This window comes from Hemiscyllium ocellatum, chromosome 11 (assembly GCF_020745735.1).
Source record: "Hemiscyllium ocellatum isolate sHemOce1 chromosome 11, sHemOce1.pat.X.cur, whole genome shotgun sequence".
Lineage (NCBI taxonomy): Eukaryota > Metazoa > Chordata > Chondrichthyes > Orectolobiformes > Hemiscylliidae > Hemiscyllium > Hemiscyllium ocellatum.
This window is the reverse complement of record NC_083411.1, coordinates 23,020,241-23,159,638: the sequence shown is the minus strand read 5'-3', so window position 1 is coordinate 23,159,638 and position 139,398 is coordinate 23,020,241. Positions and strand designations below refer to the sequence as shown.

At 40.8% G+C, this 139,398-nt stretch overlaps 2 protein-coding genes across 3 annotated transcripts; one reads left to right on the top strand and one right to left on the bottom strand.

Annotated features, from left to right (window-relative positions):
* Positions 1 to 2,152: 2,152 nt before the first annotated feature.
* LOC132820387 (sorting nexin-12) lies at positions 2,153 to 22,550 on the bottom strand. The gene is made up of 5 exons (XM_060832464.1): positions 22,146 to 22,550; positions 9,331 to 9,426; positions 6,068 to 6,192; positions 5,355 to 5,445; positions 2,153 to 4,776 (listed from the first exon to the last, which is right to left on the bottom strand). The coding sequence occupies exons 1-5, from the start codon at positions 22,311 to 22,313 to the stop codon at positions 4,765 to 4,767; spliced, it is 492 nt and encodes a 163-aa protein (XP_060688447.1). The 5' UTR covers positions 22,314 to 22,550; the 3' UTR covers positions 2,153 to 4,764.
* Positions 22,551 to 61,914: 39,364 nt separating this feature from the next.
* On the top strand, positions 61,915 to 119,996 carry foxo4 (forkhead box O4). Of its 2 annotated transcripts, none has more exons than XM_060832463.1 (3): positions 61,915 to 63,788; positions 108,429 to 109,716; positions 112,428 to 119,996. In XM_060832463.1, exons 1-2 carry the CDS (start codon positions 63,366 to 63,368, stop codon positions 109,689 to 109,691), a joined length of 1,686 nt encoding a protein of 561 aa, XP_060688446.1. In that variant the 5' UTR covers positions 61,915 to 63,365; the 3' UTR covers positions 109,692 to 109,716; positions 112,428 to 119,996. The 2 variants fall into 2 exon arrangements, with proteins under 2 accessions (XP_060688446.1, XP_060688445.1); XM_060832462.1 differs by having other exon boundaries at positions 112,425 to 119,996.
* The last annotated feature ends 19,402 nt before the right edge of the window (positions 119,997 to 139,398 follow it).

The following is a 139,398-nucleotide window of genomic DNA, read 5'->3' as shown; positions in this document are numbered from 1 at the left end:
GGGTTTGGAAGAATGAGAAGTGATTTAATCAATACTAAAGGCAACTTGACAGTAGTGGTTAACAGACTAATGTGGCTGGAGTGTTTTGAACTGCAGAAGGCAAAGTGTCAGAAGTGGTCATAAGCAATGAGAAGTTTTTTCCCTTGGTTGTGTAGCTTTGTATTTCTGCACAAGAGAATTGTGACACTTAAATGATTATGGCCTCTATTTACAAATCAATGTAACTCCTATTTGTGCAATGGTGCCTTTGTTTGGATGCAGATCAAAATCATTTAAAGTTAAGTCTAAAGTTTTATTAATAAGTGCTGGAAATTACAAAAAGAAATTTGTATAATTCTCCCCTCACCCAAACCAGAGGGGAAAAAAAAGTTAACTAGTACAATTATGAAGCCAAAAATGTACCAAAAACCTTGACTTTTTCACCTAGTTAAACAAGGAAATACAAGTGATTCCAGCTCTCAACTAAAACAAAAGGTGGATGGCTTAAGCGCCCTCAAGATCAATGGTTTATTTACTCACACACTGATGTGGGCTTCATTGAACAAGCCAACATTTATTGCCTATCCTTGATAGGACAATAAAACTGTCTTATAGAACTATTCCAGTCCATGCACTGAAGTTTATTGTGGAGGGAATTACAGAATTTTAAGCCAACATGAAAATAGTGAATGGCAGCTGATGTTCCCATATATTGGAAAGAGTAGCAGCTTATAGGTTTAAGAGATGCTGCTTAAAGCATCTTTGGAGATTTTCTATCTTGTAGATAGTTTTAAGTAAGCAGTTGCTTTGTCCTGGATGGTGTCAAGTTTAAGTGTTGTTGGAGGTGCACTCATCTGGATGCTTAGAGTGTATTCCAGGACACTCCTGACTGGTGCCTTGTAGATGGTGGTCAGGCTTTGGGGAGTTAGAAGAGGAGTTACTGGATGTATTCAGTCTCTGATCTGCTAGTCACTACATTTTGACCAGAAAACAACTAGACAAGCTATCCAAGGTAACCCCAGGTTATTGGTAATAGAGATTTCTACAATTGCAATGGTCATTGCCTGCTAGGCTTGTTGTTACTTACCACACAATTAGTGTGGTGCTGGAAAAGCAAAGCAAGTCAGGTAATATCCAAAGAAGTTGATGAATGGCTTATGCCCAAAACATTGATTCTCCTGCCTGACCTGCTGGGCTTGACTCTAGTCTCCAGTCCTCACTTTCTCCTCCTGGTCACTCAACAGCCCAAGTCTGGCTAGTAGGGAATTTGGTCTTGGACTACTTCAGTACAAAGTGGTGCTGATGAATGAACTGCCCCCTGTATCAGGTCAGATCAGGCAAAGTCTTTGATGAAGCAGCTAATGACAGCTTAGGATGTTACCCTGAGGAACCCCTGCAGAGATACCAGAGGTGACTAACCATTAACCCAGTGTCAAGTAACTCCAACCAGTTCAGAGTTAACTTTGATTCCCAAATCAATGCCTGCTGCCAAATGCAGTCTCAATAAAGACAAACCCTCACTTTACTATTCTTTTGTACACCAGGATGCATTGCACAAGCAAAAATCAGAAGAATTGTTATTTGCTATCATAAAATGAGGTATCTTGACTATGCCTAGGGGCTTGTGAAGAGTAAACAAGAGTCACAAGAGTTGTGACATTAACATTTTCTCTCCACAAAATGCTGCTAGATCAGAGTTTCTCCAGGTACATGTTTTTGTTTCAAGTATCCAGCATGTGCAGTTTTAAGTTTTACAGCACATGATCTATTAGCAATCACAAAAATCCAGAGGAAACATGAGAATGGCAAATAGCTGCTTTCTAGAAAGAAAGAGAGTCCAAAATAAAAGAGGATTATGGGTTATAGTATCTAAAATTGGATTCAACATTCCAGAAGACTACAATTGCCCAACTACAAAAACAAGGCTGTGCTCCACTAGAGCAGACAAATGATAGAGATCAGCAGGAAAAACAGGTAGTTTAAAAAAAAGTGACCAAAGAATAAATTGAAGTGATCAAAAGATCAAAACTATTTTCCATGCTCTGCTGTGGGACAGAGTGAAATCCACATGTAAATGAATTTGCAATGGCTTTTCGTAACTAAGTTGGATGATACATCAGAAGTTCTATAGCACTACAAATATTACATGCTGTATAAAAAAAATATCAGAAAGTGGTTTTACAGTAGTTTAATATGAAGAAATAAGTGAACATATTTTAGACAGATCAGATATAACTTTGGATCAAGAGAAGGCTGCTTAACAGTCTTTTCTTGGTACATATACAAAAAGCACCTAAAATCAAAAAAGTAACTGTACAAAGACAAAGTGACTTAATACTGAGGAATGTTGCTTTACGTGGAATGGTTCAGGAGGAGGATGCCATTGACACCACTGGCTGAATACAAGTTCAAAAACTTAGATATCCTGGTGTTTGACACTGACAGCTATATTAACAATACAGATTTATTTCTGGTTTCAGGGAGAAAGAAATTGCATTTTATATTGATCTGACAAAGTAGTGTTACAGCACAATCCCAATATGATTACATTATCCTTGTCTGCTTAATGAATGCACTTATCCACAGACTCGCATTTTTGAAATGCCAAACTATATGAGAAACAGCTAGTTAATAGATTTATTGTAATGACCGTATATTTCAAAAAAAAATGAACAGGACTGCAATTAACAAAGTCCATTTGCACTATTAATTGTGCTTACTGCAAGAAATTCTAAGGGAGGGTTTTTCCTCCCTGCCCATTCTCCCATTGCAGTTCCATCCCCAAACCAGTGAAGTCCAGCTTATGCAAGTGTCATCTTAGAAACCTTCACTCAAGTCTGGCATTGCCCTCCCTCTTCCAATATTAGGCTACTAACATCCAGAGTCCACAAACCCATTCAAGTTAACATGTCAAAACAAAAGTCACATTTGAAAGGTCTACAGAGTGTACAGTGCGTAAATATTCTAGCTAGAGTATGCAGTAGCAACCCACTTGCTAGGGAACTAGAACACAGACTTCAAGCTGCAAAGTAGAAGTCAGGTGTACTCACGAATCTTCAATTTGAGAGACATCAAGGCAGAGGCTTCAAATGCAATGAGTGAATCTAAAATAGCCAGTCACGATTTCCCTTTGATACCAAGCAGCTGAAGCTTCTCATGGCCATTCACCAATGACCACATCCTCAAACAGGGGGAATTATATTCCTTAAACCATTCCCCAGATAGAGAAGTTGGAAATGATGTCTCTCCTGAATTCCAGATAGTCACCCTAATATTGTACTCCTGACCAAGTCCTAATGTCAACTACAGGACTTATCCACATGCAAGCTTCAATTTCAACACAGTTAGTGGGAAAATAAAAGCTCATCAGGTAATAGAGGGAATAAAGAGAAAAGACAGAATGGTAGCATGTAAGATTTAGACTGAAATATAATTTGTTAACAGCTTTATTATCCAAAGTGTTGGAGAGGACTCAAGATTTGCTTTCCCTACTATTTAGTGGTCCAATTACAGAATCTGGATTTGGGAAAAACCCCAAAAGATTGGTAGTTTGACAAATACACTATTGACTGAAGTAGAGACCCCTCACCACACCACCACTCACTGTACATGAACAGCTTTTATGCATCAAGATATTTAGTGCATAAGCTTCATTCCAAAATACTCCAGGAAATAATGACCAATAAAATGGAGGAGATGTGGTTTTAAAGACAAACCACCACAGTATTCTAACATCTGGAACACCTTTGCTGAAGAAGTATAATGACAGAACAAAGTAGCTGAAAGCTTAATATAGCCAGTGATTGAAAGGCAGCAGCTGGTAACAGAAATGCCTGTCATATTTCACATCAGCATTAGAGTAGTTTTAGGCAATACCTAGATGCAAATATTGCTCAAGTATTCTTTTACAGCAAAAGTGATTTTCTAGAAAATCATGTTTTAATCTGATTCCAAACCAACTGCACTAAAGAATTGGAGAACAAAGAAAGGTCAATGAGTACTAGAGGTAAATCACAAGAAATATAGTTTCCACAAGGATTTATTTCCAATTGAGGCAGCAGCATTTCACTTCCCTAGTTTGAGCACAAAAAGTAACTGGGAATACAATAGGAGTATGAACATGCAAGGAATAAGAAATTTAAGGAATTAGAAACCAGAAATCAATCAAATGCAGTTTAAAAAGCTTATGGTTGGAGCCAAGGACACAGATCCACACATTTCTCAATTCAGTTTTTCTACAACAGGAATGTAGTAAAGTTCTCAAACTGTTACTAACATTTAACAGTGAACAATTAACTTTGATAGAACAGTTAGCCAACAAAATGATAATCTGCCACAAAATTGACACTGCACATTTTAAATAAAGCTTATATACATTTTGCAGCAAGGTTTAAACACTCAGCTACTGTACAAAGAGAACAATTGTAGCACACCTGATAATTTAACTCCTTTTTTAAAAAGGGAGAAGTCTGATCATTTATGATTACCCAAAACATGTCATCATTTTTGGCCAAGTAGTAAAAACCATGAGTGCATTCATAAGCAGATGTAATGACTGCCAAATTTATGTTGATGCAATTTACTTATTAGGCAAGTATTCAGCTGTAAATATTTACTGTAGAACTCAAGTTTAAATGCCCTACAGTTCTACTTTTGACCATTTGCAGTGCTCTTAAGTCTGTACGAAGCCATTCAGTGCATCACAGAACAGAGAAAGTTGTGTCAGGAGACTGATCGAAGGAAATGAATAATGGAAGCTTAAAATAAGTTGGTTGGTTTAGATGTTTATGAAGTTACCTACAAAAAAAAAGGGAAAAAAAACTAAAATCTTTAGAAAGAGCATGAGTCTTAGAAGTTGTTCTCCAGTAGTATTTAAGATAGCAAATATTTGCAGGGTACAGAAGCTTTAGCAATTACAATATTAACAGTTACAAGTTTAAACACCATCTGCATCAAGCCATACAAAAATTAGAAATTGTATTTAACATAAGAGGTCTGAAAGCAGAACTTGAATGAATGTTTATTTTCCTCCAAGTGACATCATGGCAAGAAAATGGGGTGAAAAAACCCAACAAGTGAGGGGGAAAAAAAAACAAAACAAAGGCTTAACCCATCTGATATAGGCTCAGATTTTCAGGTAGGACCAAACCAATACACATCCTGATGCTTATTTCAGAATCTGCAGGACTCAGGCTGCCTCTGCTGGAATAGTGAGTTGAGGGTATTTAAAAAGCCACATTATATAGTCATGAAACCAGCTGTGATTACCTTTTGAATAGTTGAAATTAAAAAAAGGTAAAGTATATATTTAGTGTAAAAATAAAGGGAATACACTGGAGGAAAGACCAAAGCATCCAGATGCCCTACTGACGTACTTTGCCAGGTACATAATTTCTGTCGATGCTTTCCTCTTGTAAGAACATGTGCAGACAGCGTTCATTCTGGGCCAGTGGATGACCTGCAATTCTAAAGAGAAATTAAAAAAGGAAATTGTCAGATATATACAAGCTTTTAGTATTCAGTAATTGCTAATTATAGCACAAAATATGGACTTAACATGTAAGCTATAATGGCAAATCAGTTGTTCATGTTGCAACTACACATTATATAATGCTATGTATCTGCATTTCCAACCACACTTCAGTATACACTTAAAACACTTTGCCACATTACTTCAAAATGAAAATTTATCCAAATCTGTACGAGGAACACCTTGTTCTCACAACCTAAAGCTTTCTATTCACTCTCCCAGAGAAAACAACCCAGCTATTAACAATTTGGTAGGGGAAAAAAGTGAAAACTTTAGTTAACTCTTTAAAAAAAAAGGACAAACTTTGAACAACGTTCTGCCAGAATGTGTTTTTACATAAATTTATTACAGAAGACAAGTAATGTATTATCAATTAAAAAAAAGAGTGCACTTAAGTAGACAGCTGTCTCCTGTCTCAAGAGGTCTTGCCATTAAAGTTAATGTTTAACAGGTAACCCATATTTGTATACATGCAGCTTTATCTTGAGGCAAGCAATTAGGAATTGCAATAGAGAGGATCTTCCCAAATGGGAAGTGTAGGAGCTATTAAAAGATTACTTGTTAATGAATTGTTCTAATCCAGCTCTTCTTTCTTCAATAAAAGACTCGTCAAAAATTCCTTCATCCATTCTAAATGGAAGTTGACGTTTCAAAGCTTTTCCTGGTAGTGGTGGCACAACAATCTGCAGTGGAATTAGGAAATAAAAAAAAGGACAATTTATTGCATTGAACTCTTCCTTACCCAGCTCCCATTACATTTTGAAATTATAACCTATTCATTCAAGAAAGTATACTTTCAAAGTGGATGCTTCTCCATTTCCCACACATGCTAATTCACTCGCTTTGCATTAGCAACTCCATTCTGCTGCCACCCATAAACAGCAATTTAGACAAGCACCCAAAAAAACTGAAAAAATAAATCCTGTCACTGAATATCAGACTTCTCATATGCCTTGCCTAGTTTATGTTGCTAGCAGAGATGGTCAAAGTGAAAACAAGAGAATTGCAGCATATTATCTTGAAGCAGTTTTAACAGCAAACAAATCAATTTGTAATAGCGATTTTTTGCAGCAGCAATATACACCCCTAAGAATCACTAGCTGGTTGATAGACCTAGTATATTTAACTCTTTGCTGAGCTACCCCTTCCAGGTGGGATACTACACAGCTTTAAGTATATGAAAGCAATAAAATGGAGGATTAAAGTACATGTGCTATAGGATCTTGTTAGAAACAAACTTGGCACCAAGATGTTGTAGAGATTGCAAGGATGGGGAAAGTGTTAGTATTCATGTCATTTCTCAATGAAATTGAGTAAATTAAAGAATCTATACATGCCCAGCATAAAAGCTAAATCAAAATAGTTGTACTTCTCCAAAAAAAATTATTCATATCCCCAAAAGAACAGTGCAATTTAAATAGTCTCAAAAACAGAGTCAAGGCTGGAAATAGGTAGCCCCAAGCAGTCCCCAGTTTAGAAGTTAGAAGAGAAAATCTCCAGAAACAAAAAGTTCAGGATGAAGAGTTCAAAAGGAACCCATGTTAAGGAGATACATAACTTGTGAACAGCATGTTTGATACTCATTGCTCATAGCCCTCAGCTCCCTTAAAACAAAAAAATTCACCTACCTCCTCTTTAAAGACTTTGATCTAGCCTCCACACCAGAATTCCAGAGATCCATTACTCAAGTCATTCAAATCTCAGTTTTAAATGAAATATTCCTTTATCCCTAATTATGTCCCCTTTTGAAATTCTCCTACCAGTGAAAATAGCTGAACATTTATTCTGTGAAGCCTGCTCAGTCTTCTTTCAATAGGTTATGCCTGATTCTTTTAAAGAAATTAAAATGAAAACCTACTTTGTTTAGCCAGAGTATCCACAAAGTTATGAGGGTTAAACCTTTGATTCATAAAAGTATCAGATCTTGCACAGTATATTTGTGAGCAAAAATCCTGTATACAGCATTAGCTTAAGGTACATTTGAAGCCGTGAGAATATTGCCAAAAATGAAAGTTGTAAAGCTAAAGCCTATCAAGCCAGGAATCTATCAATTGAGAATCATTATTCCATGCATTTGCAGTCCAAGTCTAAAATCACCTAGAAAAGGCAGTGACTTGGGAAGGTACAAAAAAAGCACTGTGGAAAGCTGCTGCAGTGTACCTTAGTAAAAGGCTTCCATTGCATTACAATTATGGAAAGTGTGAATGTTGTTAACAGTGGTGGATCAGATCCTGAAATCAAAGTATTGTGATTTTTACCTTTATTGTATCCCCAACTTGCTGGCACTACTGCTGCTTGACACAATCTTTAAGATTGGTGCAAGGGAAAAGAGGAAGTCTTCCCAAAATGATCTAAGATTACAAAGAGACCTTGATCAATTGGATCAATGGGCTGAGGAGCAGCAGATGAAGTTTAATTTAGATAAAGACATGGTATTACATTTGGGTCAAAACAAAGGGCAGGACTTATACAATTTTTATTTTTTTTAAAAAAAAGGGGGCTTGGGTAGTGTTGTAAGACAGATCAAGGGGCTCAAACACACAATCCTTTGAAGTTTGTGCCACACTGACACTGTTTAAGGAGTGTTTACCACACTTTCCTTCATTGCTCAGACCTTTATTACAGGAGTTGAGGCACCATGTTGAGGTTGTACAAGATTGGTGAGGCCTCTTCTGGAGTAATGCAGTCAGTTCTGGTCACTGTTATAGGAAGGATATTATAAAGCTGAAGAGGTTTCAGAAAAGATTTACCAGGAATGGAGGATGAGTGGAGGAGAATTTGGGAGGTTTTCACTGGAGTGAAAGAGATTGATGGATGTCCATATAGGAGGTTTATAAAATCATGAAGGGGCACAGGTTAGGTGAATGGCAGGTGTATTTTCCCTCAGTTGGGGATTTCAAGAATAGAAGCTTATTTCTAAAGAAGTGAAAGGAGAAAATATTTAAAGACTATTTTTAAAATAGACAGTGGCTCATATGGTATGAATTGTCAGAGGAAGTAGTGGATACTAGTACGTTTCAAAAGACATTTAGATAAGTACATGAGTAAGAAATGTTTGGAGGGATAGAGGCCAAGTACAGGTAGGTGGGATTAAATTTAGTTTGGGATTATGGTCAGCGTGGACTGGTTGGACCAGAGCAATGTTTGTGGTGCAATATGACCAAAAACCTTTTTGGACAACTTGAGAGATTAACATAAGAGGAACATTTGTTGGCTCTGGATCTGTACTCCATGCAGTATAGAAGGATGAAGCGGGATCTAATTGAAACGTGCAGAATACTGAATGGCCTGGACAGTAGATATTTTCAATCTGTAGCAGAGACTAGGACCCATGGACACAGCCTTAGAGTAAAGAGAAGACCTTGCAGAACAGGCAAGGAGAAACTTCTTGAGCTCAGAGTGGTGAATCCATGGGATTCATTGCCACAGAAGGTTGTGGAGGTCAGGTCATGGAGTATATATAAGATGGAGATAGACAGTGTTATAGGGAGAAAGCAGAAGAATGGTGTTGAGAAACTGGTCAGTCATGGTTGAATGGTGGAGCAAACTTGATAGGCTGAATGGCCTAATTTCTGCTCAGTCTTAAAACCAGTCATGAAAGTGGTTGTGTTACTACTATAATGGGACTAAAAAAAAAGGTCTAAACCAAAAGAACATATACAAAATGAGAAGTTTACCCATTTATTGCAATGCTAGATTATAACTTGCTATATTCATTTAAAAACATGTTACTTGGCATGTCCCAATTAAGTGCTCTCAAATGACCAAAAAACCAAATATAAAATTCTCAAATTTAGTCAGTCACTTTCCTATGACATTACCTTACTGTCTCTCTCCAATTCACTTTTTAACCATTCAAAGTCACTGTATCGCCTGCGCACACAAGAATCCTTCATCTTAAAAATGGGAAGATTTGTCTGCAAAAGAAAAAAGTTTTGCTCTATTATTTCAAGCTCTATGCACAAAAACAATGTTTTTCTACACACAAAAATCAATTGCCCTTCCAACACAAAGACAGACATCCTGCATAAGAAAATAATTTATCAAAATCAGTAATGGGACAGCACACTTGATAACATGCAGTACAGCAACAAATACATCATACAAGCTGTCTAGCCACAACTCAATTGCCAACCAAGAATAGACATCAGCTAGGATATTAATAAGCTTACAAAAGAAGATTAATGTCCACAATGAGGCTCATCATACCTAACCCTTCACCTTTTGCATCCCTTCAACATTTGATTACTTTTTGACATCAATCTCTTCAGTTCTTACTCCCTGCAATACCTCAACTAGTTCTGCTTCAATAATCACCTGCTAATCAAAATAAAGTGGTTAAAATTCTGAAGGAGGCCATTTAGCCACATTGTTAGTTCAAGTTCTCTTCAAGAGCAATTCACCTAACATAATCCATCATGGCCCCCATAGTTTTCTCCTCAGATAAATTGTCTACCTCTGGAGGAATTTACTGACTATTTCCATGAGACAGTACATGCCAGTTCCTGAACTCTTGCCTTTAGCATGTGGTTATGTGGTAAAAGAAAGTTGTAACCAGCATCAAAAAAAGTCACCTCTGGTTCTGGATTTCTCCAGAAACAAGAACTTCAAGTCAAATCTCAAAGTTAGACCTCCAAATTTACTAATCTTCTCAACTGATGTTTCTCAAATGAGGGGGAAAACAGTTTTCCTGCACCCGCTCAAATACCTTCCTAAAACAAGGAAAGATGCTACCTAGAATCATTGGTTTGGTTTCACCTGGAGTATCCTATGTTTGTTAAACTGTCTTGCTTTAAAAGCCTAACCCTGTAGCTTTAATAGGCTTTCTCAACCTGCCCAAGACATTCTACACATTTGAGCACATGGCTGATTTTTTGATGGTGTAGGGGGATGTGCTAAGAGTTCACAGGTTGGCACGATACGGAGGGCTGAAGGGCCTGTTCTGCACTGCATTGTTCTATGTTCTAAGTGCTCAGACCCTTCTGTTCAATATGAGTATTTTTAAAAAAAAAATAAAAAAAAATCAACTTTCCTTGCTCTCTACTAAAACAAATACTTCAATTTTTTCCTGCATTGATTGTCAGCCACTTGACTGCTCATTCCACCATTATGCCTTTTCAACTCACTGTCCTCCTCAGTTCACAATACATTGTAATATTGTTGACGGAGGAAAGGGACATGTTACAGGACGTTTACCTCCTCCACAAACATACAGCATGGAAACAAAACCCTTCTGTCCAACTCACCCATGTCGAGCAGATATCCCAACCCAATATAGGCCCACCTGCCAGCACCCAGCCCATAACCCTCCAAACCCTTCTATTCATATACCCATCCAAGGACCTCTGAAAAGTTGCAATTGTACCAGCCTCCACTACTTCCTCTGGCACCTCATCCCTCTACGTAAAAGAGTAGCCCTCTCTTTTACATCACCTTAATCCTATGCCCTCTAGCTCTGGACTCCCCCAGCCCAGGGAATAGACTTTACCCCTCATGATTTTTTATAAAAACCAAGGTCACCCCTCAGCTTCTGATGCTGCAGGGAAAACAACCCTAGCCTATTCAACTTCTCCCTATAGCTCAAATTCTCCAACCCTGGCAACATTCTTGTAAATATTTCCCTGAACCCTTTCAAGTCTCAACATCTTTCCGATAGGAAGGAGACCAGAATTGTATACAAATATTCCAACAGTGGCCTCACCAATATCCTGTACAGCTGCAACATGTCCTCAACCACTATACTCAAACCAATAAAAGAAAGCATTCTAAACACCTCCTTCACTGTCCTATCTACCTGCAACTCCATTTTCAAGGAGCTATGAACCTGTACTCCAATGTCTTTGTTCAGCAACACTCCCTATTCTGCTAAGATTTGCTTTCTCAAAGTGCAGCACCTTGCATTTATCTCAATTAAAACGCCATCTGCCACTCAAGATCCCATTGTAATCTAAGGTAAACTTTTGATGTCCACTGCATTTCCAGTTGGTGTCATCTGCAAACTTACTATATTTCTTATGCTCACATCCAAAATCATTAATGTCATGACGAAAAGTAGTGGACTCCGCACCGATCCTTGTGGCACTCCACTAGTCACAGGCCTCCAGTCTCTACCACCACCACCCTGTCTAACTGTCAGCTCCCAAGTTGTTATTAATTCTCTTCTAGATACCCTTTTGCCCATGTTTTAAAGGAAATCCAGCTTATCACCTCATTACTATTAGTCATTTTAATAAATCCTTCTACATACATTTTAAATCCTTTCTGAAGTAAGGTAGCTAAAACCAAGGTATGGCAACATTCCTAGAATTAAATTTAAACTACTTAAGGAAAGCATGTTCCTTCAGAACAAAAGATTTTGGTATAAATCTCAATTTCAGATAAGTGACATTGCTCCGGGATTAAATACAGGAATAGAATTGTTACAGTTGTACAAGATTTGGGCAAAGTCACATCTGAAATTTAGCATAGTTGCACTCTAAATTTAATGATATTGTCAATGGAAGTACAAGAATAAAACATTTCCAACTTAGTGCCCAGGATGACAAATTGAAAACAAAAAAGTTAGGTCTACACTCTGGAGTTGAGGGGTTTTCACAGAGTCATTATTCTGAAGAAGCTGGCTCAGGTAGGTCCTTGGAGACTTTTCACTAGTCAGGGAATCAAATAGGGGCAGAATCTCAGGATAAGGCTGATCATATACATTCAGAAGAAATTTCTTCACTCAAATGCCAATTTTTGGCATGCTCTGTCCCAGAGGGCTGTGATGTCTGGTCATTGAACGAGGAGGTAAACAGATTTTTAGTCTTAGAATTGAAGACAGGGAGAGAGTGGGCAGGAATAAAAAAGTTGAAACCCAATCAACCATGGCAGATAGAGCAGAATAAACCATATAGCTTATTTCATGAGTTTGTGCTATGGGGAGGGGATGGTGAAGTGGAATTCAGAACAGCCATTTTACTGCATTTCAGGGGCTCAGACAAGTTTGCTTGTCTGCTATAGTTTCCTTTTATTCCTTACACAGTTTCAAGTAATCCTGGATAAGGATACAGGAGATGTACATGTTAACTAATGTGATTAATCCTGGTCTGATTGAAGGATCAGATTAAAAAACCTCACAATATATTGGAAACTATTTAAGTTATGTTAAACCAACAGCACCCATTGCTTGCACAGCTATATACTGGTGTAGAAACCCAAGTTTATTCTGGACTGACATTTTATTTTAAAAGCAAGAACTTGAAGTCAATTGACTTCATGGTAATTCTATTCTGAACTCCTGTCACAGACAAAGGTCTACTTAATGAGACTTTAGCCAATAACAGATTTACACAAAATACTAGCCAGCTTGCTTAAAACACCTCAGCTATTTGGCTTTTAATTTAAAAAAAAAAGTGGACTTTGCATTCAGTTACAGCTCAGGTTCCTTTACAATGGCTATGAATGATTAATAGCTTCATTTCCAACATCTTCAGCACAGTTAAACTTATAATTGGTAACTAACCCAGCTCATAGGACTTGCAGTGCAGATGTGCAAAGCAGAAATGAGTGTGGGGATATTTTGTGTAGTTTTTAATAGGGGTGATTGTGAAATAATTTAAAAGAACTCTCCCCTTTCTCCAAAAGAGTTACACGGAGACATCGAAAGTGGAGGGGAAAGGGGAAACAACTAAATCCTTCAATGAATTTCAAACATCTCCTCAAGTTCCACCTGGGTTAAAGGGAAAAAACACTGGGTGTGACTGCAGGGTGAATGAAACCAATTGTTATCTTCAACATACATAAAAAATATGCAAGTGGTAAGATTGCAAAGTGAAATTTTGGAGCCAACAAATTGATAAGTATAATTCACTTAATGCCTACAAGGGAGGAATAGTTATGAACTTGAACTATATGCCTTGAAGTCACATGCTGGGAGGAATCAGATATTAAAACAACAAAGCACTTGGGTGAAAACAATTACTCATCTTTACAAAGGGATATGAAAGATGAGATTCAAGACATGGAGTTTAGAATGATGAAAAAAGGGATGAAGGTGCAACATAAAATGAAATCTAGTATGAACAGAAATTCAGAGTAGTCATGACCAGTTACAACTAAAAAAAATGCAAATAGAAGTGATGATCTTAACTTGAACTCCACACTGAGCCTAGAAAGTTATAAAGTATGTAAATCAAGAGCTGAAGTGCCAAACCTCAATTATTTAACTTTGTTGGAACAGTCTTAAAAGCAGAGGACTGAAACTTAATTGTCGAGAAGCTTGAAGTCACATTTCATGACTAAAAGAGGTATTGGTTACCCCTAAACAAATAGCCAACCACGAGATTATGTCTTGAGCAGTGAATTTGCTGCTTCACCTTGAAGAAATGTTTACAGATCAAGGCAGTGAGAAGGGAGGAGCTAAATGGATAAGTGTTACATCTGTTGTGCTTGCATGGAATGAGCATTACGGTGTTACTCAAAAAGGAGAAGTTTGAAGTGGAGAGAATTTTTTTTATTTAAAGTCTGGAAGAAAGCATCAGAACAAACATGGGGATACAGAATAAAATTCTTAAGTGCAGTGGGATTGACTATCTTCAGCTGATAAGTAATATCTAATCTAAGTGTACATTGGAGAATGTTAGCCTTGGCTCAACTATAAACAAAGCATTTAAAGTGAAACTTTAAAACATAGCTAGTTATGAATTTGCTTTCTTGAAGTGAAAAGCTAAGCCTCATCATCCAGAGGAGTTTGAAAGATCTTAGGCTCTTCCAAAATTTTAATTGTTCAAATATTACTTCAAGTTCTTATTTTATTACTATTTCTGGGATCTTGCAGTGTGGAAATTAGACAAGTGTTTTACTAAATTCAGAGGACACTGAAGTCTGTGGTGGGGGCGGGGGGGGGGGGGGTAGAAAAGAGAAAGAAAGAGGGTTGTGAAAGGTTTAGATGGATTACTGGTTACATTGTGGAAACCAACTTAGATCAGAGAGAGAGTGTTGTGGGAGAAAGGAAAAAGTAGGTTTACTTTCTCCAGGTTGGTGATGACTGCCTCCCTGAAAATGTAACATTCTCTCCACAGGTGCTGTCTGACCTGAGTGAGTCTTTTTAAACTGCATATACCATTGTTTTTCCAACATTTCAGTGTACTCAAGGCATACAGAACATACTATCAGTTAGACTTTAAAATCTAGCTTCACTGAAAACCTTCAAGGTAAAACCATTGCCTGGAGTCACTGACTGTTGAACACAAGTGTACATTTACTGAACTAAATGCAATCATTTAGCTGTACAAGTAGATTAGTCAAACAGACAGGTAGTTGTGATCAGTCATGAGGAGATGCCCATCCCTGGTCATGTGCTGTCAGACTGTTGGTTGATCAGTGAGGGGAAGCCATATGACAGCCTTAACATGGCATTTGCCATATGATCATTGTCCTGAGTCCATAATGAAGTGGACATTCCTTCAACTAAAAAGCCCAAGGTAATCTCCAAGAGACCATCAGCTAAAAATTGATACTCTGCTTTCTCCAAAGTGATCAGACCACAGTGGTACTCAGATGTACATGATCCATAATATGGAGCTAGACTGGTTGAGAGAAGGCAAAGAACCATAAGAAAAAAGTCAATCTACTTTTAGATTAGATTAACAGTGTGGAAACAGGCCCTTCGGCCCAACAAGTCCACACCGACCTGCCGAAGCGAGACCCACCCATATCCCTACATTTACCCCTTACCTAACACTATGGGCAATTTAGCATGGCCAATTCACCTGACCTGCACCTCTTTGGACTGTGGGAGGAAACCCACGCTGACATGGGGAGAACGTGCAAACTCCACACAGTCAGTCAGTTGCCTGAGTCGGGAATTGAACCTGGGTCTCAGGCACTGAGGCAGCAGTGCTAACCACTGTGCCACCATGCTGCCCACAAAGCAGCCTATACCCACATAATTTGGTTACAAAGGATATGGACAAAATCTTAAACACTTGCACTATAACACTATTCTACTTGCTTGGCTTTACATAGCATATGATTGACCAGACCAAAACCCATGGTACTTCTGACTGCCCAGTTATGAATGGTTTAGCCTTCCCACAAGCCGAGTTTAAAACATTAGAAAAGCATTTGAAGGGTCTGTTTCCATGCTGTACACCTTGATGACTGACAAGGTTAGAGCAGTGGATGCAGTTTATGTGGACTTTAGCAAAGCATTCAACAAGGTTCCTCATGGTAAATTGGTTAGCAAAGTAAGATGATGTAAATGCACAAAGAACTAGCTATTGGGTTACAGAACTGGCTTGAAGGTAGAAGACAGCAGTGGTGGATGGTAGCTTTTCAGTCTGGAAGCCTGTGACCAGTTTGTCACAAGGATCAGTGATGGATCCACTATTTTTCATTGTTTATATAAACAATTGGGATGTGAACATAGGAGGTGTTGTTTGTAAGTTTGCAGATAACACCAAAACTGGCAGCATAACAGACAGTAAAGAAGTCACTTCAGTACAATAGTATCTTGACTAAATAGGACAATAGGCTGAGGAGTGACAGATGGAGTTTCATTTAGATAAATGAGGTGCCACATTTTGGAAAGTCAAATCAGGACAGGACTCCTACAAAATGCCAAGGCCCTGGGGAATCTTGGAGTGCAGCCTCCTATTTTTATTCTCCTTGCAAGGAACTCAGGTCAACAGAGTAGTGAAGGCAGCATTTGGTATGCTTGCTTTTATTCAGGGCATTGAATATAGGAATTGGGAGATCATGTTACAGCTGGCCAGGACATTTGTTAGGCCACAATTGGAATACTGAATACAATTCTGATGTCCCTCCCATAGGAAGGATGTTGTGAAACTCGAAAGGGTTCAGAAAATAAGTATGTTGCCAGGACTGGAGAGTTTGATCCACTAGGAGGCTGGAATATCTTTTCTGGAGCGAAGGCTGAGGGGTGACCTTCTAGAAGTTTATAAAATAGTGAAGGGCATGGATAGGGCAAATAGGCAAGGTCTTTTCCCCAGGGTGGGAAAGAGTCCCAAACTAGAGGGGATAGGTTTGGGGAAGAGATTCAAGGGGCAACTTTTTCCCTGCAAATGCATGCATGGAATGAGCTACCAGAGGAAGTGGTGGAGGCCAGTATGTTTACAAATTTTAGAAGGCATCTGATTAGGAATATGAATAGAAAGGGTTTAAGAGGACATGGGCCAAAACTGGGAAATGAGACAAATTTAGGATATCTGATCAACATGGACGAATTGGACCGATGGGTCTGTTTCTGTGTAGTAAAAAATGAGGTCTGCAGATGCTGCAAATGTGTTGCTGGTCAAAGCACAGCAGGCCAGGCAGCATCTCAGGAATAGAGAATTCGACGTTTCGAGCATAAGCCCTTCATCAGGAATAAGAGAGAGAGCCAAGCAGGCTAAGATAAAAAGGTAGGGAGGAGGGACTAGGGGGAGGGGCGATGGAGGTGGGATAGGTGGAAGGAGGTCAAGGTGAGGGTGATAGGCCGGAGTGGGGTGGGGGCGGAGAGGTCAGGAAGAGGATTGCAGGTTAGGAGGGCGGTGCTGAGTTGAGGGAACCGACTGAGACAAGTTGGGGGGAGGGGAAATGAGGAAACTGGAGAAATCTGAATTCATTCCTGGTGGTTGGAGGGTTCCCAGGCGGAAGATGAGGTGCTCCTCCTCCAGCCGTCGTGTAGTTGTGTTCTGCCGGTGGAGGAGTCCAAGGACCTGCATGTCCTCGGTGGAGTGGGAGGGAGAGTTAAAGTGTTGAGCCACGGGGTGATTGGGTTGGTTGGTTCGGGCGGCCCAGAGGTGTTCTCTGAAGCGTTCCGCAAGTAAGCGGCCTGTCTCACCAATATAGAGGAGGCCACATTGGGTGCAGCGGATGCAATAGATGATGTGTGTGGAGGTACAGGTGAACTTGTGGCAGATATGGAAGGATCCCTTGGGGCCTTGGAGGGAAGAGAGTGTGGAGGTATGGGCGCAAGTTTTACATTTCCTGCGGTTGCAGGGGAAGGTGCCGGGGGTGGAGGTTGGGTTGGTGGGGGGTGTGGATCTGACGAGGGAGTCACGAAGGGAGTGGTCTTTGCGGAACGCTGATAGGGAAGGGGAGGGAAATATATCCTTGGTGGTGGGGTCCGTTTGGAGGTGGCGGAAATGGCGGCGGATGATACGTTGTATGCGGAGGTTGGTGGGGTGGTAGGTGAGAACCAGTGGGGTTCTGTCTTGGTGGCGGTTGGAGGAGCGGGGCTCAAGGGCGGAGGAGCGGGAAGTGGAGGAGATGCGGTGGAGGGCATCGTCGATCACGTCTGGGGGGGAATCTGCGGTCCTTGAAGAAGGAGGCCATCTGGGCTGTGCGGTGTTGGAATTGGTCCTCCTGGGAGCAGATGCGGCGGAGACGAAGGAATTGGGAATATGGGATGGCGTTTTTACAGGGGGCAGGGTGGGAGGAGGTGTAGTCCAGGTAGCTGTGGGAGTCAGTCGGTTTATAATAGATGTCTGTGTTGAGTCGGTCGCCCGAGATAGAAATGGAAAGGTCTAGGAAGGGGAGGGAGGAGTCTGAGACAGTCCAGGTGAATTTCAGGTCAGGATGGAAGGTGTTAGTAAAGTTGATGAACTGTTCAACCTCCTCGTGGGAGCACGAGGCAGCGCCGATACAGTCATCGATGTAGCGGAGGAAAAGGTGGGGGGTGGTGCCAGTGTAGTTGCGGAAGATGGACTGTTCCACATATCCTACGAAGAGGCAGGCATGGCTGGGGCCCATGCGGGTGCCCATGGCAACTCCTTTAGTTTGGAGGAAGTGGGAGGATTGAAAAGAGAAGTTATTCAGGGTGAGGACCAGTTCAGTCAGTCGAAGGAGTGTGTCAGTGGAAGGGTACTGGTTGGTGCGGCGGGAAAGGAAGAAGCGGAGGGCTTTGAGTCCTTCGTGATGGGGGATGGAGGTGGTGTAGTATCTGACACTTCAGCACACATTGTGTTTTAGAAGCTTATGACAGGCATTCTGAAGTCAGGAGGCAAGCAGACCCCTAACTAGATCACACAAAGCTCTTAGTCCTCTTAAGTGAGGACAGTTCTGCAATTACAAATTAGAAAGAATTGCCAAGAAACTCAGCACGTCTGGCAGCATCTGGAGCAAAAGCAGAGTCAATGCTTCCTCAGAATTGAAGCAAGGTCACTGAACCTGAAGCACTAACTCTTACTTTCTCTCCACAGATGCTGCCAGACCTGCTGAGTTTAAGAATTTCTGACTGGAGTTCAGCAATTATGTCTGGCAGCCAAGAGCTGGGACTTTTGCACTATATTCCAGCACAAGTTCCAGGAAGTTAGGAAAACAGTATATTTCCACCCAAGGGAAAAAGATCATACTTTTAATATTAATGTTGCTGTCCAGTATAAATATTAGGGTACATGGATCTTGTAAAGGATTAATGTTGAAGTTAGTGATTACTGCAATTTTAAGTTGCTGCGTACAACTGTTTCTATGAAGGTGCTGTCTGATCAATTTAGTGCACTCAGCAAACAATCAAGCAAAGTATGCAACATTTCAGATTGGGATAAAGCAGTACATGTTGTGTATCCAAAGTGAATATGGCAACTAATTCAGTTAACAATTCACAGTATGGTTGCAGTCAAGTGATCAAAGCTATAATTGTAATCATAGTGGTGATAACAGCATAGAAGGACAAATTGTATTTGCAATTATAACATTACACACCTTTGCTAGCAAGATTCACTTGGGGTGGGAGGATAAACACTGATACACAAGAGATATCAAACAAATATTTCACATATTTAATGTGGAGAAACGTGAAAAGCTAGAGAACTTGGGGAAAATAAAGATATCTTGAAAAGTGCCCACATCAGACATGTCACTGGACATCTTAATGTCATAAATCCCCAGGGACCTGGTCATATGCATCTCAGAACTTTGCAGGAAGCTAGTTAAGAGATTGCTGTGTCCCTTGCTGAGATCTTGGTAATATCAATAGCCACGGGTGAAGTGCCAGAAGACTAGAGGTTGGCTAATGTGGTCCCATTATTTAAGAAAGGCTGCAAAAAAAAAAAGAAAAACCAGGGTTATATTGACTGGTGAGCCTGATGTCAGCTGTGGGATAAGTTGGAGGGTATTCGGAGCGACAGAATTTACATGCATTTGTAAAGGCAAAGACTGATGAGGGATAGTCATGGCTTTGAGCATAGGAAATTGTGTCTCACTAACTTAAGAACCCGACAAAAAAGGCAAAACAGTAGACACTGACTATATGGACTTCACCAAGACATTCAACAAGGTTCGACATGGCAGATGCAAGGTCAGATCACATGGAATCCAGGAAGAGCTAGTTAATTGGATACAAAAAAAAACTTGCTTTGTAGTTAACAGGGTGGTGGTAGTAGAGGGTTGTTTTTCAAATCAGAGGCCTGTGACCAGTGGCATACCACAAAAGATGTGTTGGGTCCACTGCAGTGTGTTATTTATGCAAGTGACTTGGTTGTGAATATAGGAGTTATGGTTAATAAATTTGCAAGTGATACCAAAATTGTTAGATTAGTGGATAGTGAAGGTGGTTCTCAATACAATGGGACCTTGATCAGATGGGCCACAGAGTGTCAGATGGAGTTTCATTTAGTTTAATGTGAGGTATTGAGTTTTGGTAAGGCAAATCAGGGCAGGACTCCCCTCAGGCCCTGGAGATTGTTGCCAAACAAACAGTCCAATATGTGAAGGTACACTGTTCCTTGAAAGCAGAGTAACAGGCAGACAGGGTGAAGGTAGTTCACCTTCATTGCTCAATGCATTGAGTATAGGAGTTGGGATGTCACATTGCAGCTGTACAGGACATTGGGGAGGCCATGTTTGGAACATTATGCACAATTGTTGCCTCCCTGCTATAAGAAAAATGTTCTTAAACTAAGGATGTTGCTGGCATCAGAGGGTTTGATGAATAGGGACAGGCTGGAGCCCCCACCTCCCTGGAGTAGAGGCTGCAGGGTGACCTTCTAGAGATTTATAAAAAAACCATTAGGCTTGGATAGGGTGAAAAGCCAAATCTCTTTTTTCCCCCAGGTTTGGAGACACCAAAACTAGAGGGCATAGGTTTAAGAAGAAAGGAAGCGTTTTTTTAAGAAAAAAAAGGGACCAGACCAGTAATGTTTTCATGTAGAGAGGAGACCATACAGAACAAGCTGCTAGACAACAGTGAAGGTGGGTACAATTACAATATTTAAAAAAAAAAGGTATCTGGATGAGCACATAAGGGTTGCAACAGATAAGGCCTCATGCTGACAAATGGGACTAGACCAGTTTAGGATATCTAGTTAGCACAGAAGAGTTGGACTGTTTATAACTATGTCCTTTAGGGACGAAAGCTGCCCCTGGTTTGGGCTACATTTGATTCCACACCCACAGCAATGTGGGTGACTCTTGCCCATCCTCTGGGATGGGCATTAAATAGTGGCCTTGCCAAGATCATCCAAATTTCATGAAAGAATAAGCCTTCAAAATTAGAGACAGCTTCAGATAAGTACCACCTTTCAAAGATGCATTTACCACTAATCACACAAGTTTGTCAATTTGAGCAACATTACTCTTTAGGAGCAGGATTCATAGGGCTTTGAACTAAACAAAAGTTAGAATATGGGACAATGCTAAGGGCAACAAAGATGGTGGATTAACAGTCAATTCAACCATCTTCTAAACTTCAGTAACTCTTGTAGACTTCAAGAGAAAACAAAGTGAGGCCAAATAATTCAATTATTCAGGTAAAAATATTCAGTTTAATCTAATCCAATATTCTACTTAACCTTCCATATGCAGGTGCAGATCAGTCACCTTGTTTATTCAAATAAAAGTACTCAAGATACTGAAAATCTGAACTGAAAACAAAGTGCTGGAGAAATTCAAGTTTGGTATTATCTGTGAATAACAACAATTTGAATAATTTAGACCTAAAATGTTAAGCATTTCTCTACAAACACCAGACCTGCTAGCTTCAACATTTTATCTTGTTTATTTCCTCTCAATAGCAGAAAACCATGATAAAGGCAAAACTACAATGGGGAAACAAAACAGTTCCTTCTGCTTTGGAGACAATATTAGTCTATGACAGTTTGAGCTCCCAGTCAACTCATTGAAGAGAACTCAGGGGGACAACGTGGTGGTTTGCTCTTTCCAGCGGTAAACTATAATTAAAGCAGAACTGAAATTCAGAAACTCTTGTTAAAAACACAATCACACCTTCTTAAAAGAAAGAGGTGGCAAGAGGCAAGTAGGACTAGCAATTTTATTTTTTAAAAAAAATGGTACTTTAGCTAATGTTCTAAAGACAATCAACACCTCAAAAACAGAGGATTGTGCTTAGTCTGGAAGTGGAGAATCATTCAATAATGAGCAGATAAAGGGCACTTGCGATATAACAATTCGATAATAGGTGAATATTTAAATCAGCCACTCCCAGACATGCTTCAGAAAGAGATAAAAGAAGAATGGGAGCAGATCTTCTCCGTTTGGCTAACAGATTACACACTAAATTACCACTCCCCTCTCTGAGGTGGGGGTGCTGTGGAGGAACGCAGGCCATGACTGAAGCCTCGGACTAGATTTAACACCGTCCTTACCACCCACCTCGGCGGCAGCTTGAATTAAGAGCTAGCAACCGCACACTCACCCTCATTCGGACCTCGTACGTGGTATATTTACTCCTCCCGACCCCGACCGTCTGCGGGTTGAAGATGTCGATCTCGAGGAAGTTGCTGGGAGGCCCGTACGCGTCGTTTAAATCCTGCGGCTTACTGTGGAGCCTCCGGGTGTCAGCCACCCCCAGTGCCTCCGCCATCTTCGGGGAGAAAACAGCGAGTGGAGGGAACAATTTTCAAACCTCGACTCCGCTTATTTTATGGCCGGCTACTGGCCTGGGACTTTTTAAAATGCAAAAAACACCCTGACTCCACCCGCGGCCGGCATAACCCAATAACACCACAGCCAACCGGCACCCTGGCGTATTAAACATTCAGATTCCCGCAGGCCGGGCCGCCATCTGGGACCCGGGATGGAGCGCTACCCAATATTCCCGCTTCCCTCAACCCGCAGGTGCATTTGCGTATTCATGCTTAGGGGCGGCACTCTCCACTGAGCCCGGCGGGTCGTTCGGATTATTCATGGTCCAGGGTTCGCAGGCCGCTTTGCGCGGCGTGAAACTCGAGTATTCAGGTTTCGGGGTCAGGCCTGCTCAACAGCACGCGAGACTCAGCTATTCAGGTTACGGGGCTAGCAGGCTCCGCGCCCGAATCTGGGACTTGGCATCGCGGAAGTAACCAATCAAAACCGTCGCTGTTGGAGATGATGTATTCAGATTCTCGGGCGAGGAGGTACTCACCTTTGTAACGCATTGCATTGGTTCACCTTTAAAGGCACTGAGGTCTTTTAAATATATTTTCTAATCTACCTGTTCAGGGATATTATTACACACCTCTGGGGCAAGTGAAACGTTAACCCAATCCTTCTGGCTCAGAGGTAGGGACACTACCGCTGTGCAACAATGCAGCATAGTGAACCAGATAGGTTATTCTGACAATTGACAATGGATTCATGGTCATCATTACACTCTTAATTACAGATTTTTTAAAATATTGCATTCAAATTCCAGATGCCACGGTAGAATTTGAACCCTAGATTTCCAAAAGAGTACCTGGGTCTCTGGATTAACAATCCAGCAATAACTTCTAGGTCATCACCTCTCTAATGTTGTTGAACAAAGAGCCTTTATATTCAGGACAAAGCAGTCCAATTCCTCATTTGGTTTGGATTCTCATTAGAGTAGCTAAATACTGAAATTAAAATGCAATTCAGTGCCTATATAATAGAAATAGTGCATTGTTTTGTAATGTCAATACCTTGTAATATGCTGTCCACTATTTTTCTGCTACTTGCTGAATTTCTGAAGGGTCACTGGACTTGGAACATTAACTCTGTTTCTCTCTCCATATATGCTGCTAGAATTTCTGAGTTTCTCCAGTAGTTTCTATTTTGGTTTCAGATTGTCAGTGTCTGCAGTTCAGTGTGTCATTATATTGCTGAATTTCATTGTCTTGTTCTTACTTATACACGAACATATTAGTTAGAAGCAGAAGTAACCATTTGGCCCTTGAAACCTACTCCATCGTTCAATAAAATCAGGATTGATCTGCCTGTGTTCTGAATAGTCCCACTACCCTATGACTCCTTTGCCTCAAAATAATCTGAAATTAACACAAAGAACTGCAGAGGCTGGACATCTGAGACAAAAAGAGAACTTGCTGGAAAAGCTCATCAGCTCTGGTAGCATCTGACAGGACAGAGAGCAGCATTAATGTTTCAAATCCAGTGACCGTTTTTCAGAATCTATCTGAGTCCACCTTAAAAAACACTCAATTACTGCATCTTCATAATCTTTGGAGACAGAGTTCCAAAGCTGCACAATATTAAGAGAGAAAAAAAAACACTCTCCTAATCTCTACTAAAACGGCAACCCCTAGTTTTCAAAACAGTCCCCCAGATCTGGACTCACTCACTTGGAGAAACATCACTTCTATGTCGAATTTATTAAGGCCATTCAGGATCATGTACATATGAAACAATTACCTATTACTTTTCTAGATTCCAGTGGAAACAGGCCCAGTCTGTCCAACTCTTCATAATACAACTCGCTCATTAGAAATATCAATCAATCTAACTTCCCCTGAATTGCCTTCAAAGCACTTATATTCGTTCTTCGAGAAGGAGACAAAACCTGCACACAATATTCAAAATGTCAAGATTATTTAGCCCCATTCAGACCTGAGAAGCATCATACCAAACACAATGTTAACTTTGTTTCTATCTCACAGCTCTAGCCAGACTTGCTGAGTTTCTCCAACACTGTTTTTATTTCAGATTTCCAGGTTCCACTGTATTTTCTTGTACTCAAGATGTGGTTTTATTAATGCCCTGTACAATTAAAACATCTCCTTACTTCATGTTAAATTTCTCTCATAATAAAGGACAGCATTCCATTAGCCTTTTTAATAACTTGCTACACCTGCATACTTACTTTTGTGACATATGCACTAGAACACCTACCGGTAGATCTATGGAGGCACTTTATGAGCATGGGTAGGGTATTGACTATTTAATAGAAGAGAGGTTGGGATAAGAGGGACATTTTCAGGATGGCAACCTGCAGCTAATGGTGTGCAACAGGGATTGTTATGGACTCATTTCTTTTTACAAACAATGACTTGGATGAAGAAAGTGAATGTATTTTTGCCAAGTTTGTAGATGATACAAAAACTAGTTGGAAAGGCAAGATGTGAGGATGACGTAAAGAATCTGCAGAGGAACATACAGTCAGTTCTGATATAATGCAATAGTTCCGTTCTCATGCAATCTTGCCATGCCATTTAAACTGATGAGGCCAGAATTGTGTTATAGCCAATACAGGTAAGGAAAGTTCACATCTAATAATAACCGTCTAAATTCTTCAGTTGCATTAAAGCCAATTCATTTTAAGAAACATTGAGGAAACAGGTATTATAGCAGATCAGACTGTAGACAAGTTAGCTCGAGGTCAGCCGGTTAGACCTCATAGAATATGAATTTCCTGATTAGACCAGATTAGCAGCGCAACCTTGAGGCCCTGACATTTTGACACTCTGAGAGAGCTGAACCAGTGTCAAGGACTTTCAACATGTAAATAAAGGGTGTCTTGGTGATGAGATACTGGCCTCTGTGGAATTATTTCATAAGCAAGAGGGCAAAAACTTGGAAGATAGAATGTAATGTGGGGAAATGTTTTGTTATGTACTTTCGCAGGAAGAATACATAAGCTGAATAACATTTAAATGTAAAAGACTGCAAAATGCTGTAGAACAGAGAATTGAGAATCTTTGTCCAAAAATCACAAAAAGCCAGTATCCAAATTTGGCAGGTAATAGGGAAGACAAATATAATTTTGTCCATTATTAGAAAGGATAAGCATAGGGAGTTTTTGCTAAAACTATACAAAGCACAGGAATGCTGTAAAGAGTTTGGGTCCTTGTAGCTAAGGAAAGAGAGGCACCCCAGAGAACGTTCACTAGGCTGATGCCAGTTATGGAGGGAGTATTTTAGGAGGAGAAGTTGAGTAAATTGGGCTTGTACCTTTTGAAATATATAAAAACAAAATATATAATAACTTATTGAAACATACAAGATTCTTCAGGACTTGACAGAGTAAATATAAAAAGGTTATTTCCCCCTGTGGGAAAGTCTGGAACCAGAGGACATAATCTCAGAATAAAGGCTTGGTCATTTAAGGCAGAGATGAGGAGGAACTTCTTCTCTCAGAAGGTAGTGGATCAGTTGAATTATTTACAACAGAGGGCCTTTGAGGCTAGCTCATTAAATATATTCAAGACTGAAATAGACAGATTTTTAATCAGTAAGGGAATCACGGATTACAGAGGAAAGGCAGAAAAGTGGAGTTGAGGATCATCAGATCAACCATGATCTCACTGAATGATGGAGCAGACTTGATGGCTTACTTCTGCTCCTACCTTGTCCCTCTGGATCTCAGAACTCTGCAATCATTTCAGTAGTACCCTTTCCTTTTAATCTTCATGCCAAAATAAACAACTTCACACCTTGCCACATTATATTCCATCTGCCAGATATTTGACCATTCACTCACTCTGTACCTGTCTATTTTGTGATTCCAGTCTGTGAGATTTTTTTCTTGTTATTAATTTTTTCTATTCTGTAATTGGATTATTTTCTACTTCCCATATTTTTAAAGGAATTTTTTTAATAAGCCCAATTTTCTCCTGAATATTAAAATATTCAGATTCAGCTAGAGCTTGTATGACAAAGACCCAGAAACAAATGATCATAAATATAAAATAAAAATCACAAATTTACCATTATAGATGGCTTCAGTAACCTGCACCACCCCACCCCACTACTCCTTATCCTATAAATAGTGTGCCTCTGAATAAAAAAGAGAAATCTGGATACATAAAAAATAATAAATGATACTTGTGGTGAGAAAAGGCCCATTGACATTTCAAATATGAGTTGTGCTTCTGAACTGTCCCTAAATACAATAACTCAGGGTCCTCATCTTTGGAATCATTCTGTAAAATCTGTTTTGCACTTAGGCCAAAGTTAATATTCTTACAATTAGTAGGTAGTTGATTGAGGACGACAATAGCACAGTGGTAATACCATTATCCTTGTAATCCAGAGGCATAATGGGGGTATAAATTCAAATTACACTATGTCAGATAGTGGAATTTAATTAATAAATTTGTAACATAATGTCGTTTCAATAATTGTAATTATAAACCATTGTTGATTATTTGTAGAAAACCAGTTATTCATTAATGTTCGTTACTGACAGAGGAATTCCATGTGACCCCCAGCCCTGCAGCAATATGGTTGATTCTGAAAGGGTCTAGCAAGCCATTCAGTTCAATGCCAGTTAGAGGTGAACAACAAATTCTGATATTGCCAGTGATGCCCACATCCCATTGCAAGAATAAAACAAAAGAATCCTCATGTATTTTTCCATAAAGGATTTAACTCTCTTTAGTCATCACAATATTTGCTTTTCTGTTACATCCCTCTCAAGTAAAGTACAAAGTCCTATTTGTATTTTAGTGTTTTTAACATGCTCATCTATTTTCATGTGCAGACTTAAACTTTTGCTTTTCAACTGCAGTGCAAAATCAACTGGCCTTAATTGCTATTCATAAATTTATTGACTTACACTTTTCTGAATTAAACTGCCTTTACCATTTATATGCCAATTTCCTAATATTTTTGGCTGCTTTTGTGCTTCCTCTAACTTTGAAGACTTCCTTCAGTTTTTGCTTTCGACACTGAAACAAAGTATTAGTAAGTGAGTTCAAAGATTTTGCCCTTACCAAAGATACAGTGATAATCTCTACAAGGTGATTTCAAGTGTTAATTATCCAGTCTCCAAGTTATAGATTCATAGAGTTATATAGCACAGAAACAGAACATTTGGTTCAACTCATCTATGTCAACCAGATATCCTAAACTGATCTTCCATTAACTAGCATTTGGCCCATATCCTACTAAACTTTTCTTATTCACGTACCCATCCAGTTTGTATCCACCTCCGCTGCTTCCTTTGGCAGCTTGATCCATGCACGCACCACCCTCTGTGTGAAACACCTGCCCCTCAGGTCCCTATTAAATTTTTCCCCTCTCACTTTAAACCTATGCCCTCTAATTTTGGACTCCTCTTTCCTGGGAAAAAGGGAGCCATTGGCTATTCATCCTATCTTAACCCTCATGATTTTACAAACCTCTATAAGGTCAGTGTCTCAGTCTCCGACACCCAGGGAAAAAAAGTCTATTCAGCCTCTCCCTATAGCTCAAACCCTCCAATCCCAGCAACACCCTCGTAAATCTTGTCTGAACCTTTTCAGTTTTAACAATATCTTTCCTATAGCGGTGAGACCAGCACTGAATGCAGTATTATAAAAGTGGCCTCACCAATGTCCTGTACAGCCACAACATGACAACCCAATTCTTATACTCAATGCACTGACCAATGAAGGCAAGTATACCAAACACCTTCTTCATTATCCTGAATACCTGCAACTCTGCTTTCAAGGAGCTGTGCACCTGCACCCCTGGGTCTCTTTGTTTGGCAACACTCCCCAGGACCCTACGATTAACTGTAATAAGTCCTGCTCTGGTTTGTCTTACCAAAATGTAACACCACACATTTATCTAAATTAAACTTCTTCTGCCACTCCTTGGCTCATTGGCCCCTCTGATCAAGGTCCCATTTTATTCTGATATCACTTTTTTGATGTCTACAAATTTTGGTATATCTGCAAACTTTCTGACCATATCTCCTATAGTCACATCCAAATCATTTATATACATAATGAAAAGCAGTGGATCCAGCACCGATACTTGCAGCACACCACTGGTCACAAGCCTCTAGGCAAATAACAACCGTCTACCGCAACCCTCTTACCTACAAAGCTAATTTTCTATCCAGTTGGCTAGCTCCACTGTTCTGCCTTCATTAATCTTCTATGTCACCTCTTCAAAAATCTCCAACAAGTTAGTGAGACATGCTTTCCCATGCGCAAAGCCATGTTGATTATCCATAATCAGTCCTTGCCTTTCCAAAAGTACCGTTTGTAACCCATGTGATTATCATGTTAAAAGATGTGCACTGTACTGGTGAAATAATTGTTGGTTGCAATATAATCTTGTGTTATTAAATAATTAGAGATCTGTTGTAAATTCTACATTGTCTTAGAGCAGGATAGTTTTGTTGCTTTATAACTGTTGTAATCAACATGGCAATCATTACTATCTTCCGCTCTATTGTTTGAAACTAAAAGGAAAACTAAAAAGTTTTATAACAAGTGGTCTATTTTCTGTTTTGTACAGTGTGATGTAATTTTTGCTATAAATTCTGTGTTACGATTGAGCCCTCCACTATCACCTGATGAAGGAGCGTCACTCCAAAAGCTAGTGTGCTTCCAATTAAACCTGTTGGACTATAACCTGGTGTTGTGTGATTTTTAACTTTGTACACCCCAGTCCAACACCAGCATCTACAAATCATGACTGTTTTGTATAGTTTGCCACTATGCAGAACTGGCTGAATAATGATTATAACCAGACCTAATAAGCCACCAAATAGTTTCTGCTTCTTTTTAGAAGTTATTTCCTCTAGTTTACCCAATCCTGACTAGGGGCATACGCAAGCAAACACAATATGTGCTGACATATAAAACAATTATTTGACACTGGTCTTATGTGAATTCCTGAAGTGTTTTGCAGTGTGCTCAGATACATTGAACCTAGTCTTTGAAGGCCCTTTCTTAACCAATCTCCATTCTCCCGTTATCTTTTAAAATAATTTTAATGTATTCAGACTTTAACTAATCTTTACCTTCCCTTTCTTTCTCTATCTTTATTTTTGCTTAAAATCTGTTAAATCTCTAACTTTTCCCAGTCATCACCCTTAATATTGTTTCTCTGCCCAAGGCTGTTACCTGTCCGGTTTTGTTTGTTTTGAAATTTTCTCTTTTAATTTCCTCATTCCTGATTTCCTGGCCCTGTTGGAATGATAATGTGGTAATCCTCACCTCTACTTGTTATCTTATAATAACAGGCTGAGAAGGTTTGGATAGATGCGTTGCCACCAATCCTTTTTGCTCTATCAGACTAAGCTGCCAGTACCACATTGGGAAAGATGCCCATGTGAACCTTCAGTTAGAAAATAGGCTTAATCTTAATAAACAATAATAGGTTGATTATATATTAGTTAGTAACTGCTTACATTACACCTGAGATATGTGATTACCTCTTGTAGAGACTGTCAAACTATCAGTGTACTAACTGATGAAGGGTTTTTGCCCGAAACATCGATTTTACTGCTCCTCAGATGCTGCCTGAACTGCTGTGCTCTTCCAGCAGCACTAATCCAGAATCTGGTTTCCAGCATCTGCGGTCATTGTTTTTACCTCATTGATTTTAACCATACTGCGAATCCTCTTGCAAGGATGCTTGCCTTGAAGGAGTTTTCCTTCTCTCTCTACAAGAATCTCAGGGAGTCCCGCTCCCGCTGCAACTCCCAGGTCATTTCCTCTGCCCCCTGAAGCTCTTCAACCAGGTCCTGAAACAAACTCGCTACTACAGCCACATTTGCTTCCTCAGTGCCTGCATTCCTGATCAAGGGCTTTTGCCCGAAACGTTGATTTTACTGCTCCTCGGATGCTGCCTGAAGTGCTGTGCTCTTCCAGCACCACTAATCCAGATATCAGTGTATTAAGTACACCTAAATACTTTACTTACACGTGTTAATATTCAGAACAATCATTGAAACATGTCAACACACTGGTGAACACATGTTGAACTCATGAGCTCCTCTCAAGAACAGTTCTTTATATTTAGATGGGTGGAGATTATTTTGTGATGTCAGCTAACCCATTCAGGTACCAACTGTCTTCTACATCAAACTCCATGTATGTTTCTCTTGTCTACTTGTCTTTCTCCTGCCTATTTTGTATCTCTATGCCTATAAGCTCAATGATTCTCAGTTTAGGTTCTATAAGGATCATTCAGCTCCCAACCATATTACAGTCTTAGTTCAAACATGGACAAAAGAGCTGAATTCCAGAGTTGAGATAAAATTAACTGCTCTTGATATCATCTTGACATTTAAAAAAGAATGGTAACAAGAAGCCCTAGCAAAACTAGAGACAATAGGAATCGGGGGAAAACTCTCTGTTGGATGATGTTATACCTGGTACAAAGGATTTTGGTTGTGGTTGTTGGAGGCATTGACCTCACTGGGATAGTGCATTGGAAGTCAAGCCACTTTTCCTAAAGCCTTCGCAAAAGTTAAAAATTTTTCAAAGCACACAAAATTCTCCAGTTTGTCTGTCTTTTACACAAAGGTTGACATAGTACATGGATCAGGTTTCAGTACTTAGCAAGATTACTATTTAGTACAAATAAAACAACTCTATTTATAGGTAAACAATTATGAACTGTCAACATATACATCTACTCATTAAAACTGTAACCCCCTTACAAACCTCCTCTCTACGTACATGTGCAGACAGACATAGACAGGAAAATAAAATGGCTGATATGGATTAAGAGAAAGACTAAGAAGATAGTTCAATGGCCTCTGCCCACAGGATTACTGAGATGCTCCTTTTGGCTTGTTATTATTGGCATCTCCTTGATTCTCCTCCAGTGTTTAGAATTAATTGATTCATTGGAAGGGACATCACAGAAGTCTTGTATGTCCTTGCTAAACATTTTTTCTTATTAAATCAAGGTAAATGTGTAACTTTGGATGTTCTTCACTTAGCAGACAGCAAAGACACTGAAATCAACTCAACACACAAGGAATCACTCTCCTTTTCAGATATTCCAACCCTGACTGTGATGATAGTGCAGATTGTTAATTTCTCTCCAAATAGAGGCTGCAAACAATGAGAGAAAAGACACTGATGATGATGAAAGATTTTGACATTATTTTGTTTTCCTTTGTTTTGCTTTACTTTGTTGCCTCTTTTAAAGTGAGTCATCCCTTTGTTGAAGAAAGTATGATGTGGAGGTACTGGTGTTGGACTGGGGTGGGCAAAGTTAAAAATCACACAATACCTGATTATAGTCCAACAGATTTATTTGAAATTACAAGCTTTTGGAGTCTTGCTCCTTCGTCAGGTAGCTAGTGGGGCAGGATCACAGGACTCAGAATTTATTGGAAAAGATCAAAGTGTCATACAACTGTTGAGATGTATTAAACAAACCTGTGTTACTGTTAAGTGTTTAATAACTTAGAATGGGATGCAGGTTTTGATTGATTAATATGTAAATTCCAGAACTTCTTTCAAGTCACAGTCCAAGATAATTTAAGGTTTTATCAGTATTAAAAAAAAGTGACATCTCAGCACAGACAATGCATTAAAGATAATCACATTCCTGATGAAGGGCTTATGCCCAAAACGTTGACTCTTTGCTCCTCGGATGCTGCCTGACCTGCTGTGTTTTTCCAGTGCCACACTTTTCGACTCTGATCTCCAGCATCTGCAGTCCTCACTTTCCCCCAAAGCAATAAAGTGTGAGTGTAGAGTCTGTCTGTATCCCAACCTTGAGTCAGATTGGTTCTATTTCCAAAGTAGGAATTTGTGACGTGAAAGAAGTTTTGGTATTGACATATTAATCAATTGAAACCTGCATCCTCATTCTAAGTGATTAAAGACTTAGCACCAATATAGGTTTGTTCAATGTATCTCATCAGTTGTCTGACACTTTGATCTTCTACTATAAATTCTGTGTCCAATGAGGCAAAAGTGAGGGCTTTTGCCTGAAACATTAATTTTCCTGCTCCTCAGAAACTGCCTAACCTGCTGTGCTTTTCCAGTACCACTCTAATCTAGACTTTGCGTCCTATGATCCTGCCCCACTAGCTACTGATGAAGAAACAAAGGTCTGAACACCTGTATTTTCAAATAAACGTGTTGGACTATAACCTGGTGTTGTGTAATTTTTAACCTTGAAGAAAGTAATAAGAGGTAACGTTATCTGTTTAATTCACTGAATCCACCAGCCACAGCCATGACAACTACAACTGTAATCATAGATGAATCCTGTGTCTGTGTGGGTTTCCTCTGGATGCTCCGGATTCCCCCTAGAATCCAAAAAATTGCAGGTTAGGTGAATTGGCCATGCTAACTTGCCCATAGTGTGAGGTGCATTAGTCAGGGGTAAATATGAGGAATGGATTTGGGTGGGTCGGTGTGGACTTGTTCGGCCGAAGGGCCTGTTTCCATACTTTAGGGGATCTAATCTAATCTAAACTAATCTAATCTAATCAAGAAATGTTCACCTTTAATGAAGACCGGAGAATGTCAAAGGAACAAAAACAGACCAGCATCCTCAAGGTTTAGCTGCTGTCAGCTGCATCTTCACACCCTTAAGACATGATTGGGACTCTGGTAAAGTCGCAAAAAATACAAATGAAGATGAAAGTCTTGCCAGTGTTGCAGGTTAAGTGCAATGAATAGAAGTAACTGGTAATGCCCTGTCACATAAAAGGTCTGCAGCAGAGGAAAACAATGTACTAGTTCAATTGCCAATGATCACAAATTTTTAACATATCTACAACCAGCAAGGTGCCTACTGCATCAGAGATGTCTTGGATTTTGGAGTCAGAAAGGCATCTTTTCTTGAAGAACACTCTCAGCTATAATGCAGTTTCAGAAAGATTGAAGCTTCTGGCAGAGTGTAACTTGATTCTGAGAAGCCAGCTACATGGATCATGGTTTTACAAGCACGCACAGGGAATATCAGCAGGAACACATCACACTTACAGAAGAACTTCAAAACCTTAAATTTTGGGAGGTCTAATAAGGGAAGGGTTTACCCAATGAATTTACACAATGTCCCTACCTGGAGTTACTAAAATATTTGACATGATTCCCTCATGATAGGCTGGTCCAGAAGATTAAGTCACATGGGATCGATAGTGAGTTGGTAAGTTGGATACAAAATTGGCTTGTCATAGATGACAGAGGTTAGTTGTGGAGGACTATTCTTCTGACTGGTGGTCTGTGACTAGTGATGTTCCACAAGGATCGTTGTTTGGACTTCTATTGTTTGTAATATGGAAGTAATTTGGATGAAAACATAGGTGGCCTATTTAGGAAGTTTTCAAATAGCGAGTTTTGAGAAGATCTGTAGCTCAGGTTGAGGTTTTGGATGTAGGATTGTTCACTGATTTCAGATAACACAAAAATTGGCAAAATTGTAGATAATCGGGAAAGGTATCAATGGACACAGCAGGATATGGAAGTTGGGTGGAGAAATGTCAGATGGCATTTAATCTGAACAAGTATTGGAGGTGATATGTTTTGGGAGGTCAAATACAAGAGGGAAGTAAACTGTAAATGGCAGGAGCATGGAAATACAGAGAGATCTTGGTTTGCAAGTCCATAGCTACCTGATATAACACAAGGCAATACAAGCCTTCATCGATGAGGGAATCAGGTATAAGAGTTAGCAAGTTATGTTGCAGCTGTGTTAGGCCACATTTGGAATACTGCATGCAGTTCTAATGAGCGAGTTACAGGAAGATTGTGGAGGTTTGGAGAGGGCGCAAAAGAGGTTTACCAAACTCTGAAATTCTTCAGAACTCTGCTACTTATCACTTGCTCACAGCAAGAACTCTTTCATTCTCATCTCTGTGCTCATTTATCTATATTTACTCCCAGACATGCAACACTTCAAATTTCCTTAAATTCCTTCTAAACCTTCTGCCCTTCATTTTAAAAGTATTCCCCCTTTCTTCTTGACCCTTCAACTAAGGGGATCAGCTACTTCCTATTCATGCTGTCCACGCTCCTTGTAATCTTATACACCTCAATCAGGTCCCTCCAACAACATTCTCTGTTCCAAAGAAAACAACCTGAGCTTATCTAGCCTCACTTCCTAGCTGAAATGCTCCATCCTAGACAGCATCCTGTTGAATCTTCTCTGCACCTCATGTGCAATCACATTCTTCATATTGTGTGGTGACCAGAACAGTGCACAGTACTCCAGCTGTGGCCTAACCAAAGTTCTGTACAGCTTCAACGTCCCTGCTCTGCTAATCCATGCCTCAATTAATAAAGGTAAGCATCCTGAAGGGATGATTTCCTGATTAAGGGCTTATGCCCGAAACGTTGAATTTCCTGTTCCTTGGATGCTGCCTGACCTGCTGCACTTTTCCAGCAACACATTTTCAGCTCTGATCTCCAGCATCTGCAGACCTCACTTTCTCCTCTTAGCATCCTGAAGACCTTCTTAACTCCCCTATTATAATGTCCTGCACCCTTCAGGGAGCACCTCAAGATCCCTCTGTTCCTTTGAGCTCCCCAGTCTCCTGCCATTCATTGAATACTCCCTTGCTTTGTTGCTTCTTCCAAAATGCATCTTGTTACCTTTATCAGGCCCTACCTCACTGACCAAGCTTTAGGTCACCAGACTTAATATTGCCTTATGTGAAGAGTTTTATACTTTGTTCTCGAATGTTTTTGTGATATGTCTTAGGATGTCCCCATTATCCCAACTCCTTGGGATATTATTTTGCATTAAATGTGGTAGATAAATTTAGGCTTTCAATGTTCCTGTTATTCTTATTTTTGACTTTCCAGCTTTGGTCAAAAGAAACAACATAACATTTAAAAGATAAAGTTTGGGAAAAAAGCAATACAAACCATATCCGTAATTTACGATTTTGTACAACAGATAGCATTCTTTTAACAAAGAAAAATAGTGAACAGAATGAGAACAGGGTATGTACCCATGCATTGTGTAGTCATACAGTTATGCCTACTTTTTGCCAACTCAATTCACTGAGTCACAGCTCATCTGCTACTGTCTATAAATGAGAATTGCAGGATTTGAAAGAGAACACTTTTTTTTTTCCAAAAATGTCCTTCATTCATAAAATGTGTAAAAGTACTTTACAAAACTGTTCAAGTTTTACATTATACAAAGTGCAATTCAGTTTCTATCTGTACAGTACATGAGGTGCCTCAGGGCACTTGTCATTAACAGGTAATATTTAAAATGCATATTTACAGTTCTTCACAAACATTTTCTTGTGCACAAAGTCTGAGGGATTTTACACTGGTCCTAACCACTCTGTGTGCTGTTGCTGGAGGGTGTTAGACATTGGCATACCTTGTTGAATCTTTACTGTGACACATTCCAAACTTTAGTGCATACTTTGGAATGTGTGGAACATTTGGTGGTCAACAGTTCTTTGCACTTGACAACTATAGGTTTTGAGCGTGTCATAGATAGAAAACACTAAATATGGGCTGTGCCTAGGTCTGCTCAAAGCTGGACCTGCATAAATGACATCAATCTGAAATAGCAGCAGTGAAGCACTGAGTAGTTTCCTCCAAGTTACTAATAAAGATAAGGATGGACTGGTAGTGATGGGATTTGAATACAAGGTACCCATTTTCAAACCAGTCCATTGCCTTAGCATGAGATAATGTAGGTCAGTAGGCACTGCAGTGAAGCGTGATCAGGACTTGGTGGCATCAGATCTTTGGATCATTGCCTGTTCACTGTGAAATTGGACCCTCAAAAATTCCCAGTCCTAGCTATACTAATGAGGAAATAAACAAATTCTTCTACCTTGTTACGTTCAATGAAATTTCTATTTATGGCCCATGAAATCCAGTTGAAAAGGGTTTCTGAGATACAATGGGTGAAAGTCATTTGTCCTTATATCATTGAATTTCTGTGGTTTTCCATCCTTTCTCAGATGTTCCCTCCTGCCTCTCTCCCTCTCCTTTCTTTCCTAGCCTCTGTATTTGTTTAAAATCTGTGACATTTTAATAAAAGGTTACAGATATAACATGTTATCTCTGTTGAACTCTTTCCATAGAGACTGCCAGACTTGCAAGTTTTACAGAATTTAACGTCTGCATTCAAATTTCGATGGTCTTTTTTATTTTCCATGTAAGAATGTTTGGCTTTATATTGATTCCATGCAAAGAAGCAAACATGAAATGTATTTTTACTGTTTTATTAAATGTTCCTCTTTCAGCTTTTCACATCTGAATATGACATTATAAGACTATAAGACCATAAGATAGATGCATTCTGATGTCCAGCAATACATGAATTCAAACAGCAAAGGCAGTAACTGCGCGGGTTCACTGCTGTGTCAGGGAGCAGTGTAAGTTTCTTTCTCTGTCTCTCTCTCCTGCACTGTCTGACCATGTACTACCGTTGTCTATTCCTCTCCTTTTTAAAAGTGCTGTTGCTTTGACTTCTTTTTACAAACAGTGGAATTCACAACTAATCTTGGAGAAACTTGTTTGGGAGAAGTCACAGCACAGAAAGAGATATGTGAATAGTTTTTAAGTGTGGCCTTACAGTAAGTCTGCAGCAGTGCGTAGAGTGGGTTCTTTTTTGATTATATGTTTTACTAAGATATGTCTCTTGATTAAACTTAAAAATATAAGCCCTAAGTATTAAGTTATTCTGAAGCAGTGTTTTGTAGAGGAATAAGTCAGTGCTATTTTCTGGGTCTGCAGACTGAAAGAAGCAAAAATGGCTCTTAGTAGAGTGATATGCTCTTCTTGTTGGATGTGTGAATTTAGGAAGAGTTTACGTGTTAGTGAGGATTATATCTGCAATAAATGCCATTGGTTGCGAATCCTATCAGATCGACTGGATCGGTTGGAGAGACCATTAGAGGAAATGAGGAATTTACAAGAGCAAAGGGATGTAATGGATGGCAGTTATAGGAAAGGAAAAAAGTTGCAAAATTAGTCACATAGATGGGTTAACTCTAGGATAGTTAAGAGAGGTAGCAGGAGTCTTCTGTGGCTATCCCCATTTCAAACAAGTATACTGTTTTGGAAAATGTAGGGGGTGACGGATTCTCAGGGGAATGTAGCACAAACAGCCAAGTTTCTGGTATCAAGACTGGCTCTAATGCAATGAGGGATACATCGGGTTCCAAGACATCAATTGTGTTAGGGGAGTCTCTTGTCTGAGGCACAGACAGATGTTTCTGTGGCCAGCAGCAAAAAATTAGAATGGTGTGTTGCCTCCCTGGTGCCAGGATCAAGGATGTCTCAGAGAGAGTGCAGAACATTCTCAAGGGGGAGAGGGCCCAGCAGGAGGTCATTGTACATATTGGAACTAATGATATAGGAAGGGGAAAGCATGAGATTCTGAAGGGAGTATACTGAGAGTTAGGCAAGAATTTAAAAAGGAGATCCTCGAGAGTAGTAATACCTGGACTACTCCTGGTTCTGCGAGCTAGTGAGGGCAGGAATAGGAGGATAAAGCAGATGAATGCATGGCTGAGGAGCTGGTGTATGGGAGAAGGATTCACATTTTTGGATCATTGGAATTTCTTTGGGGTAGAAGTGACCTGCACAAGAAGGACGGATTGCACCTGAATTGGAAGGGGACTAATATACTGGCAGGGAGATTTGCTAGAGCTACTTGGGAGGATTTAAACAAGTAAGGTGGGGGTGGGGAGGGATACAAAGGGAGATAGTGAGGACAGAGATCAATCTGAAACTGTGACAGTTGAGAAAAGAAGCAAATCAGGGCAGGCAGGGACAATACAGAGAAAAAGGTAATACTGATAAATTAAACTGCATTTATTTCAATGCAGGAGGCCTAACAGGGAAGGCAGATGAGCTCAGGGCATGGTTAGGAACATGGGACTGGGATATCATAGCAATTACAGAAACATGGCTCAATGATGGATAGGGCTGTCAGTTTAATGTTCCAGGATACAAATGCAGGAGGAAGAACAGAAAGGGAGGAAGGAGAGGAGGGGGAGTGGTATTTTTTGATAAAGGATAGCATTACAGCTGTACTGAGGGAGGATAATACCAGAAATACATCCAGGGAGGTTATTTGGGTTGAAGTGAGAAATAAGAAAGGGATGGTCACCTTATTGGGATTGTATTGTAGACCACCTAATAGTTAGTGGGAAATTGAGAAACACATTTGTAAGGAGATCTCCGTTATCTGTAAGAATAATTAGTAAGTTTGCAGATGACACCAAAATTGGAGGTGTAGTGGACAGCGAAGAAGGTTATTTCAGATTACAACAGGATCTTGATCAGAAGGCCAATGGGCTGAGGAGTGGCAGATGGAGTTTAATTTAGATAAATGCAAGGTGCTGTTTTGGGAAAGCAAATCTTAGCTGGACTAATACACTTAATGGCAAGGTTCTAGGAAGTGTTGCTGAACAAAGAGACCTTGGAGTGCAGGTTCATAGCTCCTTGAAAGTAGAATTGTAGGTAGACAGGATATGAAGAAGGCTTTTGGTATGGTTTCCTTTTATGGTCACAGTATAGAGTACAGGGGTTGGGGGATCATATTGTGGCTGTACAGGACATTGATTAGGCCATTGTTGGAATATTGCGTGCAGTTCTGATCTTCCTATCGGAAAGATTTTGTGAAACATGAAAGGGTTTACAAGGGTGTTGCCAGGGTTGGAAGATTTGAGCTATAGGGAGAGGTTGAATAGGCTGGGGCTCTTTTCCCTGGAGTGGTAGAGGCTGAGGAGTGACCTTACAGAGGTTTATAAAATCATGAAAGGCATGGATAGGATAAGTAGACAAAGTATTTTCCCTGGAGTGGGGGAATCCAGAACTAGAGGGCATAGGTTTAGGGTGAGAGGAGAAAGATATAAAAGACACCTACGGGGTAACTTTTTCACGCAGTGGGTAGTACGTATATGGAATGAGCTGCCAGAGGAAGTGGTGGAGACTAGTACAATTGCAACATTTAAAAGGCCATTTGGATGGGTATATGAATAGGAAGGGTTTGGTGGGACATAGGCCTGGTGCTGGCAGGTTGGGCTAGATTGGGTTGGGATATCTGGTTGGCATGGATGAGTTAGACTGAAGGGTCTGTTTCTGTGCTGTATATCTCTATACAGCACGTGTGGGCGGCACGGTGGCACAGTGGTTAGCACTGCTGCCTCACAGCGCCAGAGACCCAGGTTCAATTCCCGAATCAGGCGACTGACTGTGTGGAGTTTACACGTTCTCCCCGTGTCTGCGTGGGTTTCCTCCGGGTGCTCCGGTTTCCTCCCACAGTCCAAAGATGTGCGGGTCAGGTGAATTGGCCATGCTAAATTGCCCGTAGTGTTAGGTAAGGGGTAAATGTAGGGGTATGGGTGGGTTGCGCTTCGGCAGGTCGGTGTGGACTTGTGGGCCGAAGGGCCTGTTTCCACACTGTAAGTAATCTATATCTAATCTAATCTATATCTATGACTCTATATCGGAGCAAAAATTAGGCCATTTGGCCCATAGAATCTGCTCTGCCATTCAGTCATGGCTGATAGGTTTTTCAACCCCATTTTCTGGCTTTCTCCTCGAAACGTTCATAAGACATAGGAACTTTATAGGATAAATGAAGAGTAAAAATAACCAGTATACTAGAAGTTAAGTTAATTAAACATTCCCCATATTTGCATTATTTTTGCATGAGACAATATTCAATTCATTTGTATTAACATTTCAAGGCATTGATTTTCATTGACTATAAAAACACATTTAGGAACAAGGGTCAGCCATTTGGCCCCTCGAGCCTACCCCACAATTTAAAAGGTCATGGCTGATCTGTCCCAGATCTCAACTTCTATTTCATGGCAGCTCAGCAAAGCTGTCAAATCCCTATATTTCAAGAATCTATCTATCTTCTCTTTAAATACTTTCAAGGATCTCACCTCGATAATTGTCTTGGGATAGAAAATTCCATTCACTGCCATCTGGAAGAAGAAAATTATTTTCATCTCAGTTTTCAGCATCTCAGCAAATGTCCCATTATTCTGTACTTATATCACCTAGTTTGAGATTCTCACAATAGTGGAGACATCTTCTCAATATCTACTCAATGACGCTTTGAATCTAGCATGAACCTTTTGTTAGCAGTGGGAAAAGTTAGCAATGAAATGTTTATGATAGATATATTTTCTATTTTTTTCAGATCTTTCAACCAACTCTTCCATGCCAACATCCCAACTGACCTAATCCCATTTGCCAACATTTGGCCCCTATCCCTCTGAGCCCTTCCTATTCATATACCCATCCAGATGCCTTTTAAATGTTGTAATTGTACCAGCCTCCACCATCTTCTGGCAGCTCGTTCCATACATGCACCATCTTATGCATGAAAAAGTTACCCTCAGGTCCTTTTTAAATCTTTCCCCTCTCATCTTAAATCTATGCCCTCTAGTTTTGGACTCCCCCACCCTAATCTCTTCGATAGCTCAAACTCTCCACTTGTGGCAACATCCTTGTAAATTTTTCCTGCACCCTCTCAAGTTTAGCAACATCTTTCCTATAAAAGGGTGACCAGAATTGAATGCAGTATCCTAAACGTGGCCTCACCAGTGTCCGGTACAGCACAACATGGTGTCCCAACTCCTGTACACAGTGTTCTGACCAAAGAAGGCAAGTGTGCCAAACACCTTCTTCACCATGCTGTCTACCTGTGACTCCACCATCAAGGAACTGTACACTGCACCCTAGGTCTCTTTGTTCAGTAACACACCCCAGGGACACACCATTAAGTGCCAAGAGCGTGGTGCTGAAAAAGCACAGCCAGTCAGGCAGCATCAGAGGAGCAGGAAAATCAACGTTTTGGACAAAAGCCCTTCATCAGAAATGAGAGTCCCAAGGCGGAAGATGAAGCGTTCTTCCTCCAGGTGTCAGGTGGCAATGGAGGAGGCCCAAGATCTGCTTGTCCGCGGCAGAATAGGCGGAGAGTAAAACTGATCGGCTACGGGGCAGTGGGGTTGGTTGGTGTGGGTGTCTTGGAGATGTTCTTTGAAGTGCTCTGCAAGTAGATGCGCTGTCTCCCCAGTGTAGAGCTTTCCATAAAGACCATTCCCTCTGCGACTACCTCGTCAAGTCCACGCCCCCTAACAACCCACCCTCCCTTCCCTGCACCTTCCCCTGCCATCGCAGAAATTGCAAAACCTGTGCCACACACCTCCCCCCCTCACCTCCATCTAAGGCCCCAAAGGAGCCTTCCACATCCTTCAAAGTTTCACCTGCACTTCCACACGTCATTTACTGTATCCGTTGCTCCCGATGCAGTCTCCTCTATATCGGGGAGACAGGATGCCTACTCGCAAAGCGCTTCAGAGAACATCTCCGTGACACCCTCACCAATCAACCCCCACTGTCCCGTGGATGAACACTTTTACTCCCCCTCCCACTCTGCCAAGGACATGCAGGTCCTGGACCTCCTCCATCATCAGTCCCTTACCACCCGATGCCTGGAGGAAGAACGCCTCATCTTCCACCTTGGGACCCTCCAAACCCATGGCATCAATGTGTATTTCACCAGTTTCTTCATTTTCCCTCCCCTCACCTTACTCCAGTTCCAACCTTCCAGCTTAGCACTGTCCTCATGACCTATCCCATCTGTCCATCTTCCTTCCCACCTATCCGCCCCACCCTACCCTCCGACCTTTCACCTTTACCCCCACCTCCATCCACTATTGCGCTCTCAGCTACCTTCCCCCCCCCTCCCATCCCCCTCCCATTTATCTCTCCACCTCCGAGGCTCCCAGTCTCATTCTGATGAAGGGCTTTTGCCCAAAATGTTGATTCTCCTGCTCCTCAGATGCTTTCTGACCTGCTATGCTTTTCCAGCACCACACTCTTCGCTCTAATCTCCAGCATCTGCAGTACTCACTTTCACCATACCATTAAATGTATAAGTCTTGCCCTGGTTTGCCTCATCAAAATACAACCCCACACAATTACCTCAATGAAATTCCACGTGCCAACGGTTGGCCCATTGGCCCATCTGTCCAAGGTCTCATTATACTGAGATGATCTTTTCTACTGTCGACTGCATCACCAATTTTGGTGTCATCTGCAAACTTACTAACAATGCCTTCTTTATTCACATCCAAATAATTCATATAGATGGTGAAAACCAGTGGACCCAGCACCAATTCTTGTGGCACACTATTGGTCACAAGCCTCCAGTCTGAAAAACAACCCTCTACCACCACCCTCTGTCTCCTACCTCCAAACTAATTTCATATCCAATTGGTTAGCTCTCCCTGGATTCCATGTGATCTAACCTTACTAACCAGACCGAACACTTTGCTGAAGTCCATATAAACAAAGTCTACTGCTCTGTCTTTATCAATTTTCTTTGTTACCTCTTCAAAAAACTCAATCAAGTTACTGGGACATGATTTCCTGTGCACAAAGTCTTGTTGACTATCTGTAATCAATCATTACCTTTCCAAATGCATGTAAATCCTGTCCCTCAGCATGTAACAGCACCACATTAGCCAACCTCCAGAGTTTGGCACCTCACCTGTGGCTGTTGATGATACGAATACCTCAGCAATGGGTGCGGAAATCCCTTCCTTAACTTCCCATAAAGTTCTGGAAAACACCTGATCAGGTCCTGGGAATTTATCTACCTTTATGTGTTTTGAGACTTCCTGCACCCCCTCTTCTGTAATATGAGCTCTTCCATTGCAAGGTTTCTCCTGGGTCCTGAAACCCTTACACAACATCTGCCACACTTTTAAGCAGTGCATTTTAGACATTAAACAATCACTATGTCACAGAGCTTTTGTTTTTGTGTCACTTTTGCTTCCTTTGCCAATTAATTGAAGTCTGTGCCCTCTTGTGCTTGGTCATTTCACATTAGGAACAGTTTCACTCTATCAACTCTGTTCAGATTCTCATGATTTGGAACTTATCTATCAGATTTCCTCTCAACCTTCCTTCTCCAAGAAAAACAATCCAATCTTTTCCAAATTATCATCATAACTGAAGTTTCTTGTCTTTGGAATCATGCTTGTAAATGTCTTCTGCATTCCCTGCAATTCTTTCACAATGTTTCTAAAACATGATACCCAGAACTATACACAACACTCCAGCTGAGGCTGAACTAGAGTCTAACATAACATCTTTGCTCATGTACTCCTAGTCCCTCTTTAATAAAGCTAGGCATACAAAGTGTTATATGCTATTAACGGCTGTCTCACCAAGCCCTTCCATCTTGAATGACTTACGCACAAATACATAAATTCCTATAGTGTTGCACTCCCTTTAAAGTGGTACTTTCTATTTCATATTATCTTTCTATATTCTTCCTAACAAAATGAATCACCTCAAATTTATTTGCATTGGATTTCATCGGCCACCCGTCTACTCATTCGATACGTGTATGTTCTTTTGAAGTTCTACGCTACCCTTTTCACAGTTCATAATTTTTCCAAATTTTGAATAATCTGCAGACTTTGAAATTATATCCCGTGGTCCAAGATCTAGACCATTAATGCACACCAGGAAAAGCAGGGATTCCAAAATTGACCCCTGAGAATCTCGACAGCATGGAAAACATGCATTATCTATTATTCTCTGATTCTTATCACTGAGCCAATTACCCATCAATGCTGCTTCTGCCCTTTTATTCAAGATTTTACTCATAAGTCTATGTGCAGTGTGCAAATGTTGCATCAATGCCTTTTGGATTTCCATTTAGACTACATCACAACACTCTCTGTTAGTCGTTCAAAAAACTCCAGTGAGTTAGTTAAACATAACACTTCTTGCAAAATTGATTGTGGCTTTATGTAATTAACCTATCTTTATCTATGTGGTTACTGAGTTTGTCCTTAGGAGTTCAATGGTTACAGGGTAGAAGGCAGCAGAATGGGCTTGAGAAACATTGCAGCCATGATTGAATGGTGGAGCAGTTTGAGAAGAAGAAGCTGGACTCAGACATTATAGTATTACTGCTGAGTTAAGGTAACTACAAAAATGGAATGGAGGAGCCCAGCAGGAAAGATGGTTAAATGGCAATGGCAGGAGTTTCTGTGAGTTATTCAAGAGGCACAACAGAAATTCATCCCAAGGAAGCAATAGAAGTAGACTGAGGGGAAAATGAGACAACCGTGGTTGACAAGAGAAGTCAGGGATAGCATAAAAGCAAAAACAAGCAGACAATTTGGTGAAGATTCGTGGGTGAGGGGGTTGCGCGAGAGAGAAGATACAATCTGGGATTAAGCTAGTTAGTAATTTAAAAGAAGATTGCAAAAGTTTTCTTTAAAGATGTTTAACAGGTAAAGGAGAGGCAAGAGTGGACATTGGACCATTGGACAATGAGGCTGGAGAAGTAGTAATGGGGAACAAAGAAATGGCAGAGGAACTGAATAGGTATTTTGCATCAGTATTTACAGTCGAAGACAACGGCAGCACACTTGAACTTCAAGAAAGTCAGGGGCAGAGGTAAATGTAGTGGCCAACAGTAAGGAGAAAGTGTTGGGACGGCTGAAAGATCTGAAAATGGATAAATCATCCAGACTATAGATGGACTATACCCCTGAATTCTGAAGGAGATAGCTGAAGAGATTGTAGAGTGGACAAGCAGGAGATGGGAAGAATACAGCAAGCCAGGCAGCAGCAGGAGGTGGAGAAGTCAACGTTTCAGGTGTAACCCTTCTTCAGGACTGAGGATGGGTGTAAGGGTAGCTAAAGATAAAGGGGTTGGGGTACAGGGTGGTGAGGTGGGGATGGGTGAACACAGGTAGAGGTTACGACCTGGTTGGTTGGTCGATGGGAGGAAAGAATCTGGTTGGTGGCGCGAAGGGAGGGTCAATAGGAGGAATGGAAGGGAGGGGGTGGGGCAAGGAAGGGAGTCAGGGAAAGGGAAGGGAGGTTATTTGAAATTAGAGAACTCAATGTTGAGTCCTCTGGGCTGTAGGCTACCCAGGTGGAAGGTGAGGTGTTGTTCCTCTAATTTGCGGTTTGGTTTGTTGTGGCAATGGAGAAGGCTAAGGAATGTCATATCGGAAAGGGAGTGGGAAGGGATATTAAAATGGGCAGTGATTGGAGGTCAGGTTGGCCCCTGCGGGCCCAGCTGAGATGCTTGGTTAAACGTTCCCTTAGTTTACGTTTGGTCTCCCTGATATAGAGAAGATCACATCAGGAGCACCTGATGCAGTAAATTAGGTTGGAGGAGAGGCAGATGATCCTCTGTCTCATCTGGAAGGACTGTTTGTAGCCCTGGATGGAGTCAGGGGAGTTGTGTGCTGGAGGGTTTTGCAACTTTTCTGGTTGCAGGGGAAACTACCTGGGGGTTCATTGGGTTGGTGGGGACAGTGGCATGAACCAGGAATTGTCGAAGGGAACAGTCCTTGAGGAAGAGGGGTGGGAAGGGGAAGATGGTCTTGATGGTGGGGTATATTTGGACTTGGTGAAAGTATTTAAGGATGATGCATTGGATGCCGAGACTGGTGGGGTGGTAGGTGAGGACAAGGGGGACCCTGTCTTTATTGCGTTTGGTGGTGGTAGGGTTGGGAGGTCGAGGTGTTCAAGCAGTGGAATGGGAAAGGTGATGTTATGAAGGTGTAGGTGTGTACTGGACCTTTAAGAGAGTGTGGGAGATTTGTTATAACCAAAGCAGCCATCTTGTCACATTTGAATACATTTGAAGTCTCACAATAGTGTCTGCTTGTTAAGTTTGTATGTTCCCAGGTTCAGTGAGGTGGTTGACCTTTCAGCTGTACTAACACCTGATAATGAGCTCTTTCCCAGCATGGGAATGTTCTTCTTTTACAAAAAGTGTTATACTGACACTTGCTGATCAGCTACTAACCAGCACTGTCCAGACACTATGTGACTGAGTCTAGTGACTGGGCAAAGTGCCTATTTACTCATTACACTGCAATTAACAGTTTGCTAATTGTTAAATGATTGTAACTGTATAATCACGCAACTCTCTGTATCTCGTCAGAGTGACTTGTGACCATTAGTTCGACTTGTCTCCCCCCGACTAATGTCCCTGCCTGAGCCACTTGTTTTTCCGTGGATCACCTGTGCTCTGCTGTTTTCCCTATTAAATTGTCCTTGATGGTCAGTACCTTTTTGCCTTTATTTTCAGTGGCCATCAATACACATGGACTTGGCTTCCCCAAGGGTATACAGAGAGCCTCACTGTTTACTCTTCCGCTGTTCAGTATACCCTCGAGACCCTACACACGCCTTGCAACAGTGTCCTGGTTCAATACACCGATGATTTACTTGTTGCTTCCGCTACATCTGATGCCTGCATACTGTTGCCCTGCTTCAGTGCTTGGCACAGAATGGCCACAAGGTTTCTTTGGATAAGATGCAGCTCTGCGAGCCCACTGTTCATGATTTGGGTTTCACAATATTGCAGGCTATTAGGACACTTGGTCATCACAAATCTCCCTCCTCCCACAACACGTACAGAACTCTGGGGATGAAGAATTACTGCAGGCACTGGATTCCTGATCTTCGTGAGATTGATGTGCCTTTGAGAGAGGCGTCTTCGCCGAAGAAATCATCAAAATTACAATGGACCCCTGAAATAGAGTCATAGAGTCATAGAGATGTACAGCATGGAAACAGACCCTTTGGTCCAACCCGTCCATGCCGACCAGGTATCCCAACCCAATCTAGTCCCACCTACCAGCACCTGGCCCATATCTCTCCAAACCCTTCCTATTCATATACCCATCCAAATGCCTCTTAAATGTTGCAATTGTACCGGCCTCCACCACATCCTCTGGCAGTTCATTCCATACACGTACCACCCTCTGTGTGAAACAATTGCCCCTTAGGTCTCTTTTATATCTTTCCCCTCTCACCCTAAACCGATTCCCTCTAGTTCTGGATCCCCCACCCCAGGTAAAAGACTTTGTCTATTTATCCTATCCATGCCCCTCATAATTTTGTAAACCTCTATAAGGTCACCCCTCAGCCTCTGACCCTCCAGGGAAAAGAGCCCCAGCCTATTCAGCCTCTCCCTGTAGCTCAGATCCTCCAACCCTGGCAACATCCTTGTAAAATCTTTTCTGAACCCTTTCAAGTTTCACAACATCTTTCCAATAAGAAGGAGACCAGAATTGCACGCAATATTCCAACAGTGGCCTAACCAATGTCCTGTCCAGCCACAACATGACCTCCCAACTCCTGTACTCAATACTCTGACCAATAAAGGAAAGCCTTCTTCACTATCCTATCTACCTGCAATTCCACTTTCAAGGAGCTATGAACCTGCACTCCAAGGTCTCTTTGTTAAGCAATACTTCCTAGGACCTTACCGTTAAGTGTATAAGTCCTGTAAAGATTTGCTTTCCCAAAATGCAGCACCTCGCATTTATCTGAATTAACTCCATCTGCCACTTCTCAGCCCGTTGGCCCATCTGGTCCAGATCCTGTTGTAATCTGAGGTAACCCTCTTCACTGTCCACTACACCTCCAATTTTGGTGTCATCTGCAAACTTACTAATTGTAGCTCTTATTCTCGCATCCAAATCATTATGTAAATGACAAAAAGTAGAGAGCCCAGCACCAATCCTTGTGGCACTCCACTGGTCACAGGCCTCCAGTCTGAAAAACAACCCTCCACCACCACCCTCTGTCTTCTACCTTTGAGCCAGTTCTGTATCCAAATGGCTAGTTCTCCCTGTATTCCATGAGATCCAACCTTGTTAATCAGTCACCCATGGGAAACCTTGTCGAACGCCTTACTGAAGTCCATATAGATCACATCCACTGCTCTACCTTCATCAACCTTTTTTGTTACTTCTTCAAAAAACTCAACCAAATTTGTGAGACATGATTTCCCATGCACAAAGCCATGTTGACTATCCCGCATCAGTCCTTGCCTTTCCAAATACATGTACATCCTGTCCCTCAGGATTCCCTCCAACAACCTATCCACCACCGACGTCAGGCTCACCGGTCTATAGTTCCCTGGCTTAAACAGTGGCACCACGTTTGCCAACCTCCAGTCTTCCGGCACCTCACCTGTGACTATCGATGATACAAATATCTCAGCAAGAGGCCCAGCAATCACTTCTCTAGCTTCCCACAGAGTTCTCGGGTACACCTGATCAAGTCCTGGGGATTTATCCACTTTTAACCGATTTAAGACATCCCTCCTCTGTAACCTGGACATTTTGCAAGATGTCATCGTTGATTTCCCTACAGTCTATATCTTCCATATCCTTTTCCACAGTAAATACTGTTGCAAAATATTCATTTAGTATCTCCCCCAGTTTCTGTGGCTCCACACAAAGGCCACCTTGCTGATCTTTGAGGGGGCCTAATCTCTCCCTAGTTACCCTTTTGTCCTTAATATATTTGTAAAAACCCTTTGGATTCTCCTTTATTTTATTGCCAAAGCTATCTCATGTCCCCGTTTTGCCCTCCTGATTTCCCTCTTAAGTCTACTCCTACTTCCTTTATACTCTTCTAAGGATTCACTCGATCTATCCTGTCTATTCCTGACATCTGCTTCCTTCTTTTTCTTAACCAAACCCTCAATTTCTTTAGTTATCCAGCATTCCTTATACCTACCAGCCTTCCCTTTCATCCTGACAGGAATATATTTCCTCAGGATTCTTGTTATCTCATTTCTGAAAGCTTCCCATCTTCCAGCCGTCCCTTTACCTGCGAACATCTGCCTCCAATCAGCTTTCGAAAGTTTTTGTCTAATACCGTCAAAATCGGCCTTTCTCCAATTTAGAACTTCAACTTTTAGATCTGGTCTATCCTTTTCCATCACTATTTTAAAATGAATAAAATTATGGGCGCTGGCCCCAAAGTGCTCCCACACTGACACCTCAGTCACCTACCCTACCTTATTTCCCAAGAGTAGGTCAAGTTTTGCATCTTCTCTAGTAGGTACATCCACATACTGACTCAGAAAATTGTCTTGTATACACTTAAGAAATTCCTCTCCATCTAAACCTTTAACACTATGGCAGTCCCAGTCGATGTTTGGAAAGTTAAAATTCCCTACCATAACTACCCTATTATTCTTACAGATAGCTGAGATCTCCTTACAAGCTTGTTTCTCAATTTCCCTCTGACTATTGGGGGGGTCTATAATACAATCCCAATAAGGCGATCATCCCTTTCTTATTTCTCAGTTCCAAATAACTTCCCTGGATGTATTTCTGGGAATATCCTTCCTCCGCACAGCTGTAATGCTATGCCTTATCAAAAATGCCACTCCCCCTCCTCTCTTGCCTCCCTTTCTATCCTTCCTGTAGCATTTGTATCCTGGAACATTCAGCTGCCAGTCCTGCCCATCCCTGAGCCATGTTTCTGTAATTGCTATGATATCCCAATCCCATGTTCCTAACCATGCCCTGAGTTCATCTGCTTTCCCTGTTAGGCCCCTTGCATTGAAATAAATGCGGTTTAACTTATTAGTCCTACCTTGTCCTTGCCTGCCCTGACTGTTTGACTCACTTCTGTTCTCAGCTGTACCCATCTCAGACCGATCTCTTTCATCACTATCTCCCTGAGTCCCCCCACCTTACTAGTTTAAATCCTCCTAAGCAGTTCTAGCAAATTTCCCTGCCAGTATATTACTCCCCTTCCAATTTAGGTGCAATCCATCCTTCTTATACAGGTCACTTCTACCTCAAAAGAGATTCCAATGATCCAAAAATGTGAATCCTTTTCCCATACACCAGCTCCTCAGCCATGCATTCATCTGCTCTATCCTCTATTCCTGCCCTCACTAGCTCGTAGCACCTAGAATAATCCAGATATTACTACTCTTGAGGACCTCATTTTTAAATTTCTACCTAACTCTCTGTAATCTCCCTTCAGAGTCTCAACCTTTTCCCTTCCAATGTTGTTGGCTCCAATGTGAACAATGACCTCCTGCTGGCCCCTCTCCCCGTGAGAACATTTGCACCCTCTCTGAGACATCCTTGATCCTGGTACCAGGGAAATAACACACTATTCTGCTTTTTCTCTGCTGGCCACAGAAACGTCTGTCTGTACCTTGGACTACAGAATCCCCTAACACAATTGATCTCTTGGAAGCTGATGTACCCCTCGTTGCATTAGAACCAGTCTCAATACCAGAAACTTTGCTGTTTGTGCTACGTTCCCCTGAGAATCCATTACCCCCTACATTTTCCAAAACAGCAAACCTGTTTGAAATGGGTATATCCACAAAAGACTCCTGCCCTAGGTGCCGATCTCTCTCACCCTTCCTGGAGATAACCCATCGATGTGACTGTATCTGACACTTTCCCCCCTTTCTATAACTGCCATCCATCACATACTGTTGCTGTTGCAAATTCCTCATCGCTTCTATCAGTCTCTCCAACCGATCCACTCGATCTGATAAGATTTGCATCCAACAGCATTTATGGCAGACATAATCAGCTGTAACCCTTAAACTCTCTTTAAACTCCTACATCTGACAAGAATTACATATCACTGCAAATATTATTTTTGCTCCTTCACAATCTACAGACCCAGAAATCACAGGCTTTTGAACATTTGAAATCTGTACTGAGCTCTGCACTTGCTTTGGGTCTTCCAGATTATTCACGGCCGTTTAAAATTTATGTTGCTGAGTGGGAGAGTTATGCCTCTAGAATTCTGACACAAATGCATGGGGACCTCCAGTGCCCTGTAGCTTTTTACTCTGTCCAGTTGCCACCTGCTGTAAGGGGAATGCTGGCATGTTTGCTAGCTGAGATGGCTGCCCTGGAATGATTGAAAAGTCTACCCCATCTTGTGCTGCATCATCCATGCACTGTTTCTGTTCTATATTCGGTCTCCTTGCTGCTGAATTCTGCAGCTACCCAGGCATACGGGCCATGAGGTCATCCTACTCTCCCAGTCAAATCTTACGCTGGACCGCGCTCTGTCTTTGATTGCTGCTACCCTCCTTCCTATCACTGACTCCTTAGAGATACCTGACCATGATTGTTTACATGTCATCTGTGATGTTGTTACCCCTTACCTAGCCCTTTCTGAAACCCCTCTGGACAATCCTGATATGGTCCTTTTAACAGATGGCTCTTCCTACAGGCCTACAGATCATATGAACACTGGCAGGCCAAGCTGTCTGCACACCATCTGATGTCCTTGAATCTGCAGCACTCCCTAACAGAACTTCTGCACAGACTGCTGAGCGTTTTGCTCTTACTTGGCATGCATTTTAGCTACTGGAAAGTCTGTTAACATTTATACTGATTCCCGCTATGCTTTGGGAGTGGTGCGTGATTTTGGCACCCTCTGGACAATCAGGGTTTCATCACATCTTCAGGTAAACCCTGACAACATGGTCAGCTTATTAATAATCTTTTGGAGGCCATTCTCCTCTTTTCGGCTGTGTCTGTCATCAAATGCACTGCACACATGTCTGCTGGAGATAATGTCACCCGTGGCAACGCCTTTGCTGAAAGGGCAGCTTGGGTGGCTGCTACTAATCCAACTATGCAGGTTTTACATACCCCTAAAATATGCCAGTTTCACATTTATCCTGACCTTTTGGAGGGCATCCATGTGCTCAGCAGGTGGCCCCTCAATCTGAGTCCATTCATTAGGCTAGGTTAGGTGCCATTGAAACTGAATCCCTTCATCTGCTTACGCCTCCTGATGGCCGCATCATCTGCCCTAAATCTCATCTACATGTCCTAGTCCTGCCCACTTATGGAGTTGGCATTGTTGGTAAGTGGGCATGTGGCATGCAGTCACATGTTTTTGGTATGCCCTTGGCTTCACTACTGCTGCTTGCACTTTGTTGTCACGTTATATTATTTCCCTACAAAACAATACCTCTAAGTCACTGGCCAAGTTTAACCAACTTCCTGTCCCTGGTGGCCCATTTGTGAAACTTCAAATAGATTTTGTGCACGTGCCACAAAGGCTGGGTTTCCATGACCTGCTGGTGATTGCTGATATGTTCTCCAAATGGATTGAGGCATTTACCATAAGGTAATGCTAGGACAGTTGTTAAATATTTAATGGGGGGATGTCATCCCTAGATTTGGCCTCTCTGGGTCTATTGACAGTGGTAGGGGCACTTATTTCACTTCAGCAGTCGTGAAAGCTATTTCTAAGGCACTGGGAATTTCCTGACGACATCATATTCCTTATCAATCACAGTCCTCAGGTATGGTGGAAAGGATGAATGGCACGCTTAAAATGGCCCTGACTAAGGTATCACAGGATATGGGCTTACCCTGGCTTGAAGCTCTGCCCCTTGCTGTATATTCCATTCGGAATCAGGTTAACTGAACAAAGGGCCTCATTCCTTTTCAGATTTTAATGGGCAGACCCATGCCTACTGCAACTAGGCCCCCTATGCTCTTTGCTGATGTGACACAGGTGTCTTTGATCGATTATACTAAGGCCCTTTCACAACTTATCATTCAGAATCAAGACATTTTCAAAGCAGCCATTCCTGTTCCAACCACTGATCCCATGCATCCTTTCCAGCCAAAAGGACAATGTTATGATTAAACCATTTGAAAAGAACTCTTTCTCTCCTACATGGAAAGGTCCATTCCTTGTCCTTCTGGTTACCTGACCTGTTCTCAAGGTCAAGGGGAGAACAGAATGGACTCACGTCAATGCAGTGCAAGAGAGGAAATCAATTGATTCCTGCTGAGTTACCTGCAAAACCCATGACCACAGATGGCTCCAATCGATTGTTTGTATTGTTATTATATTGTTTTTGCTTATTTTTCTGATGTTGCTTTTATATGACTGGGGTCCTTGGTATAACTTGGTGGCCTCTAGTAAGAAAGAATTGCATTGCATTTTAATACCTTTCTTTATATGAGATATCTTCATGCACAAAAGGTCAGCCACTCTGGCTACTCTGTTTGCACATTCATTCCTTTCCATTCTAAAGGTGGGATTCCCTTGAGGCCGTACCTTTTATTGAATCTGACACTGTTGAATGCTGGTGGCATCAACGTCGTTCTGCTGCTGTCACAGCTTTTCACGTCCCTCCTACCTTCCTGAAGCTGATAGTCTTCCCCACCCTCCATTTAAGGAGACAACATCCACCTCCACTGGAAAGGGATGGACACATTTGAAGGCCCCCATCTCTGTTCCTCACCAATGTCACAGCCATCACAACACCCCTAGGAAATATTTGTATTAAAAGCAAACATCCTTTTGGATGGCAAGCTGGGTTCAGTGAATGCATTCACTCCATCCTCTTTTCCACATCTGATTTCTGAACCACTATGGATGGCAGCATACTTATTCACACTGTTCCCAACAGGATTGTCATTAATTCTTTTTTTACCACCTTTTGGATTGGTATTCAATGCAATCATTTGTTAGCTTTCAATGGCACTTATTTCATTTGTGGCAGTCGGCCTACCCCTGGGTGCCTGCCTCCTGGACTGGCAGCTGTTATCTAGGATATGTTGTCCCTTTCCTTTACCACTCCACACATCACCTTTTAAGGCTTCAATGCCCAGTAGAAGGAGGACTCTTACTACCTTCAGTGCCATCTAACTATCTCCTCACCTCCCTATTCAACCCTTCAACTTGAGGTTGAGGGTTGGAAGTTTGCCACCACTCTGAAGAGATTGCCAATGCTACTGCTTCAGCTTTTGACCTTCTTAATACAGAGGTGGTGGCTGTTCACACTGTGGCCCTCCAAAATTGCATGACCCTCAACTACCTTTTGGCCAAGAAAGGGGGCACTTGTGCCCTTATCGGCTCTGACTGTTGCACCAACATCCCTGACTCCAGTGAAAACATTATAAATGTAGCCGCTTATATTCGCAAGGTGGCTTCCTCTCTCCATGACACTACCCCACATTGGGATCTCTGGACTTGGATGGGTAGTTTGCTTGGCTCTTGGGCTTCTACACTCCTCCAGAGCATCGTGGTTCTCGTTGCTGTTGTTGTTTTGTTATCATTATTTTCCTAAATCTATGCTGCGTCCATTTTGAGTCACTACTGATGCTGAATACCCATATTTCTTCCCAGCTTGTACGTTTTCCTGTTTCTGACATTCCCCCACCAATGGATGATTTCATTGAGTGTCTCAGTCCTGTTGACCTTTATTCTGATAGTTACCTGGACGACCCTGAACCTGGTGGGGAGAGTGGCATGAACCAGGGAATGTCGAAGGGAATGGTCCTTGAGGAAGGCAGAGAGCGGTGGGGAGGAGTAGATGGTCTTGGTGGTGGGGTCTAGTTGGAGTTGGTGACAGTGTTTAAGGATGATGCATTGGATGCTGAGAATGATGGGGTTGTAGATGGGGACAAGGGGGACCCTGTCTTTATTGTGTTTGAGAATGGGGGGGGGGAGGGCGTGGTTAGAGCAGTGGAACAGAGAATGGAGGTGTTATGGAGGTGTAGGCGTATACTGTACCTTTAAGAGAGGCTAGAAGCTGGCACAGACATAGAGAAGCACAGAGTGTGTGCTAAAAGAATTTAAAATGTAACATATGTGAAACTAATAGCACAATAGTTGCCGTGGAACACAACAAATTTGAATTTGGCCAACCATTTTAAATTATACCCCAAGATACCAAATTCCAATCGAATTTGAATTTAGTGTTTTGATGACATCAAACCAATGAAATGATCCAATATTTTGGGGTATAAAACCAAACATTTTGAACAGTTAGGGGGAGAACTGCCAAGAAAACCAACAATTGTAGACTGTTAGCCAAAGAGCTCTCTGAAAGCTACCTGTTCATAAAGAATTTGTGCAGCAGAACACTGAAGACGAGTTAGAGAAAAATCTACAAAGGAAAATCAACAAAGCTGACTGGTTTTGAAACGTGATTTATTTTTTGTAAATCTTTATTAGGTTTTTTTATCGGACCAGTGTTGTAGAGTGTAAAGTAATAGGTAAGTTTAAGAGAAAGGAGTTGTAAATAGTTCTCTTTTGGACTTAGAGAATAAAATTGTTAATTTTTATTTTAAATAATGACCTCTTCTTTGCCTCTCAAAATTTAACAGATTACAGCACAATTTGAGCTTCTCTGTGTGTCAGATTTAAATTAGCAGAAGGGTTGACCTCGTGTCATAAAAGTTTGGGGTTCATCGCCGGGATTTGAACAGTCTGGGTCTCTGATTTGTGGTTAGAACAGGTTTAGATAGATCCAGTCTGAGATTTGGGTAGGTTTGAATAGGTTTAGGGTACAAAAAAAGACCAGTAGGCTTAAACACTTATAGATTAGTGTCCTAGATCTTTAAATTAAATGTAAGTGACACAATCCATTTAATTTTGGTGACTTGTTCTTGGTTTAATTAAAAATGAGAGAAACGGCTCTTAAAATTGCTAAAAAGGTTCTGTGGTTTAAAGATGATTCTCAAATTTGTCAAGAAAGTTTAAAAGGAAAGAAAAAGGCTATAATTTTAGAATTAGCAAAGAGGTTATAATTGGGTTTAACCAAGGACTAAAGTAAAGCTGAAATTTTAATGCAATTAGTCAAGCACTTAGGTGTGTCAGAGAGACAGACAAATGCAGTAGAGTTAGAAAAACTTAAATTGAGAAAAATGGAGTTAGAAGATAAACAAAGAGAGAGAGGAAAAAGAGAGAGAAGGTTCTGAGCTGAGTAGCAAGAGAGAGACGAAAGGGAGAGAGAAAGAGAGACAGAAGACAAAGAGAGAGAGAGAAAAAAAGAAAGAGAAAGTTCTTAGCTGAGCAAAAAGAGAGAATTTGAACTGGAGAAGTTGCGACTTAATCAGCAAAGTCAAGTTAACAGGGTGGAGATTAAATGAGAAGGTAGTGACATATACAAATATGTCGAAACTCTGTCATATTTGATAAGAAAGATGTCAAAGCAATTTTTATTTCATTTGAAAAATTGGCTAGGCAGATGGAGTGGTCCGAGAATTTATGGGTAATGCTAGTTCAGACTAACCTGGTAGGCAGACTTAGTGAGGTATTTGCTGCGCTGTCAAATGAGGGTCAAGAGATTATGAAGACATCAAACAGGCCATTTTAAGAGCTTATGAATTGGTACCAGAAACATGTAGACAGTGGTTCAGAAGGAACCAGGTCAGACTTAGATGCTGAGTTCGTAAGAATTAAACATAGTTATTTTGATCGATGGCCTTAAAGATTGATAAGCTTTATGAGGCTCTAAAAGAGATTATTCTGCTTGAGGAGTTTAAAAACTCACTTCCAGAGATGATAAGAATTTACATGGAGGAACAGGAAGTTCAGGAAGTGAGAAGGGCAGCAGAATTAGCAGATGAATACATGCTGGTGCATAAGACAAGGTTCTGGCCAGAATTTCATCCTGTGAGAGATAGAAGTTGGGAGAAGGGGAGATCCTACACTACAAAACAAAGAGTAGAGAGCACTGGTAATAGTTTACCACAGGTTAGAAAAGAAGCCCAAGAGGGTGCAAAGGATGTGAAATGCCTCAGGTATTTCCTCTGTGGTAAAGTGGAGCATGTAAAATCACAGTGCTGGTTATTAAAGAAAGGCACTGTGGGAAGAGTTGTGGTATAAGAAGCTAAGCCAGTGGCATTAGTGAACGTAGTAAAGGAAACCCCAAGAAGAGCCGAGGAGCTGCAGAAGAGTGCACAGCCTAGGCAGGGGCTGGGTATAGAGTTAGTGCCTGATCATTACAATGAATTCGCTTCTGTGGGTAAAGTTTACTCAGAAAGAATGGCATTTTTTTTTACTCTGAGATCATTTATTAAACATGCCACATTACCAGATTCAAAAAAGCCTGATTGCTGGTAAATCCATAGCATGTTATTTTAGTAAACTTTGCCAAATATACTCTGAATACTTCCTCATCACTACCTTTGTCAATATTACTTTTCCAATTTACATGAATATTAATGTCACTATTGATTAATGCATTTCCTTTTTTATGTGTCCTCATTCTCTCCTGATTTATTGTCTGTTCTACAGTATAGCTACCACTGGGAGGCTTATAGACTACTTCTATCAATGCCTTCTCCCTCTTGTTAATTATTAATTTAACTAATATGGATTTCATATGTTCTGACCCTAGACTATTTCTTGTTTTATTTCATAGTAACAAAGCTTCCCACTCCTTCCTTTCATGTGGTCTCCTTCCTATCAGAAGAATGTTGTGAAACTTGGAAAGGGTTCAGAAAAGATTTACAAAGATGTTGTCGGGTTTGGAGGATTTGAGCTGTCGGGAGAGGCCGAATAGGTGGGGCTGTTTTCCCTGGAGCATCAGAAGCTGAGGAGTGACATTATAAACATTTATAAAATCATGAGTGGCCTGGATAGGGTAAATAGACAAAGTCTTTTCCCTGGGATGGTGGAGTCCATAATTAGAGGGCATAGGTTTAGGGTGAGAGGGGAAAGATATAAACGGATCTGGTAATGTGGCATGTTTAATGAATGATATCAGAGTGAAAAAAAGTGCTGAGGAAACAGTGACCTTAATATGGTAGAATTTAGCATGCAACTTATGACTTCATGGAGCAGCACAGTAACTAATGGGCAACCTTTTCACACAGAGTGTGCTGTGTGCATGGAATGAGCTGCCAGAGGAAGTGGCAGAGGCTGGTACAATTGCAGCATTTAAAAGGCATCTGGATGGGTATATGAATAGGAAGGGTTTAGACGGACAAGGGCCAAGTGCTGGCAAATTGGACTTGATCAGGTCAGGTTTAGGGCAGCACGGTGGTACAGTGGCTAGCACTGCTGCCTCACAGCGACAGAGATCCGGGTTCATTTCCCGACTCAGGCGACTGACTGTGTGGAGTTTGCACATTCTCCCCGTGCTTGCGTGGGTTTCCTCCGGGTGCTCCGGTTTCCTCCCACAGTCTAAAGATATGCAGGTCAGGTGAATTGGCCATGCTAAATTGCCCGTAGTGTTAGGTAAAAGGTAAATATAGGGGAATGGATGGGTTGCGCTTCGGCGGGTCAGTGTGGACTTGTTGGGCCGAAGGGCCTGTTTCCACACTGTAAGTAATCTAATCTAATCTGATATCTGGTTGGCAAGGGCGGGTTGGACCGAAGAGTCTGTTTCCGTGCTGTACTTCTCTATGACTCTATGTCTGCCCTTGGAAAGGTCATATGCCCTTGAATATTTACTTCTCCACTTTGATCTTGGAACCATATCTCAGTAATCGCTATTAAATCATATCCATTAATCTCTATTTGTGTTATTAATTCATTTTCCCTCCAAATATTGTATTTTTTCTGTTGTTTAGAACTCAAGTAGTGCTACTCTTTAAACTTCACCAATTTGATACCTTTGCTTTAGTGATGTCTGGTGCTGTTCAAAGCATGCCTTTCTGCACGTTCTATTGAACAGAGTTGATCCACTGGTTTGATGGTACTGGTAGAGTGGGGAATAACACCTGCTATGAGTTACAGTTTGAGGTTGAGTATGATTCTGCTGCAACCGATAGACCGCAGTGCCTCATTGATGCTTAGTTTTGAGTTGCTCTACGTGTTCAAAATTATTCTGATATAGAATGTTGGCAAAGTCTCATAACCTTCTAAGAGAAAGTGAGGACTGCAGATGCTGGAGGCCAGAGCTGAAAATGTGTTGCTGGAAAAGCGCAGCAGGTCAGGCAGCATCCAAGGAGCAGGAGAATCAACGTTTCGGGCATGAGCCCTTCTTCAGGATTGGAGGGGCGGGGCTCAAGGGCAGAGGAGCAGGATGTGGAGGAGATGTGGTGGAGATGCGATCCTCCACATTCTTCTCCTCTGCCCTTGAGCCCCGTCCCTCCAAACACCAGCAGGACAGAACCCCACTGGTCCTCACCTACCACTCCCCCAACCTCCATATACATCACATTATCTGTCGTCATTTCCGCCACCTCCAAACAGACCCCACCACCAGGGATATATTTCCCTCCCTCCCCTATCAGTGTTCCAAAAAGACCACTCCCTCCATGACTCCCTTGTCAGGTCCACACCCCCCACCAACCCAACCTCCACTCCTGGCACCTTTCCCTGCAACCGCAAGAAATGCAAAACTTGCGCCCACACCTCCCCCCTTACTTCCCTCCAAGGCCCCAAGGGATCCTTCCATATCCGCCACAAATTCACCTGCACCTCCACACACATCATTTACTGCATCCGCTGCACCCGGTGTGGCCTCCTCTATATTGGGGAGACAGGCCACCTACTTGTGGAATGTTTCAGAAAACACCTCTGGGACACCCGGGCCAACCAATCGAACCACCCCGTGGCTCAACACTTCAACTCCCCCTCCCACTCCACCAAGGACATGCAGGTCCTTGGACTCCTCCATCACCAGACCATAGCAACACGACGGCTGGAGGAAGAGCACCTCATCTTCCGCCTAGGAACCCTCCAACCACAAGGGATGAACTCAGATTTCTCCAGTTTCCTGATTTCCCCTCCTCCCACCTTGTCCCAGTCCCAACCCTCGAACTCAGCACCACCTTCCTAACCTGCAATCTTCTTCCTGACCTCTCCGTGCCCACCCCCACCTCGACCTATCACCCTCACCTTAACCTCCTTCCACCTATCGCATTTCCAACACCCCTCCCCCAAGTCCCTCCTCCCTACCTATTATCTTAGCCTGGTTGGCACACTCTCCTCATTCCTGAAGAAGGGCTCATGCCTGAAACGTCGATTCTCCTGCTCCTTGGATGCTGCCTGACCTGCTGCGCTTTTCCAGCAACACATTTTCAGCTAATGTCTTATAACCAATAGAGACTATCCTCAATTTGATAAAGGATTTCACCTCCGCTAAAAACTGGATGGTGGATAGCTCGTATTGATACCATTATAGACTGATACATCACAGTAAGGTTGAGATTTTCCCTCTTTGTGGTTCCTTCACCATTTGCCGCAGATGCAGTCAAGTCCTTTAAAACTTCACCAACTTGGTCTGTGGTGATGCTACTGAGCTACTCTCGATGATGAATACTGAAGAGCCCATTAAGTGTACATTTTGTGGTCAAAACGTATGGTGCTGGAAAAGCACAACCGGTTAGGAAACATCTGAAGAGTAGGAGACTCAATGTTTCGAGTGTAGCTCTTCATCAGGAGTGTGTGGGGGCCCAAGAAGGCTGAGAGATAAATTGGAAGGGGGTATGGTTTGAGGGGGGGGAGGGGAGGTAGCTGGGAATGTGATAGGTAAATGAAGGTGGGGGGGTGATGGTGATAGGTCAGAGTGTATGGTGGAGTGAATAGGTGGGGAGGAAGATGGACGGGTAGGACAGTTCAAGAGGTTAATGCTGAGTTGGAGTGTTGGGTCTAGGCTACGATTGCGGGGAGGGGAGATGAAGAAACTGGTGAAATCAACATCCTGTGTGGTTGGAGGGTCCCAGGGGAAAGATGAGGCATTTTTCCTCCAGGCTTCAGGTGGCTAGAATTTGGCAGTGGAGGTGGTCCAGGACTTTTATGTCCTTGGCAGACTGGGAGAGGCCGTTGGAGTGTTCGGCTACAGGGCGGAGAGGTTATTTTGTGTGTGTGTTCCAGAGATGTTCTCTTAAATGTTCTGCAAGTTAGTGTCCTGTCTCCCCAGTGTAGATGAGACCAACGGACACAGTAGATGATGTGTGTGGAGGTGCAGAAAAATCTCTGTTGGAGCCTAGGATGTGAGGAGGGAGTGTGCGCACATGTTTTACACCTCATACGGAGGCAAGGAAAGGTGCCAGGTGTGGAGAGTGGGTTGGTGGTGGGGGGCATGAACCTAACAAGGGGTCGTGGAGAGAATGGTCTCTGCTGAACACAGACGGCTGGAGAGGGAAATATATCACTGGAGGTGCTTTTATCAATCTCAGTGCTACTTGGTAATCATGTTGAAATACTGATTCATTAGCCATGAGATTACAGTAGATGGCATTGAGTTAATTTTCTGGCTTATGTTTGCGCATTAGTCTGCAGAGGACAGTTCGAAGCGGTAAAACACACACACTTGGTCATTTGTTACACTATTGTATCTGTATTTATTATGTATTTGACACAGCCATCATCCGCCTTTTTTACTGGCGCTTGCGTTTTGAGATCCTGTTTTATAACGTTGCTAACGAAAACATTGGGGCATTTGTTCGGTTGGCTTGACAATCACAACAAAAGCACGCTTTATTCGTGTTTTGAGGTTATCCACGTCGAAGGGGATTTTTTAAGGACGTCCCCAGTGCCTCCTGGGAGTTGTAGTTCTCCTCTGTCTCCACGGCGATAAACACCATGGGGCAAGCTTCCGTTCAGGACTACAGTTACCATAAGACATCGCGCCATAGGGCTACGTTAGCTCGCACCGTGGCAGCTTTAGGCTGTAGACGGAGAGTGAGAAAAATAAGAAACAGGAGTGGCTGAGATTGTAATCCCATCAAATACAGAGGATCTTACAGACCAAATGTGACAACGATGAATCAAGTCGGCAGGACGCAAGTGATCGGACATCAAACTGATTCATATCACAGCTATGATTTTCCTCCGGCGCTGCATGAATCTAAGTTTTTGTTGCCGTTGAAGGCCGGACCATGATGAACTCTGGGACACGTAGTTCTCCGGGTGTCGGCGTTCACATGAGTGCCGCGACAGCTGTTTTCTAAGGACTACAATACCCGTCATGCATTGGCAGCTTGCCGCCATTTTCCCTTCTCGGTTCTCCACCGCCCCCCCCCCCCCCGGCGCCATTCCCCGTTGCGTCAGGCGGTGATGTTTACTACGCCATGAAGACGCGTCAAAAGAAGCCAAACGGGTGAAAACAGAGAGAAAGGTGAAAAGGAAAAGAATATTCATATTGTTTAAAGGGCAGAAGAGGAAATTTTAGTACTCTCGGCTGTGATTTGGAATCATTTGCAATGAAGTTTGGCGCTGGTCCCGGTGGAGGCCGCCATCGCCAAGGTGTCCGGTAGACGACGCAAAGCTTCCCCCACCACGACTCCGTCCCCCTTGTCCTCCTCCTCCTCCTCACAACTTGGAAGCAGAGGTTTGCATCTGCAGTGCAATTTTTTTTCCCTTTGCCCGTCCTCGTCTTCAAGATGGTCGCTTGGAATGGAGGTGCCTTGTGGCCGGGCCGTTCAACGGGGCACCCACCAGGACTCAGCGAGTGAGGAAGCTCCTTCTTTTGGAAAAGGCAACGCAGCCGCTCGGCCCTGGAGACTACATTCCATCCAATGGCTCCTTGAGAAACCCACACGCCAACGCAGATTACTGGAAGATTTTTATGCACATTGATTAATTTTCTTCTAGTTTTGTCTCGAAACTTTTTCCTCCCCTTTTAAGCCACTTTTGTGAAGTGAAGTGAAGTATCTGACGAGTTCTTAATCCTGCAGAAAGAGAATATAAAGCTATCAGGAATTCATTTTCACTTGTACTTTTACACTGCCTTCTTACATCAAATGAAAGAAGATTCCATACTCCATGCGCGCAAAGGTGCTGCAAACGCACCATTTTGAAGGTACTTTTTATACAAGAAGAGAACGACGCTTTTTGGGAATTGCACCGATTTTGTGAATTCTGCCGAACTTAGCAAAGTTACTGGCTGCTATAAGCATTTTCTGTGTATTAAAATACTCTTACCGAAGATCGCCATGACAGGTGATGCATATGATAAAAGATAATTTCATGAACGTCGCTTTCAAAACTTCTATCTGATTCTGCTGGCATGTTGACACCTTGCAGTATTTTATGGTTTATAATAAGCAAATCAGATTTTCCGTAGAAAACGCCAGTGTTAAATTGTACCTGTGCTTTGAATTCAGAGCATGTGTAAATACTGGAATGGACTTGACAGAACCTATTACAGTATATGTCAGTTTTGTTCCTCTTGGTTGGAATTACATTGTTTTAATTACTGGGAACTGAAACTGACCATAATTTCAAATCAAAGTTATAACTGGTGAAAAGTGCCACCATATTTGCTTATGTGCTTGTTGGACTTTCTGAATAACTGGGAGAATACCTGGATTTTTTTCCCTATAATAAAGATGCAAAATTGTTTTAATTTAAAATGTGGAACATTTGAATGAAATGAAAAATGTATGCATTTTAGAGGATTTTTGCCATGGCCTTTTATTTAAGAAAAAATAATAGCCATTGTGTCTGAATCTAAGGTTTGCTTTATTTTGTACAACATTTTATCAATTATGGCTGAAGAAACATCACCGGCTGAGATTGATCCAGATTTTGAACCACAGAGCCGGCCCAGATCTTGCACTTGGCCTTTGCCGAGGCCAGATCTGACAACTGTCAAACAGGAAGATTCTGCCTCAGGAACCCCCACTGAAGAAGAAAAGCAGGATGTTTCTGATCCTAGTGCTGTAAAATCAGAGACTGAAACGGGTCTGAATGCAGAGGTGTGTACCCAAGTTGGTGCAGCAAATGCTCAGCGGAAGAGTTCTTCTAGAAGGAATGCCTGGGGTCATCAATCTTATGCAGACCTCATCACTAAAGCAATTGAGAGTTCTCCTGAGAAGAGATTGACTCTGTCTCAGATCTACGACTGGATGGTCAAATCTGTGCCTTACTTCAAGGACAAAGGAGATAGCAACAGTTCAGCTGGATGGAAGGTAAGGGATTTGGGAATGGGGCAATTTGGTATTTATCTTGAATTTGCAGATGTTATAATTTGGTTCCAAATTAAGAATTCTCTGTTTCAGTTACGGATATTCTTGATGACACAGGATTAATCATGTTTTCATACTGCGTTATAGTTGATGATCAGCATTACTTTGGTGATGGCTATGATTCTTGGCAGCTGTAACGTCTGCAAATGTTTAACTGTGGGCTACTTTTTCAGTTTGTGAGCTGGATTTTACCCTATTCGAAAGCATTAGAATAGCTTCTTTGTAAATAGGACTAGGTCGGTCTGCATGAATATCCACATCATTATCATCTTGTATCCAGCGCACACCACTCATTGATTAAACGTGGAACCATGCATTTGTGCGGATGATTTCAAACCTGTGGGCTGGATGATTGCAAATTACAAGTGTATGTATAAGGGTTTACATTGGTTGCTGGTACTTAAAATAGTTAGATCAGGTTTTGCATTTGTTATGTACTGATTTGATTAACCAGTATCTGCACAGATTTGTTTCTTGTGCATACCAAATATCCACCAAGGTCCATGCTGCCTGTCTTTCTTTAAAGATTCTGAGTGATACTAAGACCCATTTAATGCTTTCAGTTAACTCCTTAGAGACTAGGAATGATTTGCCTTTTTTCATGTGTCATATTTTACAACATCAGCAATCATGGCTTTTATCAAGGACCATGAAAGTCATTATTTCAGTGTTCTTAACATGCATACTTGTTTTCAAGCTGTTGGAGTAGTTCTTCCTTTTTTTTTCCCCCCTTTTTCTCTGCTAACCTTTTTTTTTAACCAATTATTGTCAGATCATCTTGTTTCTCTCTACCAAGAATGTGGCCAAAGAATTGTAGTGTGTCTTAGTGATAATCTCAAAAGTTTGTACTTGTAATGCCTGCTTTGTGTAGAACTTCAGTATTATATGGATTGTTTCAAATGATCCTCATCGTATACCTCAAAACTTGCAGCTACTTTTCAGTTGCCTATAATTTAACTTCACACGTCTGCCTTGTGTGCACCTTCCACATCCAGACAAAGTAATCTCGATTTGTTTTCTATACAGATGTTCTTATTTCTTAAAAAAAGTCAGACTTTTTTTAGGAACGTTTGTTCAACAAGTATCATGTGCCGCTGAACCATTCTTGTTTCTTATTTGATATTCTGCATGCTACGCAGGAAAGAAAATAATACTACCTATTTTATTTTTTGGGTGATGCGGTGACTCAGTGGTTAGCACTGCTGCCTCAGAGTGCCAGGGACCTGGGTTCAATTCTGCCCTTGGGCGACTGTCTGTGTGGAGTTTGCACACTCTCCCCATATCTGCTTGTGTTTTCTCCGGGTGCTCCAGTTTCCTCCCACAGTCCAAAGATGTGCAGGTTAGGTGAATTGGCCATGCTAGATTGACCATAGAGTCAGTGATGTCTAGGTTACGTGCATTAGTCAGGGGTAAATATTGTTTATGTTAATCAGGAGACTGCTCTCTATTCCTGGTCTTTTAGTAGTGCTGGTTAGGTCTGGTTTATGTCAAGATTGCATCACATAGAAATATCTAAGTTACATTATTTATGGTGTGTGATCTTTTAAATTTAGAATAATGTTTAGTAACAGATTAGAATTATTAGCCATCTTATCTCTGATATCACATTGTTTTCTAATGCTGAGTTGAATTATTGTAACTGTTGTAATTATCTAGTTCATTGTTCATATGTTTTTGGAGTATAACTTTTAGCTTATAGATTAAAAAGGCCAGAATAGAACAGTAGCTAGTCTTACTCAGCCGTAGTGATGGAGATATGACTTCTTTTGTTTGGGGGGCATGGGGAGAGACGGGATGAGAAACTGTTGTGACACAGTGGTAGTATCCCCACCTCCAAGTCAGGAGCCTGAATTCAAGTCCCACCTCCTACAGAGATGTGTGATAACATCTCTGAACAGGTTGATTTGAAAAAATTGCAAGAAAAAAAGAATGAGCACAGGTGCAATGAAAAGTTGGGAGACTGAGTGAGGTTTTCATTCAGAACTGGTGGATTGAATGGCTGCCTCCAATGCTTGTAGAAGTGTTTAGTTGAAATAGTTCAGTTGTGAGAGAAGCACTCCAGTTCGCACATTCTCCCTGTGTCTGCATGGGTTTCCTTTGGGTGCTCCAGTTTCTTCCCACAGTCCAAAGCTGTGCAGGTCAGGTGAATTGCCCATAGCGTTAGGTGCATTAGTCAGAGGGAAATGGGTTTGGGTGGGTTACTGTTTGGAAGGTCGGTGTGGACTGGTTGGGCCGAAGGGCCTGTTTCTACACTGTAGGTAATCTAATCAATCATCAGTTTTAGGGGCTCTTGTGTTGCAGTGGCAATGTCCCTATCTGTGAGCCAAGAGACCTGAATTCAAGTTCCACCTGCTCCTGAGGTCTGTAATCACAATGTCTCTGAACAGGTTGATTTTATTCATTCATGGGATATTCTGTAGGTAGTCTTAACATCGTTGAGGAGGGAATTCGAAGAGTTTGATCTCGTGACACTGAAGTATATTTCCAGGACAGAATAATGAGTAAGAAAATTTTTTAAAGAACTGATGTTTGCAGTGTTTTGCAAAAACAGGGGTTTGTAGTTTTTGATTTGGTTGATGGAGCTAACTTAGTATAGCTGCATGCTGTGAGCCCATAAAGGCTGTGATACCCATTTATTCAGTCAGATGAAAAATAATGTAGATGGGTGATTACCGTGCAAAATGAAGTTCTGAGGAGTGGTGGATGTGGGTACAAAGATGTTTGAATGGATACATGAATAGGGAAGGCTTGGATGTATATGGGCCAAGAACAGACAGGTGGGTCTAGTTTAGTTTTATGATTTATGTTCGGCAAGGACTGGTTGAACCAAACCATCTGTTTCTGTGCCATATGACTCTTGAGGGATAATTAGCTCAAAATCGGTGTGAAGACAGTCCAGGGTAGATGAGCAGAATGCTGGAAAAACACAGCAAAGCCAGGCAGCATCAGGAGGTGGAAAAATCCAGAGCAAGCTACACCATCATGGAAATGATTGGTTACAATTTATCTTTGTATTTATTTGTTGGAAAAGTTAGTTGCAATCCCTATCTTGTTTGGTTTGCAACTCACTGAGAGACGATAATTTATTTTAGCTATCGTTAGCTAGGCTTGCACCTGATGGGAATTAAAAACCTAACTTCAATCACTATATTAAATGTGGCTTGTATTGAGCTGCCAGAAGGTGTGGTGGACGCTGTTATAATTACAACATTTTAAAAGGTATTTGGGTGGCTGCTTGAATAGGACTAGATTGATTTGGGGCGAGATTAATATGGGATATCTGGTCGGCATTGACGAATTGGAACAAGGGGTCTGTTTCCATTCTGCCCATCTCTATGACAATGACTCATTGTGATTTTGTGAGGGAAGATTACCAGTTTGAAATCAGTGGGAGAATCTACAATGGTGCAGAGAGTTTTGTGCCAAATGCAATGATCAGATTAGCTGGTAAGTATTGAAAAAGTAACCAGAACCATGGACAGAGATGTCCACAGTCACTAGATGGTAAATAAACATATTACATCTGAGAATAACTGGAGCTGAGGAGAAATCTCCAGAGCACTATATCATACTATGGATAGCATTTCTAGAGGTAAATAACTTTTAAGAATGGTATATCTTCCAGAAATAAATAACTTTATGAATGATAAGTCTTAAAAGATAATCCTGTGGGGAATTAAGAATAAGCTTGGCTGCATAAACCCACCTAATTACAAACAATAGTGTTAAGTTAATTGCATTTGTGCTTGTTTTTAAGTCTTTTATATAGAGTACAATTGGCTTTTTAAAAAAAAATCAGTCTTTTTATACTTATTGGTTAAAATGTGGATTTAGACTTTTTAAAAATGTTAATATTGGGTAACAGATCATAACAAAATACTATAAAGTATTGCTTTGTGTGGTAGATCAAGAAAGGTTATTGATCATGTAGGTTCCAGTTCAGCAGTGGCTTCTCTCTGATTGTGGTCACACTTGATTTATTATACTTTTTGAAGGAGAACATGTGGAAAATTATTTATCTTTCAATACTGCACCATGCAGCAGGACACTGTCATAATTTGAAACCTGTACCATAGTGCTATGTGGAAGAATGATTCCCAAAGTCAGGTACATTTTGCAAATGCTGATAGATCTCTTGTGACATCACTTGTGGAATACATATTATCTTTTGAGGGCATCAAAATGAGAATAGTGCAGTGTACGTTCTGTTAAGATAAAGTTGTGTGTGTTTTGACTTATCCCTTCAAAGATTACCAGACTAATTTACAGTAATTAGGCAGTGTGTTGAATTGATACTTGGTTGAGAATATCTGCTTCAGCCTTGAGATTAGAAAGCCAGCAACCATTTCTTTGTGTGTTTTGCATAATGCAATGTAGTGTCTGAGATTTGGTGGCATGCTTGCTTAAATACAACTCTTGGATAAATTTTAAAAGTGCAGGCTTTCTCGTGAAGCTTGAATATTGAAATGATGAAGCTGTATAACTGTCATTAGCCCCAGGTATTGGTATTGATGGCCTTCACTATTAGTTGATGCTTTAAATGCATGAACAAGAAGATACATTTTAGAAGTATAGAAGAATGGTTGCAAGAGTAGGCCATTTGCCACATTGACCCTACTCGGCCATTTAGTATGATCAGAACTGATAGATTGTCAAAGCTATATTTCTACACTCAATCTCCACTCTACTTGACGCCCTTTGCCCTTTAGAAGTCTATATTTCTGAAACTTCTTCAGTGATTGGCCCTCTGCTGCCTATGTATTAGAGTATTTAATTAGTTTACCACACCCTGAGGGAAGAAATTTCTCTTCCTCCTCCGTTCTAAATGGCCTCTCTGTATTCTGAAATTTGGTGCCTTGTTTTGGATCACCACCACTGCGACCCCATTTTCTTCCAAACCCTAGTTAATACAGGACCAGATGATTAATCTGTCGTCGTATAGTAAACCTGCCACCCCAGGAATCAGTCCTTTGCTATACTCCCTCTATTGGAAGTATTTCCTTTTTTTGGTAAGGTGACAAGTGTATACTAGTGAATCAGCTACGACTCAACAAGGCTCTCTACAACTAAGCTAAGACATCTGTTCCTTTACATGATATTTTTTGCAATGTGGGCCATCAGATCACTTTTGCCTTTTTAACTAACTGTTTGTTATAAAAATTAGTGTACATTTAGTGCTTACCCTACCATTCTTATCCCCTCTTGTATCAGTAAAATGCAATTAATCACTGGCTATCCCTAAGTTTTATATGTCTCTCATTGTAGAATATTAAGAGAATTTAAGCTTTGTTCTACTGTGCCCTTGTCTATCACATGATCTGTTTCCCATTATATGCCTTGGAACTGACGTGGCGCCATCATTAACTTGTCCACTTTCACACTTTTTTTCCAACCCCATTTCCTTCTCCAGTTTCTCTATCATAGTTGCAATCTTTCAGTTGAAATTGGATGACTTCTATATATTCTCTCATTAATCCATAAACAGTGAAGATGGAAATTATCTCTAATTAGACATTAGCAAAACATTTTCTGCTGTGGGGAATTTATGCGTATTCCAGATGATTGGGGAAATAAATGTGAAATTTGTCATTAATGTTCTATGACAGACATGAATTATGTTTCATGTTAGCAAATAATGTATGCTGATGTACTATAAACAGCTTCAGTTACTTTTTAACTTCTTTCCATCTTCATCTTGACAACTCAACCTCCTTTACAAGCCCTCAATCTGCCTGTTCTTTTCTTATTCCCTCCTGGGCTATAGGAAAGGATAGCATTTGTTACTCTTTCCTAATTGTCCTTTGAACTCAGCAGCTTGCTAGGACATTTCAAAGGTAGACTAGTAGGAGACTGGAAGAACACAGCAAGCCAGGCAGCATAAGAGGGTGGAGAAGTCAAAGATTCGGGTGTAACCCTTCTTCAGGACTGGGGGTGGCTGTAAGGAGAGGATGGGGTGGGGGGGGTGGTGGGGTGGGGTGAGTTAGCGATAGGTGATTACAGAAAGCGGGTATGACCTGGTTGGTCATAGTCATATTGATGTACAGCACAGAAACAGACCCTTCGGTCCAACCAATCCATGCCGACCAGATATCCCAACCCAATCTAGTCCCACCTGCCAGCACCTGGCCCATATCTCTCCAAACCCTTCCTATTCATATACCCATCCAAATGTCTCTTAAATGTTGCAATTGTACCAGCCTCCACCACTTCCTTTGACAGCTCATTCCATACACGTACCTCCCTCTGCGTGAAAAAGTTGCCCCTTAGGTCTCTTTTATATCTTTCTCCTCTTACCCTAAACCTTTGCCCTCTTGTTCTAGGCTCCCTGACTCCAGGGAAAAGACTTTGTCTATTTACCTATCCATGCCCCTCATAATTTTGTAAGCCTCTATAAGGTTATCCCTCAGCCTCCGACGCTGCAGGGAAAACATCCTCTGCCTGTTCAGCCTCTCCCTATAGCTAAAATCTTCCAACCCTGGCAACATCCTTGTAAATCTTTTCTGAACCCTTTCAAGTTTCACAACATCTTTCCGATAGGTCAGAGGAATGGAATGGATGGGGAGGGGCTGGAAAAGGAGTCGGAGGATGGGAAGGGAGGTGATTTGAAATTGGAGAACTCGATATTGAATCCTCCGGGCTGTAGGCTGCCCAGGCAGAAAATGAGGTAGTGTTCTCCAATGTTGTCTCTAAGTACATTTCAGAGAGGCAGTTAAGAATCAGCCACATTATGAATGTACCTTCTCTGGTCATGAAGTTCTGGAATGTGACTTGAATCCTGAGCTTCTGGCTCAGAAGCAGGGAAAATACCCACTGCATCTGAAAACCTCCCTAGAAAATATAGAAATTTAAAAAAATGTGTTGAATGACCAGTTCCTTTCAAAGCTTGACCCCAAATCGTTTGTTCCCAGCACTGTAAAACTTAAGCTACCTTTTAACAAAAATGTCATTCACAGGATGTGGGTGTCACTGGCTGTGCCAGCATTTATTTTCCCTTCCTAGTTGCTGTTGAGTAGGCGTGGGTTAGTTTTCTCCTTAAACTGCTGCAGTCCATTTGATGTAGGAAAGTCCACAATGGTGTTAGTGAGGGAATTTCTTGCATTCTGATTTTGTGACGCTCAAGGAATGGCAATATATTTGCAAGACAGGTTGGTGAATGTCTTTGAGAGAACTTGCAGATGTTTGTGTTTCCTCGCCCTTCTAGATGGGAGTCATCATGCATTTGGTATGCACTATCTAAGGAACATTTGTAATTTTCTGTAGTGACTCTTGTACATAGCACACATTGCTACTAATGAGCATCAGAGATTGAGGGAGTGGATATTTCTGGACAAAATGCTAATCATGTGGGCTGCTTTCTTGATTAGTGTTGAAGCTGTACTCACCCAGGCAAATGGTGAACATTCCATCACACTTTACACATTTGCAAATTCAGCATGTAAGTTCATTGCTGCAGAATTCCCAGCCTCTAACCTCTGCTTGCAACCACTTCATATGGCAAGACCAGTCAGTTTCTGATTAATAGTAATGTTAGAGAGGATTTGCTGGTGGTTAGATTCTGTCTTGTTGAAGATGGCCCAGGTGTGTGTTGCATGAATATTACTTGCACCTTGTCAGCCTAAACTTAAATGTTGTCCAGATATTGTTGTGTTTGGGCATGGACTGCTCATTATCTGAGCAGTTGTGATGAGGAGTTGTGAATGTTGCTATGCATTGTGCAATCATCAGAGGACGACCTCATTTCTGACCTTTTCATGGAGGGTAGATCATTGATGAAGCAGCTGAAGATTGTTGGAGCTAGGACACTACACTGAGGAACTGAGAGTGCTTATGGTGCAGTGGTGTTGTCCCTAATGCTGAGCTGTGAAGCCTGAGTTCAAGTCCCACCTGTTCTTTCAGAACAGATTGATTCTGAATGCCCTAAGGAGTGCCTGCAGAGATCTCCTGAAAATGAGATGACTGATTCTGGCCAGGGTTTTGTCATTCTTCAAAAGTATGCAAAATTTTAGGAACATAAAAGCAGGAAAAGCCAGATATCTTTAGCATGTTAGTGAACATTTATGGAGTGTAAAATGGGTTCACACATCAGAATTGTGTTGTTTTCAGCTCCAGGTTCGTTGGCTTAAAAGGTTAACTATTGTTTCTTTTTTCCGCAGTTGCTGCCTGATCTGAACATTTCTAACAATTTTATTTAAGATTTCTAACATATTGTAGTCACTACTTTGCCAGTATTGATTTGGAAATCCAAGTTTGGCATCACACTCTCCTAGTTTGTCATATCCTCTTCTCCAGGCTTGATAGTTGTTTGCTTTGTGCAATTCAAAGTTATTTTCATCAGTAAATGTCTGAAGAATGGAGAGCATTTTTTTTATTCTCACTGTGAAACATTTTGATTAAATTGCAAAATTAAAAATTAAAAATTTAGAAGATTGATTTGGGTGGATATAGATTATTTTGCTTCAAAGTAGCCTCTTGAGAACACTGGCCCCTGTTCAGCCTTTTCAAGTCATTGAAAAATGCATGAATAGGTCTGGCCAAGGCTGGAATTGAAATTTGAGACTCCAGTACAGCTTCTCTAAACAGGCTTGCAGCTGTTGGTTATGTAACCAGCAAAAGGGCTTGCTGGAAATGCATTGCATTGGACTTCCTGATGTCTATAAATTGAGGAGTGATTGGTAAGTCAGCATACATTGAATCCAGCAATGTTGTTAATATAGTTATAAGACTCCTGACATGATTAGTAAAGATTAATCACAGCTTAAGTTGTGCAACTGTATGAAAGTTGCTTAACAAAGAAGCCTCCCAATTATTTCAAAAATAATGTTTAGTGAAATGTGGCAGCATCTGCATCTTTTGATAGAAATCAAAAACATTAACATTTAAGCTCTGGTCACTTCAACTAAGTGAAAGAAGGTAATTTGTCAACTCCAGATCCTTCAGTTATTTCAGAGTTTAGAGCCAGTTCTGATGAGTTCAGAAGTTTTAAAGAAACTGCAAAGTAAGTCAGAGATTGGTTACAGTGCAGGAGGTCATTGAGTCACTGTTGCAGCTTCTCTGCAAGACCATCTCTGCTAGTTTCACTCTCCCTGTCTCATCTCTGTAATGCTTAATTTTCTTTTTAAGTTAATTAATTTATTGCTATGCCTGATTAAAGTCTGTAGTGGGCCTCAGGTTTCAATCCCATCCCTGGCCATATGGTGCCCATATTTGTTAATAAGTTGAAAAGGCTGTAAAGGGTCCAGGGTACTTAAACAATACACGTTTGAAGGATAAAGTCCCTATCCAAATTAACTTTTGATTTTAAAATTCTGATGCTAAAATAAAAACATTTACAGTTAAATTTTGAGAAAACTAAATACGATCTGCAAGAGATATATTTTCTTCTAAGTTACAAATACAAAAAGGGAAAGATGAATGATTCATAGTTAAAGAATACTTTAGTTCAAAGAAAATGGCTGATTTATAAAAAAACAAAAATGGCAAGTGTGAAGATTGGGAGCAATTTGGCACCCAGCATAAGTGAACCATGAAGCTAATGAGGAAAGGGAAAAGCAATTACAGCAAGCAATTAGTAAGTTGATTGGTATATGACATTAATTTCAAATGGATTTGAGTTCAGAAGAAAGTTGTCTTGCTGCGGTCATATCAATCCTTGATGAATCTTCATCTTGATTTTTGTTTACTGGTTTGATCACCTTACTTTTGGAAAAATGTACTCCATATAGAGAGGACACAAGGGAATTTCATTGAGAAATGGTGAAATTGTGTTATGTGGAGAGATTGAGGAAACTGGTTCTGCATTCTCTGGAGTTACAAAGATTAATAGATGATCTCAATGAAATTGACAGAATTTTTACAGGATATGAGAGTGGATATAGATTGGATGTTTCGCATAGCTGCCAAACATTAAACTAGATGACATAATCTCAGGAAAAGGGCAGGTCACTTAAGACTGAAAATCAGGAAGAATTTCTTCATTCAGGATATGGTCCATCTTTGGGATTCTCTACCTCAGTGGATTGTGGAAGCTCAATCATTCACCAGGTTTAAAACAGTACTCAGTACGTTTCTGGAGACTAATTGCATTAAGGCACTAAGGAAATGACAACAGGCTTGATGGGCTGAATAGACCATCCTGTTCCATTGTTGCTGGTTTAACTGTTCTGCTCAACTGACTGAGAGTCCAGTGAAGTGTATATTGTACTGCAAACATACACTATGTTTCTATTTTTATCACAATATTATTTGGACAACTGTTGGTTATATTTCTCTTTCACATGAAAAGGCTGGCAGAAGTTTAACAGTGACCTGCTTGTGCTTGTTTTTCATCATTTTATGGCAGTGGAAATTTGCACAGTGTTCCCAAACAGCTTCTGGCCTGCATTCTAAAACCATAAAATGCAGCAATAAGACAGGGCAAGGAGAGATTGGCCAGTAACAGCAAAGTATTTTCTTTCCAGAAGTATGTGACCATTTTAATCAATCTAGTTCCTGTTGAAGGTGGCTTTTAGCTTTATATTCTTCGCTATAACTCCTTGCAATCAGTAGTTTTTGTGGTCAGATACTATTCAAGTTTGGCATTCCTACACAGAAAGGCTTTTGTGTTTATGTTGGTGAGAGGGAAGCTGCTAGTTTTAAAAGACAATATTCTCATTGTAAGTTCACAGCCAGTGGAAAATAGAATTGAAACAGGGCAAGTCTGTCTGATATAGCTGCAGATATATCTCAAACTTTAGTAGAAAAATAATGCCTGCCAATTACTTTTCTACTGAGATTCTGATTTTTATCTTTTAAAGAGAGTGGAAATGTTTTTTTGTGGTAACTACTCTCTTCATTGAGTATATTTCTTAACATCTAATACTTCCAACAACACAATCAACCGTAGTAGGTTATTGCGTTTTTTTTTCCAAGAACAACATTGTTGATCCATATTGTCAAACTCTGAAAAATATACATGGTTGTAATTGAATTTTAATTCCAAGTTTTAAATCCAAGGTCTTAGAATGGTTATGTTTTATCATTCAAAAAATTAAGCTTTACAAACCAGTTATAGTTTTGAAATGGGTCAACTGGTAAACAATAGCAATTAGTAGTCCTGGTTGAGAACATTTTATTGTAACTGTAGAGAAAAGTTATATACAGAAAAAATTTCTTTGTGATATGAGTGGTAGATAGTATCACTTCAGTGTGTAAAAGAGGGTACACTGCCTAGTTTTACATATTTGAACAGTTTAACAATAGACAGCGTGGGTTCGTTGGAAAGCATCAGAATGTATTTTAGGAGAAAATTATGTTCAACTAACTTGCAGTTTTCTGAAGAAGGAACAAAGCAGCTTAATGAGGAAAAGGCTGTTGCTGTGATGTATATTAACTTCTAAGAAGAAAAGCAAAATATTGTGAATGATGGAAATCTGAAACAAACACAGAGTATTGCGGACACTCAGCAGGTCTGGTAGCAGTTAATGTTTTGAAGTTAGTCTGACTCTTCAGTACTTCAGGGTGGGAATTGGGTGGTGGTTGTTGACACATTCATTGTTCAACTTCTCAGGCACTGGTTAGAGGCAACTGCTTATAGCAAATGTTGGAAGAAAATATCTAGCTATTTTCAGGTTTTGGTTACACCACTGCGGAGAGAGAAGAAGTGAGATGCTGTCCCTTGCAGCCTGGAAACCGTCTGCTTTTGTATTGTTCACACACAAGCTGTTCATGAACCAATCAAAGTGCTGTAGCATGCTGTTGATTCTAATTTCATCTGGTTTAGCAAGTGTTATGCCTCCTTCTTGTCGCAGCCCTCTTCCTCATAATTGTCCCCTTCCCCCTTGCCCAGCTCCTTATCCTCGTTGTCCTTCTCTCCCTCCTTCCAGCTCAGCGAGCAAACCTAGATCCCGAACCTCAACCTGAGCTACAAATCTTCTCAAAACTCGCTAATCCTATCTGCTGTATATGATTGATATCTCTTGATTCACTGCCTGTGTGTATGTCTAAGCACCTTTAAACATTCCTATTGTGCTTCTAGCACCTCCTCTGGCAGCACATTTCAGGCGTCGACCACCTGTATACAAAAAACCTTCTTCACACATGTTTAAACATTTCCCCTCTCACCTTTGCCCTCTAATATTTGACATTTCCATTTGGGGAAGAAGAGTCTGACTATCCACCCTGTCGATTTTACATACTTTTATCAGGTGTCCTTCATTCACTGATGCTCGAGTGAAAACAACCCAAATTTGTCCAACCTCTCCCTGTAGCTAGTACACTCCAATCTAGTCAACATCCTGATAAACCTCTTTATCATCCTCTCCAAAGCCTCCATATTCTTCCTATGTTATGGTGATTAGAATGGCACACAGTACTCCAAATATGGCCTAATTAAAATCTTGTACAGCTGCAACATGACTTGCTAATTTTTATAATCAGTGCCCTAATTGATGAAGGCATGTATGTCATATATCATCATCACCACCTTATCTTTCTTGCATTGCCACTTTCAGGAAACTACAGGACTTGCACCCCAAGATCCCTCTATGCTAAGATCCTGTCATTTACTACTTGCACTTGACTTTCAAGAATGCATCACCCCTCACTTATTCGGATTGAACTCCATCTGCCATTTCTCTGCCCAACTTTCCAACTGGTTTATATCCTGCTGTATCCTTTGATGACCTTCCTCGTTAACCACAACTCCACCAATTTTTATGTCATCTGCAAGCTGACTAATTAGACCACCTGCATTTTCATGGAAATAATTTGTATATTGCAAACAACAGAAGCCCCAGCAATGATCTTTGTGGAATATCACTGGTCACAGACTTTCAACAAGAAAAAAGCACTCTTCTACAACTAACTTCTGTCTTCTATGACCAAGCTAATTTTGTAGCCATCTTTCCAACTTGCTGTGGATGCCATGTGACTTAATTTTCTGGACTAGCCTACCATGTGGGCCCTTGTCAAATGCTTGAATAAAGTCTACTTAGACAACATCCAGTGTCCTGCCCCCCTCTATCATCTTCATTACCCCGGGAATACTCAATCTTAAGTTTTTGAGGCAAGACCTGCCCCATACAAAACTATGCTGATTATCTATAAGTCCATCCTTCTCTGTTTGTGAGTAAATCTTGACCCTAGGAATTTTCTCCAATAATTACTCTACTACTGATGTCAGGCTCACTGGTTATACTTGTCTGGATTATCCTTGTTGCTCTTCTTAAACAAATGAACAACCTTGGCTAGTCTCCAGTCTTCTGGGAGCTTGCCTGTGGCTAAAGAGGATACAAAGATCTCTGTCAAGACCACAGCATCTCCTGCCTTGCTGCCTTCAGTATCCTTGGGTAGAGGCCATCAGGTGCCAGCAACCTATCTAGCATAACGTTTGACAGGGCACCCAACTCCACCACCTCCTTAATATTGATGTGCCCCAGAACATCTCCCTAATCTTACCCCTGTCATGTCCTTTTCCTTGATGATACCAATGCAGCATTCTCACTAAGGAACTCATCCACCTCCTGTGGCTCCATTCATAAATTCCCTCCTTGAGTGGACCTATTCTTTTCTTAGTTATCCTTTTGCTCTTTATATTATTATAAAATGCCTTGGGATTCCCCTTAATTTGCTTGTCATGGACATTTCATGGTCCCTTTTAGCCCTTCTAATTTCTTGTTTAAGCTCTTCTCTGCTTCCTGCCTTGTTTAAATTCAGTTTCCTAAAACTTACATTGGAACCTTTCCCTTTTTGACTAATCTTTTCAATTTTTCCTGTCATCCAAGGATTGCAAATTTTGCCATCCTTATCTTGGAACCTTACAGGAGCATAGCTGAAAAAACGCGTTGCTGGAAAAGCGCAGCAGGTCAGGCAGCATCCAAGGAGCAGGAGAATCAACGTTTCGGGCATAAGCCCTTCTTCAGGAATGAGGAGGGTGTGCCAAGCAGGCTAAGATAAAAGGTAGGGAGGAGGGACTTGGGGGAGGGGCTTTGAGAATGCGATAGGTGGAAGAACGTTAAGGTGAGGGTGATAGGCCGGAGAGGGGGTGGGGGCGGAGAGGTCGGGAAGAAGATTGCAGGTCAAGAAGGCGGTGCTGACTGCCTCCCCCAAGTCCCTCCTCCCTATCTTTTATCTTAGCCTGCTTAGCACACCCTCATCATTCCTGAAGAAGGGCTTATGCCCGAAACGTCGATTCTCGTGCTCCTTGGATGTTGCCTGATCTGCATTTTTCCAGCAACACGTGTTTCAGCTCTGATCTCCAGCATCTGCAGTCCTCACTTTCTCCTACCTTACAGGAGCATGCTTGGACTCTGATCATTTGCCCTTTCAAAGCCTTCCACATGTGAAATCTGGGTTTACCCTCAAATAGCCCCACCCCCAATCTAATTTATTTAGTACCTGTCTAATTAGCCTTTTCTCCCCCCCCCCCCCCAATTTAGCACTTTCTCCCAAGGACCAGACCTGCCATTATCCTTATCCAAAACTATCTTAAAACTTGCAGAATTATGCTCACTTTTCCCAAAATGCTCCCCAACTGGCAAAACTCACTCCTCACTACAAGGTCAAATACAGCCCCTCTTTAGTTGGACTTTGTCCATGTTATTTTAAGAAATGCTCCTGGGGGATGCAGCCCGGTAGGTCAGTTGTTACTAGTGCTGCCTCACAGTGCTAGGAACCCACATTTGATTCCACCTTTTGGACGATGGTCTGCGTGGAGTTTGCACATTATCCCTGTGTTTGCGTGGTTTTCCTCCCACAGTCCAGAGATATGCAGGTTTTATGGATTGACCATGCTAAATTCTCCACAGTGTCCATGGATAGATAGGTATGGTGGTTTAATGTGGGATAAGGTAGGGGTGTGAGACTGGATGGGATGCTCTTCGGAGGGTCAGTGTGGCCTACATGGGCTGAGTGGCCTGTTTCCACACAGTCGGGATTGTATAATCAAAGTCCCTAGTACTAATTCGCCAGTCAATAATGTGCAAGTTAAAAATCACCCAGTACAACAACAACCATGTTGTTTTTATATCTTTCTATGATCTGCTCCCATATCTGCTCTTATCTCTTGCTGTCTATGGGGAGATGATAGTAAAACACCAACGTCAGAATTGCACCTTTTCTTTTCCTGAGTTCTGTCCATATGGCCTTGCTGGATAAGCTATCCAGGATGTCCCCTCTTAGTACAGCTGTGGTTCCCCTTCATCATGCAACTCCCCCAATACTTTTACATCCCACTTTATTTGGCCTGCGGCATCTAAACCATGGAACGTTGAGCTTCCAGTCCTGCCCTTCTGTCAACCAAGTTTCTGTAATGGTTACAACATCATAGTCCCATGTTCTAATACAGGCTGTAAATTCAAATAAGCTAAATCAATATGGGCTAGCATTACTTAGTTCAAGATTAATATACTGAACTACACAAAATGTATCCTTAGTTGCTTCTTCGCAACCAAACCCAAGCATGTTTAGACATTAGGTGTTATTCTTAGCAGATACTTAGTCTCCTATTTAAAGTTCCAAATTTTCCCTAGTGATTCAGTAAGCTCCCTTCTCTTTGCTGTACCGGGGTGAATATGCAGTGTCCTTTTAAAGCAAGTCTCCTTAACTCAATCTTTTGAGGGTATGTGAGTGGACTTCTGTTGGCGACTCCTTCTCTTCAATTCCTCACATCAAGCATTGCTGCTTCCCATAAGGATTCCTTCCTCACAAACAATGTACTTGGTAATTAATCAAACACTGTTCATTGTTCCTGCTTGGTATAGTAGCATCTATTTTCTGTCTGATTGCTCTGTCTAGATTCTTGAAGGCAATGCTAGTTCTTTGGTGTGCAAGTGTTGAAGTTTGCAGCTGACGTTTTTGACCTGGGACCCTTGTCCTCAGGGTCAACCTGGTAACATGGGTCCTATACAGAATAAATTATGCAGTATTGATCATGAGTCTCACATCAGTGCAGGGTGGATATTCAATTCATATTTTTGAAATTGTTTTGCAGTACAGGAGGAACAATAAAATTCTTTTTTTCATCTAGTAGTTCTCAAATGTACATGCTTTTCAAAGTGTGCAGATGGAAATTATGAAGGAAACCTGAAGTTGGCAGTGGGTGAGCCGGGGCGGGTGGTAAGTTTTGTCAGAAGCTATCCTTTTTGAGGGAATGCAAAGGTGTGGAGGAGCAGAGATTTTGAATGGGTATACTGATGACATTATAAGAAGGAAATGAATGGAGGACTGTGATGTATCTCTGGAAGTTTCACATAAAGTAGGGCAGGTTTGGGGGTTTCTGAAAACTGATTATCCCTTTGTTTGGTCAGTTTACCTGAACAAGTTTTGGCAAGGATTGGGGAGCTTGATCTACACAGTGACGAAGAGTGTGGTGCTGGAAAAGCATAGCTGGTCAGGCAGCATGCGAGGAGCAGGAGAATCAACGTTTCAAGCATAAGTCCCTCATCAGGAATGAGGCTTGTGCCCAAGGGTGGTGAGAGATAAATAGGGAGGGGGACAACACAAAAGTAAAACAAAAAATGTGCAGCAGGCCTGGTAGTAGCTGTGGAGAGAAACAGTTAAAGTTTCATGTTGATGCGACCTTCACCTCAGAACTGAAAGGTTGTTATCTTGAAACATTAACTCTTTCCATTGACGTGGTTGAAAATCTACTTTAGTAAAATTAAAATAAGTCTTTACTTCTTCACTTCTCACTCCCTAGTTATTGGAATCATTTTACACTAACCATGTGGGGAGTTTGACTAAAGTTACACAGCAGTAAAGCTAAGAACTAGATAAAACGAGTGAAGTTCATTCATGCAAAACCTACTCCGCATGTATCTTTAAAGTGATGTTCATGTTTTATCTATGTACATTGAGTCCTGCTGGTATGTCTGAGTTTAATGACAAATGTCTGGTTGTCTTGTCTGAACTGGCCTGGAACTGTACAGATTGCTGCAGTCAGCATCTTCTTTCAAGCTAATGTAAAGTTAGATGCTTTGTAAATGGAGAACTATTTTTGCTTGATTCACAGGAGTACTTTATTTCCTGTGGCATTGGAACTGCAGTTAATCCCTGCAGTTGTAGTGTCAAGATTTGTATTTTGGTTCTGATAATTATACTTTGCGTGTGCTTACAGTGGCTTTGACATTTCTGCATTTTAAGTAGTCATTTGTCAAGTATTCTTCTCTCTCATTCTGTTTTGATGAGTGAACACACATCTAATGAACAAGGTATCAAAGGTTATACCATATATTGAATTAAATGTTTCTAACCATGGTGAAGCCATAGTGCTGGCTGGTGACCTCTAGAGAGAGCTGTGCACTCAAACCTTGTATTCTCAGTGGTGTAGAAGCTCCAATTTCCATGACGAACTTTAAAGCTGGCACTAGGTCAGAGGGTTTATTAGGTGGCCAATTGCAGTGATGCCAATAAGCAGAATGAGCAGCCAATGACATTGGAACATTATCACTTTACAAAATAAGTTAAGCTGTCAGCATCCCTTCACTTTTTTCTAATTTTAATCATATGGGATAAAAGCTGAAGCTGAAATATAATACAGTTAAAATTGTTTAAAAAGTAGAATTTCTTTTAATGGAGAAAATAGACATTCACAGTTAAAGTGAAACTTGTAAGGCCAGAGAGGCTGTTTAGAAGCAATTATAAACTTTGTAACACAATTATAACACAGAATACTATGTTAACTTGTTTATCAAGGCGAAATGTCTTCACTTTTTTGTAATAATACCAAGTGCATATGAGTGGAAGTCCTTGTTGGTTCCATTGTTATTAATTAATTGTCGTCTCAGGCCCTCAACAACGTATTCTGTAGAGTCAAAAAAAACCGCAGATGCAGGCATCCAAAATAGTCCAGTAGGAGGCTGGAAGGGAAGAGCACAACTAGGCAGGCAGCATCAGGAGATGGAGAAGTCTGACGTTGTGGAGATGGAAGTAGGTGGAATTGCAGATAAGGAAGGGGCTATGTGTGAGGAGAGGGGAGAAGTGGTGAGGTGAATACCAATAGTAGGTACAATCTGATAGGTTGATAGGAGGAATGAATCTGGTTGGTAGTTGGAGGAGGGGTCAGATGGAGGGATGGAAGGGAGGAGGTGGGGCTGGTAAGGGAGTTGGGGGATGGGTGGGAAGGTTATTTGAAATTGGAGAACTCAATCTTGAATCCTTTGAGCTGTTTCAGGTGGAAGATGAGGTGTTCCTCCAATTTACAGTCTGATTCACTGTAGCAATGGAGGAAATGGAGAATAGACATGTTGGAGAGGAAGTGTACGGGGAATTGAAATGGGCGGTTACTGGGAGGTCAGGCTTGCCCATACGGGCCTGGCTGAGATGCTCGGTGAAACAAGCACTTAGTTTATGTTTGCTGTCACTGATGTAGAGAAGACCATGTTAGGAGCACCAGATACAATAAACTACGTTAGAGGAGAGACAGGTGAACTTCTCTCACCTGGGAGGACTGTTTGGGGCCTGGATGAAAGTGAGGGAGGTGGTGTGCTAGTAGGTTTTTCAGCTTTTACAGTTGCAGGGGAAGTATTGGGGGTTTTGGGTGATGGGGAAGGGTGGCGCATGCCACGGAGTGGCAAAGGGAATGATCCTTACGGAAGGCAGAGAGGGGTGGGGAGGGAAGATGTTCTTGGTGGTGGGGTCTAGTTGGAGTTGGTGGAAATGTTTGAGAGTGAAACGTTTGGATGCATAGACTGGTGGGATGGAAAGTGAGGACTGAGGGACCCTGTCTTCATTGTGATTGGACGGGGCAGGTTTAGAGCATTGGAGTAGGAAATGAAGCTGGTGCGGTGGAGGGCTGTCTGTATTAGGTTCTTTTTCCTGAGATTCTTACACACTTGATGCAACTGCAACACACCAACGTCTGTGAATCCTGTTAAGCACAGTACAATACAAGCTTTGGAGGAACCCTGAACACTCTTCGCCATGCTCGCCAAGCTCTCCAAACAAAGGGAACAGTCCTTCCTTTATACAATGTCTTACATCACAGTCAGTAATGCTCACAAGAGCACTCCCAGCCCAGTAATGCTCACAAGAGCACAAGAGCCCAGCCACTCCCTCAGTCACCTATCACTCAAGACATAATGCAGTGACCAAATCATCTCCAGGAACAATGTAATGCAAATCATCCCTCAATGGTCACATCTGTTGCAAGTCTTTTTTATGTAACTGTAGGGTGTGATCAGAATTTCAATTGCAATGTTCCACCTGACTTCTGAATAGGTGATGATGCAAATTGCTCTGAATGGCAAGGGAATGGCCAAGTAAATGGCACTGAATAATAGGAGATGATAATATAAATTTCTTACAATCTATCTGTAAATCAGAGGCATCCCACCCTAGCCTCAGGATATCCAATCTCCTGCAGGTTAGCAGAACAATTAACTCTTTAATATCACATCTGGATGATTAGAGGGTGGGAAAGTGCATTGTTTAAAATAGGTGGACATCTGGGATGCTTGGGAGTGGAATGTCAGAGCAGATGAGACAGGCATTGGGAAAACGTGATGGAGTTCTTGCAGGATACTGAGTGGGAGAAGGTGTAGTCCAGGTAGTTATGGGAGTCTGTGGGTTTGTGGTAAATGTCAGTCTGTAAACAAACTCTCTACTTCGGATATTTTGTAGCGACACATGGATTTGCTGAGAGCAATTTATTGATTCCCATGTTTAATTATGTATATGTGACTTCAACTGCAAAAAGTATGCTACAGTAGACTAGAGAGTTGTGATATGTATCACTTCCATGTGTGCTAAATATATATTTTTTCAATTGGTGATGTAACCTTGTGTTTAAAATCCCTAGAGAAGCAGCTAATCGGCCAAGTTTGCAATATGCTAATAGTGAAGTTTTGCAAGCCATTTCACTGTGATCCCAGGCAGTACCCCTTATGGTGAAATGGAAAATTAATTTTCATCTGTTGAGTTAAGATTAAACTGTTCTTAGTTTGTGATATACTCATGGACAAAAATTATGCCAGTTTTCCTAAGCCACTGTTTGCACCAACCATCAGAATAATTTTGCCAAGCCATTTGTTTTTGTTACATTGCACTGTAGCTAACTTGCAGATGGGTGACTTGGTATACCCAAAGCAGTAGGGAATTAATAGTAGAGATATTTAAGGGGCTTTATTCTTAAATTGTATCATGTTTTCAAAACTTTGAATATTTTACACATTTTGCAAGAAGTGCAAATATTCACAGGACCTCATTAAATGCAAGCAAACTGAAACATTGGTGGCCCTGTGCACGTTATCCATCTAAATAGGCAAGGTTAGCCTTTCCTAATGCTCATTTAAAATATTTGGGCAACATTTGAAGTTTTCTCCCTTTTAATGCTTCAATAATTCAAATTTTGCTTAGAATTTTGGTGGTCCTGTAAGGTGGTAGAAAACCACTGTGATCTCTCCAGCTTCGATGCACAGTCCTCCATTTCCTTTGCTTAACCCCCTCACACTTGTATTCCCTACTTTTCATCCTTCTTTGCACTTGTGTCATTCTGGTGATTTGCTTCAAACTTCCATGATTTGTTTTGATTATATATTCATTTTTGGATGTGGGTGTTGCTGACTAGATCAGCATTTATTGCTCACCACTAAACGCCAGTGAGCAGATAGTAAAGAGCTCTCTGCATGAACCACTGCATCCTTGGGATGTAGGATCGCCCACGTTGCTGTTAGAAAGGGAATTACAAAATTTTCACCCAAGAACATTGAAGGAACAACTTTATGACCTCTAGTCAGAATTATATGTGCCTTGGAGGAGAGCTTCAGGTCAGAGTGTTCTTGTGTATCTCCTGCCCTTGTCTTATAAGATGGTAGATTTTGTGAATTTGTAATTTGCTGTTGTAGGAGCCTTGGTAGATACTGTACTGTATCTTGTAGATGATACAACTGCCGTTGATTTAAGGAGTGTTGGAGTTATCAGTTAAGTGGACAGCTTTGTCTTGGATGGTGTATTTACAAAGTGTGGCGCTGGAAACGCACAGCAGGTCAGGCAGCATCCGAGGATCAGGAGAATCGATGTTTCTGGCATAAAGACTTTATCAGGAATGCGGTGGAGCGAAGGTGGCTGAAGATAAATAGGAAGGTGGGGGTGGGGCGGGGGAAGGTAGCTAGGAAGATGGTGGATAGAAGAAGGTGGGTGGGGGTGTGGTAATGGTGATAGGCTAGAGGGGAGGGTGGAGCGGGTAGGTGGGAAGGAAAAAGGACATCTAGGACAGTTCCAGAGGGCAGTACCAAGTCGGAAGGTTGGATCTGGGATGAGGTGGGGGATGGGAGATGAGGACACTGGTGAAATCAACTTTGATCCTGAGTGGTTGGAGGGTCTCAAGGCAGAAGATGAGGTGTCAAGCTTGTGTATTGGGGCTGTACTTACCGAGACAAGTTTCCAATCAAATTTCTGACTTGCGCTTTATGAATGGTACACAAGCATTGGGAGAGGAGATGAATTACTCGCCATGAAATCTCCAGCCTCTGATCTGTTCTCATAGTCATCTATTTATATGGGCTTGCCCAGGGAGTGGGCAGAGCGTTGGGGAGTGGAGGGGGGGGGTGGTGATAGAGGTCATCGAAAGGCAGAATGTTGTTTCATTGGTTAACCAGCATGGTGGCTCATTGGTTAGCATTGCTGCCTCACTGCACCAGGGACCCAGGTTCAATTCCAGCCTCAAGCGACTGTGTCTGTGGGGTTTGCACATTCTCCCCGTGTCTGCGTGGATTTCTCCAGGTGCTCTGGTTTCCTCCCACAATCCAAAGATCTGCACGTTAGATGAATTGGCCATGCTAAATTGTCCACACTGTTCAGGGATATGTAGGTTAGGTGCATTAGTCGGGGGCAAATGTCGGGTATTAGGGTAGGGGAATGCATCTGGGAGAATTACTCTTTAGAAGATTGGTGTAGTCTTGTTGGGTCAAATGCCCTGTTTCCACAGTAGAGATTCTATGATGATTTAAATGGAGAGAAACTGCAGTAAGTTACAACTCAAAGGGACTTGGGGTTATTTATACAGTCATAGAGATGTATAGCACAGAACCAAACCCTTCGGCCCAAACCATCCATGCCAACCAGATATCCCAACCCAATCTAGTCCCAACTGCCAGCACCCGGCCCATATCCCTCCAAACCCTTCCTATTCATAATCCATCAACAGCCTTTTGAATGTTGCAATTGGACTAGCCTCCACCACTTCCTCTGGCAGCTCATTCCATACATGTACCACCCTCTGCGTGAAAAAAATTGCCCCATAGATCTCTTTTATATCTTTCCCCTCACACCCTAAACCTATGCCCACTAGTCCTGGACTTCCCCCAACCCAGGAAAAGACTTTGTCTATTTATCCTATCCATGCCCCTCATAATTTTGTGAACCTCTATAAGGTCACCCCCTCAGCCTCCGCTCCAGGGAAAACAGCCCCAGCTTGTTCAGACTCACCCTATAGATCAAATTCTTAAATCCTGGCAACATCCTTAAAAATCTTTTCTGAGCCCTTTCAAGTTTCACAAAATGTTTCCGATAGGAAGAAGACCAGAATTGCATGCAATATTCCAACAGTGGTCTAACCAATGTCCTGTACAGCCGCAACATATGAAACACAGAAATCTAGCACACGGGTGCAGCAGGTAATCAGGAAACCCTATGGAATGTTGGCTCTTATTTCAAAAGGGTTGGTGTATAATAATACAAGGTGCTAGCCCCTCAATATCCTCCTTGTTGGCTAATTGGCTACCATCATTCACATCCATGTGGCAGGACCACAAAGCTAAGCTCTGGTCTGTTTGATTGTGGATTAAGTTAGCCCTGTGTATTGCGTACTGCTTCTGTTTGGCATGTAAATAACTAGCAAGTTGCTGTAGTATCACAAGGGTGATGTTCTCATTTTTAGGTATGCTTGTGCTGCTTCAGGCTGTCCTTTCTGTACTGTTCATTGAACCAATATTGATCTCCTGGTTTCATGATCATGATAGAATGGGGTCTGTGCTAAGTCATGGACATTATAGATTGTGGTTGAATACAGTTCTGCTGTTCATGGCCAAACATGTTCAAACAGTACCAGTTTGGAGTTGCAGTATCTGTATGAAGTAGGTCTCATTTAGCACTGTGGTAATGCAATACGGCATGAAAATGGGAATTTATTTGCGTTAGTAATGTGCATTGTTCACTTTTAATGATACTGTCAATGGGTGGATTGGTGAAGATTAAACCAAATATTTTTTTCCACACGTTGGGCCCTCACCACTTGCTATTGACCCAGTGTAGCAGCTGTACTTTTAGGGCTCAGCCAGCTCAGTCAGTATTGGTACCACACAGCCACGCTCTGAAGACCATTGATGTCCCCATCCAGAGTACTTACAGTGCTGCTTCCCAGCGATATTCGACATAGAGGAATGCTGAGTGAGTAGTACCTGGAGTGAGACAGCGTGTCAAATCCTCATTATTGTGGTTAGTATTTTGTTAGAATAGGGAGAGAGACAAATCTGATTGCATAGCAGGTAAGGCGCATAATAGATAAGGTGAAGTAATTTATTCCTAGTTTGTTTATTGCTTGTAGTTGTAAGATTCACAATGGTAAGAGAACTTGGTCCTGTGGAATGCGGCTCCTGCAATATATTGGAAATCATGCACACTTCCAGTGTCCACGTGCTGTAAGTGTGTTCAGCTGCAGCTCTTGATTGACCGAATGGCTGGAGCTGCAAATGGACTCAGTGTGAAACATCCATCATACAGAGAATATTGTGGATCACATGTTTAGTGAGCTGGTCATGTCACAGATAAGGGCTTAACATGCACAAGTGTTGGCTGACCATAAGTAAGACGAGTAAGCGTGGGCAGGTAAGTGCATGAGTCCCCTGTGGCCAGCCCTCTCTCAAACAGATATAACATGATGAATATTATTTGGGGAAAGCAGCTGAAGTCAAGTTTGTGACATCGTAGTTGGCTCTGCTGCACTGCCAGGGAGGAAGAAGACGAGGAGAGCTTTAGTAATAGGGCACTCGATTGTAAGTGGAGCTGACAGGCAGTTCTATGGCAGCAAATGAAACTTTTGAATAGTATGTTGCTTACCTAGTCCCAACGTCATGGATGTCTCAGAATGACCGCAGGGCAATCTGAAAGGGAAGAGTGAACAGCCAACAGTTATGGTACATGTTGATAGAAATGTCATGGGTTTAAAAAAAAGAAATGAGGTCCTGTCACAGCAATTTGTAGAGTTAAGTACAAACGTTTCAGGCAGGGTGAGAAGGGAATGTAAGAGAGGTGGTTGCATTGCCTTATTCTTAAAGGAAACCAAAGCTGCAGTAATGAGGGAGGATATTCTAGAACTCTTTTCAAATGAGGCTATTTGCATAGTGCTCAGAGATAAAAATGGGATGATCGCTTTACTGGGAGTATACTACAGGCCTTCCCAATCCCAGGGACTAGAGGAGCAGATACGTAGGCAAATTGCTGAGAAGTGTGAGAAGGGTTATAATTGTAGGAGATATCAACTTTAGTTTGGATCATCTTAACATGAAAGGATTAGGTGGGGTGGAGTTTTTGAAGTGCATCCAGGGGAGCTTTTTTAAACCTGTACATCCATAGCCTATTTGAGATGGGGTGGGGCTAGGCCAAATTATAGAAAATGAAGCTAGTAGAGTAGTTGAAGTTTCAGTGGGCGAGCAATTCGGGGATATGACCATAACTCTAAGTTTCAGAGTCAATATGGAAAGGGATAAGGATAATGCAGAAAGTAGTCAAAGAGTGATACAGCAGGGAAACAGACCCTTTGGTCTAACCAGTCCATGCTGACCGTAATCCCAATCTAAACTAGTCGCACCTGCCTGTGCTTGGCACATACCACTCTAGACATTGCTTATTGATGTACTTAGGCAAATATCTTTTAAAAGTTTTACCTGTACCCACAGCCACCACTTTCTCTGGAATTCATTCCATATATGAACCACTGTGTAAATAAAAAAAATATTGCCCTCATGTCTTTTCAAATCTTTCTCCTCTCACCTTAAATATGACCCTGACTCTTGAAATCCCCAACCCTAGGGGGAATAACCCCTGCTGTTCACCTTATCTATACCCCTCATGATCTTGTAGAGATTTATAAAGTCATTCCTCAACTCCTACGCTCCAGTGGAAAAAAAAAGTCCTAGCATATCCAGCCTCTCCTTGTAACTCAAACCCTCCATTTCCAGCAATATCCTAGTAAGCCTTTTCTGAGCCCTCTCTAAATTAAATTAATAAAATATTTCCTGTAACAGGGCAACTGGACAAGTACTTCAGCAGAGCCCTTATCAAAGTCCTGTATAACATGATATCCCAACTCCTATACTCAAAGATCTGAGGAATAAGCATGCTAAACACTTTCTTATCCACCTTGTCTGCATGTGATGCAAACTTCAAAGAATTATGAACCTGAACCCCTAGGTCTCTCTGTTTTACAGCACTACTTTTAATCTTATGCATCCTGCCCTAGTTTGTTTTAGTGAAATACAATACCTTGCATTTATCCAAATTAAACTCAAGCTGCCACTCCTCTGTCCATTGACAAAATTGATCACGATCTCTTTTGTAATCTTAGATAACCTTCTTCATTGTCAACTATACCACCAGTCTTGGTGCCATCCACAAACTTACTAACTATGCTTCTATATTCTGATCTAAATCATTTGTATAAGTGACAAACAAAAGTGGACGCAGCAACAATCCCTGAGGGACAGTGGGGCTGTTAACAAGTCTCCAGTCCAAAGGCAACCTTCTACCACCACTCTGTCTCCTGCCATTCAGCCAATTTTGTATCCAGTTGGCAAGCTCAACCTGAATCCCATGGGAGCTAACTTTGCGAATTAGTCTACCATGCAGAACCTTGTCAAAGGCTTTACCAACGTACAAGTAAACAACGTCTACTGTTCTGTCCTCATCAGTCTTTTTGGTTGTTCCCTCAAAAAATTCAGTCAGGTTTGTGAGACTTGATTTCCCTTGCACAAAACTATGCTGACTATCCCTAATCATTCCTTACGTTTCTAAATGCATATAAGTCCTATTTTTCCGAATCACCTCCAACAACTTACCCATCCACCACTGTCAAACATATGGGTCTGTAGTTCCCAGGCTTTGATTCATATATTCATAGAATGGAAGCATACCCTTTGGTCCAACTCCTCTATACCGACCAGATATCCCAACCCACTCTATCCCACATGCCAGCACTGGGCTCATATCACTCCAAACCTTTCCTATTCATACACCCATTCAGATGTCTTTTACATGTTGCAATTGTATTAGCCTCTACCACTTCCTCTGGCAGCTCATTCCAAACATGTACCACCCTCTGCGTGAAAATGTTGCCCCTTCGTTCTGTTTTTTTATTTTTCCCCCCACCCTAAACCTATGCCCTCTAGTTCTGAACTTTGTCAAGGCATTCGCTATGCTGTCCCAGTATCTGTGGATCTTATGGCACGTCTCCAGACAATGCATAAGGTACCAACTTCTATTTTGCATTTAGGGCACATTGGAGATGATTCTGCCTTGAACTTTGCAAGTCGCTCAGGTGCCATGTGAGCCCTATGAAGTATCTTCAATTGAGTAGCCTGAGTTCTGTTGCAGATAGAGATCTTCCTAGCCGTTTTCCCAGACATCCTCCCACATCTCTAAGGAGATTTCCATCCCCAGTTCTTGACTCCAGGTTTTATATAACCGGTACATGTCCTTCGGTACCCTATTACATAGTAAGTGATACAGAGTACTGACTGAGGACGAACCCATTAGCCGAAGCACACTCCTTTCCATATCCGATTTATAAGGATTAATTATCAATGTGGTCGTCTTTTGTATGAAGTCTTGTATTTGAAAGTATCCACAAACGTCCATGCTAGGCAGCCCAAACTTCTGATGCAGCTGTTCGAAGGACATCATGACCTCCCCATCAAACAGATCTCCCAAACAAGAGATACCTCTGGACTCCCAGATTTTGAATGCAGCATCAGTCAGTCCTGGCTGGACTCCCAGCATTCCCACTGTAGGGGTATATGGGGAATTTTTTTTTGTAGGTTACACTCATCTTGTCGCATTATCGTCCAGACTTTGATTGTAAAAAAATGCTATTGTATTAAATACAATGATCCGTAATAACTCTTATCTTGTCCATAAATAGTAGTTTGATGAGGGGATGTTTTGCTTGAGAACTCTCAATATCCAACCAGATTGAAATCAGCTATGTAAGATAATAGAGAGTTCAATTGGTACCTCCCTGAAATCCGGAAAATCCAGCCTACACTTTACTTGTGGAAGCTGCAGCTTTTCTAATTTAATAAATGGCCGTCTATGACTCCAAATAAAGGAGCAGGGCCAACCATAGAGCTTACGCAGCACCAGTCTTAGCAGCATCAAGGGGAGCATTCTCATAGGATATAAAAGGCGAGGTAGAATATTCGTCTTATCCTGGCTCAGTAGAACAGCTTTGGTTAACGGGAGATCTTCCCAGTGTTGAAGGTCCTATCTTATTTTCTCTAATAAGCATGTATAATTGGCTTTATATAGCTGAGCAAATGCCGGAGTAATAAAAATACCTAAGTAAAGAAAACCTCCCAGTGACCACCGAAAGGGGAAACGGGATCCACCCGGAAAATTGGGTATACTGGCAAGATCTCAGCATGGCCTCCGATTTCATAAAATTGATTTTGTATCCTGAGAACATACCAAATAAGTTAACCGCTTGAATTAAGCAGGGCACAGATGTCAGTGGATCATTTAAGAAAAGGAGGATGTCATCCGCATAGAGAGTGATTTTGTGCTTAGCTGATCCAACCTCCGGAGCCGTTATATTAGGGTCAGCTTGTATATCTTCTGCCAGCGGCTCAATCACCAGTGTAAATAATAATGGTGAGAGAGGACATCCCTGACAACAACTTCTGCCAACTCTAAAGCTATCTGAACTTAAACCTTTCGTAATCACCGCTGCTGTGGGCTCATTATATAATACTGTAAGCCATTTAGTGAAGACCTCTCCATCACCAAACCGTTCCAGCATATAAAAGAGATGGCCATTCTACCCGATCGAATGCCTTCTCTGCATCTAGGGAGACAACTAATCCCAGTATGTGACAACTTCAGATGATTATCCGACCTCGACCCCTCTGTTTGCATTCTGCTCCATAATTTTATTTTATTTTAATTTATCTTTTTTTATATATATTTCTTTCACTGTTCTGTATCTCTTATTTCTTGATTGTCTCTCTTTCTCTGGTTCCCCACTCTCTCATCACCTTTTTCCTCTCCTCTTCCCCCTTTGCTACCCTTCTCCCCTGTTTTCTATTTTGCCTCTGCTTCACCCATCCTCTCCCCCAATCCCCCACATATTTTGTCACATAGCACTGGCTTCAGCCTTGGTCATTCACAGCTCCTAATCTCCCTATAATCTCTCTATGCACTGTCATTATCACCTCTTTATTGCTACCTTTGCTTCTGGGGCCATACTCACCTTCTGTCAGCCTAGTAGAAATATCTCCCGTTTTCTCTCCTTACAGATGCTGCAAGACTTGCTGAGTTTTTCCAGCATTTTTCTCTTTTTTTGGTTTCAGATTCCAGTGTCCGCAGTAATTTGCTTTTATCCAGTTTTTTTTTCTCAAGCAGACGCTGTTGTTCTCCCTTTTGTCTTTTCCGGGTCGCAGAATATGGAATAATCGAGCCTTGCGCATACGCCTTAGCAGTCTCCCACATAGCCGAAGGGTTACTGGCCGTGCCTGAGTTGATATCCCAGAAGGTTTTAAATTCCTGCGAGAAATAATTTATCAACATACTATCCTTCAATAGGAAAGGGTCCATACGCCAATGTCTGGAACCTATCTCATCATCAGTAGTCTTAACTTCCATGTATACTGCAGCATGATCAGAAATAGTATTATTACCTATTTTACAAGATAGTATTGAGTTCAAAAACGTCGAGGGGACAGAAAACATGTTGATTCTGGTATGGCAGTTGTGTGGGTTAAATCTCTACCCTCAGGGTGGAGACACCTCCATACATCTACCAACCCTAGCTCCCTTTTCAGATCCGCCAGTTGCCTAGATTTTGGAGATATGGCTGCAGAGCCCCTAGGTATCCTGCCCGTCTCTAGGTCAGTGATATAATTAAAATCTCTCCCTATAATTTATGGTGGTCCCAGAGAGCCATTAACTTAGAGAACGCTTCCGTTACAAATTTAAAAGGGTGTGTTTGGAAGGGAAGACTCTTCCAAATAAGAATGGCTATCCCCTAGTTTTTGAGCTGAAAGATGAAAAGAACATCTTGGCAAACCAACCCTGTTGCAGCTTTGAGGGCTACTTATCAAGTTGATGTGTCTCATGTAAAAAGCTACATCAACCCTTTCTTTTTTAAGACTTGATAATATCTTCTACCTTTTGATTGGTGAATGGTTCCCCTTGACATTCCAGGTGCACCACCTAAACGAATGGCTAGCCACGATCGTCCAGGCAGACCTGAGACCTCCCCAGGAGGAAGAACCCCACCCAAAAGACATTGAATAAAAACAAAAAATGATTCACATACAAAAACACTCTTTAAAACAACTAAATCAAAACAGCTAAGAACTACTTCTTTTAAAAAAAAAGCATATTTAAAAAGAGACTTTCCCCCTTGCTCACAGGAGGCACAAATATCTTCCAATTACCCCACCATAGCCTTTCCCAGTTAGAGCCAAACCTTCGGCCCAGACATTACAAAGTAGAGTAAATAAATGCCAATATTGTATAAAAAGTGGGCGACCCACCCATCCCTCCCCCCCCCCCCCCCCCCCCCCACCACCACTTTACTACCTAGATACACTTAGTTAAACAGCATAGGATAGAAATATATAAAATTACAATCCCAGCAAGTATTAAGCAACCGAAAAAAACTTCAGAGACATCCCCCAATAATCAAATAAACCACGCGTGTTATAGATAAGAATCCAAAGAAAGGATAAAGAACGAGCCCCCATCACCCCCGCCAAAGGAAGGATGGAGAAGAGAAAGAACGAGAAAAAACAAAAGCGGGGGACAGAATAAAGTCATTATCTGTTTAAGTTTAAGTCCCGCAGTCTATTTGAGAGCATCCAGGAATTCTTTTACTTTTTCAGGTGACACGAAATTATATACAGATTTTCCATGTCTAAGTGCCGTGTTGCCGGATATTGCATAGAATATAGAATATTGAATATTTAAATCCTTCAGATGCTTCCTTGCCTCATCAAATGCCGTCCTCTTGTAAACCACAGCCAGAGAAAAGTCCTGGTACAGCATTATTTTGGAGCCCTTGTATATTATGGCGTGGAGATCCTTGCCCATGATCTGGAGGCCTCCAGCAGCATTTGTTTTTACCTATAACGTTGAAGTCGAGCTAGGACTGGGCGGGGGCGCTGGTCCAACCTGGGCCTGCGCATAGCAACCCGGTGGGCCTGCTCAACCTGCACCCGGCCCAGCTCCAATTCCAGTTTCAACAGTTTTGGGAGCCATTGCTCCAGGAAATCAACAAGCTGGCCTTCCTACTACCGTTCGGGAAGGCCCAGCAACCGAGTATGTTTCTGACTATATGTATTTTCAACGTTCCAGAGCTCGGGCCTGACCCATGGACGACTCTGCAGCGGTCTCGGAGGCTGCAGCCCGTTCCTGCCCCCCTCCCCGGACGTGCTGCCTGAATTTCTCAATCTCTTGGTCATGCTTCTGCATGATAGGTAGAGGTGGGGGTCCCTGCCTGTTGCGAACTTCGAAAACCTTTACCTGTGGTCATTTTAAAAAGCATCAAACTGCTAAAGTTTGATGTAGAATGACCAAAGCTGCTGGGGGAAAAGAAAACATTTTAAACAATTTAGCAGGTGAAATGAGGGTGGGTACCCCACTTTGCCTGGTCTTGGGCAGAGCTCTGCAGACTCAGGTGTACTGGGTTGCAGCCATCTTGGATCTTCCCCTGATTTCCTTCTTAGGTATACTCCTACTGCCTTTATACTCTTCTAAGGATTCACTTGATCTATCCTGTCTATACCTGACATATCTTCCTTCTTTTTCTTAACCAAATGCTCAAATTCCTCGGTCATCCAGCATTCCCTACACTTACCAGCCTTTCCTTTCACCCTAATAGGAAAATACTTTCTCTGGATTCTCGTTATCTTATTTCTGAAGGCTTCCCATTTTCCAGCAGTCCTTTACCTGTGAGCATCTGCCCCCAGTCAGCTTTCAAAAGTTCTTCCTAATACCGTCAAAATTAACCTTCATCCAACTTAGAACTCCAACTTTTAGGTCTGGTCTATCCTTTTCCATCACTATTTCAAAACTAATAGAATTATGGTTGCCGGCCCCAAAGTGCTCCCCCTCTGACACCTCAGTCACATGCCTTGCCTTATTTCCCAAGAGTAGGTCAAGTTTTGCACCCTCTCTAGTAGGTACATCCACATACTGAATCAGAAAATTGTACACACTTACCAAATTCCTCTCCATCTAAACCCTTAACACTGTGGCAGTCCCAGTCTGTTTGGAAAATTAAAATTCCCTACCATAACCACCCTATTATTCTTACAGTTGACTGAGATCTCCATACAAATTTGTTTGTCAATTTCCCACTAACTATTAGAGGGTGTATCATACAATCCTAATAAGGTGATCATTCCTTTCTTATTTCTCAGTTTAACCCAAATAACTTCCTTGAATGTATTTCCGGAAATATCCTCCCTAAGTACAGCTGTAATGCTATCCTTATCAAAAACACCACTCCCCCTCCTGTCTTTCCTCCCTTTCTGTCCTTTCTGCAGCATTTGTATCCTGGAACATTAAATTGCTAGTCCTATCCATTCCTGAGCCATGTTTCTGTAATTGCTATGACATCCCAGCCCCATGTTCTTAACCATGCCCTGAGTTCATCTGCCCTTCCCTGTTAAGCCTCTTGCATTGAAATAAATGCATAGAAAACATAGAAAAATACAGCGCAGTACAGGCCCTTTGGCTCTCGATGTTGTGCCGACCCAAACCCACCTAACCTACACTAGCCCACTATCCTCCATATGCCTATCCAATGCCCGTTTAAATGCCCATAAAGAGGGAGCGTCCGCCACTGTTACTGGCAGGGCATTCCATGAACTAACGACTCGCTGAGTAAAGAATCTACCCCTAACATCAGTCCTATACGTACCTCCCCTTAATTTAAAGCTATGCCCCCTTGTAATAGCTGACTCCATACGTGGAAAAAGGTTCTCATTGTCAACCCTATCTAAACCCCTAATCATCTTGTACACCTCTATCAAGTCACCCCTAAATCTTCTTTTATCCAATGAAAACAGCCCCAAGTGCCTCCGCCTTTCCTCATACGATCTTCCTACCATACCAGGCAACATTCTGGTAAACTTCCTCTGCACCCATTCCAGTGTCTCCACATCCTTCCTATAGTATGGCGACCAAAACTGCACACAATACTCCAGATGTGGCCACACCAGAATCTTATACAACTGCAACATGACCTCAGGACTCCGGAACTCAATTCCTCTACCAATAAAAGCCAGTACGCCATATGCCTTCTTCACTGCACTATTTACCTGGGTGGCAACTTTCAGAGATCTGTGTACATGGACATCAAGATCCCTCTGCTCATCCACACTACCAAGTAACTGACCATTAGCCCAGTACTCCATCTTCTTGTTACTCTTACCAAAGTGAATCACTGCACACTTACCTACATTGAACTCCATTTGCCACCTTTCTACCCTGCTCTGCAGCTTATCTGTATCCCGCTATAACCTGCCACATCCTTCCTCACTGTCAACAACTCCACCGACTTTCGTATCATCCACAAACTTGCTCACCCAACCTTCTAGCCCCTCCTCCAGGTCATTTATAAAAATGACAAACAGCAATGGTCCCAAAACAGATCCTTGCAGAACACCGCTAGTAACTGCACTCCAAGATGAACCTTTACCATCAACTACTACCCTCTGTCTTCTTCCAGTCAGCCAATTCCTAATCCGAACCTCTAACGCACCCTCAATGCCACACCTCCCTAATTTTTGCAGTCGCCTACCATGGGGCACCTTATCAAACGCCTTACTAAAATCCATATACACCACATCTACCGCTTTACCCTCGTCCATCTCCTTAGTTACCTTCTCAAAGAATTCAATAAGGTTTGTGAGGCACAACCTGCCCTTCCCAAAACCATGCTGACTATCCTTGATCACATTATTCCTATCCAGATGTTCATAAATCCTATCCCTTACGATTCTCTCTAAGACTTTGCCCACAACAGAAGTGAGACTCACCGGCCTATAGTTACTAGGGTTATCCCTACTCCCCTTCTTGAACAAGGGAACCACATTTGCTATCATCCAGTCTTCTGGCATTATTCCTGTAGACAACGAGGACATAAAAATCAAGGCCAATGGCTCTGCAATCTCCTCCCTTGCTTCCCAGACAATCCTAGGATAAATGCCATCAGGCCCAGGGGACTTATCTATTTTCACCCTTGCCAGAATTTCCAACACCTCTTCCCTACATACCTCAAAGCCATCCATTCTAATTAATTGTGACTCAATATTCACATCGGCAACAGTGTCCTGTTCCTGAGTGAATACTTATGAAAAGTATTCATTCAGTGTCTCTCCAATCTCTTCAGCCTCCACGCGCAACGTCCCACTACTATCCTTGACTGGACCTATTCCTACCCTAGTCATTCTTTTATTCCTGACATACCTATAGAAAGCGTTTGGGTTTTCCCTAATCCTACCAACCAAGGACTTTTCATGTTCCCTCCTTGCTGCTCTTAGCTCTCTCTTTAGATCCTTCCTGGCTACCTTATAACTCTCAATTGCTCCAATTGAACCTTTATGCCTCATCTTTACATAGGCCACCCTCTTCCCTTTAACAAGGGATTCCAATTCCTTATCAAACCATGGCTCCCTCACACGACCCTTTCCTCCCTGCCTGACAGGTACATACTTATCAAGGACAGTCAATAGCTGCTCCTTGAACAAGCTGCACATATTGATTGTGCTCTTCCCTTGAAGCCTACTTTTCCAAGCCACGCATCCTAAGTCATGCCTCACCGCATCATAATTTCCCTGCCCCCAGCTATAACGCTTGTCCTGCAGTGCACACTTATCCCTCTCCATCGCTAGAGTAAAAGTCACCGAATTGTGGTCACTGTGCCCAAAGTGCTCACCTACCTCCAATTCTAACACCTGGCCTGGTTCGTTACCCAGAACCAAACCCAGTATGGCCTCACCTCTTGTTGGCCTGTCTACATATTTTGTCAGGAAACCCTCCTGCACACATTGGACAAACACCATCTAATGTACTCGAGCTATAGCTTTCCCAATCAATATCTGGAAAGTTAAAGTCCCCCATAACCACTCTTCTCCTGAATCATCCTCGCAATCCTTTCTTCTACGTCTCTAGGACTATTAGAAGGCCTGTAGAAAGCTCCTAACAGGGTGACCTCACCATTCCTATTTCTAAGCTCAGCCCAAACTACCTCAGATGGCGAGTCTACATCCATCGTCCTTTCCACCGCTATAATACTATCGTTGACAAGCAATGCCACACCTCCCCCTCTTTTACCCCCACCTCTGACCCTACTAAAACATTTAAACCCTGGAACCTGCAACAGCCATTCCTGTCCCTGTTCTACCCATGTCTCTGTAATAGCCACAACATTGAAATCCCAGGTACCAACCCACGCTGCAAGTTCACCTACCTTATTTCGTATACTTCTCGCATTGAAGTATACACAGTTCAAGCCACCTTCTGTTTACAGACACCCTCCTTCAAGATTGATGCCATGTTCCTAACCGTCCTACACTCAAGGTCCTGCACCCTAAAACTACAGTCCAGGTTCCCATGCCCCTGCAGAGTTAGTTCAAACCTGCCAAAGAGCACTAGCAACCCCCCCCCCCCCCCCCCCCCCCCCCCCCCTCCTCCAAAGGATACTGGTGCCCCTCAGGTTCAGGTGTAGACCATCTTGTTTATAGAGGTCCCGCCTTCCCAAGAAAGAACCCCAGTTATCCAGAAACTGGAATCCCTCCCTCCTGCACCATCCCTGTAGCCACGCATTTAACTGTTCTCTCTCCCTATTATGTGGCACGGGTAACAAACCAGAGACAACAACTCTGTTTGTTCTAGCTCTGAGCTTCAAACCTAGCTCCCTGAATGCCTGCCTAACATCCTCACCCCTCTTCCTACCTATGTCGTTGGTGCCAATGTGGACCACGACTTCAGGCTGCTCCCCCTCCCCCTTAAGGACCCGGAAAACACGATCAGAGACGTCACGTACCCGTGCACCTGGGAGGCAACATACCAATCGTGAGTCTCTCTGCATGCCTTTATTGGGAAAACCTACCCAGGTAAGCTTGTGCTACACCAGCTTCCGGGTCCGCTCCGCGCTTTTAAAAAAACTTTTAAATTTAAACTGTTAAAAAAAAACCTAACCGCGACTACATAGAGACACCGCCATACAGCCCTTACCTGCTCCGCCGAGAGAGCAGTTTAATTAATCAGTCCTACTTTGTTGTCTGCTTTGTCACTGTCTGCTGCTGTTTGACTTGCTTCTGTTCTCAACTGTACCAGTCTCAGATTGATCTCTGTTCTCACTATCTCCCTGGCAAAACCACCACCACCGCGCCCCCCCCCCCCCCCCCCCACTTCACCCTTCACTAGCTTAAATCCTCCCGAGTAGCTCTACCAAATCTACCTGCCAGTATATTAGTCCCCCAATTCAGGTGAAATCCGTCCTTCTTGTACAGGTTACTTCTACTCCAGAAGAGATTCCGATGATCCAAAAATGTGAATCCTTCTCCCATACACAGCTCTTCAGCATGCATTCTTCTGCTCTATCCTCTTATTCCCAACCTCATCGGCTCGCAGTACTGGGAGTAGTCCAAATATTATCTTCCATGGACCTCCTTTTTAAATTCCTGCCTAACTCTCTGCATTCTCCATTCAGAATCTCATCCTTTTCCCTTCCTATGTCATTGGTTCCAATGTGTACTATGATCTTCTGCTGGGCCCTCTTCCCTCTTGAGAACATTCTGCATCATCTGAGACATCCTTGATCCTGGCACCAGGGACGCAACACACCTGTTGGGAGAATCCATCACCCTGTACATTTTGCAAAACAGCATACTTGTTTGAAATGGAGATAACCACAGAAGACTGCTGCGCTACCTGCCTCCCTCTCTTACCTTTCATAGGGTTTACCCATCTATGTGACCTGTATCTGCAACTTTTCTCCTTTCCTCTAATGCCATCCATCACATCCCCTTGCTCTTGTAAATTCCTCTTTATCTCTAATTGTCTCTTCAAGTGGGCAGCACGATGGCACAGTGGTTAGCACTGCTGCCTCACAGCGCCAGAGACTCGGGTTCATTTCCCGCCTCAGGCAACTGACTGTGAGGAGTTTGCACGTTCTTCCCGTGTCTGCGTGGGTTTCTTCAGGGTACTCCGGTTTCCTCCCACAGTCCAAAAATGTGCAGGTTAGGTGAATTGGCCGTTCTAAATTGCCCATAGTGTTGGGTGAAGGGATAAATGTAGGGGAATGGGTCTGGGTGGGTTGCGCTTCGGCGGGCCTGTTTCAGACTTGTTGGGCCGAAATCTAATCTAAAACCAATCTGATCGATCTAATAGGATTCACAACTGACGGCATTTATTGAAGATATAATCCTCAGTAACACGAACTCTCCCTGAACTCCCACATTTGACAAGAAGAGCATATCAATCTCCTCAAAGCTATTTTTGCTTTTTTCAATCTGTAGACCCAGAAAATAGCACCGTCTTCTTCCTCTACCCAACATTACTCCAGGTTAACTTAATAATTATGGCTTATATTTTTAAGTTTAATCAAGAGACATATCTCAATAAAATAGTAAGTTTGCAGTAATAAGTCACTGCTGCAGACTTGCTGTAAGGCCACACTTAAAAGGAACACTTATCTGTTTCTGTGCTGTGACCTCTCCCAAACAGGTTCCTCTAAGATCAGTTGTAACTTTCACTGTTCATCTTCCCATTTGTATTCCAATGTCCAACGATACATGAATTCAAACAGCAAAGGCAGTAATTGCGTAGGTTCACTTCTATGTCAGGGAGCAGTGCGTGTTTCTTTCTCCCTTTCTTTTCTGCACTAACTGACAATGTGCTACCTTTGCCTGTTCCTCTCCCTTTTAAAAGTGCCATTGTTATGACAATTTTTTTCCTCCAAAGTTCCAAAACAATGCAACAGCGTATAAAACAGTAATTGCTGCTCCTGGAATTCGAGGAACCCACCTCTACCACCTAAGATGCCTCAAAAAAGGAGCAGCCTGTTACAGCCAGAATTTTTTCCCATCCTCCATCTTGGATTATGAAGGCACACCATGAGCCATTCTCCAGTCATCCATCATCTCACTCGTAGTTATAGATGATATAAATATTTCTGCAAGGGGTCCTTCAATTTCCTCCCTAACCTCCTATGATGTCTTGGGATACACTGAATCAGGTCCCAGCGAATTATCCACCTTTATATTTTCTCAGATCTCCAGCATTTCCTCTTCTGAATTGTGAACTGTTTTTAAAACACCCATACTTATTTCCTTTATTGTGAAAATTCAAGGCCAATATCTTCCGCTAAGAATGAACGGCAAGTGCAGCCATTCTAAAGAACATTGATTGTCAAAGGATATCAGGAGTTTGCTAAAGGAAAAGAAACAAAGGCATGCCAGGTACAGCACATTAAAAACAAGGTAGGTTCTTCAAAAGCATAAAGTGTAGAGTGTTGCTCAAAGAAGAAATTAGAAGATCCTGTTTGACTAACTTAATTGAGGTTTTTGAAAGAGTGACTAAATATGTGATGGGCTGGATTTGTTCTTTTTGGAGCAGAGGAGGCTAAGTTGGTGGGATCTGATTGAGGCATTTAAAATTATGAAAGGTGCAGATAGGGTCGATCGTAGAAATCTTTTCCCTATGGCAGAATTGTCTAGGATGAGTAAGTAAGTGGTTCAGAGGAGATATTGAGGAAAAATCTTTTCACCCAGAGAATGGTAGAACTATGGAATTTGCTGCCTGAGAGGTAACATTTAAGAATGTTACGACACTGGGTAAATGCCTCTTCTAATTTAAAAGCCAGCAACACAGAAAAGATCTGTGAAAATTCGATAGGCCAAGAACTAGTTAAAGTAAAATGAACAACTTTATTTCTTCAGGTATGACCGAGAATAATTAATGCACTTCTTCTCACCTATGTTTTCCCTTCTATTGTGGGCGGCACGGTGGCACAGTGGTTAGCACTGCTGCCTCACAGCGCCAGGGACCTGGGTTCAATTCCCGCCTCAGGCGACTGACTGACTGTGTGGAGTTTGCACATTCTCCCCGTGTCTGCGTGGGTTTCCTCCGGGTGCTCCGGTTTCCTCCCACAGTCCAAAGATGTGCGGGTCAGGTGAATTGGCCATGCTAAATTGCCCGTAGTGTTAGGTAAGGGGTATATGTAGGGGTATGGGTGGGTTGCGCTTCGGCGGGTCGGTGTGGACTTGTTGGGCCGAAGGGCCTGTTTCCACACTGGAAATAATCTAATCTAATAATCTAATCTATTATACTAGTCTGATAAAACTCCCAAGTAAAATTTACAATACAAAATTTCTTCTATCAAACCAGGCAGCTTGCAGTTTTCCCTGTATTCAAGTTGTCGTCTTGTTGGGGGTTCTGCTTCACAGGCTACTGATCGATAAAGGTACATTTTAAGAATGCTGTTTTTCAGGCAGTCTTTACATGCTGGTAGCTTGCCAGTTTTCCTCTCAATTTTCCCCTGTCTTATACCCCCAATGCATCGGATTGTGTCATTGGCTTTTAAGATTGTCGTACTAAATTCAAACTGAATTGGAGTCTGGTAATTTTCAGGGTATAATTTAAACTGACTGGTTTAATTTGAATCTGTTTTGTCGTTTCCAGGCCACCAGCTGCCCTAGCTGCTGGACCAGAAGGTTATATTATATCTTATACAACACTTGGTGCTGTCACTGGTAGCTTTTAACTCTCTTTAAGGTACAGTACACCCATACCTTAATATTCCTCCTTCTCTCCCCCCCCCCCCCCCCCCCCCCCCCAAAATGAACCATCATAATGAAAAGATGACTTAAAACACATTACCCTAACATAAAGATAACTTTAATGTAAGTTCACCGTAGCTTCTTCCCATATACATATACATAACATTAAATAAATACAAATCTCATCTAAACCCTGTATTAGTTAAATCCGTGATAACACATCTGTGATTACATTCTTACAATCTGCAACATGTATGATTTTAAAAATTGAAGGTCTGTAACATAACACAAATTAAATAGTCTCATATTCTTGTGTTTAAAGCATTCTAAGAATGTAAGTGGATTGTGATCTGTGTACACAACTGTCTTCAACACATTGTTCGTGACGTAGACATTAAAATGTTGTAAAGCCAGTACCAAGCTCAATAGTTCCTTTTCACTTGTGGAGTATTTCCTCTGGTGGGTGTTGATGTTCTTTGAAAATTAACCAACTAGCAGTTGGCTCCCATTCTCATCTTCCTGCAGGAGTACAGCTCCAACTCTTGTGTCAATAGCTTCAATGGCGACTTTAAAAAGTTTTAAAAAGTTTGGTGTAGGTAAAACTGGTTTGGTGGTTAATGTTGATTTCAGATGACCGAATGCCACCTGGTCTATCCACCAAAACTTTGTGTTCTTCTTCAGCAAATCGGTTAACGGTGCCGCTACACTGCTGATGTTTGAAACAAACTTCTGATAGAATCCGCTGAATCCTAAGAATCAAAGCACCTCTTTCTTTGAGGTTGATCATGGAAATCCCTTGATGGCCTGCGTCTTTGCATTCCGTGGGGTCAGCCTTCCATGACCGATGTTATATCCCAAGAATGTCACTTTTGCTTTTGCGGATTCCGGTTTATTTGCATTTATCACCAGTTTTGCTTCTTGTAGTCATTCAAAGAGCTCTGCCAACTATACCATGTGATCTTTCCAGGATGTAATAAAGGTCACTACATCATCCAAATAGACTGCATAGTTTGTTAGCCCAGCCACAACTCAGTTCATGAATCTTTGGAAGGTGGCGGTTGCATTCTTCATTCCAAAGGGCATCACTTTAAATTGATACAGCCCTTTGGGGTTACAAAAGCAGGATTTTTTTTGCCGTCTCTGTTAAAGTTATCTTCCAGTAATCATGCATTATGTCCAACTTGGTGATATAACTGGCTTGTCCGACTTTCTCAATACAGTCCTCCAATCTAGGAATTGGATGGGAGTCTGATTTTGTAACAGCATTGATCTTCAGATAATCCATGCAGAATCGTTGAGTCCCATCCGGTTTGGGAATTAAGGGCGATCGGCGAACTCCACTTGCTCTGGCTCGATTCGATGATATCCTTATTGAGCATGGCTTCCATCTCTATCTGGACCTGTCTGACTTTGAAAGGATTAAGCCGATGGGAGTGTTGTTTTAATTGGAGCACTATTCCCTAGTCTACTTTATGTACAGTTGCATTCGTCCACCCCATCTGATTCTTACATCTGTCCTTATACTGTAGAAACATATCTTTCCACAGTGTTCTATACTGTTGAGACTGACAGCTTACTAACCTATCCCACTTCCTCAAAATCTGTATCATCTGGAATTGATATTTCACTCAGTGGGCAGTAACTAACACCTGTTTCTCCAGTTCTTTCTCTCTAGTATAATAGTTTCAACATGTTCACATGACATACTCAATACCTTTTTTTTCTATCTGGTATCTTTACTAAATAGTTCCCCAGACTCAACTTTTTCTCAATTTGATTGGGACCACTAAACCTGGCCTTGAAGGAATCTCCTATCACTGGTAACAGTACTAACACATTAAACCCTCAAGGAAACTTCCGAATCTCAAAGCTTTTATCTGCCACCTGCTTCTTTCCACATTGTGCTTTCTATAGGTGCTGTTTAGCTAGCTCACCTACTCTATTTAGTCTCTCCTTCACTTCTGGTACATAATTTAAGTGTGAGATCTCTGATTTGGTCCTGTCACTTTTTCTTTAATTAATTACAAAGGGCCTCTTACTTCATGCCGGAATGTTAACTCAAAGGGAATGAACTGAGTAGATTCATTTGGGGCATCTCTAATGGCAAATAGCATGAACGGGATACCTTTATGCCAATCATTCGAGTAATCCTGACAGTATGCTGTCAACAAGGTCTTCAAAGTCTGATGCTATCTTTTCTAAAGCTTCCTGGGATTCGGGATGATAATGCACTGGATTCAAAGCGCTGAATATCTAAGCTATCCATGACCACCTCAAACAGCCCAGCAGTAAAATTTGACCCTTGATCTGACTGAATATCTCTGGGTAGTCCATACCACGTGAAGAAAACTACAAATTCCTCCACATCCCTTTTTGCCTTGATACTCCATCATGGAATTGCTTCCTGGAATCTGGTAAACGCATCCATTATGGTTATCAAGTACTGGTTCCCACATTTTAGTTCTCGGGAGGGGACCTGCACAATCAATTGTAACCCGCATGAAAAGTTCTTCAAATATGGGAATTGGCAACAAAGGTGCTGGTTTTGTTACCGCCTATGGCTTACCTACCATTTAGCATGTAGGACACGTTTGGCAGAAGTTAACCACATCCTTGTGCATTCCAGGCCAATAAAAATGTTTTTTTACGTTAGCCTGAGTCTTTCCTACTCCGAGGTGACCTCCTACAGGTATTTCATGTGCCACCCGTACCACCACCTGTCTGTATGCTACCAGTAATGCAATCTGATGCATTTTGGCCCATTTCTTCTCTGCATGGTCTCCGTTTCTGCTTTTGGATTCCAAATTTCAGATGATAACCCTCTGGAACCCTCCTTTTCAGAATACACATCCACATATATTTCTTTTATTGTCTTGTCTTGCTGTTGCAAGTCTCTTATCCTTTCAGGGCTAAACACTTCTGTCTGACCTCTGCCTGTTAAGGTTTTTTCTGCACCATAACATCAAACAGGGTATCCGCTAACTGAACCTCCACTCCTTCATCTTTCTCCTTACTTTTTGCTTCATGCTGTGACTTATGACAGTGGGATCTTGTTGCTAAACAGTGAAAATACCAGGATATTTCTATGTTAATTCCTCAGTTCCTTGGTCATCTTTGGACTTTTCCACAACAAGGGGTGTCACTCCCACCTTGGATCCTGCCAAATCATTCCCAAGATTAAACTGAATTCCTGGAACTGACACTGTCAATCACCCCCACTGTAACTTTGCCCATTTTTAAGTTGGCATTCCAACCTCACCTTACATAGGGGAATGCTAAATTTCTGTCCATCTATCCTACAAATTATCTCACACTCAGGTAACAGATCAGAAAGAGTGCATATTTGCTCATTTTTTACTATTGGAGACTAGTTAGATCCTGTAAATCTCAAAATTATGACTACTTATCCTTCTCCCCTTGTTCTTTCTGAATAAACTTGCCCCAAAGAGGCAAATTCTTTGTAGAAATTATGTACTAACTCATACCCAGCCTCTGCCTAGGCTGTGTACTCTCTTGCAGCTCCTTGCCTCCTCTTGGGGTCTCCTCTACTACCTTTGCTAATGCCAGTGGCTTAGCACCTTTTACCACATCTTTTCCCACAGTGCCTTTCTTTAATGACCAGCACTTTGTCTTTACATGTCCCACTTTACCACAGTGGGCTTTACCACTGAGGGCTTTCTTCACCTTTTCCCACTGTCTTGAGCTTCTTTTTTATCCTGTGATAAATTCTTACCAGTGTTCTCTGCTTTTTTGTTTCGAAGTGTAGGATCTCCCCTTCTAACTTGTATCCCTCACAGGATGAAATTCTGGCAGGAAAAATGTCTTATGCATCAACATGTATTCATCTGCTAATTCTGCTGCCCTTTTCACTTCCTGTACTTTCTGATGCTCCTTGTGAATTCTTGCCATATCTGGAAGTGAGATTTTAAAGCCCTCCAGCAGTATATTCTGTCTTAGAGCCTAAAAGATTTTATCTATTTTCAAAGCACGCATCCATCTACCAAAATGACTATTTAATTGTTTTGAACTCAACGTAAGTCTGACCTGGTTCCTTCTTTGTGTTTCTGAACCGCTGTCTGTATGCTGCTTGGTACCAATTCATAAGTGCTTATAATAGCCTGTTTAACCTATTCATAATCTCTTGACGCCTCACTGGGTAGTTCAGGAAATACCTCACTAGCTCTGCCTGCCAGTTTAGTCTGAACGAGCATTACCCATAAATCCTCGGATGAATACATCTGCCTAGCCAATTTTTCAAATGATCTAAAGAAAGCTTCAACATTTTTCTCATTAAAATGTGGCATAACTGACCTCCTGAGTTTGTCCAGCAATTTCTGATGCTGCAGATATTTGCTGTTTGTCCTACTTGGTCTTTAGGAGAGCCAGTAGTTTTCCCTCATGGTATAATGATGGATGTAGATTCTATCTGCTATTCAATTTAAAAAAAAAACATAACTAAGAATTTTATGAAAAATTACAGCTTCTATGGGTGTCATAATGTTAACCGTGGTTGATTTGTTTTTTTTTGTGTGTATTGCCTATGCCACTGATTACAAACCATACTTTGATAATGGTGTGGTGTTGTAAGTTGGACAGCTAATGCTGTTTTTCCTGGAGTAGATCGTCAGACCCGAATTGATGAAAGTTCCAAATTCAATCCCTCTTCTGTTACTTTGTGAAGTTTGAATATTTGTCACATTCCTGGATCAAGTTGTGAAGTACAATTCTCCATTTACATTTGCAGACACAGTTTTTCTGGTGTAATTGAGTGATCTGAAATGCTGACTCTTTGAGTGTCACAATGAAATAAAAAGATAGTTACATCATTCCTGAAATTATGTTGACTAAGGATTGTGTTGCTGTTGCTTTTTAATCAAACATCCTCCTCCATTGACTTGCTCTCTCTTCCTCTCTCAGCTGCGGACTGTTGGCCAGTCCCCAACTCCCACGCGTGCAGCTGTCAAGTGGAACCAGAATTGTGTCTTAAATCTTTCTAGTTGATTTTGTCTATTTGTTGTGATATAGTGGAGAACTTTTCTCCCCAGTGAAGTGTAATAAGGTTGGACTGTAAACAAACTGGAAATCCAATTAATAAGAGTTAAGCCAGTCAAGACAACATATGACTGAAGATGTATCAATTGTTTTAAAGTGTGAAAGTAATCCATGACGAATGTAATAATCAAAAATATGATCTGCGTAACTTCTCCATTATCTAGTTTCTAAGTCTAATTTTAGCTTTCAGTCATTTTATCTGCAAAATTAAAATTGAGCTTCATAGCTGACAATGTTTTCACGTGAGGTCCCAGTACCACAAGATATGCTGCTGGTTGAAATAATATACTGGGAATCTAAGTCAATTCTGGATGATTTGTATATAATTTTAAAGTGATTGTTTTATAAAGCATGATTTCATAGTCGAATGAAAACTAATAGTTTGAAATCTGAGTTAAAACAAGGGTACGAAAAGCGCACAACAGTTCAATTGTTGTCTCAACTATAAAACTTGGTTAATGTTTCACTGTTAACTTTCAAGGATTGAAATGGTTTCATTTAAAACAGTGCCCCAAGAGATTTTTAATTGCTTTCCAAACATTTCTTTCAGAATTCCATTCGACACAATCTTTCTCTGCACAGTAAATTCATCCGTGTCCACAATGAAGCTACAGGAAAAAGTTCTTGGTGGATACTTAATCCCGAAGGTGGGAAAAGTGGGAAGTCACCAAGAAGAAGAGCAGCATCAATGGATAATAGCAGTAAACTTGTGAAGAGTAAAGGAAGAGCAGCTCGGAAAAAGGCTGCCCTCCAAGCAACCCAAGAGGGTAGTGGTGATGGTCCTGGTTCACAAGTTTCCAAATGGCCTGGAAGTCCCTCTTCTCGTAACAATGACGATTCTGAGGCTTGGACTAGTTTTAGGCCAAGAACAAGCTCGAATGCAAGTACACTAAGTACTGGGCGTCTGTCCCCCATAATGCCAGAACAAGAGGATCTGGAAGATGAGCTCCATTCTGAATTGGCTTACCCTGGCACCACGAGCAAGTTACCTTCAACCCTAACTGAAAATATAATTGAAGAGCTTGAACTCATTGACAGTTTGAATCTCATGTCCCCATCATCTACACTGTTGCCAACTCAGCAGTCATTATCCACTGGCTTGATACAACAAAGTTCAACTTATACATTTAGGCAACAAAACTCAGCCACTGGATCACAAGCTTCTACCTATGGGAACTCTTTCTTTGATCCATCTGACCTGACATCAGTACAGAGCCACTTTAGTGTACCTGCAACACTTGAAGCACTCTTGACTTCAGATTCACCCACTCATACTGATGTGATGATGAGCCAAGTTGACCCTGTCATGCCACAGACGGGTGGTCGACTAAACAATGAAAATCTGATGTTGTTTAATGTCGAATCACTCAGCAGTCCATCAACAGAGTTGAAGGTTAATCAGGCTAGCCAACGAGGAAAATCTGCAGGTCCATCAGTCACATCTGTTGATGCTAATGCTTTACCTCACGCACTGAGCATGATGGGACCTCCACCCGATGCCAGCCAAATGCCTACTTTGAAGGCCCAGCTCCAGACACCAGTAAACCAGACCCTGCAACTTGGCCTACCATCTACCCGTAACTCAAACAGCAGCAGTAATTCTTCAGTAGGGATGAATATGAATTCTGAGAATTTTCCACGGGATTTGGATTTGGATATGTTCATGGAAAGTCTTGACTGTGATGTGGATTATATCATTGACAATGACCTCATGGATGATGAAGGGCTTGATTTCAACCTGGAGCCTATTGCCACTAATCCGTCCTATCCTAGCACTTCTCAGTCATCCTCTCGTAGCTGGGTGCCAAGTTAACTTCAAACAAATGCATGACCTAAAGGTAACAAATACTTTTGAATCTTATATTGAAAGAAATATCAGCCTAATTTTCACAAATAAACTAATGGCTTTAAGGAATAATAGTCAAAGCTGACTTGCCTTCAAGTGTAGTTTGTTTCTCCTTGCATCTAACTAGCTTGCTTCTGCATGTGAACCAACAGTAGGAATTGAGACAGGAAGATTAAAATAAATGTCACCCTTGCACAAGAACATAGCACTATGAATAATCATGGAAGCAGCTGCAAGCATTAAATCTCCTTTTTCAGGTTATAATTCTTGGGTGCAACCCTGGGAACTTTAACTACCCAGAATTCCAAATTGTTCTTTGCCTCAGATTGAAGTTTAAGATTGATCTAATTGTTTGAAAGTTGGCATTAGTAGGTAATACTGCTTTAACTCAGGACTAATCTGGCCAAATTGTTGAACACATCTGTAACATTGTGAGGTTGTTGTTAAAGTCTGTCTATACTTCAAGTCCACTGATTACTAAGAATGTATTCTTATTTTATAGATTTCCACCCTTTTGCTTTGCTGTGCATGTTCAAAACACCGCCATTTGTAGCATATAGAATAATTTAATTCTTTTTTGTCTAGTGCCAATCCCTTGAAATTCCAACTCGGGAATTAACAGTAAAGAGAGCTATGAATGCACTGGTGTTCCTCTGCCTGTTTGCTTATAACCTATAAGACGCAGTGCATTTTGATACTGTCCTGAATAGAAGTGACAATTATCAACTGTTCTCTTTTGATAATAATTGTACAGTGAAAATTGCTGTTTTTTAAAAAAATTCTGCACTTTAAAAGGGTTGCATTCAGACAGAAAAGAAAATTAATGATACTTTACTACCATTCTGGAGTCAGTTGCTTCTACATAAAGTTTAAATATTTACTTAGTGAACTGAACATAATGTAGAGATGGCTTAGATTTCAGGGAAGAGCAGCCATGACATGGAGGTGCAGGTTTGGACAGGGGTGGACAAAGTTAAAAATCTCTCAACACCAGGTTATAGTCCAACAGGTTTATTTGGAAGTGCAAGCTTTCGGAGCGGAACAAAGGAGCAGCGCTCCGAAAGCTAGTACTTCAAGATAAACCTGTTGTCCTATAACCTGGTAATGTGTGATTTTTAACTCTAAATATCCATCTCAGTAGAGTTGTTTGAAAAAGACAGTGATGTGTATTTGGACCAAAGTGCTTCCTTTTAACTTGTTATTCTTTGCCCATGGTGACATTTTACTTTGTCAATGTGGCTGTGTATGTACGAATTCCTTTTTTAAAAAAAAGTCTTATTTACAGCGAAATATTCGTGTACTGCATTGGTATTTCATATTATTGCAAAACTAATTTTCAATTAAATACAATGAAAGCAAAATACTGCGGATGCTAGAAATCTGAAAAACAAAACAAAAACTGCTGGAAATGTGCAGCAAATCTGAAAGCATCTGGAGGGAGAAACAATTAGAAACCAGTCAGAACTGAGAAAAGCTGAAAATGTTACAGATTTTGAGTTTGACAGGGTTGGGTAGTTTGGGAAGAGCAGCAAAAGGAAATGTCTGATAAAAGAAGGTCAGGAGAAATTAATTGGTGAAAAAGCAGGAATAGTAGTAATGGGACAATGGACGAATCAAAAGATGTGACTAAAGGATGTGTGAACGATGGGATCTTGAATAGATCCTATCTGGGCAGTTTATGCCCTTCTGGGACTTGGCGTTCAACAATTTAAAGGAATTATTGGTGAAACGCAGCAGGTTTAACAACATGTGTGGTGAGAGAAATAGAAATGTGACATTAGACCTGACATGTTAGCTTCACAGATGCAGTCAGACCTGTTGCATTTCTCCAGGACGTTTTTTTTGTGTTTCTCAAGATCCTGCTCCTTTATTAGTGCTTGCCATCCTGCAACTAATATCCTGCAGTTAGCTTTCTTTGCAGCTCTCTGACTAAAAGTAACTGTATATAGACATGTCTGTAGAGGGCATAATATAAAGTTTGAATAATTTTTATGACTAATTGTGACGCACAGATACATGTGCAGCTATTGAAGTCAACCAAACCATCCTGCTACATTCTCTGTTCCAGGATATCTCTGCAGGCAGTGCATGGAGAGAAATTCTAAAATTGCAGCCAAGTTTGCAGCAATTATTTTGGAAGTTTGAGAATTAGTTGTTGATTCCTGGGGGAATTTATCTTTCCAGTTCATATGCTTTCTACTTGTCCATAGGAAGTTATTTGTAATGGAACTAATGACTTGACTTACAGTGTATGTTGGTGCTCTGCACATGCATCATTGACCTGGGATCTATTTTGACTGGCTCAGATGTAATTGAATTTTCATGATAGCTTTCCAATAGCAAATATGCTGTGTAAAGTCCCTGTTTTACAGTATAGGTAGGGAAGCTGCATCTGGATATGACTATATTATTTTTGTTACATTATCCAGAAGACAGTATGTGTCGGTGGTTGCTACTAGATGCCTTTCCACCATATTTAATTTTATTTCCTTGGACTTTGTGACAAAGTGCCTCACTTTCACTGGGTTGCTTCTCCACAGCAGTTTGCCTGGCCTAATTAATTTTGAGGAAATGTATAAGTCTCTGCCATGTTGTTGCACTTAGTGAAATTATTATAAATGGCAAAGTTTCATAAAAATGCATGTATAACATAATAGGAAATTCTTTGATTCCTATGCACTGACTGTTTTTTCTTTGTAGCAGGTTTATTATTCATCAGCCAAGTTCATCACCTCCCTTCACAAAGTGATGTTTCATTTTGACGTGATCCAGGAGTTGAATATCTATTCCAGTTTCACGTGTTAAGCCGTGTATGATGAGTTCATCGAAGAAGGCATTTCTCCCTGGCATGCATTCCAATTTCTAGAGTACTTGAAACTGACTCTTTCAGAATCTTTTGAGAGATTTTTGGAATGCTGATGTGCCAATGCTGCCCATTTGAAAATGACTAATTTTACTGCATTACCGAAAACTTCTCAAATGAATTTGTATGTGCTGATAGGGCTGTTTATTATTTTGGTCATGTTCCCCTCGCTGCCCAATGATTTCTCTCAGTACAGTAATTTGGATTATGAAAACGGAACTGCAAATACACAATACTGAAACAGTTGATAGATGTGATATTCTCTTTTTTTTTAAAAAACAAGCACAGGACATGTTTTAACAGAACGCACCATAATATGTAGCAAAGTTTTCCTTTTGGCTTTTGGTGAAACACTACAAGGAAAGAAATCATTCAACCTGGATTTTCAAGAGAAGAACTCAAACCACATCCAATCGAGATAGAAGATTATGAGAACAATACAGACTAATTGATATCAAGCTGTAGTATTGGACAGGTTATAAATGAAGTGAAACACCACATTGAAGCAATGTGCTTGCAGACTGAAGATTATCCCTTTTTTCCCCATCACTTTAGATTCTGCTCAGCATACATTTTGTGTCTATCTGAGATTGAGAAAAGGCAAAACTGTTTTATAAATAAGAGTGGAAGGAAAGGTGAGGTGGAGTGTGCAATGTATTTCTGTGAGACAGACATAGTCTATCAAGTCTTTGCCCAAACTGCCAAGACATAATCCAACCTAGACCAAATACTTATACCCTGATTTATACATTGGCATCATATTTTAAAATCCACAAAAACTTAAATCTCACAATAGCTTTTATCTCATTTTATTCTGCTTTATATGGGTTGATTTTGATTTTAACAAGTGAAAGCATTTCTTATTATTTCTACCTGTCCACTCAGTTTTAGCAGATTGAAATTGAAATTAATGCATTCAGCAAATTTGGAAGTTTTGTGGGAGAGTTTGGTTGTTTTTATTTTGGTGGGAAAGAATGGGGGAATGTCACAAATCCAGAATGCTGGAGAAGCTCATCAGATCTGGCAGCTTCTTCAGAACTGTTCTGAAGAAGAAGAATACTTAGTTTGAAATGTTAACTCTGTTTCTGTCTCCACAGATGCTGACTGACCTGCTGAGTTTCTCCAGTTTTCTCTCTTTGTTTCAGATTTCCTGCATCTGCAGTATTTTTCTTTTATTAGATGTTGTGTCACTTGGAAGATGCTGGCATGTTGATTTGATACTACCTAATTTGGGAGAAATGGTGGGAAAAGCTCAAAGATTTGGAAATGTTTCATTGAAATGCAGAACTCTATTTGTAAATATTATATACATATATCCCCCTTACTTTTATAATCTGGAATGGTTTCCAGTTGGGTCATGGCTTGAGCACATGATTTAATCTGACACTCCAGTGTAATACAGAGGAAATTCTGCACTCTGAGGTGTAGTCTTTTGGGTGAGACATTAAACTAAGGCCCCATCTGTCCTCTGAGATGGATGTAAAAATTCCAAAGCACTGTGCGAAGACGACCCGGGACATTCTTCTGATGACTAATATTTATCCTTTACACAGTGTCTATAAAACCAAATTATTTGATTGTGTTTCTCATTGTTGTTTGTTGATCTGGATGAATACAAATTGGCTGCTACATCTCCCTACATTTCCAGGAGTGAGTGTCCGGTCTCTTGTGGCACAATGGAAGTATCAGTGTCTTTGAGCCAGAAGGCTTGGATTCAAGTTGCTACACATCTAAACAGGTTGATTTAAAGAAATAAACTCTACAATAATGAATACACATCATAGCAACTTAAAACACTTTGAAATGGCCTGAGGTTGTGAAAGGTGCTATTCTTTAATTCACAGTTTCGTAACTAGTTGGAGAAAAGTTTATATGCCACACTAACACCAATAATTGTTAAGGAGGAAGTACATTTGTTTGTGTGAGGTAACTGTTAAGATGGAAAAAATAGTTTTGTTCATGAAGTAATTACCTGAACTGTAAACAGCCACATTTACATCATGCTAACCAGAAGAAAGTTGCATAGAACAAAATAGATACCCAAGAGTTTTTATAGTCATTGTCTTTAGTTGACTTCATAAATTACGTGAGCAGTTTATGGTTGCTGACTCTATGTTGAAATGAGACCAACTACCTTGAAGGTGCTCCTAAGCCCCTCTAATATTTTAGAAATAATGTACTCTCTGAAGTTTGAGATTGACTTGATTCTCTTTTGGGTTGTATTTCTGAACAGATGTTCTTTAGTGCAGTTGCACAAAGCCAGTGCACTCCTCATCATTGCGTGATAATGTTCACACTGAAGGATTAAGAATTGTGACCTAATCACTGCATGCTGCATCAATAAATCTTCATTGATGACTGGTAATTTTAGTACTATGGGCATATATATTGATATAGTACATGCCTGTGTTGCGATGACCTTGAATGCTCTCATTCTTTTGATTCCTGGATTGTATTCATTACTTCTTTGAAACACACTCCTTTTAGTTAACGTTCTTTTGTCAAATGCAAAATCAAGTACAGTATATATCAAAAATGAAATTATGAAACTGAATTGAGCAATGATGAAATTGCAGTGTGATTCAAACCAAAGTTATTTGATTTATTTGACTATTTGTTACTGGCAGATAACATTTATTATAGGCATTTAGATGTTATGAGTGTAAATGCCACAATGGAAATTGTGAGAGGATGGTGGTGTTTTAACAACTTTGGAAAAAAAAATCTTAGTTTGACTTCTCAGTATCCAGACAATTGGAATGAAAGTCTGCCTTCTTGCCTCTAACGTTGCTTTATGAATTACTTTGTAGTTCCTATTCAGCATGAAATTTCAGCCCAAAATATCCCTCCAATTTAGCACTAAACTCAAGCTTACTCAGCCTATAAAAGTCGGTGTCAGAAATAAGAATGAAAATTATTCTTGTTGACAAAGATGTTCTTCTTTTGATGATTAGGTACTTCTAAGTTTTAGGCTTTACTCTAAACTCCAGTTTAAAATGTTTAATGGTGATATTGGGGATTCAAAATGACTTTGTGCTAACAAAAATAACAATATTGTCAGTAGGAATCTTAGAGAAGTTCTAAAACAGCCTCCCCATCCCCCTCATCTTTGCTTTCCAAAACTACCTAATAAAAGATCTTTTTAAGGTAAATTGATATCTTGACTTATTTTGAATGAAGTCGTGTGGCAAGCCAATACCAGCCTTGGAAATTACCAGCAACTGTGGTAATAACTTTCTGTTTGACAGTCATTGTGGCACTCAGTTGACAGATTTTCTTTTCTGGAGCAGCTTTGTGCTGCAGGCTACTACCAGATGTGCTGGGATTGTGAAAGTTTTCATTGTCCAGAGAACAGACACAGAAGTATTCAGTGGATGCTATCATAATTAATTCCCAATTCTACTTGCCTCAACCACTCCAGAATGTGTCCTGAAACCATTTTTTGGGGCATATTTATATGAAACTATTCCGTCGGGGATTAGAGAGAGTTAACGTGCCATTTAAAACACTAAAGCTAGTTACTGGGAACAAATATTTTTGAAGCCTCTGCTCCTGTACTTATTGAAAATCTGCCTTTACCTCTCAGGGTGATTCTGAATATATGCTAATGTCAAAATGCACAATGCAAGTGTGTTTTGTTTTTTCTATTTAGATTGATCATCTATGACTTGCAGAAGAGGCATTATGACAGATTCATTTGTTTACGCAAATCAAGTTAATTTTCAGATTGCATCTTTTTAAAAAACACAATGACAGTGCTATATTTTATCCTTGATTTAAGTTAGCTTCAGATTTTGCTTGTAAATAAAGTTGTATTGCATCTAATAACTAGTTGTTTTGTAGCTTCAGTGGTATTTTTCAAGTACCTTTTTAAGTTTGAATCTTAAATGAAACAATTTGAATTTGTTCTATGGGAAAGATCCATAGATCTTTTGTGGCTTTGCTTTTGAGTTAATTACACATGTTAACAAAACTAGTCTTAGTCTCCCTACCCCTCCAATCGAGGGTGACCACACAGTTATATATGCATGCAGTTATGAAAGGGTACAGATTTTGTTATTTTTGGAAAGAAAAGCTTATTTGGTACTCAGCCCATTGCTGCATAATGTGGGTTTATTTCCACAATTTCATTTTACTGTTAATCTGGAGCTTTCTCCATTTTTAGAGGCCAGAAAGAACATTGGAGGCTGATGGACATCTATGTTGCTTTTGCAAATCTCTTGCCATTACACCTTTTGATGGATTCTTGGAAGCTGGTTGTGTTTGTTTTCCTTCAGCTATAGAAGGTACATTCTGCCAAAGGGCAGAAAGAAGAGAAACTGAGAGGAGATCAAAATTGTTGAAAGGGGAGGTAGGAATCTACATGCAGTATGTAGGTAGTTCTATCACTGGTGCTATGCTGAACCTTCAAGAGCCTCGTTTACTAGTTTTAAAACAGCAATCAGATTGTTACTGCAAAATCTTATAGCACCACACTTATGTACAGATACTCGTTATTAGTGTATTCTTGTCCCCTTATTTTATTTTGTAAATAAAATGTTAGTGGGACTCTTGCATAGAAAGTTATCTTCGAGTATAGAAGAGTGTCCTCTGAAGTGTATACAGCTAACCATACTTTCCACTTTGGTGTGATGTAGGCTGTGGGTATCTTGGCTACTCAGCCAGCTGAGAAAGGAAGGATATAAAAGTAAAGAAACTGAAAGGATAGACACATGTTTTCAATTTGTTTTAGTATGTGTTTTTATAATCTGTTAAGCAACGTGCTTGAATTTTCCAGATAAAGTGTATCTTTACAGTAACATTTTCATTTTTGTTAAATTGTTGAATAATGTGTGGGTTTATTTATAACCACAAACTTGCTATAATCAGCAAGTTCCATGAGTTCTGCCTTTTACCCATATATTGATTTGATGGTGTTTGAAGACTTCTACATCAGATGCTTAAGTGCATTATCTCTATAGTTTTCTTAAATTATGCATTTTTAAGAGTATTCTATACCTATAAAACTTACATGCAATTGTTCCATGTGGTACTATTTTTGGTACACAGGGTTTGTAACATTAAAGTATATTTTATGCAAGTGTGATATGTTGATATGTGATGTCATCTGTAAGAAATATTTCTCATTTCATAAAGAAGGCCACTTCACAAACTTTGTGGTGTTGTTTTTAAATGTATCACCATGCAATGGTTGGCACCAGCCTCAGCTATTCCGGGTTCTGTTGATGAGACTCATTTGGTCTTTTATTCATCTCTCTTCCTTGTTTTCCCTCTTCATCAAATCTCATTTTGCTTCCTAAATAGTTCAAAAATAAAATCAAAACTACAGATCATCGAACAGACTTTTAATTCCTCTGGTAATTTTTTCCTGAGTAATTTTCTTTGCTGTTGTGCTGAAGACTGAACAATCCTTTGACACTTCCCTCAAATGACTCTGTAGCACTTAACTGTGCAGATGCACAAACATCAACCTTGGTTCTTTTTCTTTCCCTTTCCATCTTTACCACCTGTCTTACCAAAGTATTGTTATCAGCCATAGCTAACTGCATTTCTTAGTACTGCGCAAGGTATTTCTAAAATTACTGATTGTTTCTTCCGCAAATTGTATGCTCTCAAACATGAGTTTGTAAGCTACTAACGGATGGCCAGTACTCCTAGAACCATAAAACAACATTCAGAATGAGAAGAGATGATAATATAAACAGGGATACAAGCTAAAGAATCTTGAGAACATTGTACTGCAGTTTGATAGGATAAGGTTTCATGGCTACAACTTGAAACAATAAAGATTTTGCTGTGGACAAGAGCTCCATAACTTCAGGGTTTAAAAAAAAACCTCTCTTCTGCTAGTGTAGACAGAAATTTTCAAAGATAAGTAAAATGCAGCTGTATATTGATGAATTATGTAATGGAGTTATGCCTGCAATTTCTCTCTCTTTAGTTAAACTGGTTAATGCTGATTCTCCCGTAGTGCATTGGTTGTTGAATCCTGCTGGCTGAGAAAAACAGTTTCAAAAGTGCAGTTTAAAAAAAACCTACATTGCAGCTCTTGTATTGTGCTAACATTTTAATCAGAAGCAAACCTCAACAATTGGTATTGTGCTATGCTCAAATCTATTCTGTCCTTTTATTTTAGTAATATTGGTGTAAAGTTCATTATGACTGCAATATATCTTGATATGAAGATAGATGACATTATATAGTTACACATGTTATGCTAATTTCTATAGCCACCAGGATATTGATCTGAAAAAATATAATGACATAATGAATTTAAAAGACTCATCTGATTTTAAATAACCTCATGCTCTTACGCAGTGAGCACAAAACTTGTTGGGAATGTCAAAGCTTTAAATTAGAACTTAACTATAGTTAAGGCCCTGTTTTGTGTTATGCAGTAAGTTTATTTGTTGCCTTCAATTAGCCATGCCTACTGTCCAAGCATATGTAAACTGCAACTGTTCAAAAGGATGGCAGAGGCCTTTTGGCACCTTAGCCCATCCCAAATTTCTATTAAAAATTTGTTCAGATAGTGACATAGATCAGAATATGGTGCGAGCAATTAAGTGAAGCATACCACTTCTTGGCCCAGTGGATTTTTGGGAAATTTAAAGTTGTATCCAGATTTTTGAGCATTCCAGTGTTTCAAAATAATGTCAAATGTTGTTGAAGCTGAATTGTTTTGTGATATTGCTACTTCAGATTCATTGCAAGGTGAATTTGCATTAGATTGCAGACAAATTCCAGATCACTTCTATTCTATTCTATTAATTAATACTATTTTTGAGAAATTCAGCACCTCTGACATGTCTCCCAGTTGGTGAAACCACATTGTAATTGCATCATGTAGTAATAATGCTTGGGTTTTGCACAGACTTGTGGCACTTAATTATGCAAATTATCTGGAAAACAAGTGTGCTTAATTCCAGTACTAATGAATGAAGAAAGCCACAAGTGAGTAAATGTGACCAAAAGCAATTCATAGTTTCTAAGTATTGCACTTTCACCTATTGAATAATTCATAACAATAGCATGGCCAGAGCATGTTTTATATAACTGCATTTTATTTTAAATATTGAAGTCATTTAGACTGCTTCATGATAAGACAAAGTTAAGATTAGAGAGTGTACAGTGACTTATTTTTATTTCACTTACTTTGTGTAATTTATACTATAAGCACATATATCGTCCGTATGTACAAAGCCAGGTATTGATATTGTTCCAACTTTCATAACTGATCTGAGCAAGAGATCATCAAAATGCAAAATACCCTTTTCAGTTCTACAGTAGATTTAAAATGCATTTTGTGATTCGTTTCTATATTTTTGAATTTCAACAAAATTATATATTCAATAAAGTATTATGTTCGATTATTGATATTAAAAAATATCAGACTTTTTGTCTTTCAATATGGGTTCTTGTTATTTTCATCATTGCGTAAGGACATTGATTTCTTACATTTGTCCATTTGTACCTTGCAATGTTAATTCTTTATCGTGAGTTACGTCTGGTTGATTGTAGAAGCATCACAAACCACATCTGTCTTTACATGACAGCCTGCCAGCAGGATTGGCATCTCTAACTGACTTTGCTTCTTGCTATGAACTGATTTTATTGAGTCTAATTATGGCACACTTGACACCTGACTGATGTGACTTGAAGTGTGACGTGGAATTTTGTGACTCAGTGGCTCCACTGAGCAAGTTAATCAACGATTTTGAGACATTTATTTTTTAAATAAGTGAGTTGCAGAGCCAGCATGTTAGTGTTGCCACCTACAACACAGTAGGGAATAGCAATCCCAGTACTAATCATTTACATACTGGGGTAAATAGCGATCTTAGCAGATCACCTGCCCAGGGCATCTAGTCTGATGAAGAAAAATGACTTGAGAAATTATTCATGCCAAAATACAATTGCACTAAAAAAAAACTGAAAATGGCAAATGATTGCCCGTTCAGCTGGTTCCGTTGTAAATAGTCTATTGTGAAAACCAGACCCTATGTTAATGAAGTGGATGAATAAGAGTTGGTTCATTGCAGAAAGTTTTATAAAGTCTTAAGTCAAATTCTTGTATACTTTTGGGACATTTGACAAGATCTGAATGGAATCATAAGTTCCTTTAGCAAAAATGTTTTTTTAAGGTTGAAAACCAAATAAATGGGTTTTAGATAATTAGTTTCTTTGCAAACATGCACTCTGTTCCAGAAATAGCCAATTAATATTCTTAAAAGAAAACAGTTGCTAAGCACAACTGATGTGGATCAAGTTGCAACTGGTGTAGGAGTTCGTTTTGGTGAAGGTACAAGTGAAATTACATTTTCATTAAATAATGAAGTAGCATTAACACTCACCCCACTTCCACAACACCAATGAAATGGTCATGAAAAGATTTTGTTATGAAGAGATCAAAAATTGGGATTTCGATGAGGAAAGTGATAGATGCTACTTTTTGCCCCCATTATTGCAGTGATTTAAGAAAGGTTGAGCCAATCAATATTTAAGTGTTTTTATTGCTTCATGGAGGGATGAAACAGTGGGAAAGGCTCAATTGTTTTTACAAAAAGGAAATAAAATAATGTAGGATAGGACAGAATAGATTTGTGTGTTTGGATGGTAGTGTGTGGGAGATGACTGATTGAATGCATCTAATGTAGTTGCCTCTGAAATCTCTGCACTTGAGTCATTGAATGTGAGTTTGAGACATGCTTACACATAAAGGAAGGGGGCAGAGATTTTCTAAACAGAAACTGGGATGAAGAGGCCAGGCCCACAAACAGTACATTGAACTGATTAAGTATAAGCATGGAAATGAATGGATTATGATTCAAAAAATGGAGACTCAAGTGAGTAAAAATGTCATACTGTGCGCACTATTCAGTTCTGTTTTAGTACTGGCTTGAGAGGAGAGGCTGGGCAAGTCTAATTGTTGTGATCCATTCAATGAATGATACGTGAGAGGACCTGCTTGGGGAGTGAGAGGAATTAGAAGCTCATTTAGAGAACAGGACCTAATTTAGTGTAATCTCCCAATGAATACTTCAGTCATCTGCAAATGGACACAAGGTTAAGATTAGGAAGGTAACCATCATGGAAAGAATGGTGCAGCAAATAGAGATTCCATTTCATTGGCTGCTAGCATTGGTACTGGGACAGAAAGAATTATGCCGTTGTGATGGGTTCCACCTGAACCTGGCTCTAATCTGCATCTTGGTGGATACATAAGGTGGTCATAAGAACTTTAAACAAGCAAGGGGGAGGGTTTGTGTGGAAATTGAAGTTTAGACAATATTTCAAAAATAAATCTGTAAGAAGAAAATGTATTAATTATGCACATGCACAGAAGAAAGACCAAATCAAGTAAATTACAGAGACAAAGTTAAGTGTATGCCATGGCAGCAAGGAGGTTAGCACTGAGCAATAACCGAGGCAGCTATAACACACCTACAGGAAAATAAAAAAAAGTCACACAACACTGGGTTACAGTCCCAACAGGTTTGTTTGTAAGTACAAGCTCTGAGTGCTGCTGCTTTCAGTTAGCAAGTGGGAAAGGATTGTAAAGATGTGGAAAACAGTAGAACGGCAAAAAATAGCTGTCGTGATTCAGGATGAAAATACTTCAGTGAATAGGGAATAACAGGTGATGGAGAATTTATGGGTACAATTTAAGAAACAGAAAAGCATACAAGACTTTCTAGGACTTGTGGATCGGGCTGCTGGGAACAGCTGTGAATTGGTAGATCGTACAAATGCATGGATTTAATAGCTGCACAGTAAAGACTAGATTTTCGTGGGGGATTTTAGCTTTCATAGAGATGATCTGATTAACCCATTATCTGTAGTAAGGTATGAATTTCTCAAATATATCTGTATAGTTCTGAATGACTCTGAAAAGCTAAGACAAAAGACTCCATTCATTCTGATGATGCCATAAAGAATTGGGTGAGGAAGAGCAGAACATCTTCGGATCTTGAAAGGAATGGACTTATTATCCTAGGTCTCCCAGGAGTTTGTCATATTCATAGTCCATAAAGTTTTATAGCACAGAAACAGACTGTCTGTCCAATGTATTCACACTGACCAGATGTCCTAAACTGATCTAGTCCCATTTGCCAGCAATTGGCCCATATCCCTTGAAACCCTTCCTATTCATATACCCACTCAGATGCCTTTCTAAATTTTGTCATTGTACTAGCCTCCACCACCACTTCTGGCAGCTCATTCCATACATGTACCACCAGCTGTGTGAAAACGTTGCCTCTCCGGTCCTTTTTAAATCTTTTCCCCTCTCACCTTAAACTTGTGCCCTCTAGTTTTGATCTCCCCTACCCTGAGGAAAAGACCTTGGCTATTCACCTTATCCATGCTCTTCATGATTTTATAACTGTGTAAGGTCACCCCTTACCCTCCGCCACTCCAGGGGAAATAGCCCCAGCCTTTTCAAGCTCTCAGTAACAAGCTCTCTTATTAATGTAAGAATGTGATTTTTATTATAACAATAAATTTCATCTCATTTAGGACAAGAACCTCCTCTTGTTGGATTAACTAGGAATATTCCTAGTCTGTTTGGATCACGTAGACTTCATAGACTAAGTCAGAAAAGGAGATGGTGGTAGCAATATACCCAATAACATGATGGTAGTGGTTGGCATTGCGTGCTCACATGAAAAGAATTTTCTGCATCATTATATCATTGAATAAAGGTGAATCATGTAGTGCAGTGGCAGTGTCCCATCTATTCCAGAGGCATGTAATTACACCTCTGGACAGGTTGATTATAAAACAGATATCCTTGAATAGGTAAGAGGGTCATGCCCAAAATATTGAGAAATGAACGGAATTTCTTTTAATGGTGTAAACACTTGTTTGATAAGTAATCACTACTATTCACTTGAATATAATGTTTGAAAGATGTGTGAAACAATTGCCAAAATTCTTTACATTGAAAACTGACTTCAATAAGCGAAGTGGATAAATTTAATCGGGTGAACAGATTGTTAGCTAACAGTTAAATTGTTACCTATATATTTAGTAATAACTGAAACTAGAACTAACAAACAAGGCATCTGCGATGTATCTTGTAAATCCACAACTAGATTAGATTACTTACAGTGTGGAAACAGGCCCTTCGGCCCAACAAGTCCACACCGACCCGCCGAAGCGCAACCCACACATACCCCTACATTTACCTCTTACCTAACACTACGGGCAATTTAGCATGGCCAATTCACCTGACCCGCACATCTTTGGACTGTGGGAGGAAACTGGAGCACCCGGAGGAAACCCACGCAGACACGGGGAGAACGTGCAAACTCCACACAGTCAATCGCCTGAGGCGGGAATTGAACCCAGGTCTCTGGCGCTGTGAGGCAGCAGTGCTAACCACTGTGCCACCGTGCCGCCCAAACTACTGCCATATAGAAGGACAAAAACAGCTGATACATGCAAACACCATCACCTTCAAATTCACTCTACGCCACTCACTGTTCAGTCTCGGAAATAGATCGCCATTCCTTCACTGTCATGTGTCAATGTCCTGGAACTCCCTCTTGAAATATATTGTGGTTTTACCTACTGTACATAAAATGCAGTGGTTTTATCAAGGCAGCTCCTCACCAACTTCTCCAGGGCAACTAGGAATGGGTAATAAGTATTAGTTCAACCAGCAAAGCCAAATCCCATGACTGAAATTTTTTAAAAAACTCAGTTTTCTCTATTTGGTAACTATTCCTTTTAGGTTGAAAAATTGTGCATGTCTCTGCTACTTAAGAAAGGAGATGAAGAAAACTAGGGACTCAGACCAGATAGCTAACCTTTTCTATTGGAAGAACACCAGTGCCTATAATGAAGGATAAAGTAACTGAAAATCTTGAAGATTTTCTATTAGAGAGAGAGAGAGAGAGAGCACATGGATATAAAAAAGGGAGGCCACAATAAATATTCCAAAAGATTACTGAGGTAGTGGATAGGAGAACATCCATAAATCGAGTGCTTCCAGACAGTTTGTGCATCTCTCCCAACAACAGTTGTTTGATTAAAGTTGAAGGTCATGGAATTGAAAACAAATTACTGCATTGCATAGACAATTGGCTGAGCAGCAGGATACAGAGTAGGGTTAATGTGGCAGATATTCGGATAGGCAGCATTTAATTAGTGGGATTAAAACAAAAGTTCAGCAGGCCTGGCAACAACTGAAAGAGGCTGTTCTGAAGACTCACATCAGGTTCAACATTAGTTGTTGAACAAATGCTGAGTTTCTTAAACGTTTATTTTTATTTCAGATTTCTAATGTTATTAGTGTTTTGCTTTTGTGCGATGACTGGTGTCTTACAGGAATTTGTTTTACACTTTCAACTATTCATCTATTAATTAATGGTATCAATGATGGGATAAAAAAACACATTCAAATTTTACCATGATGCAAAGCTCAGCCTTATTGGAGTGTAGATGGAAAACTGTATTAAAGAAATGTTGATAGAGTAAGTAACTAGGCAAAAGGTAGAAAAGAATACTTTTTGACATAGCAAAAAGCTAGAAACAGTCCAAAGTGATTAGGATTTGGGTATATAGGCCTTTGAAAATGTATGGTGTTTTATGTAAATTTTACATTACTCATTTTTCTACTTTAGAGTTTTGAACTAGTGGTTTATATGTTTTCTACGGGTAAAAAGGTTTAACGATTAATTTGTAGGTATTTTTCTAGCAATGATTTCTTTTAAAACACTATCAGAGACTTTCTTGTGTAATGGGGAATTGTTTAAATTGGGAGAGTTTAGAAGCAAACAGTTAACAGTGCATTAGGTTTTCAGATAGAAGAGTGAGGGTTAGAGGAGACTCCCATAGCCTGGAAAACGTTTAGTTTGGGGTCATTTGCTACAGCTTTGGCTGAGGAAAATAAATAAAACAGTTCCTCCTGAAAAAGGGAGGTAATTTAGGATTCTTAAAGTTTCTCAGTGTGAGGAGTTTAGTTTAAATGTTCCAGACCAGAAGTGTTTAGTTAAAACCCTGGAAGTATTAATTGAAGCTCGAGGAAAAGATCCCCAGATCTCAGAATGGGGTATTGAAGCCTGAGTTAAATTGACAAAGTTATTCTCTCTGGAATGAGTACTGTAAAGGAGTGCTTTCGAGATAAAGGAGATTGCATTTTACCATTTCAACATCTTTAAATTAATGTTGTCTCTAAGTAGCTTGGGTCATTCTATTTTTATCTCCTTTTTTGCATGATCAACTGTTTCATTGTTTAAACATATCTGCAGCATTGTGTGTTTGTGTTTCAGTGAAAGACCATTTAGCTAGAATAAAAAAAGTCTATCAAGTCAGATTTCAGTCTGTCCAATAATAACACCATCTAGAATCATAACAACAAGTCATCAACAGTTGCAGAAAATAATCAATGGAATGCCTACATAGCAAGAGAATGTGAAAGAAGCCCTATTTACAGCACACTTAGGAGAACTACGAGCAGTATTGGATATCATGCTTTGGGAATGATATGTTTCCATTGGAAGGAGTGCTGTTCAGTGCATACAACTAGAATTATGTCTGGACTAAGAATTAAACAATGAGATTAACTTGATGATTACAAACTAGGGTTATAGTTCCTGGAAGAAAAAGGTGACTTAATCAAAGTCTAAGAAATTAGGATAGATAAAGAGAAACTAGTTCAATTGATTGTAGTCTAAAACTTAGCATTGCATTTGTCAGGAGGAAAAGAAGAATTTTTATGTACAAAAGGGTGCTCGGTATTTGGAACTCAATGGTTTCTGTCCAAGCTAGACAAGATTCTCCTTAACCAAAGAGACGGGCTGAAGTGTAATGAAAGATAAGATTTAAATATAAATATTTTTAAGCATTTGTGTTTCAATTATTGGCATATGGGTCTGATCTTTTTGTTTGTGTCGAAGGTTTTATTAGTTTACTAGGTCAGTCTTTTTGAAATTATTTTCTAAACCAGTAAGGTATAACATCAGAGAGCAGGTGATTGTTGGCCTTTTGAAGCATTAATGGAGAAATGTTATGAGGGGGAAAACACATTAAGCCAGAATAAGCAAGGCTTTTTAGAAATAAAAACGTCTGAATTCAATTTGAAGATGACCTGAATGAACTCTGATGTAAGAATGGTTTCTTCAAGATAAAGGAGTTTGTTCAAATGAGAAAGTGTATAAGGTATGAGCAGGTAGGGAAAGAGCAAAGTTTTGGGTTGTGTGACAAAGGCTCAGCTAAGACTAGATAAGAACTTGCAGTAAACAATGAGGTGCTGGAGGCAAGGATAGTGGATTAACGAGGTGAAAAGCATCCATTGTGTAATGCCAGTTAACGAGGTTAAGAATATTCATTATATAATGCTAAAAGGCTTCATCTTTACTGCTGATGCTCGCTGATTGAATGGTCACCCAATCAATAGAGATGTTGCTTTATTTGGATGCTGCTCCCTATAAGTGACCATATAGTTCCTTAAGAATCTGCTGTTCAAGAGAAGGTCGAGAACTCATGTCTCTGTGCGCATGCTTGATCGATGTCTCTCCCTCCAAGGCCTGGAATAAAGATGAAGGAAGTAAAGCCACACTGTGTCTCAGTGTTTGCTTCGACTGATATGGAGATAGTGAAACAGGATGACTCAGCGATTAAATGTAAAGGATTCAAATTGTGAAAGCACCCAGAACAGGAGTACCTACTTGGAAATCTGCACTGGTTATGCAAAGCTGAGAAAGTCTAAGATTTCAGCTGTGTGAGTTAAGAGAAAAAGTTTCCCAGCACACATGATTGGAATTGAAAAGAAACACAAGCCAATTTACTATTTGATGAAGGAAAATTTTTGTGGAATCTGAGTAATTAGTGATGGCATTAATGAGTAGACAGGACTTCATTTTGCTTTGTGTTATAAAAGTTTCAAACTATGATATATTGAGATGCTTTTTTTTAAAAAAAGAAAGCTAATAAACTTGTTTTATTGTTAGAATCAAATCTCCAGTTTTGTGTGTTTATGTTTCAGTGAAAGACTACCATATTAAACTAAATATGATCTGCCAAGGCAGATTTCATTTGGGGATCTGACCATGTCTAGTAACATCGGTTAGATCAGTCACAATCTCGTGGAATGACAGAACAGGTTCAAGGATAACAATAGTAAGTTCTTGTGCCTCCTTGCCCGAATTCATGCTGGGATAAATTCCAGACGTCTTGCCTAATTTACTGTATGTGGTACGTTTGATGGATGCAGTTGACTATCTCCATATTCATTTAATGTTCACGTTCGTTCTCCAATAAAATTCATACTGGCTTGTAATGATTCAGTAGGAATCTTAGCTGTTATACTACTTCAGTAATTCTGAGGCTGGAGGGAATAATGGAACTGCTTATTGTGACAAACTAATTTGTGAACTGTTAAAGGAACTTATGATAAAGTATATCATCCTTTTGCCTTGGCGCTCGAGTATAAATCTAGCTAATGAGATGAATGTAAAAAAAATTTGATAATTTCAGTACAAGAGGTCGTCTCAATCATGTATAGGAACTTTAAACAGTGTTTGAAGCAAGAATTGAATTTGAAAGCCTATGTTAATATTCAAAGTGTTTAATTACCCTTGGCAGCACAGTAATTAGCTGAATGGCCAGTGACTGAAACCTATTCAGTTTTCCTTCATTAACCTGCATCTGACTATTGGGCACTCGTTCCTGTTCTGCCCAGATGATCGTGCCGTAATAAATGGAAGAATACAGAAAAAGTGAGCTACAAGCAAATACAAAAGCAGAGTGACTAAGGAAGTCTAAAACCAATTTTTATTTCACTTGGCTGTGTTACTAAATTAGGTAAAAACAATGACTGCAGATGCTGGAAACCAGATTCTGGATTAGAGTGGTGCTGGAAGAGCACAGCAGTTCAGGTAGCATCCGAGGAGCAGTAAATTGATTACTGAATTGATTACTAAATATTAGTGTTCCCTGTGCCAACACAGCAAAATGTGAAGTTGAATTTTGCAACCAGAGAAAGAAACCTGTTGAATCTGTTTCTATCCCCAGTATATATAATGCAATACCAGCATGGGGAGGGGTGGGGGAGACAACATTTGCTATACTGTATTCATTATCATCTGTCTGTTAGTAGAGTGCTTTATTTTGAATTTTGTTTGCAAACCCTTATTTATTTCAGTGACATCAATTTAAAGTGACAAGAGGCAAACTCTGTTTTACAGCAGGGGTATATCATGTTTCAATTGAAGGTAGTTTTTGAACACCATAAATGAATGACATAAATGTTCATGCATATTAATATAAAGAACTGCAGATGGTGGAGATCTGTAATGCACAAAAACAGAAATTGCTGGAGAAGCTCAGCAGGTCTGGCAGCATCAATGGAGAAAGAAGGCATTTTCTTCAGAACTGTTTGGAAGAGAGGTCATTGTGGCCAAATTAATGATTTCTACAATTCCAGTATACATCGCTCGCTCTCGCTCGCGCGCTCTCTTTCTTTAGCTCGTTCTCTCTCTCTAGCTTGCGCTCCCCCTCTTTCTAGTGCGCGCTCTCTCTCGCGCTCGCATGCTCTCTCTCACGCTCGCTCGCTCCCTCTCTTTCTCTCTAGCGCTCTCTCTAGTTCGCGCTCGCGCTCTCTCTCTCTCTCTCTCTCTCTCTCTCTAGCTCACACTCACTGTCTTTCTCTAGCTCTTTCTCTCTCGCTCTTTCTAGCGCGCCCTCTCTAGCGCTTGCTCTCTCGCGCTTGCTCACTCATGGTCTCTCACTCGCTCCCTCTCTTACTCGCTCTCTCGCTCTCACTCTCACTCTCACTCGCTCTAGGGCTCACTTTCTCTCTAGTGCTCATTTTCTCTCTCTCTCTAGCGCTCTGTCTCTCTAGTGTGCTCTCTAGCGCTCGCGTGCTTGCTCGCTCGCGCTCTCTCGGTCGCTAGCTCGCTCTCGCTCGCTCTCTTTAGCTCTCTCTCTAGCTCTCTCTCTCTTTAGCTCTCTTTAGCGCGCTCTCTCGCTCTCGCTCTCTCTAGCGCTCTCTCGCTCTCTTTAGCGCTCTCTCACTCTCGCTGTCTCGCCCTCTCGCTCTTGCTCTAGCTCTGTACCACAGTTAGGGGAGCTGGTTGCCTGGAGATAACAGGTTCGAACTAGGCCAATCAGTTTAAATTATGCCTCAAAAAATACTAAATTCCGATCAAGGTTGAAGTTAGTATATTGGCAATCTCAAAAGCCAATTACATAATTTGATGCCTTGAGGGTCTAAGACTGGGGCAAATTGAACAGTTGAGAGGAGAACTGCCACACGCCAGCATGTAGAGATTACCCACAAAATAGCTCCTGTCATGGTACCATTATTGATCAGTGTCCTGTGAAGCATAATCCCGAAGAAGAAAAGAAGATGCACAGGAAGATCCAAATAGAAGATTCGACAGCTGGTTTTGATAGTTGTTTATAAGGTTAAAAACAATGACTGCAGATGCTGGAAACCAGATTTTGGATCAGTGGTGCTGGAAGAGCGCAGCAGTTCAGGCAGCATCCAACGAGCAGCGAAATCGACGTTTTGGGCAAAAGCGAAGGGCTTTTGCCCGAAACTTCGATTTCGCTGCTCGTTGGATGCTGCCTGAACTGCTGTGCTCTTCCAGCACCACTGATCCAGAACATAGTTGTTTATACCTTTTGCCATCATAATGAGTTTTGATATATCTCCTTTATCAGTCCAGGTTTGGAGATAGAGAGTGAGCATCAGATAATCTCTCTCTGTTTCTAGTATCCATGTGGTTACCAGAAACGTCACTGTGATTAATCAGTTTAGCTTTGTTTCTAGTGTAGAAACCAATTTGTTAGGTATGTGATCTGCAACAACCACTTTAGTCCAGTGAGCTCATTTTAAAATTAAGCAGAAAGTATAGATTTTTAAAAACAATTTATAACCTATTTTACTCCTAATCAACATGACAGTTGGTAGATTGTGGAGATGAAGCTCAGTCTCCATACCAAGTATTGTATGGTGTCATTTTTGGATGGAGAACTGACCAGGGATGTAATACATACCTTTCGCCAGTGAAGGGTGCTGTTGCATTTTGTATGCATTGTCTTATGCCCCCTTCCATAAAGCAATTAATCAAGCGATGATCAATAATGTTGAATAATACTGCTCAGTTTAAAAATAAAATTAAATGACAACTGAAGAATTAAAGTTGTTGCTAATTTATAAGAGAGAACAAAACAATTATAAGTATTTCTGATTATTTCTGGGTAAAACTACATTGCCAATTTGAGTGTTCCCTATGTAGCACACACCACAAACTACATTTCAGTTGAGACAGATGTCTTGAAGTTTATTAACTACATTAGCTATTTACACTGTTGTAAGGTTGCAGGTTTACATATAGTTTGAGTGCTGTGCCTAATGGCTACATCGAATCAAGATGCAGTAACTGGAGCAGGTTGCGATATTACGACTTCTACAGCAACTGAACGAGAGGTGGGTACTGGAATGTCGCAGATTATTGAATATACAAACAAGAAACAGGGGTAAGTCACTTGGCCCTTAGTCTGCTCAACCATTCAACAATATCATAGCTGATTTGATTTTAACCTCAATTGTACAGTCCTGCATATCCCCAATCATCTTTCATCCCCTTGGTTATCAAGAATCTATCTACCCCTGCCTTAAAAATGTTTAAAAATTATGCATCCACTGCATTTTGAGAAAGGGGATTCCAAAGATACTCCACCTGAGAGGTAATATAATGCCTTACTTCTTTTTAGATGGTGCCCCCTTATTTTTAAACTAAGAAGGCATCACAATGTTATATTTCAAATTGTCTTAAAGGTACAGTGCCTGTCTGGTTTAGGATCTATGCAATAATACAACATGGCAATTAAAATCTTCGTGAAAAAGAAACACACACCACTGTGTGTATTTTGCAATGGCAATAAAAGTGGGAGTCAAGGGGACCAAGAAAGAAAGATTCAGTGTGGTTCATGCAAACAGTACTGCAACATCTCCTGTGGTATGGACTGGAGAACTCCATCAAAGACAAACCTATTGCACAGGTTTACCTAGTGAGTTCCCTGTTCAAGGTGGAAAAGTCGTATAGACAGTAAACATCAACAGTTTAGATTAGATTAGATTTACAGTGTGGAAACAGGCCCTTCGGCCCAACAAGTCCACACTGACCCGCCGAAGCGAAACCCACCCATACCCCTACATTTACCCCTTGCCTAACACTATGGGCAATTTAGCATGGCCAATTCACCTAACCCGCACATCTTTGGACTGTGGGAGGAAACTGGAGCACCCGGAGGAAACCCACGCTGACACGGGGAGAACGTGCAAACTCCACACGGTCAGTCGCCTGAGTCGGGAATTGAACCCGGGTCTCAGGCGCTGTGAGGCAGCAGTGCTAACCACTGTGCCACCGTGCCGCCCACATGTTATTGTGTCTGACCTGGTAGATCAGCAGACATGAACAGTTCCTTTTTGTTGCCAAGTTTACTCTATAATGCAAGTGAACAGACTCTGCACAATGGGTACTCGCATATATTAATATCCTGTGGAAGTAATTTAACATGCAAAAGGACTATTATGGCCATACTTGTATTCCTATTGATCTCAATAAGAAATGATGCAATTAGACACCATATGGCCAATTCACAGTACCCATGAGCAATGAAATAGGCTTTTAAAGGGCGCACAGTCAGTTAAGACTTCATTTGAATGAAACCGTGACTGGATGAGTACATTTGGGAACTTGGTTCATGGGAAATTCAGGCAATGGGGAAAGCTGCTTTAAGAAAAATGTACAAAAAGAAGTAAACTATGCTGAGTGGCGAGTTCAAGAAGGACCAAAAAAAGTGCTTTTTTTTAGCTTCAAGCAATTGATTTTCAATGTTGCACAGCACTGAAGATAGTGAAATCAGTAACTTATTATTTGAAACTGTAGGAACAGTGATTAATTAATTAATTCATATTAGAAATGGCAGTGCAGGTAATGTAGATGATTACAGAATGTGGGAACTTCTAGATACCAGTGTGATCTAGGGAAAACACCTCAGCAGTAATTAAGAACAAATTATCGTGCTTCTGCTCTTGCCCCTTCCCATTACTCACAACAGTGTGATCGGGTTTCCGTGTGCTCACTTTTCATCCCACCAGCCTCTGCTTTCAAAGGATAATTTTCTACCATTTCAGACAACTCCAGCAGAATGCCACCACTGAACACATTTCCCAAATCCCCCTTACTCCCCCATCTGATTTTCACAGGGATTGTTCCCTCCGGGACACCCTAGTCCATTCCACAACCACCAACAGCACCCTCCCCTCTCCATGGTACCTTTCCATGTAATCACAGAAGGTGCAACACCTGTCCCTTCACCTCCCCCTGTTCACCATCCAAGGGCCGAAACACACTTTCCAAGTGAAGTAGCATTTCCTCCAATCTTGTGTACTGTATTCGCTGCACCCAATGTATCTACTCTACATTGGAGAAACCAAATGCAGATTGGATGAGTGCTTTGCGGAACACCTCTGGTCTGCGTGCAAGCCCCTGACCTTCCTGTAACTGGTCATTTTAGTACAGCGTACTGCTTGCATCCCCACACGTTTTTCCTTGGCATGTTGCAGTGAAACACAGTGCAAACTGGAGGAACAACATCTTATCTTCAGACAAAGGACTTCACAGCCTTTTGGTCTTAATATTGAGTCCAATACCTTTAAATTGTGAACTATTTAGAGTCATAGATTCATAGTGATGTACAGCGCAGAAACAGACCCTTCAGTCCAACTCATCCGTGCTGATCAGATTCCTTCCTTTTAGTTTAACCTGTCATCGTGTCCTCCCCTCCCCACTTCCAGTTACTGTCCTTTCCAGTCTGGCAGTTTAGACACACTACTTTTCTGCCATTCTCACATTCCGATCACTTAATCTGAACTATCAACATCTTTTCTCCACCGGCACCCTATACCCAGTAGCCCCATGCCCCATTCCCTCCCCAACCCCAAACTATAGCATCCATGCTATCTCCTCCACACTTCACTTCAGCTCTGTTGAAGAGTCATCTAGACTTGAAATATTCGCTTGTTCTCTCTGCAGGTAAGTGTTTGCAGCTGCAGAAACATTGGCTCAAAGTGGTTAAGCTGGAGGTCAAGCACTGTTGTACAATAGGGAAGTGGAATATTGTCTAAGGAGGCAGTCCCACCTCTTCTGATTTAGTCAGTGGTCAGGTACTGCAGGATTTGACTGTAGGTGAGGGGACCCAGAGGGCAGGGGCCTTTGCAGTTGTCATAAAGGTTTGAGGTTTTCACAGGTTGTTTGAATGGGATGAGAGTGAGGGCTGCAAGGTGGATGAGCGAAAAGACTATGGTACACAGAGCCATCCAAGAGGGGAGGAGTAAGATGGGGATGTGGTAGTAGGGGACTGTGCAGCAAAGAGGGTGCCTCCAGATAGCTATATGTCTGCCCTGTGCCAGGGTTTGGAACACCTGTTCAGGAGAAGGATGTAAGTCAGCATTAACCGCGTTAGGACTAGGAAAGAGGTTCTGTTGAGGAAGTATGACCCTTTTAGGTGCTAAGTTAAAAATCGGAACCTCAAAGGTAATAACCTCTGGATTACTACCCATGCCATGTGCAAATTGACATTGAATGAATAAGATTAGAGAGATGAATGCATAGCTGAAAGCGTGGGCATAGCAGTATGTTCTTGTTCATGGAGTACTGACACCAATACTAGTAAAAAAGGGATCTGTACTAATGGGATAGGTTAATTCTTGAACTATACTGTGACTAATGTGCTCATGTGCTGCATACCTAAGGAAGTACATATTGTATTAAACTAAATGGGGTGGAGTGGGAGTTAAATGTAATAATCAAGGGATAGAATGGAGGCAGAAGAAAATACTCACGTGGAAAATAAAGGTCAGAGAAAAGAAACCTAAGAATGTACCAGCATTCAAGACTAGGTTTTACGAAGAAAACAAAAAAAAAAGAAAATTAACATCCGCTGTACTTGACTGGAGGTAACATTCATAACAAAACAAACAAATCAATTGTGCACATGGAAGGCACGTGGCCGAAGATGACAAGCATTCAGTTCTGAATATTGAGGGACTAATGGTGTTCAGAAAGAATAGGAAACTTGGTAAAGGTGTACCACTGCACTCCGAATCAAAAGGTTTTGTTGTAGTCGTTAGAGGTGACCATAGTTCAGGAGATCTGGTTGTGGAATTGTTTTGGTTGGAGATCAGGAATAGTTGGCAAAGAAGTCACATATGCAATAATCAACAGGTGCTTGAACAATAACCACGGTGTAGGATTAAGTATAGCCAAAGAAATACTGTGTGCTTGTGATAAATGGGTGGCAATAATCATAGGTAATTTTAATCTACATATAAAGTGGAAAAATCATAATCAGTACCAGTAGCCTCAAAGAGTTTTCAAAGTAGTTTTTAGAGAGCTATTTTCTGGAATCCCAATTCCAGAGATATGTCATATTTGACATGGTATTGCATGACATGGCAGGCTTAATAAATGACCTTAGAGTAAAGACACCTCCATGCAATAATAGCAGTAATAGCTTTGATTTCTACATTACGTTTGAAAGGGAGAAGAGGAGGTCTAGGACTTGTATTTTGAATTTAAATAATGACAAGTATGTGGGCTTGAAAGCTGAACTAGATGAAGTAGACTCGGAAATAGAGTGTAGAGATAGATGTCTGCCACTGCTTGTAGACTGATCTAACAGGATATTTTAAAATACTCAGAATAAGTACATTTGTACTGTAAACAGAAATTCTAAAGGGAGGATCAACCATGCAAATTGAACTGAAGAGCTTAAAGGAATATCTACCTGAGGGAAATCATACAGAATTGTTCAAAAACAATTGGCAAGTCAGATATAACGATGACTAAAAGGTCCATCGGGATAAATAAATTACTGTACGAGAGCAGCCCAGCTAGAACTGTTAAAATCAGATAGCAAGAGTTTCTGTAGGTATTTAAAAAGGAAAAGAGGTGAGGTGAATGTAGATTCTCTAGAGGGTGAGTAACTGGAGTTAATATTTGATAATAGAGAAATGGCAAATGCAATGAATAAATGCTAGAGGATACAAAACAAATCCCAGTATTAACGATATAAATCAGGAGGTTGAAGGATGACAGAAATTTCATGAAATTGTAATCACTGGAAAAGCATTACTGAACAAACCGGTTGAGTCAAGTATTACTCAGTCTCTGGGTCCTGATGAACTTCATCCAAGGGTTTTAAATGAGGTGGTTAATGAAGTAGAGGAAGTGAGAGAGTTTGGAATGTAAGTTCACAGGCCCCTGAAGATGGCAAGGCAGTTGCTAAAATGGTGAAGAAGCCTATGGGATGCTTTCCTTCATTTGACTACAAAGGGAGGGTACAACACTGGAAATATGAAAGGTACCACTTCGGGCACAGTTGGAGCATTGTATACAGTTGGTTGCTACATTTACTGGAAGGATATAAGTACTGTTAAGAAAGTACAGAAGAGACTTACAACAATTTTGGTAGAATGTGAGAGTTGCAGTTATGAGGCAAGATTAGATAGCCAAAGGAGGTTTTCTTTAGAAGGCAGAGGGGTAACTAAATTGAGGTGTACAAACTAATGAAGAACTTGGATGGAGTAGTCCCCTCGTGGAGAGGTCAATTTCTGGGGGCACAGATTTACGATGATTGGTAGAAGGATTAGAGGGGACACAAGGAAAATGTTTTTATTCCCAGTGTAATGCAATTCCAGAATACACCTTGACTTTGTAGGTGGAAGCCCTCAATGCATTTAAATACTTTGGGATAGACCAGGCAGATGCAGGTAAGTGATTTGACCTGGCTGGGGATTGCAGAAACAAGAGACATATTTCAAAATAACAGGAAGCCACTTAGAACTTTGATGAGGAGCTATTCTTTTACTTAGAGGATTGTGAATTTTTGGAATTCTTTATCCCATTTGGCTATGGAAGGTCAGTCATTGAATATAGTTAGAGACACTGCAAGATCTTGTAAAACCAGTACCAAAAGGGAATGGGGTGAGGGAGTGAAAAGGTACTCGAGAATGATCAGTGATGGTTGTATTGAATGACAGCAGAGTCAATGGGTTGAATGGCCTACAATCCTATCCCAGCATAGGTACAGGAGTTGGCTATTCAGTCCATTGTCCCTGCTCTACCATTCGATATGGATCATGGCTGACTGAACACTAATGCTTTCGGTCCTTATCTCAATACCTTTTGTGTCATTGATAACCAAACATTTATCAACTTCTGTTTGAAATGTATTCAAAGACTGAGCTTCTAGAGTAGAAAATTCTAAGGCTCAACACTGAGTAAAGATAATTCTCGCTTTGGTGCTAATTAGCATCATCCTTATTTTAAAATTGTGCCCCCGATTGTAGTCTCCTTAATGCATCTTACCTGCACTAACCCCATCTATTCTTTTAAGGGTAGGTTTCAATGAGATCACCTCTCATTTTTCAAAACTCTAGACATGCCCAGTTTTACCCAATCTCTTTTCATAGGACAGTCTTGCCATTGGAGGAACTAGTCTGATGAACTTCTGTTGCATTTCCTTGATGTCAATAATATCTTTCCTGAGGTAGGGAAACCAGAACTGTCACAGTGCTCCGGGAATAGTTTAAGCAAGCTCATATACAATGGAAGCAAGGTTTCACTACTCCTGAACTTAAATCCTCTTGCATGCAAGGCTAACATTCTATAACCTTCCTAATAGCTTGCTACACCTTGTTAGCTTCAGTGACTTAGTGACAAGGACAACTAAGACTCTTTTGTACATCTACACTTTCCAACTACACTTTTCTGAAATACTCTGAAAATCTGTTCCTCTTACCAGATGGATAACATCACAATTTTCTATATTGCATTCCATCTACCATATTTTGCTCAATTCCTACGTTTGTACAAATCCTCCTGAAAATGCTTTATTTTCCCCATACCACCTTTCTGCTGAGCTTTTGCGTTACTGCAAATTTGGAAATTTTACATTTGGAGCTCATATCCAAATCATTTATATATGTTGTGAATAGTTGAGGCCCAATTATTAATCCTTGTGCTAACCCACTAGCTACATGTTTTAATTTTACTGATTCTTGTGGGAGACTTTATGAAAACCCTGCCAAAAATCTGAATATACCGTATCCATCAAATTTCTCTATCAATTTTGCTAGTAATCTCAAGTTTGTCAAAGATGATTTTCCCTTCACAAAACCATGCTGATTTTACCCGGTCAGAATATTTTTAAAAAAAATCCAATTGTTCATTTATCCCATCCTTGATAAATTCCAGCATTTTTCCCCACTACTGATATTAAGCTGACAGGTCTGTTTTCTCTCTTGTTCCTTCCTTAAATAGTGGAGTGACACTTGTAAGTTTCCAAAATGCAGGAATCATTCCAGGATCAATGGTATTTTGGAATATGATTATCTCTATATCCACCTCCTTCAACACTGTGGGATGTAGATGATTAACTTCTGGGGACTTATCAACTTTCAGCCCCAATAATTTCTCCAGGATATACAGTACTAATTTCCTTCAAGTCCTCATTCTTTCTAGTCACTTGGATCTGTAAATCTAGATTTCTTGCACCTTCCTCAATGAAAGCAGACACATTTAGCATCGCTCCTATTTCTCTATTCCCCATGACTAGTTTTAATGGATCCACATTCATTTTAGTTAAATGTTTCTGTTGGAAACTTATACAGTCCATATTTGCTGGATTGCATTAAAGTTCAGTTTTTCCTTTCCTGCGCTGTATTCTAGAAATTTCCCACTTTTTTTTTGTACTATTTTTGACCATTTTCTAAACTTTTACTTTTAATCCTATCCAATTTCAGTTGACTGACTTTGAAAAAAAATGTTTGCATCTTGAAATATATAGGTATTGCAAGTGGTGTGGCAGGTCTTTAAAGATGTCCCTTGCCGACGTACACTCATACTGTATTTTCCCAAACCCAATTCAGCTAACTTGTGCCTCATACTTTCATAATTTACCATTTTCAAATGTAACATGCTGCACCAGATTGAACCGCCTCATTTTAAAACATAGAATTTTACACTTATGAGATCTCTGAAAGCATTTTTCACTTAGGGTAGAATGTCTGTGTTCAGAGGTTGTTGCTGGAGGGTGTGTAGGAGTTAGAAAATTAATGTATGAACTCAGAAATCTGAAAAGCTTGAGAGAATTGCATAACTGACAGCCCTTCTCCTCACAGCTTAAAAAAGTTTCTTTTTATTTTGGTGCAAATAAAATGCTACTGCAGAGCTTTGAAACTCTCAGGTTACATCAAAGACAATGACAGCAGCGACAGATATGTTGCAATTGCTCAGAGCTTTTCTTTATTCTTGGATTCTTCAGTAAATCCTTTAAAAAGAACAGAAAAGCACATGAGGCTTGTGAGATTGATGACTGGATGCCACTCCATTTTGGAACGAGAGTCAATCGCTAAACCATAGTTCCCACGTAAACATATTGCACAATTAGAACACACCATGTAAAAGAATTCTAATCACGATGAAGGTGATGATCTAGATCGTGATTATAACAGGACTGTCTTGTTCCATACATCATCCGCCACAGGACCATTTGTTCCAAAATGGTGTCCATTTACAATATATTCCTCATTTTTTTTAAACACAGTCACATTTATACTGCTAAAAAGGAAGAAAGAAAGTGTTATTTTAGTATTTTTAAACTGGTTATACCTAATGATAGACCAGCATCAACAATGTTTTTTTTCTATTTTTTTTAAAATTGGGGAGGGGTGTGTTTGGTTGCATGATAACAAGCAGAGAAACCAGATTTCATCTGGAGCCTAAC

Bases quoted from the DNA above. Each gene is read 5' to 3' on its own strand.
- LOC132820387 (XM_060832464.1), bottom strand. From the start codon at position 22,313: ATGGCGGAGGCACTGGGGGTGGCTGACACCCGGAGGCTCCACAGTAAG. The intron at 9,427-22,145 runs GTGAGTGTGCGG...TTTCTTTTGCAG, and splicing joins CGTACGAGGTCCGAATGAGG to ACAAATCTTCCCATTTTTAA. The intron at 5,446-6,067 runs GTAATCTTTTAA...ATTTCTCTTTAG, and splicing joins TTAGAACAATTCATTAACAA to AATTGCAGGTCATCCACTGG.
- foxo4 (XM_060832463.1), top strand. From the start codon at position 63,366: ATGGCTGAAGAAACATCACCGGCTGAGATTGATCCAGATTTTGAACCA. The intron at 63,789-108,428 runs GTAAGGGATTTG...CATTTCTTTCAG, and splicing joins ACAGTTCAGCTGGATGGAAG to AATTCCATTCGACACAATCT.